General features: G+C 40.3%; 4 protein-coding genes across 17 annotated transcripts; 2 read left to right on the plus strand and 2 right to left on the minus strand.

Annotated features, from left to right (window-relative positions):
* Positions 1-999: 999 nt before the first annotated feature.
* Positions 1,000-42,953, minus strand: LOC129189515 (moesin-like). Of its 6 annotated transcripts, XM_054791254.1 has the most exons (17): positions 42,940-42,953; positions 25,018-25,098; positions 22,387-22,462; positions 19,122-19,169; positions 18,867-18,950; positions 18,710-18,805; positions 18,437-18,559; positions 17,078-17,229; positions 16,905-16,988; positions 16,671-16,817; positions 14,136-14,232; positions 13,161-13,324; positions 12,865-12,995; positions 12,554-12,714; positions 11,884-11,976; positions 9,315-9,548; positions 1,001-6,179 (listed from the first exon to the last, which is right to left on the minus strand). In XM_054791254.1, the coding sequence occupies exons 3-17, from the start codon at positions 22,393-22,395 to the stop codon at positions 6,015-6,017; spliced, it is 1,788 nt and encodes a 595-aa protein (XP_054647229.1). In that variant the 5' UTR covers positions 22,396-22,462; positions 25,018-25,098; positions 42,940-42,953; the 3' UTR covers positions 1,001-6,014. The 6 variants fall into 6 exon arrangements, with proteins under 6 accessions (XP_054647235.1, XP_054647229.1, XP_054647230.1 ...); XM_054791255.1 differs by lacking the exon at positions 42,940-42,953 and having other exon boundaries at positions 25,018-25,742; XM_054791256.1 differs by lacking the exons at positions 25,018-25,098; positions 42,940-42,953 and adding an exon at positions 22,545-23,559.
* zc4h2 (zinc finger, C4H2 domain containing) lies at positions 23,764-33,049 on the plus strand. The gene is made up of 5 exons (XM_054791261.1): positions 23,764-23,981; positions 26,923-27,094; positions 27,287-27,459; positions 28,794-28,956; positions 32,428-33,049. Exons 1-5 carry the CDS (start codon positions 23,929-23,931, stop codon positions 32,539-32,541), a joined length of 675 nt encoding a protein of 224 aa, XP_054647236.1. The 5' UTR covers positions 23,764-23,928; the 3' UTR covers positions 32,542-33,049.
* Positions 42,954-45,555: 2,602 nt separating the features above from the next.
* On the plus strand, positions 45,556-51,670 carry LOC129189715 (ankyrin repeat and SOCS box protein 12-like). The gene is made up of 4 exons (XM_054791693.1): positions 45,556-45,672; positions 46,690-47,006; positions 50,093-50,621; positions 50,704-51,670. The coding sequence occupies exons 2-4, from the start codon at positions 46,719-46,721 to the stop codon at positions 50,859-50,861; spliced, it is 975 nt and encodes a 324-aa protein (XP_054647668.1). The 5' UTR covers positions 45,556-45,672; positions 46,690-46,718; the 3' UTR covers positions 50,862-51,670.
* Positions 51,671-52,550: 880 nt separating this feature from the next.
* LOC129189714 (rho guanine nucleotide exchange factor 9) lies at positions 52,551-107,389 on the minus strand. 9 transcript variants are annotated; one of them, XM_054791685.1, is made up of 16 exons: positions 107,170-107,389; positions 104,853-106,514; positions 102,462-102,788; positions 100,427-100,553; positions 100,250-100,350; positions 76,335-76,514; positions 74,727-74,816; positions 70,808-71,008; positions 69,828-70,007; positions 69,321-69,553; positions 68,511-68,640; positions 67,131-67,262; positions 63,831-64,074; positions 61,137-61,205; positions 58,207-58,274; positions 57,277-57,349 (listed from the first exon to the last, which is right to left on the minus strand). In XM_054791685.1, the coding sequence occupies exons 2-16, from the start codon at positions 106,440-106,442 to the stop codon at positions 57,344-57,346; spliced, it is 3,678 nt and encodes a 1,225-aa protein (XP_054647660.1). In that variant the 5' UTR covers positions 106,443-106,514; positions 107,170-107,389; the 3' UTR covers positions 57,277-57,343. The 9 variants fall into 9 exon arrangements, with proteins under 9 accessions (XP_054647658.1, XP_054647662.1, XP_054647659.1 ...); XM_054791683.1 differs by lacking the exon at positions 58,207-58,274 and having other exon boundaries at positions 52,551-57,349; XM_054791686.1 differs by lacking the exon at positions 58,207-58,274 and having other exon boundaries at positions 57,202-57,349; positions 61,114-61,205.
* Positions 107,390-144,179: the final 36,790 nt, after the last annotated feature.

Genomic DNA, 144,179 nt, shown 5'->3' on the forward strand with positions numbered 1-144,179 from the left:
CAAAGGCCTCAGTGTGATTAATGTGCAACTTATGATTTGAAAAGTGTAACCATTTATGTATTTAGCAGGAAAGAGTCAAACTGAGAGATGGAAAAGGTTTAGTCATTCATAGAAGATGGAATTGTTATTATTTTTAAAATGCGTATATTGTCAGTATTCATATCATTTGTCATGATTCAAGCTTTCTCTGCTGGCCTAAATGTCATCATCATCATCATCAGAAGCACTGACCTACAACTTCAATTCAAGTCTTTGTTTCATGAAATCGTTCAGATGATGCTGTAGTGTAGAGCAGTGGTCCCCAACCCCCGGGGTCGTGGCTCATTTGGTACCGGGCCGCGGGTTATTTGGTAACGGGCCGTGCAGAAAGAATAAATAATTTCCATTATTTCATTTTTTTTAATATTTTATTTTGAAAAGTGTCCGGATTCTCTCTGTTACATCCGTCTCACTTGACGCATGTCCATTGTGCGTGTGCTAACTTTCTCTCTACTGCTGCTGTATTTTTAGCATTTTTCTTTCACCTCATATTTGGTGTCAAATGCTGATACTATGTGGGAATGCATAAAGGTAAGTTTTGATGACTTATTGAGTGCTAATGTGCACATTTGTCTGAAGCTAATTCATGCTAGCACAGTGCCTTTTACCACACACGTCAAACAGCCATGTAATAATCTCTCTGGAAAAACTTGGCTGGAACTTGAATTGGTGGATAGTGGGTCAGCATTCATTTTGTGCTTTTAATTTGATGTTATTCATGTTGTAGTTTGACACAATACATAATAAATAAGATAAATTAGATCGCTATAATGTACGAACCCCCCACCCCGGCCGCGGGAGATTTGTGGGAACACAAGCCGGTCCGTGGGTCAAAAAAGGTTGGGGACCACTGGTGTAGAGGTTTGGAGTTGTTTAGAGATGATGTATTGGAAGATAAAGAGTTAACTGGGTTTGTTGCTTTAGTAACAATGGTATTCATCTCCAAATCCGTCATGCCATGCATTGTTATGTTGCATTGTTGTATATTATTGATGGTCTGTATAATTGTGATGCGATAGTGGTGGTATTAAGAGGGAGATTGGGTCCCTTCAGTCCCCAGTGAAGGCGCAGGTATGAAATACACCACCCGCCACTGCAATAAAGCTTTGTAAACAAAATTGAGTGGGGGAAATAAAGGAACAATTTTAATGAACGAAACATGACAGATGAATACACAAAACTGAGTACACCACTCACATTTCAGCAACCAACAAAGTGAAGCTATACTTTCGAGTAGTCAGCGGACAGCTTGGAAAATAGTATAGCTTTATTTTTTTAGATTTTACTTCAGTTTCCTAAGCAAGGCAGTTGTCATCTTGCAGGTGTGTTAAGGGATTGTTGTCATGTTTGAAAACTGCCATGCGGCCCACTTTCCCAAGAGAGGGAACAATGCTCTGGTTCACAATGTCACAGTTCATGTTGTAGTTCATGTTTCCCCCAGTGAACCGCGGCACAGACGATGATGCTACTACCATCATGCTTGACTGGAGCCAAGACACAATTATCTTGGTACCTCCTTGTGTTGCCAGTACAGTCATCCCTCCCCACGTAGCAGTTCGAATTTGCGGCTCCACTCTATCAAGTTTTTTCAAAAATATATCAACTAATAAAAATATGTCAAAAATATGTATTTTAAAACATATTTTATGTATTTGTTTTGCCTGAATTAAGCATTTTCAAGCATAAAAATGGCTACATGAACTAAAATACAAATATAAGGCATTCAGAAGACGCATTCAAATGAATGAAATGTAGTATTCTATACTGGTCACTTGGTGTCAGTAATGTTACTGTAATGTTGTGAGACACACAAGCACCAGACTTGAACAACAGGCTTTTTTTTCAACAGGTTTCAATTATCTCACAACCCGCGCAATAATCCCAAATAATGCCTACTAAAAAAAAACGGGCTACAGTTGTTGCAGTAACCCACACCAAGCTAAAACTCAACTCTTAACCCCGGACGTCACTTTCTGTCACTCACTAGGGAACACAGTTATAGCGACACAAACCAGCACAAGTCTTATTTAAGTCTTAACTTAGCTTATTTTCTCTTATTATGTGTACTATATTGGGTAATATGAGTATAAAGGTGGCTGAAGGGGTGTTATTTCTTGTTTAGAGGGCTCTAATAATGTTAAAACTGTATTTAGAAGGTCTTAAACAGGTTTTCAATGCTCTAACTACGCAAATAGGGGTGTACTTGCTTTTGTGACGTACACTAGGTGTCATATTTATGGCCAAGAATGTGGCTGGACCAAATGGAAAGATGTCTCTATGAGGCTTTTTGGAAATCGTCAACCAGACCCTGTTTGGATATATACTGTAGATTGATTGGCTAAAAACTACAACAAAGTGGAGACATTGGGGGAATCACGTGACAATGCAAAGACGGGGCCAAACGGGATAAACCCCATGTCTTTTTGCTAAATTGAATAAATCACTGAACAAGAAGTTTCATTGACTTAATGATATCCAAATCCACTTAAGAAAATTCAGAATTATCAACAAATGTCATCAAATCAATTGTTTTTACTGTGTCTGTGTGGAAAGTATAGACTTAAAGATGTGCTTCTGCAGGTTTCCAAGCTACAGTACCTAATAGCTGAGTGCAAACTGCGAAGAGCAGTGATTCTGATGCGTCGCTGTTTAAAATGGAGCCTTGAGAAGCAATAAGCAAAGATGTTGTGGAGGCGCTTGCTAAACTACAGCACAACTCTAGTTTAGAAAACCTCCAGCAGCTCTGCCTATTGAGACTGTGAAGTTTACATGGCAGCAGCACTGAGTCTCCCAGATTACAAATGTAGAGGCTGTGAAGGAGGTCTCCTTGCAGGCAGATGCCTCTAAAGCAATGGCGGCAGAGCACAACAACATATAATAATATAATAATATAATAATAATATCAGTAACGTCTCATGTGTCTGTATTTTTTGAGTTATGTGGTACCTTATTGTCAACAGACATATATTTACCAGCTCACGGAACAATGAAAACAGCATGTTTGAAGCAAAAAAGGAGGTTTTGCTGCAACTGGAGTGGTGGCAATACAATAAGATGGGTTACATGAAAAGGAGGATGCACGACCAACATGATTAATGTTCACACATTCATGGTGTGGATCTAACAGAGTACCTCGTATTTGACGCGCTACGTCGGCAATCGGAATCAAGGGAGTCAAACAACAAATGACGTCTGTCTCAAGCCAATGTCATCGAGAGTAAGCCAGCTGATGTGGATGTTTGGTGGAAATAAAAGACGGGCGCTACGGCTAGTTTATTCATTTGCGTTGTCCATCTCTGTTAGCAACAGTCAAGGGACCTTCTCAACCCACACAACATACTTCCGGCCGACTTCAAATTAAGAGCGCCTTGGGCTACATGCTGTTTACTTATTTTAAGAGTACTCCGGTTAGGAAGAGGAAAGAGGAATCAGAATCTGAACCAGGAAACAAAAATTAAAATTCAAATGACGCCCAAACCTAGTCCTGATAGATACTGTAGTCAACGGATCCCGAATGTCCTCAAGATTTTGACACTGGATTGGTTTGAGAGGAGTTAGCAGACAAAAAATGAGGTTCGTACATCATAGCGATCTAATTTATCTTATCTCTGGAGATTCTTACATCGCTGGTTGACGTGTGTGGTAAAAGGCAGTGTGCTAGCATGAATTCACTTGAGACAAATGTGCACATTAGCACTCAATAAGACATCAAAACTTACCTTTATGCATTCCCACATAGTATCAGCATTTGAGACCAAATATGAGGTGAAAGAAAAATGCTAAAAATACTGTAGTAGTCTATCTGTGCGGCGAGAGAAAGTTAGCACACGCACAATGGACATGCGTCAAGTGAGACGGATATAACAGAGAGAATCCGTCCACTTTTCAAAATAAAACATCATGTAAATAATTTTTTCTTTCGGCCCGGGGGTTGGGGATCACTGGTCTAAATAACTGGCAACAGACGTGGGGAGAAAACTACTGGAATTGTGTCTTCCCTACAGTCAAGCATGGCAGTGGTAGCATCATGGTCCGGGGCTGCAAAGAGGGAGCTGCGGTTCACTGAGGGAAACATTTCAATTCCAATATGTACCCTGACATTCTGAAGCAGAGCATGATCCCCACTCTTGGGTAGACGACATTGATGAAAGTGGCGGTAGCCATGATACCGAAACAAGGGTGAGTTACAAGGGAGTGCTAATTGTAGTGGAGCAATTCAAACTACAAACAGAGCATTTAAGCAAAACAGGGGTCACCTCATGCTGGATACGCAACAAGAGAGCACAAGCAATAGTTTGGAAAATGATGATGAAGTCTAGAGTTTTCCTACAACAATGACAGAAAAAGTTATCCATTATGTTTTATATTAACATTAACAAGTATCTCTTCAAAGGTGATAATTTCACTTTTGAATTTGGTGACATGCATTAATTGACACATCAAAGGTGATGCAAACCCGTTCATATGGAAACTGTGATGCGCCGTCAATAAACAGATGGGGTCTCGGTGCATTTTAATGGTGATAAAGAAAATGGCAATTCGCATTTTGTGAGAATATATGTATGACATTAAATGCCGGGCTGCATCAAAGTTTACCTAAGGACATTTCAGGAGAAGAAGTGTATAAACTAGAAAGAACTACATTGATAACATACGCTTGCATGACCAAATGAGATCCAATACAATATCTGTGTCAGAAATTCCGCCTTTAATGGGATAATAATGCTTAGTTTTGACTAATACTATAAGAAAGAAAATCAAGGATATTAAATCTACATAAAATGGATATGCCTGGATATTATTTGTTGTTGGTAATGCTAATGGTTTAATTCGTTTGGAACATGCATACAAGTTACACCTGAGTGCATCACACGGTACAGTCCACAGTTTCACTTAGCAAAGCTTATTTAATCCTACCCCTCATCCGTTTCACATCAGTTGCAATTCATTTGTTCACCTCCTGTTTTCCAAATGCAGTCTTTGCCGATTGTGCATACATAGGAAAGTGGTAAGGCAATATAACAACATGGTGCAATGACAGTCATGGTATATACTTACTGCAAATAAATTATATAGCAGGCTCAATAATAATAACAAATCGATAATAACCAATAAAAGGGTTAATAGTCGACAGAAACAGTTGGATAATGAGTGAGTATAGACAATGTACTCACCAGAAATGAAGAGTCAGTGGTCAGTGTGAGAGTGATTAGACTTAGCATTGTATGTATCTTCCTTGTACTTTATGAACGTCAACTGCTTGTACTGTTTCTTAAAATCCCACATTCTAGTGCATTGTTTGAGTTCCTTGCTCAATCCGTTCCATAATTTCACTCCATATACTGAAATGCTGAAGATTTTTAGCGTTCTCCGTGCATGTAAGTGTCTCTTGTTGAGAAGAATTGTTTTATGTTTTTGGGTAACAGGTTATTGTTAGCTTTATGTATACTTTTAGCTGTTTGAAAGTCTACCACATCAGCAAATTGTAATAAATGTAACTTTAGCAATAAAGGGTTTGTATGTTCCTTATAAGCGGCATTATTGATTATGCTAACTGCCCTTTTTTGTAGCATTGACAGTGAGTGAAGTGTACTTTTATAGTGATTACCCCATATCTCCACACAATAAGTTAGGTATGGTCATATCAGTAAACAATACAGCGTTTTAGTGATTTTTGGTTCAGAACAAATTTTACTTTTAGTATTGAGGTATTTCTTGCCACTTTATGTTGTATATTTTTAATGTGAGATTTCCAGTTCATATCTATTATGACCCCGAGAAATGTATTTTCGTTCACCCTGTCAGTGTCCACGCTGTCAATTTGTACTTGCGCATGCTTATCCTTTTTGCTGTGTTGTTGTTGTGTTCAGGCTTTTCATCTATCTTTTACATTACTAATATTATATCTGTTTCTCTATTTGATCCAATTCAATTAGCGATCCTTTATTATTCATTCCATACACAGTGGACTTTTCTCACATGGACTCAAATTCATCAATGCGCTGCTTGGTGTTGCCCTGACGAATCTGACGTAGGGTCTTATATTTGTCACGGCCTGCCTTCACATTCTCAGCGTGGATCAGGTCATTGGGGGTCTTTTTACTCTCATCTACAGCTTGAGCCAGCTCGGCGCTCAGGAACTGAAAGAGAACACAAACAGACAGAATGAAATCCTCATAGCTGAGACTATTCACAAGCCTTACCCCACAACCCTGCTCTCTCCTCAATCCCAATCTGAAAACATTCCTTTGTCCATAGTTAATAAATCCATCTCTGTGTCTGGAATTCTATGCAACATCGTACAGTATCTTGTTTTGGTTGGGAAATAGGGTCCAATTGTATTACAAGAGTAATAGACTTAGTGGATGAGGCATGCAATATGAATGAAATCAACTGAATGACAATGTACCTGCATCGATGTCTAATTATGTAGAGTGCACTTAGTTCCTGGTAAAACATGCTTTTTGGAGGCAATTAGGCTGCCTTTTTAAGAGCACATTTCAAAACCGCTATACTGTACTGCACATATAAACAGAGAATACACACAAAATCAGAGAGTAAACACCAGAATGAGGCAGGCCAGGAGTAACAAAGCACGACCTAACATCACTACATGTATGTGACTGAGACTGTTTAGTCATCAACCATCATTAGTTAGAGGTGTGCACTCGAGGCCTGACTCGAGACACCATTTTGATGAGTTTGGACTCGACAGTATCATCAAAGAATTGCAACTCGTCTTTGGCTGCGACATCAATGACTTTCTCACACTTAAGATCATCAAACAACTGAACACAAAATGTATTTTTTAAATTAAGCTTTTTATTATTAAGGGAGCCGCACGGTGGTCTAGTGGTTAGCATGTTGACCAACACAGTAACAGTCTGGAGATCGGGAAAACCTGGGTTCGATTCTCCCTTGGGCATTTCTGTGTGGAGTTTGCATGTTCTCTCCATGCATGCGCGGGTTTTCTCTGGGTACTCTGGTTTCCTCCCACATTCCAAAAACATGCATGTTAGGTTAATTGGCGACTCTAAATTGTCCATAGGTATGAATGTGAGTGTGAATGGTTGTTTGTCTATATGTGCCCTGCGATTGGCTGGCGACCAGTCCAGGGTGTACCCCGCCTGTCGCCCGAAGTCAGCTGGGATAGGCTCCAGCATGCCCCCCGTGACCCTAAAGAGAAGAAGCGGTATAGAAAATGGATGGCTGGATGGACTATTAAGGGACAAAATAATCCAAACCTACTTGGCCCTGTGTGAAAAAGTGATTGCCCCACCGTTAAAATATAACTGTGGTTTGTCACAGTTCTCACAGTTCAATTTCTCTAGCCACACCCAGGCCTGATTACTGCCACACCTGTTCTCAATCAAGAAATCGCTTAAATAGGACCTGCCTGACAAAGTGGAGTAGACCAAAAGAACCTCGAAAGCTAGACGTCATGCTGAGATCTAAAGAAATTCAGGAACAAATGAGAAAGAAAGTAATTGCGATCTATCAGTCTGGAAAAAGTTATAAAACAATTCCTAAAGCTTTATCCAAAGACATTATCCAAAAATGGGGAAAACATGGAAAGGTGGTGTACCTTCTCAGGAGTGGCCGGCCAACCAAAATTACCCCAAGAGCGCAGCAATGACTCATCCAAAAAGGTCACAAAAGACCCCACAACAACAGCCAAAGAACTGCAAGCCTCACTTGCCTCAGTTCAAGTCAGTGTTCATGACTCCACCATAAGAAAGACACTGGGCAAAAACTGCCTGCATGGCAGAGTTCCAAGACAAAAGCCACTGCTGAACAAAAAGAACATTAAGGCTTGTCTCAATTTTGCCAGGAAACATCTTGATGATTCCGAAGACCTTTGAGAAAACACTGTGGTCTGGCGTAAAGGTAACAGCGCATTTTAGAAAAAGATCATATAAACAGTAAAATATTGTGGAGGTAGTGCGATGGTGTGGGGCTGTTTTGCTGCTTCAGAACCTGGACTTGCTGTGATAAATTGAACCATGAATTCTGCTGCCTACCAAAAAATCCTGAACGAGAATGTCCAGCCATCTGATTGTGACCTCAAGCTGAAACGAACTTGGGTTCTGCAGCAGGACAATGATCCAAAACACACCAGCAAGTCCACCTCTGAATGGCTGAAGAAAAACAAAATGAAGACCTTGGAGTGGCCTAGTCAAAGTCCTGACCTGAATCTGATGCTGTGACATGACCTTTAAAAGGATTCATGCTGGAAAACTCTCCAATGTGGCTGAATTTCAATTCTGCAAAGATGAGTGGGCCAAAATTCCTCCACAGGGCTGTAAGAGACTCATTTCAAGTTAACGATTGATTGCAGTGCTGCTGCTACTTATTATGTTTAGGGGCCAATCACTTTTTCACACAGGGCCATGTAGGTTTGTATGTTTTCTTCTCCCTTGATCATAAAAGGTTTCATTTAAAAAATAAATTTTGTGCTCAGTGGTGTTGACGGATATTTAAATTTGTTTGATGATCTGAAACATTTAAGTGTGACAAACTTGCAAAAAAATAAGAACCCAGGAAGGGGGCAAACACTTTTTCACACCACTGTACTTGAGATTTTCGGTGAATGTGCTGAGTAAAATGTCTCCCCATTCAAAGTATTCAACTAACGTGATTGTTATTATGTAACATCCAAGACAACATATTTTCCCTTTGAATCTGCCTCACTGAATGCATCTGTTAACGTCCAATCAGGTTTAAGAACAAACAACGAATGAGTGGATTACATTTCCGTGCACTGACTAAATCCTGAATGCTATGTCAGCACTCTTTTTCTGTGCCAAAGTCTTGTCATACTGGTCTTACTCTGTTTAAAAAATAAAACAATTCAACATGCATTCATTGTATTTGTCAAATGTAATAGATTGTTACATTGTTAAAATGGCATTTTATTTGGGAGACACTAAATAGTGCTTATGAGTTGTAAGGACTCAAAAATTTCAAGCCAATGACTTCGGACTTGACTCGAACTGTCTTGACTTGAGACTTTACTTATAATTTTCTGTCAATTTTCCAGAAACCCATCTGATTGATGGCAAAACATCCATTTAAAAGCTAACAGTAGTTTACCTTCAACAAATAGCATTGAACGGGGTAGAATTGTGATTGACAGGGGATTTGAGCCTCTGGGGTACATCTCCAGAAAAACATTTTAGTGGTAAAATTGTGATTAAAATACAAAAATATCTATAAAACTGTGCCAAAGTCAACCTCAAGCTACTTAGTAAATGTTCATATAAATGTATCCCTGCCTTCAAGTTCTTCTGCAGTCTCTGGTTCTTCTGGGCCTCTGTTACTCTTTCCTCTTCACTGCGATCGCGGACCGTGTCAGGAGACATCAGCTCGGCACTTGCTTCAGCGCTGCTCTCATCTGTCTCGTCATGATCATGCATGTGAAGGTGAAGCGAATCCTGGATGTGGATCCCCATTATTTTCATCTTGAGCTCCTCTTTGGTTCTCTCCAGATCAGCTTCTACCATCATCGCCTGTCAACAAACACAAACATGAGTGAGGCATGGCAGTGACGTATCCCAACACAAGTAGATTTGTCCAACCTTTTAACTTTAATGCTAAGTATGCTTTTAAAATCGGATGCAATACCTGGCTTAGGTTCAATATTAACACAATAGATGTTCCTTGCTGTTTTTTTTATTTAACATGCTAGCCTAATCTACAGGATTGTCCAATGTAAACTCATCCCCAATTAGGCAAACAGGTTTTCTGATGCTGCAAGTCATTTGACACGTGAGTGTACTTAACGTTGTCGTAGGTGACTGTATAATCAGTTTGAAGCATGGGTACGTGTTCTATGGCAACAGTCTACCCTCTGATACAGATAAAAGTGATACAATGCAAAAAAATAACACTTTTACTAAATTGTGGCGTGCCTTAGGCTGGCCCCAATAAAAGGCCACTTCAAAATATGCAGAGCATGCAGATGAGCTCCCCTGAGGTGGTTTCTGACAGATTGTGCAGAAATTCTTTGGTTATGCAAACTGATTGTTCCAGCAACTGTCAGGGTGGCTGGTCTCAGACCATCTTGGAGGTGAATATGGTGGATGTGGACGTCCTGGGACGGTGCACTTACATGTGGTTTGTGGTTGTGAGGTGGGTAGATGTACTGTCAGTGGAGACAGCTTATGGTAGAGAAATTAATATTCAATTCACAGGCAACAGCTCTGGTAGACATCCCTGCAGTCAGCAAGCCTATTGCACGCTCCCTCAACATTTGTGACATCTGTGGCATTGTGCTGTGTGATAAAGGTGCATATCTTGGAGTGGCCTTTTACTGTGGCCAGGCTCCGGGACATTGTTGCAATAATCATACGTTTTACTCAGCATCCTGATATGCCACGCCTTCGAGCTGGATGAAGAAGTTCAAGAGAGTTTTATTGTCATGTGCATGGTAAAACAGCAGTTATACCATGCAATGAAAATCTTATTCTGTTCATTCTCCCAAGAAAAGAAAGAAAACACAAGAAAGAATAAGAACATAAGAAACATAAACACATAAACATATATACCAATAAATTAAGCAACAAAAACAGAAGAGACATTAATACAAATAAATAATACAAATAAATAAATAAATAAATAAAGTGCTATGAGTGTGTGCGTGTGTTGCGTGCGGCGTGTGCGAGTGCTTCATTGAGAAGCCTGATGGCCTGTGGGTAAAAGCTGTTTGCCAGCCTTGTGGTCCTGGACTTCAAACTCCTGTAGCGTCTGCCTGACGGTAGGAGTGTGAATAATGAGTGTTGTGGATGTGTGCTGTCCTTGATGAGGTTGTGTGTTCTGCGTAGGACTCTAGATTTATAAATGTCTTGCAGTGAGGGGAGGGCTGCCCCAACAATGTTCTGTGAGGTCTTGATTACCCGCTGGAGTGCCTTCCTATCACGTGTTGTACAGTTACCGTACCAAACAGTGATGGAGGCGGTAAGGACACTTTCCAAAGTGCATCTGTAAAAGCAACTCAGGATTGTGGTGGACATGCCAAATTTCCTCAGTCTTCTCAGGAAGTACAGTCTCCTTTGGGACTTCTTCAGAATTTGTTGGGTGTTGTGAGACCAGGTGAGGTCCTCGCTGATGTGTGTGCCAAGGAACTTGAAGGTTTTCACCCTCTACACCTCAGTCTCATCAATAAACAGGGGTTTATGCGGCTCCTTTTTTGTTCTTGGGTTGATGATCATCTCTTTAGTCTTATCTGTATTGAGAAGAGATTGTTATCACGACACCAAGCTATGAGGTCCGCCACCTCTCTTCTGTATGATGTTTCAACACCACCAGTGATCAGTCCGATGACTGTCGTGTCATCCGCAAATTTAATGATGCTGGTGTTGTTCTGGGAGGCCACGCAATCGTAGGTGAAGAGCGTGTAGAGGAGCGGACTCAGCACACACCCCTGAGGGGTCCCAGTGCTCACAATTCTTGAGCTGGATGTGCGATTGTGGACTCTGACTGACTGGGGTCTGCCTGTGAGAAAGTTAAAACACTAACAAAGATTTGCAAAGATTTGTGAATAGTCAGAGGCCTATTGTGTACATCCTTGAGTTCAGCTTATGACAGATTGGTGCAAAAACAAAATTGCTGTGTGTTCTGTAATTTTGATGTGTAATGTTTGAATTAACAATAGATTTACTGGAGTGTGACATACTAATCAGAACTACCCATCAATTCAAAATTTAGGCTATTCTTGCCTGTGTTTGATTCCTTCCTTCTATCTTACAGCTCATACCTTGTTCACTTAGTAGTGCCAGACATTCCCTCTATGCTCATTTTTGATTCATCCTTTATCTGCCTCTTGGTTCTTTCATTAATTCTCACCCTTTTCTGCCATCGCATTGCCTCCTCGTCCTTTTTCTTTTTGGCATCTTCCAGCTGGGAGATTTTCGTTGTAAGCTCTGCCAGCTCAGTGGCCTATCCACGTGTGCACACAAATGGGCAAAGAGTTAAGAGTGCTCCTGTTCTAAGGTCACTGTGCTCTGTCTCTGTGCGTGTGTGTGTCTGTCGTGACAATAGGTGTGTGTGTGTGTGTTTGTGGATGCACACATGGATTCTAAAGCAGAATCAAGCGCTGATTTATTCAAATCATTCAAATAACCTCAAAAAGACGTTTCTCGCACAAATAATATTTAAGTGCAGTCATTTTGCAGATTATCAGAGTAGAAGTTGTCGGAAACAAAACACAATCTGTTCACTACTAGTAAGGACTAGGACATGTTAGAGTGTTAGGAGAGGCAAGGAGATGCTCTCAAAAGAGATGAGTTTTGAAGAGATTCTTCAATGTAGTGAGAGAAGCCTAGATCTGACAGCTATTAGTTTCTTACACCATTAGGAGTCATGTGGACAGCTGTGTATGGATGCGATAGAATGTGGATGAAGGACCATGAAGAACAGGTGTGATCATTATTATTATATCAGAAAATGTGTACAAATTTTCCCCAAAAAAAAAGACCCCATACATGTTATATTGTCATATTGATGAAGTATTTACCAGTTCTTCCTGACTTCTCATCTCAGACTGAGAATGTTGTAGCAGGGCTGCTTTGGCCTGCATGGCAGCTCTGTGGTCATTGTCCAGGCTCTCAGCTTCTTCTTGTGCGAGTGTCCTCTCCTTCTCTAACTCGAGAGCCCTGCGAGTCTGCTCCTCCAGCTCTGAAACGCAACATCCAGCACAGGCATACACCCATACAGTATAGTATACACTGCATTGGGGGGTATTCTCAAATCTTGAATATTACAATATGGTAAGTCACTTGTTCGCAAACAACAAAAAAAATGGCAATACTCAGAAAGTTGTCAGACCATCTTGAGCTCTCTTTGTCTGCTCTTCAATCTGTCTCAATCTCTCCATCAACTCCATGGTCTCACGAGCAATCTTCTCTGTTTCCTTCTCGGCATTTTCACGCTTTTTTTTCTCACTCTCGAGCAGAGCCCTGACAAGAGAATTGTGCATAAATACACGTCTGAAACAACTCCATCCCCTGACGGTTCTTTCTTAAGTACAGAGAGCACACTGTAAATTGTAAAAAAAAAAAAAAAAAAAGAAGAAGAGAGAGAGAGAGAGAGAGAGAGAGAGAAGTCCTCATCATTTTCTTTACCTCTCCATCTGTCTCTTGTTCTTCTCCTCTTTGGCTTTGGCCTTCATCTGCTGCACCTCGATGGTGTCAGGTTTACGTCTGCGCATGTACAAGTCGTGATTTCCCATGCACAGCGCCAGTATACGTTTGTTGATGCGCAGACGAGGTACATAGAAAACAAAGTCCTTTAACACAAAAAGCTTCAGTTAGTTCAGCGGTGCTCAATTGTTTTCTATCATGCCCCCACTGGAGGACAGAAATATTTTCAAAGAAACTGCTAAGCTCTATTTATTTATCTGTACTGTACATTCCGAACTCGAAACTGAAACCAGCAAAATGCAGCAAAACGGACAGCACTGAAGCATTCAAGCATATTCAAGAGTCAAATTCCATGCAAAGTACGACAAAATCAGACATGTTGGCAGATCTGCACTAACACTGGAAGTCCTCCCTGCCTCTCACGCCCCCCCTGACAGTTCCCCGCCTCCCCCGGGGGGTCCACCCCAATATTCAAGAAGCACCGAGTTACTTATAGTTGAATATACAACATCATAAGAACATATTCAAGATAGACAGGTGTGAATTCTCTGCCTGTGAAGCAGAATTATGATCATTATTTCATAATCAGCTGTGATTTATGCATTTACAGGTTATTTTCCTTAGTAACACACTAAACCTGTTTATAGCCACATTGAATAAATTAGAATTAGCATATGTGTGAAGTAGTCATTAGGCTCCTGTTTGTAGTTGTCAAAAGCTTTTCATGTAAAAAATAATATATTCATGATCTGATAATGACTACTAAACATTCAACCGTGTGCACTTAACGAAATGGCCTTTAATTACACGGCCATCCATAGATTTTGGTAAACTAATAAACATTTAATTTATATCTGCATGAGACAAAACCCAACCATTTCCCCTTGTACTACACAAGCCTAATGGAATGGCCTGTAAAGATGAAATGTTGTTACTGTATAATGCTACTGCACATACCGGAGACTTCTTGTCAATTGGTTTAATGACAAACTTCTTGTCATTGAAAGAAATATTTCTGATCTCACTCCAGGGGAAGCCAATCTTTGGGGTCAACCTGTAGAAGATTGGAATACTTTGTTATAGGACAGGCCAGACACAAATTCAATCAACTCAAACATTTGGCAAAAGTGTGGTGAAATACTGTATACCAGTGGTCCCCAACCTTTTTTGACCCACGGACCGGCTTGTGTTCCCACAAATCTCCCGCGGACCAGGGGGGTTCGTACATTATAGCGATCTAATTTATCTTATTTATGATGTATTGTGTCACACTAAGACATGAATAACATCAAATTAAAAGCACAAAATGAATGCTGACCCACCATCCACCAGTTCAAGTTCCAGCCAAGTTTTTCCAGAGAGATTATTACATCGCTGTTTGACGTGTGTGGTAAAAGGCAGTGTGCTAGTATGAACTATTAACTTGAGACAAATGTGCACATTAGCACTCAGTAAGTCATCAAAACTTACCTTTATGCATTCCCACATAGTATCAGCATTTGACACCAAATATGAGGTGAAAGAAAAACGGTAAAAATACAGTAGTAGTCTATCTGTGCGGCATGAGATAAAGTTAGCACACCCACAATACACATGCGTCAAGTGAGACGGATGTAACAGAGAGAATCCGGCCACTTTTCAAAGTAAAACATAAAAAAATTAAATAATGGAGATTATTTTTTCTTTCTGTGCGGCTCGGTACCAAATGACCCACGGCTGCGGCCCGGGGGATGGGGACCACTGCTGTATACTATATTCTAATTTCTAATGTCTATTTTTGACACACGGCTCACTACCCTCCTCCTGTAAGCCCTCCTGCTGGCTTGACGTTGACGTTCAACATCTGCAATAAAAGTCACTGTTTTACTTATTAGATTTGATTAAGCTCCAGAACACTCCTTTTCTAGCTTCAATTGCCATTGTTCACGAGCGACCCAATCCACGTTTAGGCCTTAAATATGCCTCACACACTTTAACGCTAACACACACCAAATGCATTTAAAGTATAAAATGTATAGGTACTCACCACTAATGAATGATAATGTAAACTGATCGATGAACCAGAATCAGAGTCACGTAATAGCCAGTCACAGCACACAACTATGGTGCATTCAAGGACCGCTGAACAAAATGCGAAGTCTCATCACTTGACAAAAAAAAACATTATCAGTGAAGCAGAAAAACAAAGATGTTAAAAAAATGTGTACTTTCTAACAGTGGTATATGTACATGTATTATCATATATTTATAAATTGCTGCCAACTTAGGGTAAATGAAATGTGTTTTTTTATGGAGCCTGTTTCCAGAGAAAAAACATTTTGACCAAAAAATCTGTGAATTTGCAGTGGCGTGAATGCTGGATTGCGGGTGTCATTCATTCATTCATTCTCTATCGCTTATTCTGGCCAGCGTCAGGATTAGTGAGAAGTGGATAGTACTACTGGCGCTCGCAGCGATCCATGCGTGCAGCGTAATGTCCCGCCCTAACTAACGTCTTGGGCAGCATCCTCCTCCCACTTTCCTTCACAGTGCGCCCACGTGCCAAACATAAACAATCATGTCTGCTGTGTAGAACTTAACTTAACCAACACATGCCACGAAAACTGATCTTGTGGGGCTAGCACGTTAAAAAGCTTGATTTTAATAAGCCATTTCAAGAACAAACACTTGACACAGTATGGTGAGTTTTTGAGGCTGACGGTGTGATCATCAGTCAAACGGCAGCTAATGGAGCCACGTGGTCACTTGCCCGTATGCGCATGACAGTCGGAAGGTTAAGGTAATAACTGAAATTAACTGAATTCTGACCAGTGGAAGTTATCATAAATAAATTTCAAAATGTAAAATGAATCCATGTGATCGGCTGATTTCAGTCCTGGATGATCAGTATTGGAATCGGCAGCATAAAACCTGGTCGGAGCATCCCTATTCCTGTTAATGCTTTAATTAACTCGGCCTCTGATCGGATGCTTCATCATTTTATGACGGTAAACATGTAATGTTCCTCAACTTGTTAACCATGTCCGAAACAAACAAAACCATTAACTTTACCATAACATCATTGCTTATCAATCCATAAAGTGACCTTTGATCTTCCAGAAAGTGTTGCATGGATTGGGTCACAAAATAAGCAGCACATTTTGTTCTTTGACTGAGTATAAAACTGGGCATGCTTATTGCTGCTGGGGTCATGTGCAGCTGAAGAATAAAAATAACGTTTTTCATGCACAATAGGATTACTGTGAATATTATCTCTAAGCTTTGACAAGGAAGATCTTCACCAACATGGAAAAACACATCCAGTGCCGACAAGCAACCCATTTCATTTGTGCCAAAGCTGTTAACCCAACACAGTTCAAATTAATCTTAATTACACAAAAACAAACCTGGGTAATTTCATCAAATGTGCTCATAATTCTAACACTGTTTCAGAACTAGTGTGTGAAAATGCACCTCCCGTTTATAATCATGCCTTCTGAATCGAAGACCTACTTGTCCTTTTTGTCATATATGTTGAGGCCCAGGGCATCCACTCCCAACCAGAGCTCCGTTCCTTTCTTGTTCTTGATGCTGAAGTAGTTGATCCCATACATCTCTAGATCCTGGGCTATCTTCAAGTACTCCACTATGGCGTCCTCCCTGTGATGAAGAGTCATGTCATGTGCTGTGAAACACCTGTTTGCAAGTCGGTATGTACTGACTTCCTGAATCACTGGGCTGGGTTACCTCAGCATTCCCTTGTGCTCTTGATGCCACACTTGGATTCTTTCCTCCCACTCATTCTTATTCAGTTTGTGCTGCTCTAAAACCCTGGTTTTATCAGTAAAGGCGACACACCGGTTAGAATTCAGATGACGGAATAAAGTTAAAGTTTGTTATCCAGAGGATGGACTAGCCACCTTTGGGGCAACAGCTTTTCTCTTGTTAGGTAGCCTGGTACATGGTAGTCTTTCCTGAAGTCTCCATGTTTGACCTGGACCGAATAAGAGGCCAACAGCACGGCGGTCTCAGGTGGACAATAGATGTCATCATTTAGGATGCTCTCTTTAACCTGAATGACAAAGAATTAGTTATCTCATGTAGAATTACAGTTGATCCACGCACATATGCGATTCAGCCTTCAGAGGTGCGCAAATTTCCTAATGTTTCGTCAAAAGATCATTTAAAAAAATAGGAAAATATATAATAATAATAATAATAATAATAATAGGAAAATGGGAAAATAGGCCGTTTTTTTCAGCAGAAAACATAAGATTCACCCTAAGTCGGTACTAATTAAAAAATATGTGATAATAAATGTAAAATTGCACTGCATACATGTACCACTGTTAATAAAGCCCACAATTTTACATGTTTATTGCGTCACTGATAATGTTTTTTTTTTTCAAGCGTCCTTGAACACTCCATAGTTGTGTGCGGTGACTGTCTACACCCTGACTCAGATTGCATCTGTTCACCATTCATCGTGAGTACTTATATATTTTATAATTTAAATGCATTTAATAAGTGTCTGAGGCCTGTTCAGGGCTTAATCCTGGATTGCGCATTTAGCTTTTATCTTGCCAACTTCTGTCATAAGTGAACAACGGCTATTGAAGAGAGAGGGTTCTGGAGGTGAATCTAATCTAATGCTTACAACCGTCACTTTTATTGTAAATGTTGATCCAAATCAGAGGAGAACCTCAACAGCACTAGGTTTTGGAGCAGGCCATGTGTCAAAAATTGATATTTTTATGAGCGTATCAATTACTTGTGGATTTTTGCCATTCTCTGGTCGGCTTGAAATGTAACTCCCATGAAAAGTGGGGATCTACTGTATTTATATTTATTTAAGTCAAAAAATTGGTCCTAACGTTTACTTAATGAACCTGAAACTGTTTTATGTGTACATGAACTCCCTCATGGAAATCCTGAGAGAATTAACAAGCGTGCAACTCATGGTGGAACCCCCAGAGGTTGTTATGGCATATGTTTTGATTGAGATGCCTGGTTTGTCTATGCATCCACAGGGTACTACTATTATGTAAGGCGGCATTTTTTTACATATAAAACTAGTTTAAAAGGTTTTTCAAGCTTAAAAAAGTGTTGAAATTATTCCTTTAATATTGTTATAAGTGTTTTGGAATACCTTAAAGGTGTCAACATTTTTTTTAAAAATGGTATAACTTTCTTCAACGTACAAATGTACAAGTACAGCTAACAACTGCCATCGTGATGTTAACTTCTCTTGGTTATACTGTATTGTATTCCTCACTAACCTGCAGAAAGAAAAGATGCTGTGTTGCCTCCTGGATGAGTTCTTCTGCAACATCCTCAGGGTAAAACTTGGCCCTGAACTTAATCAACAACGGGTTGTGTCTCTTCACATCTTGAGCTGTCACCTGGGATCAGCATCCCACAGCAGAGGGATTCATGAAGAAAGCAGCTAATTAACCTCGATGGATTGACAAAATCATTATCGCTGTTGGATCTTTATTTAGGAGCATTTGTCAAGGGTGGAGTTTGGGTGACAACGTAAACTTTTTCCTCACCCTCTTGTTGAGCTTAAGCCAGGTGGAAAATCCTTTACTGTCCTGATACTGCAGACCGAAGAACCAAGTTTCCCTCAGCCCGATTGTCTTCACTATCTAAACACAACAACGTCATCACATGACTGCTTAGCAAGGGTGTATGATGAGGTGAACATACCTGATCAAAAAGCTGTTTGCCAGTGGTGCTGGGCAGGATGGCAAATTCCAGCTCAGCGTCCATGCTCGTAACTCGAACATTTATCTGCCACAAAACACAGACATGACGTATTTGTCACTGAAGAGGCTTTGAGGAACACAAAGAGCAACAAATGGGTGGAAAAGAAGACTACTTATTTTCTACCTTTTTAGGCTCTTTGACACTAAATTTGTTGGTTCTCGGACAGAAAAAAAGACCAAAAAGAGGTTTCCTTACATTCTTCTGTTCAACCAGGAGCATCCAATCACAAGAGGTTGGTGGGGACTACAATCAAAAAAATGAAGCCCACAGTATATTTTAAATGTGAGTGAAATAATTCTATAATGCAACTAATAATAATAAAAATGTCAAAACTAGGGGTGGGATGAAAAGAGGATTATCATGATGTAGCGGCATATTTTACAATATTGTATGGATGCACCCTCATACACAGTGGTGTGGAAAAGTGTTTGCCCCTTCCTGATTTCTTATTTTTTTGTATGTTTGTCACATGTAAACGTTTTCAGATCATCAAACAAATTTAAAGATGAGTCAATGACAACACAACTCAACACAAAATGCAGTGTTTGAAACTTTTTATTATTCAGGGACAAACAAAATCCAAACCTACATGGCTTTGTGTGAAAAAGTGTTTGCCCCCTCATTAAAACATCATTTAACTGAGATTAATTGAGATCTACAAGTCTGCAAAAGGTTATAAAGCCATTTCTAAAGCTTTGGGACTCCAGCGAACCACAGTGAGAGCCATTATCCACAAATGCCGAAAACATGGAACAGTAGTGAACCTTCCCAAGGGTGGCCAGCCAACCAAAATTACCCCAAAAGCTCAGCGACGATGCATCCAAAAGGTCACAAAAGACCCAACAACAACATCCAAACAATTGCAGGCTTCACTTGCTTCAGTTAAGGTTCATGACTCCACCATAACAAAGACACTGGGCAAAAACGGCCTTCATGGCAGAGTTCCAAGACGAAAACCATTGCTGAACAAAAATAACATTAAGGCTCATCTATATTTTGCCAGAAAACATCTTGATGACCTTGACCCCAAGACCTTGGGGAAAATGCTCTGTGGTCTGACGAGGCAAAAGTTGATCTTTTTGGAAGGTGTGTGTACCATTACATCTGGCGTAAAAGTAACGCCGCATTTCAGAAAAAGAACATACCAACAGTAAAATATGGTGGCAGTAGTGTGATGGTCCGGGAGTGTTTTGCTGCTTCAGGACCTGGAAGATTTACTGTGATAAATGGAACCATAAATTCTTAAGTCTACCAAAAAGTTCTGAAAGAGCATGTCCAGCCATCTGCTCGTGACCTCAAGCTGAAACGAAGTTGGGTTATGCTGCAGGACAATGATCCAAAACACACCCGCAAGTCCACCTTCGAATGGATGAAGAAAATCAAAATGAAGACTTTGGCGTGGCCTAGTCAAAGTCCTGACCCTCCAATGTGGCTGAATTTAAATTCTGCAAAGATGAGTGGGCCAAAATTCCTCCACAGCGCTTTAAGAGACTCATTGCAAGTTATCGCAAATGCTTGGTTGCAGTTGTTGCTGCTAACGGTGGCCCAACCAGTTATTAGGTTTAGGGGACAATCGCTTTTTTCACACAGGGCCATATAGGTTTGGATTTTTTTTTTCTCCCTTAATGATAAAATGTTTCATTTAAAAACTGTTGTTATTGACTAATATTTAATTTTGTTGGATGATGTGAAACATTTAAGTGTGACAAACTAAGGATATCAGGAAGGGGGCAACGTCAGGAAGGGGGCAAACACTTTTTCACATCACTGAATTCGATTTTGAATGACGCAAAACAATGTATGTGCAGTTGTGCGCTTCATGACAATGTTGATTTTTCCTTATTCTCCTTCATGTACTGGTAATTGTGATTATCGATACAACCAATCAAAACAACATTATTACGGCGTGCCTAGGCTACCATCACCAGATTTGTTGTTTTAGCAATACAGTGGATACCAAAATTTGCTGATTTTTGGTAAAAAAAAAATATTTAGATATTTTTAGTTATTTTTAAAAACACATCTCATTCACCATAAATTGGTAAAAATTCATAAATATGTAATAATACAGGTCAAATGTACAGCAGACCACTGTATGAAAGCACACAATTTTTACATGTTTATGTCGTTATGCTCCACAGATAATGTTTTTTGTCAAGTGTTGAGATTTCGCACATTGTTTGGTGGTCTTTCAATGCACCATAGTGGTCTGCTGTGAGATGCAAAAGATTGTTTGGCTACAGAAGCACTAGCTTTGACAGTCAATCCGGCCTCTAAACCTGCAGCAAGATGAACACAAACTAGTAAATTATATGGAATTACAACTGGAAAGCAGTGTCGATAAACATGGCTTTGAGAAACGCCTTCTCTAACCTGCTAGCCTCCAGCACTGGTCTGACAACCAGGCTAAAGGCTACACCGTGACTCTGCCATCTGTTAATCGATCATCTTACATTATCATTCATTAATGGGAAGTACCTATACATTATATGCTTTAAATGTGTTTAATATGTGTGTAAGGCATATTTCGGGTTCAAACCTTGATGATGTCGCAAGTGAACAATGGCAACGGAAGAGCGGAGTGGAGGGTTCTGAATATAATGTAATAATTACTTTCATTGCAAATGCTGATCCAAAATTGGAGGAGGGGCTTTATGGGCTTCTCATTTGCTTACATTTTTTTTTGCCATTCACCGGTGGTCCCGGAAAGTAACCCCTGTGAAGCGGGATTCAATGTCCACATTGAATTACATTGTCACTCAATAGAGCACAGACCTCCACCCAGGCCAAACTGTTAAGTGTATTCGTGTGTGTTTGTCCATCTGTTCGTTAGCTACATCCTAGCTCATGGAGGATGACGAAACAGAAGGGCGGAGCCATTATGATTATGGGGGTGGACCATTCTTTGCATGCCACTCAAATGGTAATAATACATTTCTGTATCTGCACCTTTATCCAGATCCTCTCCAAAATGTACAGTAATTGATTTGTCCTTGGCCCGTGTTGCCCCCTTCTACAACATTTACTTGCCATTTGTTGTACTTTTTGGTGCAATCCTGCTAATTGTGTTTGTTCTACTCTTTACTTCTTACTGTGTCAAAATGGCTGCTGTGAGTACAATATATACATAAACGCTATTGCAGAAAAATATAAGCGCACAGTTATCATAATACTATAGGTGTCGTTTGCATAATATGCCATTGTGACTTCCTCTACGATTCCCACCCCTAGTTAAAACACTGTCACCTATTTAACTGTGTATGCAGAGATAAAATGCAACTTTTACTAGAACAAAACAGCAAAGAGGAACATTTTTTTTGCTCCATCCCTGCTGGTCCCTTCTGTCAACAACAATAACCATAACGATCATAAAAGTATTGCAAAATTCATCCACTACACTGTTACCCCATTTTATATTTCCTCCAATATACAAACTAAACAATAAAAAGTTGCTACTCACCGCTGACATTTCTCTTTGTTGTTTTCTGTAGTCTGTAGCGAAACGGTTCTTCTGTGTGCCGCTTGTCGCCTTTTCTCTGTGGAGTCATATGAAACCGCTTGTAATACCAACAAGGATTAGCGTGAGTTAGAAAGGACCATTGTATTGTTCCCAAGTACTTCTCTCTAATTTAATCCAAAGGCAGCCTCGGGCCCACGCGTTGCTGAAAGCAGCCTTCATCTGAGATCACTTCTCCTCATCATGTTTTGACTGTGTATCACTCATCTTGGATCACAGCTTTACCTGCCTAAACAGGCGAGTATGGCCGCACGTGACGTTGTGTATTCAACACCGATTTTGCTTTAAATATATACTATGTGTGGTGTATTTTATCCATAAAGATGTTTCCACATCACACTACAGCCCAGATCGGTGTGGTTTCCAGTTTCATCACAAAATGATCACAGTGATGATTCCAGTATCAGTATCGGGTCGATATGCGTGTGATGACATCCATGTTTTTCAGTTTTCTTTTATGTTTTTTTTATATTTATCTGTGGGTTTTTTTTTTTAGTTGTGTTAGCATTATATTTCTAGATTGTGATCAGTATTTCCTTCGGGATTGCAATCTATTTGTGGTGGTTGGTAGGGAGGGGTGGGGGGCAGTCGATCCATCCACCCGTTTTCTATACCACTTGTCCTCACAAAGGTCGCGAGGGTATGCTGGAGCCTATCCCAGCTGGCTTTGGGCGAGAGGCGGGGTACACCCTGGACACAATTCACACATGGTTCCGTTTAGAGTCGGCCATCTTTCAACAGACTACAGACTGGCTGAGCAGTGTGCCGCTGCGCTTTCTTACCTCGGTGGAAGACAGATTGAAAAAGTAGTTCCCACCAGCCCCATATCATTTAGACAAGATCTCAGCCATTTCATGACTTTTCCCGTGTTCCTGTCAATGATATACATTACCTCAAATGACTGAAGTATCAAAGTATCGATGTTTTCATTTGAGAATCGATTTTAGAGCATTAAAATATGCTATCGGAGGTGTCGATATTTCCATACCGATCCGCACATAACTAATTTTTACTCACTGAGAGATGTCAGCTGCTTAACTTGTAGCTAAATAGTGTAACTGCAAATGTAGTTCTACAATGACTCAATAAACATTATACATTGTTTCGTACAATGTCATTAAAAACCTAGCTGTATCATTTCTGTAATATTTTCATACAGTGTCAAATCTGATTAGATTGAGTAATAAAGTCTAACTAATAATAACATGACAAAATAATATATTAAAAACTACCTATTTACAGCATACAAATACTTAAAATACAATAGTTACACGTTCATTACTATTTTGTTTAGACTACTTCCTGGGCCGTCGCACACGTCACACGTAGCCACAACCAATCTAGCGTCTTTGGCCACAGCTTCACCTTGCGGGAGCGCGCTCGCGTGCACAGTCACGCCGACTATTGTTTTTTTTATATCAACAGGGAGACCACCGGCCGACACGACAGCACCAGCTGGGCGACCACTGCTGGGATTTCTTCACCATGACAGACGAACAAGAAATCATGTGCAAATTAGAAAACATCCTGGAAGTCCGGTAAGGCTGGGAAATGAGTAATAAAAACACACGCCGGTTGCTAGAAAAAGGTCAGCGAATGCAACACAAAGATGAGCCCCCACTGGCTGCTTTGTTACCCTGTTAGCTAACATTAGCTCACAGCGGCAGCGGAGCTACGGACCGGCTTATTTTTCATCAGCAACACTTGTATGCATGTAAATACACGAGTACGCATGGGTTGTTGCTGATATGTACTTTATAATCATACGCTCCCGAGCATCCTAGATGTGCATAAAAATTCCAGATGTGGACTGCCTAGCAATGCTGTGGTTGAGCTAGCTAATTAGCCAGCAGCAGTCTGTCAATTTCTGTTTTCTATACTGCAATCCAGCAACTGTGCACACAAATTTAAATGTACAAGCAATGCTTTTCATACACTATTTGAAGAAATGTGTTTCCCAAACCTCCACTTGCTTTGTTGCTTCATGCTAAATCTTACTGATATTGTGCAAAAACAGGTTTTGACTGATACTGTGTGTTTAATATCCTTATTAAGTGTATTGCAGTGATGTAGCACTGGACTGCTTTGCACTGCGAGGCGTTTATAAGAAGAATGCTGAGCCACAGTGTCCTAATCTCAGTCTCATTGCTTAATAAGGCATTATGTATCATCTGTTATATATTTACCAGTATATGTTTACCTGTAAATCTCTTTGTGATCGACGATTAAAAGACAATATATTTTATAAACAGAATGATTTGATACAGTGTACAAACAATTTGATTCAATTCTACTATTCATTTAGTGCTTTTAATTTGATGTTGTTGGAAGCTACTTAATGTAATGTAAAGTGCCTTTATTGTGAAGGCCGGAAGTGTGTTGTTGGCAGTCGTCTTTCCTTCACGTTAAAGCTTTCACAACTTCCGTGGTCATCGTAAAAAGACAACACAACACAAAATGAATAAATAACATTACATTACATACATTATAACTACAGTACTGCCCTCCTGTCACACATAAAGCAATCACGGTGGTCATTCGCGCCCCCCCCCGCTCTTGCACACATCGGCCCACCTTTTTTGGCGTTTGTCTCCTTTTGTTCTTTTTTTGGGAGTCAACTTCGGTTGGCAGTTGTGCTTTACTGTCAACTACGGGCTGTAGTGCGGAGCAGAAGTCTGTCAGCAACAAAAAATATTCAATAATAAAACAAAATTGGCAAATGAACTGATTGCACATGCACAAAGAGATGAAAAATGTACTCAAAATGTCTCAAATTTTAGTTGCAAAATGCGACCATTTAGTCACAGCCTTGATACAACGTAGTCTGTATGAGGTGGTGGTCGTACGACCACCGTTTGCTGGAATTGTTGCCCCACGCACTCTGCAGAGTGTAGGCCAAGTTTACATATATGCTGTTTGGAGCTACAGTAGATTACATCATTGACATGCATTATCGCGATATGGAGACAGAACGGAAATATCTATCGTAAGTCCAAATTGATATTGTTTCTATTGCATATTGTTTGTATCGCCCTTTTCTAATAGGAAGTGAACACATTTTTAGTTCTTGTTGTGACACAGCGAATGGGTAGCAGTGTTTACCACTAGACAGTAATCTACAGTACAGGCCAAAAGTTTGGACACACACAATACCACCACATGGTCCCAACCCCATTCATAAGGCAAGAAATTCCACTAAGTAGCCCTGACAAGTCACACCTGTGAAGTGAAAACCATTTCAGGTGACTACCTTATGAAGCTCGTTGCGAGAACACCAAGGGTTTGCAGTGCTATCAAAACAAAATTATTAGACATAAAATATATGTTTAAAATATAAGACCTATTTAGGGTTATTTCACACTTTTTGGTCAAGTACATAATTCCACACGTGTTCATTGTCATGAAAAGTCATGAAAGTCATGAAAATATGGAAAACGCATTGAATGAGAAGGTGTGTCATCGTCTAATTTGCATAACTGGCTGTGACGCTTGTGCATGGAATTTTTATGGATGTTGTGGGAGACAAAAAAAGTGAGCAAGAAGATGAAAAGCAAAAACAAGCCTGTTTAGGAATACAAAATGAACTTTATTATGTCAGTTTTTTGCTGCAATTGGCTGGCGACCAGTCCAGGGTGTACCCCGCCTGGCGCCCGAAGTCAGCTGGGATAGGCTCCAGCATACCCCCGTGACCCTAATGAGGCATAGAAAATGGATGGATGTCACTTTTTTGTGATTATTATTGTTATTATTATTTTTGTGATTATTATTAGTAGTAGTGGTAAGATGGAGCCGCCCGTGATTGCTTTCAGAGGGGGGGCACACAGCAGGACACACTGCTCGTTGAGAAGAGCGACATATACTTTCATGTTAGTCACCAAAAGTGGTAAGCAAAACCAGAAAAGGTCTAGACGTTTTTTTGAAAAAGGCAATCTAGAGGGGTCCGAATACTCGCAAAATATAGCGACAAAGCCATTAAGTTGACAACACTGATCCCTCCTACGACGTCTTCTTATTCTCTGGCGTGTTAAGAGTTTCAGTGCTATTCACTGTATGGAGTTGTACTGACAAACTACATTCACAGACAGTCCCGTTATAATGTGTTTATGAGTGAGGGCGAACAGGTAGTGTCAAGTCTATTTGTGGCGGGCCGCCTCAAATGATACTGTATATGGGAACCGCTGGGTAGGATTAAATAAGCTCTGCTTCTTCCGACTGTAAACACGTGATGCACCTCAATGTAACGCATGTTGGATATGAACTGAACCATCACCATTTGTGTCATGTCACTAAATAAAGATATAGGAAAAGAGATGCAGTGCAGATCCATACAACTGCGAAATGCAGCCACAATAATAAAAAATGCTGTTAAATGAATGGGCAGTGTCATAAAAGCTCAGCATTGTTGCCATTGTTAAAGACGACACAGCTCTCGTCTTATGTGCACCTAATGCGTACTTTAATGTTTCATATTTACAACAGGAACAAAACGATCCAGATGCAGAAGATCAAGTCTCGCCTGAAGATTGAGTTTGAGGCCCTGGAGTCTGAGGAGAAGCATTTAAAAGAGTACAAGCAAGAGATGGATCTTCTGCTGCAGGAGAAGATGGCCCATGTGGAAGAGCTGCGGCTAATCCATGCAGATATCAATGTGGTGAGTTTTAATGTCACAATTACAGAGAAGCACTCTCGTTATAGCAGAATCTTTAATTTACTTTCATATGAGTAAAAAACAAATAAATTAGATACAGGCAATGCATTTGCAGTGTCATCACACTGGCATTTCCATGTCATTCATTTTGTTGTTTATGCTGTCTATTTTATATGTGTTTTTGTGTTTCCACAGATGGAAAGCACCATCAAGCAGTCTGAAAACGACCTGAACAAGTTGCTAGAAACAACCCGGCGCCTGCACGATGAGTACAAACCTCTGAAGGAGCACGTTGATGCACTGAGGATGACTTTGGGTCTACACAGACTCCCGAACCTGAACGAAGAAGAGGAGAAGCTCTCTTTGGAGTTAGTATGCTGTATACACACACATACACACACACATGCAGGTGGTTCTTGGGTTACGAACAAGTTCCGTTCAGGTCTTATTTTATTAGTTTTAAAATGGTTTTGTTTTTAGTTGTGTACAGTTAAATTCTTGTTATTTTTAAGTCCGAATCTGGCACCTTTAGTAAGAATGGTTGTGCAGTCAGTGCTGTATATAATACTGTGGCCACTTAAGTTATACATCGTTAAGACGGACAGAATTTCTTAATTCTGCAAATCAGTGTAAGCACGCTGTTTGACCAGGTCCGCGACACGGCCCAACTTAATGCTATTTTCCAAACAGTTCCACATAAAATGACATGACGGGCATTGTAAGCCGCAAGCCTTGAGCTTGACACATGCGGCATTGACTTATTAATCACTTATCTGTGAGTGATCATTGTAGTTTACAGTAGGTGTTTCTAGATAAAGGTTATTGGTTAACAAAAGTGCTGGCGATCATTACCGGCGTCTACGTTGTACTTATTATTTTGAAAAGGTGTTCCTAATGTGGAATTTAGTGTAGTGTAGAATGTAGTGACCTTCAAATCTTGGTCTCCACTATTATTTCCTGTAGGTTGTCAGACTCATTAGCGGCACTTCTTATTGTGAGAGAAGTCATTCTGGAGTCATTTTTCAGGAAGTGCCTGCCGTAATTGTATTTGAAGGTGTTCAAATAAACGAAATCACACCTCATAGGCCCTTTGGGTGTTAGATACATGTTCAAAAACTCCCCGGGAGAGCACAAAATGAGCTTGCAGTTATGGAAAATCAGCGGGAAATATCAACGAGGACAAGAATACACAGTTTTATGAATTTGCATTGGACATGGACTATTAAGGTGTGTTGTGTTAATAGCATGCTTTCATATATGGTACGTTGATGGATATCATGGTTGCAGGAAAGCCCACCCATTAGATTTGTTCTTCAATGAATGCACACTCCCATCACAAACCTATTCTAGGCGATAGAGAACATAATGAAATCAGATCTCACTTTTTCTCTTGGTTTTTTTTTGTTGTTGTTGGTTTGTTTGGGGGGGGGGGGAAATGGGCCAGTGAGGCATAAAAACCAAGGCCGAATTTCTTTCCCAGCTCTCTCCGCCCACACACACACACACACACACACACAGACTAACACCATTACTATGACTATACCAAACTTTGGCTCAGTGTTGTACATTAATAAAAAAAAAAAAAAACACGCTTGAGCTTGTTTCTTTTGATGCTGCTGATGTTTGATGAGATGGGCTTTGTGCTACGCTGCAAATGAGACTCACAGGCAGCCCCGCTCTCGTCTTTCTTTGCCTTCCACAGTTACTTTGAGAAGCAAAAAGCAGAGTGGCAAAAGGAGCCACACGAGCCCGCTATCCCAGAATCCCTTGCTGCAGCTGCAGCGGCGGCCCAGCAGCTTCAGGTGTCCCGAAAGCAAGACGCCCGCCAGACAGCCACCTTCAGACAGCAACCACCACCAATGAAGGTATCATGGATGCGTGTCTTAAAGGCCCAGTTCAGAACAATAATAATACCTTGGATTTATATAGTGTCTTTCAAGGGACCCAAGGACACTTTCCTTGTGTGTGTTTCGTCTGCTTATGCGTTATTTGGGTTGTGTCGCTCTGATTCTCTGCACAAAAATGCTACTTTCTGGAGAAAAAGGTAACTGGTTTGATCCTCAGGTGTTGAATACGTTGCAACACATTTCTAGGATATTTCAACACATTTCATTCTACATTCCAGCTTCAGCATTCATACGCAGTTTCTACTGAAATTGCTTCATCTAATTACAGTTGAAGCTGGATTTCCACTGCAAGGTTCAAGTTCAAAATTTCAATCGCGTAAAGAAAAAAAACCCTCATGAAATCGGATGTCCTCAGATCGGACTTTAATGTCTTCCAAATGTGGATAAAAGTCAGATATGGATCTAAGGCTACGTCCACGTTCAATTCCGATTTTTTTTGCTCACATGTGAAGGCGTGTTTTGCCATGCTTACCGAGACTTGGATAAAGGTACTCACCGATCTAGGCAAAAGCTCTTCTTGTCATCCGAAAATTGTTTTTAAAAAGTGTCAGTAAAGTGGCTCACGGCAGTGCCCCAGCACCGACGTGTGTGTGCTCCGACGTCCACCCACATGCTCCTCGGAACACACGTTGCAGCACAAACTGCCATAGGCCAAATTATTTCCCTCTTTTTTCTTAATTTGCTACACAGGATCATTTGGTGCAGAAAATATTGACTCCCATTGCACAAAATCCTTCAAATTGACACAAACGCGCCAGGGAGAGCACACCCGCTGCAGCAATCTTTACTTACGTAAAAACACAGCAATGCATGTGACGTCGTGCTTTTGCGCATGCACGTCACTTCCCGGACACTTTGTCGCATTTTTTTTTGGTAATGTGAACAACCACATCAAGAAAATGTGATTTTAACATAAAATGTGAATTGGGCATCAGACTCTGCAGTGTGAACGTAGCCTAATATGTGCAGATGCAACTGTTGCATGAACAGACAGATGGGATATACACTCATGATCAACATTTTAAAACCATTTTTTTGCAAGAATTTACATGTTGCACTTAAGGAGGTTTGAAGTAAAGTTTCAAAATGCAAACAACAATTAAAGTGAAACAGGCTGTTCATCAGCTGATCAAACCACCCCTGAAGTAGAAATAAAATAGTCCAAAAAACGTGAACAGTTGACAGTCTTACTGCATCCAATCTCAGCAGCAATGATGTACTGTGAGAGGCCTTGCTTATGCAGCTCAACAGTTCGACCGCATTCAAAAAGAGAAAGCTTTTGTACCTTTGCCATGAAAAGATCATGAGAAAATGACATTGAATCCACATTTTTGCCAAGATTTTGTCTTTTAAAGGAAAACTGCACTTATTTGGAATTTTGCCCATCATCTTATGTGAAACATGAACTCACGTCTTTCCCTTTTCAGTGCGTTCCAAAGAGAGAAAAACAGTTAGCATGAGGAAGCTAACAATGAGACACACCTATTTTGACGAGAAAGGCTTAAAAAAAAAAACTCCAACGGTTTCATGGCATGCCATACTTTTACAACTGCAATACTTTTTTTAACGTATTTTGACAATTTTAAACGTTACTGGAACTTCTTTCCTGTGCACACTGATTTCACACTTAGCGCTACATCCGTCAACAACAGCAGCGTATCGTGTGAGTATATGTTTGCAACTACTAATCATGGCAGATTTTCTGAGAGCCGCCAAGGCCGACTATTTTGGACCTTACCTTTTTGAGCCGGAATATACAAAGGATGAGCTACAGTTTTTAGAAGTTGAGCCCACAAGAAGAGAGAGTGAAACTTCGTAGCAGATGGCGGGCAAGTTATTACGCCGGCATCACTTGGTGGTGTAAATGTGGAGTTTCCCAAGCCATGCTGACACATCGAACTAAGAATTGTTAGCGCTAACAAACCCTGCAGTGATAGAGAGAGAGACTTTCTCCACCCACCCAAAATAAACTGGAGAGGACGCCCCAGACCAGCTGGACAAGATGAACAACTGTCCATCGAGTAAGTCACCATGAGATTAATTCTGATACATGGAGCACATAGCGTATGATATCACAACACAGCCCATCAAGCCGTGTATAAAACAAAACATGAAATGCGGGCTAATATGCATCCATCCATTTTCTATGCCGTTTCTCCTCATTAGGGTCGCGGGAGTACGCTGGAGCCTATCCCAGCTGACTTCGGGCGACAGGCGGGGCACACCCTGGAATGACACCAGCCAATCGCAGGGCACATCGAGACAAACAGCCATTCACACTCACATTCACACCTATGGACAATTTAGAGTCGCCAATTAACCTAATATGCGTGTTCTTGGAATGTGGGAGGAAACCGGAGTAAAACCCACGCATGCATGGGGAGAACATGCAAACTCCAAAGGGAGATTCAAACCCAGGTCTTCTAGATCTCCTGACTCTGACAGTGTGGCCAACATGCTAACCACTAGACCACCGTGCGGCCCCTGTGGGCTAATACTTTACAGATAATTTGGTTGTCTATTCATAGTTGTTCATATGCTTGTTCGTGTTTCCTAACCAGTACAAATTGGTGTCCTATCGCATTTGAGGTGCTGCATCACTACGCCAGAAAAATAGTTCTTTGTGTTAGCTGCTACAATGACAATGGTTTATATACAGGTCAGTTATGTAAATAGAAAATTGTTTTTTGCAGTTTTTTTGTTTAGGGCTTTATAGTCGAAATAGGTGTGTCCCGTGCATTGTTAGCACCCACATGCTAGCTGATGTTTTTCTCGAGAATGCGTAAAAAAGAGAAAGACGTGTGGTCATGTTTCACATAAGGATTGTGGGCAACATTGTGCAGTTTTCCTTTAAAGGCTGTGGTCTTAAACTTTTGATCAGCTGAGGAACAACATATTTTACTTTAATGCTTGTTTGCAATGAATTGCTTACTCTTTAATTTTTTTTTTGTCTCACTCCCATTTCTTCTTTTAGCATTTTGAACCACGTAGAGCCTCCTTAAGACCCAACGGTGCAAAATGTACATATCAGTTGATCATGTAATTTTGATCAGGAGTGCATATAATTAATGTATGACATTTTTGAGCTCAGTCAATCTGGACCAACTAAGCAGTATGTAATGTTAAACAGTTTCATAACTTATAATTGTTGTTGCTGCCCTGCGGTAATGCTGCATTTTGGGTATCCTTGCTGTGGGTTGTTTAATGAATCTAAACACGGTGATATGTGATATGGGCACCACACTGAAATTGGGCACAGAGACAAGCCTTAGGGTATGTTTATAAAACAATGACAATTGTAATTACCTGTAACGATGACCTTTTTCTTGCATTAAAAAAAAAACACGCTTTTGTCATGTAAACAACGGTCTCGTGAAAATGACGCATCAACCTTACACCTAAGCACCGCCTCCTGTATTCCCACTCTAGGCTTGCCTGTCGTGCCACCAGCAGATTCATCGCAACGCTCCTATCTGCCCCCTGTGCAAGGCTAAGAGTCGCTCACGCAACCCAAAGAAGCCCAAGAGGAAGCCAGACGAGTAGACTCTACTCGCTGTTTACAGCCAACTGGCCCAGGTCGCTGATCCAGGATCAGTCATGCGCACAGACGCGACAGCTCAACGCATTAGGACAACTTTAATTAATTGTGTTATTATTACCTTATTCGCTTTCAGTCAACACTGAACCAGGATCAGATCATATTGACGTTGTGCGTTTAATATGTAACTGTATGACTTCATTAGGTTTATTAGCCCCCGTCCCCCAACTGTGTAACTGCAATAACTGTCATTTTTATCTTTCATGTTTACTGCCTTAGATACTGTACTGTATTATACTCTTTGCTTTTTATTTCTGTACTTGCATGCTTCCTCGGTATTGTGATTCGTGGCAAAAATAGGTTTCATTGCTACATTAAGTTAAATAATGTTTTAATGTTTACAGTGTTTAAGTGACCACACTCCTCCATGGGGTAAAAAGTCCAGACTCATTTGCTTTAAATTGTGTTTTAATACAGTGATATGAAAATAAATGTCTTTTTTTTTTGTACAGAGCAGGTTTGGACTGAGCATGTTTATTTCCTGTTTTATCCATCAGGCTGTGCCATAAGAGTTCTCAAGTTCTTTTTCTGGTAGCAATGCTCCAAGACACGTTGTGTGTGTGTGCACTGTTAAACACTGGTGCATGTATGCTTCTTTCACCAGAAGCAAGAAGACAACACACACACGTAAAACAGGGTGGTCACATATGGATGGTGAAAGAAAAATAACTCAGTTGGACTTCTGCCAAGGCTGAACAATTCTAATTTGCATCCACAGGGTAAAGTAAATATTACATGCATTCAGCCTCATGGAAGATCCTGTTGCTTTTGCCATGTGTCCAAAGTCTTGCAGCATGACACAATCGGATTAACCTCAGACATAACTACACAGACACTCCCAGATTGCAGAACTCCACCCAGGCTGGCTGTCCTGTCTGCAGTCCAACATGGTGCCGATGGCGTCATCGTCTGGGGCTGCATGAGTGCTGCCGGCACTGGTGAGCTTCGATTCATTGAGATCAAACATGATTTTCAACATGTTCAGTGACATTCCGAGGTAGACCAACATGGTAAAGAGTAGGGGGGTCACAAGATCTCGCGAGATTAAAAAGTGGCAAGCTTTCTCGTTTGCAGAAAAGAAGTCTGGTAAGAACGGGGCAGCCAGAAGCCAACAACGTTGAGTGCTTTATGCACACTTTAAACCCTGCAATCCAACCTAACTTGGTGTTCCAAGCATCAGCCTCAGTGAGTGATGTGTGGCTGTTCTTTCCATCGGAGTTGCACAGCTGCGGTGCTCGTTAATATCCGAGCAGAAGCTGTAGTAATTCTACATTTGATCAAACTTACTGATGAGCTATGATATCAAAACACGTAGATGTTCGGACGTGTCTGCACCATTAATCACCATCAACATTAATAATTGCAGCACCGGGTCTGCTCGGAGAAGGTGTCCAACTACAGTGCACCATGGCGGCCACAGCAGGTGGCTCCATCCGCGGAGCGTGTGTCCGACATGAGAGCATTCTGCGGCGACCATAACTCCACTTCAAAGCACACCTCATACGTAGAGGAGATCCATGTTGACAATTTAGCAGTGTGGTCGCTATATTTAGCGAGTAGGGGTGCACATTAAAAGTGGAATACAGGGAGTGTTTCGTAATTAAATGCAAGCGGTCAACAAAAGAGAAGTCTTCCCCGTTCGAGGATCTCCACCTCTGATCGTGCTGCAGCAGTGCAATGCTGGTCTGAGAACTTTAAAACCTCCACAATGCAACCCAACAGAGACAGACAGAGTTTGGAAGCACTACTCCTTCACCTGGAAGCACCTTGCCTTGCGGGCCTAACACACACTGGTGTCCAAAGTGTGGTGCTGGGGCCATTTGTGGAACGTGGCTCATTGCAGAAAATAAAAATAAGATAATAATAACAGACAGTGGGAATTGCCCGTGAGAAAATATGTGTCACAAACGCCGATTCCACAACTTTACAGAGTGAAAGACGACAAATTAAAGGAAATATTGCTGTATTATGATATTTATTGTTATGACATACAGTCAAACCTGTCTTAGCGGCCACCTTTATAGAAGGGCCACCTGCCTATAGCAGCCACTGAAAAATCCCCCCCAGCAAATTTACATGTTATAGACCCTGTGTATAGCAGTCACCTGTCCAACGCAGCCAGCAGCCACCCATTTTGTCTTCCTTGGTCAATATCTGACTGCATATAGCAGCCAAATTACCAACTCAAGTAGAAGCTTCATGCACGAAAAAGTTTTGTTTTTCAATCAATGAAGGCGTCGTGTGTAGACTTTAATTACTGAGTCCTAGCTCAGTGACAATCATTCACAAGATCCACACAAACTGTCAGTTGTTCCGCATAAAAAAGCCGTCTTCTTTTGAGCTTGCTATTTCCTGGTCAAACATGTAACTTTAAGAGCATTTGCACCAAAACATTACCGCAAAGTAGGCTGGGAACAGGACGTGCTCCCAGCGACGCTACAATAAAAAAAAAAACACATATGCTAGCATGCATGCGGCAGCGGGAGCAAAACTGAGTTCGGTTGTACTTAACTGAAGTATTTTATCAGTTATCAGTTATTATTAAGCCTCTAGCTTCCTTTTAGTAAGTAAAAACCTTGACTATGATTGCACTACATTGTCATGTAGACCTACAAAGTACACTTGGAAGAACAAGAGGTGAATAAATGTATTGCAACTGATGTGAAACTGATGAGGGGTAGGATTAAATAAGATTTGCTTCTTCCTACTCCTTTTTGGACATGCAAAATTGTGAATTGTACTATGTGATGTGCTACAGTTCGACTCATGCATGTTCAGGATTAAAACCATGAACCATGATAATAACAAGCCTAGTAGTGCTGTACAACTTTTATCAGCAGTCCACAGTGCCATCTACTGGTCAACATTATTATTATTATTTTTTTTCCCTTTTTTTCCTCTACTGGTCAACATTCAAACTGGACGCCAACCTGTCTATAGAGGCCACCTGTCTATAGCGGCCACTTTTGCAGACTCCCTCTAGTGGCCGCTATAGACAAGTTTGACTGTATTGTCATATCAGTGGTTTATGTGGTCTCAAAAAATGTAGACATCATCATCATCAACTTTATTTCAGACACATGCATGGTCCATAGAACAATGAAAAACAAAACAGAAACACACAAACAAAAAAGAAAAATTAAAAATGGCTATCTCTTGCTATATAAATTAAGGCGCCAGTGTTTCCACAAGCTAGAAAAGAACCTGACTGAGCTTTGTACAGGGTTGGTCAGTACACATATGATGCTGTTTGCAGAGGATGTTAACCTACACATACATCTGTACATGAGGTTTCGTAACACAGCAGCACAAGTTGGCACAGCAGCCTGGACAAACATTTGACTGGCACTAGTCCAGCGGGGCACCTTAAGCAGCATCCTCATGCCATCATTGTATGCCACCTGAAGCTTATGTATACTGCTTTTTTTATAATGCTGCCACAAGTGGGCAGTATACATAGGAGTACAATATGCTTTAAAAAGTGCAGTTTTAACAGATACTGAACACATAGAAAACTTACGAACAAGCATATTAGCTTGTGCATATTGCATACAACACTGTCTATAAATGTCTCTATCATCTGTCAGGTCAGCGGATATATAATGGCCCAAATATTTCACCTCATCATAGACTTTTAACATGTTATCTGCCAGTGAGAAGTCAGGGAAAATTAATTTCATATCCTCTTTACTCCTGACAATCATGATGTTACTCTTTTCTGAATTATATTTAATATCAAAGTCTAGGCCATACTGTGAACAAACCCTTAACAGCTGCTGTAGACCAGCACTGTATGGACAAAAGATCACTAAATCGTCAGCATACATCAGGTGGTTTATGGTAGTATCACCAACCCGGCAGCCAGTCCTACATTCATTCAGCAGCTTAGATAAATCATCCATATACAAATTAAAAAGACAGGGAGACAAAATGCTGCCTTGTCGCACGCCGTTACCAACATGAAAGGGGGATGATACAGAGTTTCCCCACTTAACAGATATAGATTGTTGAGCATACCAAAACACTAACATTCTTATTAAATATTTTGGGACACCCCTATTATACAATTTGTGAAATAACTTTTCATGATTTATATGGTCAAAAGCTTTTGAGGCGTCAATAAAGCAAACAAAAATGGTAGTATTGTGTCTGTTGTACAGATCCATAATCTCCTTTAAGGCAAAAATGCACATATCTGTGCCAAGCTTGGATTTGAAGCCAAACTGATTATCAGATGTCATGATAAACTTCTCCATTCTATTCAACATAGCCCTTTCCAAGACCTTTGATAAGGTACTTGTCAGAGCTATAGGACGATAATTATCTTTACTATTTATTTTTCCAGCTTTATTTTTCACAATGGGCACTAAAATAACAGACAGTATAGACTTTGGTAAGGTACCATGAATTAGAAACCCAGTAAAACATATTGCTAGCAGAGGATAGAGTTTTCTGCTGGCGAATTTTAAATGCTCAGTGGATATCTTGTCTACACCACAGGCCTTATTATTACTGAGCTTCATCACAATCTCATTGACTTCTTGTACAGAAATAGTCACATCTTCATCTTTGTCTACATTGTCCACCACAAAGGAATTACTTTTGACACAATTAAACAGCTCATAGTAATGTTTCTGCCATAACTGAGTGATTTCGTCTGGTCCGTTTGCCCCACCAATATTTGTTGGTAAAGATGTTTTAGAAGTGTTCAATCTTTTGATTTCTCTCCAAAAGTCAATAAGACTATTGTTTTGTAGTTTTTTTGCGAGTGAGTCTGATCTCAATGTATTTTCATTCCTCTTAATAAGTCGTAAGATATATTTAAAATTTGCATTTGCCTGTTTCTTATAGTCAAATAAGGTACCATGCTTAGGTTTTCGTGCTTCAACCCACAGTTTGAAAGCTCTTCTGGCCTCAGCATGAAGCTCTTCTGCATATTCATTCCAGCCTGGCCTGGCTTTATATTTTTTCGTTCCATTGAGAGACTTACTTGAGATAATAAGAGATTTTACAATTGTCTCATACAGGGAGCACAACTCAAGGCCATGTTGCGCATTCTTACAATTCATATCACGACATGTAACTGTACTTTTTGGCAATTCAATTTTACTCAATAAAATATCAGACTGGGTACGGTAAAGGTGAAAGTCTTGCTCGGTCAAATTGGCCCAATTTATTTTCCTTTCTTCTGGGTTGTCACTCACAGGCACGACAGCTGGTAAATTGCCCATATTTATGGATAGAGAAAATGGTACATGATCAGATGTTGCCAACTCATAATTGATCCTGATGGCCTCTATAGAGTCATGTGCATCTTCAGTGCAGATGCAGTGGTCTAACCATGATGTTGACAATATTGTTAAGCATCAATTTGTGCAACAATAAACATTTCCAAACACACCAGCATGGTTTTGTGATTCCATCAAATAAATAAAAGTTTGTTTGTCCACCCAGAGAAAAATTTGACTCCTCAAAGCTTGCTAAGATGCTAAAGTGCTTGCTAAAATGTTGGTCATATGTTTCTCCTGATTGAAGAGAAATACATGTAGGTGAGGCATGCTGTCATATGTTTCATTGTACTTTTCTTCAATTTAATTGTAAAATCTCGTCTTGTCTCGTTTTTGCGGACCCAATCTTGTGGATGGTCTCATCTTGTGAGTTGGGTGTCTTGTGGCACCCCTAATAAAGAGCTTTTTTTCTTTTTACTGATCTGGGACTCACGAGTACTCATCTCTGTTAACCATTTGCTAAATCAAAAAAGGAAACCAGATAATATGTCGCTAATTGTGCAACTGTTACTCTAACTGCATTTGTATGAACCTGTGGAAAAAGCAACAGATCTGGTGTTTGCCTCAACTCGACTCTCCTTTACCCTTCCTGCTCGAGCCGCATCACAGCTCGAAAAAACGAACAATTCACTCGCTCGGCCCTCGAGTTTCACTCACTTACGGGTGCAATTTGTTGAGCATGTGCGAATTTCTGCACGTGCGCTGTGTGAGAAGACAGTACAGAGTACAGTAATCCCTCGTTTATAGCGGTTAATTGGTTCCAGACCCGACCGTGATTAGTGAGTTTATGCTGAATAGAATTCCTTATTTATAAATTGAATATTTTCATAATTAGAGCGTACAAAACCTGTTTACAACCGTCTAAATACGTTTTTTAAGCATTATTAAAGCCCTGTTGATATTCCAGCAATCAAGTCTGGTGCTTGTGTGTCATACCAAACATTACAGTAACAATACTGACACATAGTGACCAGTGTAGAACACTACATAACATCACAGCATCTTTGACTGCATCTTCTGCATGGCTTATATTTGGATTTTAGTTCATTTAGCCATTTTATGATTGGAAATGCTTTATTTAGGCAAAAAGTACATAAAATTTGCTTAAATATGCATTTTTTTAATACTAATAATAGGCCATATTCAACCAGGAAACAGCATGACTTATTGATATATTTGTGAAAAACTGTGATAGAGTGAAGCCGTGAAATTTGAAGCGCAACATGGCGACGTATTGCTGTACCCGATTCACTTGAGTGCAGTGACTCCTAAGAATTCGAGTCATTAAGTTTCCCATCATTACTCCAGACCTGAACCCTACTGAGCACCTGTGGGCTCAATCAGAAGTCGGAAGAGAGCAACGTGTGTAACGTCCACCAGCTCAGAGAGAAAGAGTGAAAGCGGATTCCAGTGACAACATGCGCAGCTGTGGTGAGTTCCATGCCCAAGAGCATTAAGGCAGTGCTCACACTAAATATCAACACGTAGGGCCCATTTTGGATATTTTCGTTGTGAGGTACATTCACCTATCACCTGACGTCAGCTGGGATATGCTATAGGTGGATAGGATACCCTTCGAATGCGATACAGAAAACGGATTTGCACATTGGACAGTCAGGTGGGTGTGGCCTGCATATGAAATATGAATAAATATTAGACTGCACCACAGCATTGTTCTTTACATTGTACAAAGCCTGTCATGTGTGCTGTATCTGGGAAAAGGACAGCGAGGTCCTGCTAAATGAGTTCTTGTAGTGTTTTTGTCACGGTAACCCCTCATTTCATCTGTTGCCAGGGCAACTCCACGTTCCTTCGTAGTTGCTAAGGCGACCACAGGTTGCTGTGACCCGCATATTTCCACAAAGTAGTTCCTCCCAAACCCAGACAGGGGCATTGGAGGGTGATGAGGTGTTCTTGCATGCATGCTTCCGAGATAAAATAAAAAAAATGCTATCCAGTTTAATAAATTGGAGTAATATACTGATGTCTACAAAACAACAGTGGAGAGGATTGGACCGCGGCCATGGCTCATGGGTGTATTTAGTCTGTCTTTCAGTGTCTGGTACGGCAATTGTGTCTTTTTTTATGCCTGATAAAAGTTTTCAAGGCCACAGAAGGCTGTTTCTCCTCACACGGGCCACAGTGGGAAACAGACGGAGCTCTACAGCCCACAGCAGAAAGAACGTGAAGAAAAGGCCAGAATGGTTTACTTGGAATGGTCTTGTCAGTCATAAAATCACACAAATGAGCGAATCCTCAACCTTCGTCCTTTTCTTCTTGACAGTTTGGACCCTCAGCATTAAAACGACTTCACTCCCGGATCCTTGAGACACAAGGTCAACGGCGGGACGGGGGGGAGCTTGTGGAAGGTCACACAGACGGTGTGTCGTCTTCACTCGTCCACTGCGGTTTGTAAATGTGACTCACACTCTGTCTGGAAGGTCTTTGCCCTCACTGGGGCCTCACACGGCTGCTGGTGAGGTCAAGCCAAGGACACCAAAACTCTTCTGCTGCAGTGACTTCTATGGGTTAACTTATCTTCCATTCTATGCTGTCTGGAAACGAGGGGTGGGCGGATCGATACAAATATTGATAGCATTGATACCACGTAGTGGCCAACCTGTCAACGTTTGCATTTGGAAATAAGGGAAATCTTCGAGAAAATAAAAGAAATTCCCACTGCCAATGTGCTGCGTCACTCTGCTCGCAGACTGCTGTTGCTCAAGCGTGAATACCGTCACCATTATCACCTGAAATACCAGAGAGGATTTCTTTTTTTAATGAAAGTTACAATACGGGAAATTTACAGGAAACTACTTAAACGGGAGGGCGACAGAAAAGATGGGCAAATTATGGGAGTTTCTCAGGGAAAAGGATGACTACTGGATCGATACCAGCGTGATGAAATCAATATTGTTCGGTGCTCTTCTTTATTTTCACAAATAGCTGTATTTTTTGTGTGGTTCATATTGTGACATTGTCGATATTGTATATATTTGTTAGAGCTGTCAAATGATTAAAAAATTTAATCAAGTAATCACGGTTTTCAAATGAATTAATCATGATTAATCAGCATTTGCAACTATGTGTGAAAGATGCCCATTTTTACGGTATTTTATGAAGAAAAAGGGAAACGACAGGACACGATTATACTGTATATACAGTATATTTACTGTATATGTATTAACAGCTCCAAATAAACTGAAAATGTAACTCAAGCTAAAAGATTCCACCAGTCTCAAAATCCATTTGCCTAACACCAGGGGGCTTGTAAAGGGGAGGAAGTTAGGACAATTCCAAGGGCCCTGACTGACAAGGGCCCCAGTAAATAGGTAAATAATTTTGCTGTCTGGTTGTGATTTTCCAAAAATATATAGTCAGAAAATTATTAAAACAATCTCCTGTATATGGTAGCAACAGTTCAACATCCACATTGACCCAAAGTAAACTTATTATATTATATATTATATTATATTATATATTGACTGAGCACCCCACCCCTATAGCTACATAAAATGGTTTGGTCCACTACTACCTTCACCGTGCTTTGTAGCTGCAGCAGGTTGCCTGTCAGTCTGCAGTTGTGGCAGCGCAGAGTGAAACAATGCTGCTAGTGCCTACTAAAATAAGTGAGTGAAAAAGTGAGTGAAAAAAGGAAAGAGAGAAAGGTGAGAGAAGAAAGGCAAACGAAAATGGTGTCAATATGTGACCCTTTTTTTGTAGCCTAGCCAGTCTGAGTGTCGTGGAAATGAACCTGTTAGCGTAATGACATAAGCTAGCAAAGTGTTAGCATGTTGTGTTAGCCTACATTTCACTCCTTTTTAACCAACATTTAATCAGCGCAGGTAAATGTTTAGCATGTATTATTAAATCAGTTGTCCCGCCCCCATTTAACAACAGATGAGTCAGCAGCAGCCCAGTCTCCCCATAACTTTACCCCTCCCTGTCCCAGTGAAGAAGGTGAGCAACACTGTGTTCAATGACACGTCACTTAGTATCATTGCAGGGCGTCTGTGGGAATTACACACATAATGATTCCATTTGAACTTTAATTTCTTGTTGGCAGATTTTAAAGTTAATGTTCTGTATAAGTATGTTTGTTTTTTTAAGTCTTTCATAAAAGTTAAAACCATTTAGGAATTTTACAATTAAAATTACAGTAAGCCTGTAAAAGATGGCCTTTAGCACATTTGTTATGTTCTCTTGCATCAAACAGTGAACTGCATGCTTTATGCAGACTGTTGCATGGACAACTCACTGGCAGTAAATATTACACTGGTAGAATTGAACAATAGCAAGCAACACATTTACAAACCTTCAGAGTTGGAGTAATAACCATCTTTAATAGTAGCACAGCATGTGATACACACTTCAACCGCGTTATTACGAGCCATGAAGAGCTGCGTTCAAAGACACCAAGTAAGTAAGTTGAATTCATATGTTTTGAGTGTAGATGTATTTTCTGGGATTTCCGAGCATCCTTAAATAAACTTCTGTCGTAAGAGTTACATTAGTGACTTATAAGAATATCCGCTTATTGTTTTTCTTTGTCTTTCTGTTTATCTGGCCACGCATACACACGTAGTAAAGAGATTCTGGTGATTTTCGGAGCATTCGTGAACGCATCTCGCATCTGTTGTCTGGTGACAATGCGGAGTAGAGACAGTAGAGACACTGAACTCTATACTACTGGAAGGGGTGTCACAGCTGACCACATGAAGCCATTGGTCGGCTATCTTGCTTCACCCAAAAAAGCACACACACACACACACACACACACACACACACACACACACACACACATGTATCTTCATTCACTATTTACTACTACTACTACTTATTATGGTTCGGTATAAAAATTAACACGAGTTAACAAAAATTCCATTGAAACAGAGTAAATTTACTAGACCCAAACCTCAAAATTTCCCTCCAGTTTAAGGTTTTTCCTACCTCTACGGTGTGAAACTACAATGCATAGCAACTCAATTTCAGTGTTCACAAGGTATTTGTTATGATAAGGATCTACGTAGTATGAAAGTTAAATGCAACGCATACCTTTAGAAGATGATCAGGAAAGTCAAATATTGTTGGAACTGCATTTTGTCATAATCTAACAGTCTGGCCGGTCCTGTCGAAGTTCTCCTCGGTGAAATGACTTGAACAGAGTTGCGATCTGGCTGCAGGAATCCACCTGTCTCGCCGCATATTCACTGCCCATTGCTTTAGAAGTTGAGCATTGCAGTGTGGAAATCTAAAGAAGAATAAGGGGTAATTTACAACTACTTAGATGAAAAGATGCTTACAGATTTAAAGTATCTTTTTTTTTTTAAACTATTTTTATTATTTATAAGCATTTACCTACCTGTGAAATGTAAGTCCCTTCTCGCGATTTTCACGAGTATCACAGTTTGTGCAATTAATAGCAGCTCAAGACGGCTTCTCGAACTCCTCTTAGTTGTTAGTCTTTCTTGTTTTGGGTGAAACAACATGGCGACTTCTATACTTCCGGTGGCTTCAGGCCTCCAATGCGCAGCAAGCGATCGGGGCCATTCCAGTAGTAGGGTTCAGTGACTAGAGACGTGTCTGTGAGCCTGAGATAGCTATATGGTGTTGGAACTGCGCTGCTGTTGATGTGTTTAGGTCAGAATAAAGTTATAAAAGTGCGCCTGTGTGACTGTGTAGGGGCGCTACACTGTCCTTCAGTCTGCCGTCTTAACAGAGAGGCGTGGCTTGACAAAATGCGCATGCGTTAATTACGCTAAAAAATGGAAGGCAATTAATGAAATACATGAGTTACCGCCGTTTGAGAGCCCTAATATTTATATATTGTTGTATTGTTCCCAAACTCAGGGAACAGGTTATTGGTCACAGGGGGGCTTTGAAGGATTTCAACCTGAACCACAGTAGTTTTTGCTATAGTGGTTTGAAGCTATAGCCATACTGAACAAACAGTGTTGAATACTGCGTATAAAACAGGGCCTGATGTCAATTTCAGCCCGTTTGGGCATCGCCATTTTGTGACATGCTAAAGTTTGCCAAAGAAATAAATAATACAAAACGGTGGAACTTACGTTTCAGCTGCTGTGATTTCCAAAGTATAACATCCCATTGTGCACCAAACGCATTTTGCAGCATCAAAACCGTGTACCTTGAACGTTACGCCTCATTAACGACGTAACCAGCGTAGTCCGCATACAATGTAACTAAAATTTAATCGAGGAAAAAGTTATGCAAATAAGCTGACGTCTGCCTTGACACACAACGTGAACTTCGGAGTATTTCCGGGTTATTTCTCCTGTTTTTCATCAAAATTAAGACAATAACTAAAGTGACACTGATTCAAAGTTGGAAATATGGCGCAACGTCCATGATAAGCGTCACAATCGTATATTGCTATTGAATAATACAGATAAATAATTCCTTTACATTACTTTCAAATGTATTTTTTCTGATACCTGTGTTGTGATGTCCATGTTAGACTCTAAATAATGTTTGTTTGGTTCCATAAATTTATCCCAACAGCTGTGGAAATATTCACATGGATCTCACTAATGTTCCTACAACATCCCGTTCAAGTATTAAACAACAAAGTGCACATATCATTTTTCATTAGTGTTTATGTCTATGCTCGGGAAAACTAAAGCAATGGCGAGGCATTTGTTAATCACTGACAAATCACGCAATTCTAAAAAAATAAAAAAATAAATAAAGAACAAGCTATACAATTATTTTAATAAGCAAATTGGTTAGAAAATAACCGCTTTAATTCTCGCTTGCTTTGTCACGCTTTCCATTGTTCACCAATGAGGTGTCATACAGAAAAAATGTTTGCCTAAAATCTTTCTTCCTGTGTTTTAGTGTGGTTACAACCACGATCATCAAATGAAGGGCAAAATCACAAAACCATTCAATTATCTTCAAAACCATGACTTACGTTCAAATGCTCTCTTCTTTTGCTGTTCACCTCAGCGACACTTCCTGAAATCAGTGTGTCATTACTGCCATCTACCGGAGGTGCAAGAGAATGCAGATTTTGTCATTGTACCGTATACCATTTCATATCATACTGTATACATTATATATGAAATGATATTTTACGATGGGTATGTATGTATTTCTCATTAGCTGATAATATATTGTCTTATTATGTCACGAATTAACATCTTTTACAGGTACTTTATTTTATATTTATTCTGGAGTATTCAAAATGCACTCTAATCTCAATAATGTATTCAGTGAATGCCTGGAATGTGGACTGTTTTGTCATCTGCTGAAAGAATGTGTTACATTATATTAGGACTTGCTAAGAACAGCTGGCTGGCTTCACATCTCACCGTCGTGCAGCTGACGCTTACTATAAAAATGGCTTCTGTTGGGAGACGGCAGAAGAGATGGCAGACTTCAGCTTTTATTCACCTGTAACCTGGAAATGATGTTATTTTTTTTTGTTGCACTTTTAATTTGGGCGTAAAGACATAAACACATCTATTTGGGTTTTTGACCCGGACACCATCTCTGTCTCACACACCAATCACAGAGAGAGTGTCACTGCTCTATCACCTTTCTAATTTTAAGCCTGAGCTTCGACTCTCCAAGAATGGAAGTCCAGCCAGGCCCATATGTGGCCTAAATTTAGCCCCCAGAAGCTCCAGTCCCCCCTTACAGACACAAACACACTATAGAACACTTTTGACTACTCACAGGTCTATGCGAGCATCACCCCCATGACACACTTACTTCCTTTCTTCCATGTTACTTGAAGGTGATCGAGAAGATCCATGGAATAAGGTGAGTGCAAATGATGTGCTATCTTCTCATGAAGGCTTTCGCATGATGTCCGTCTTTATTTTATTAGTCAAAAGCAGTGTTTGTCCTGATTTTGAGTGTCTTTGTTTGCTAAATGCTGAGAAAACAACAAATGGAGTTGTGTTGAGATAATCATTCTTAAAGGAGAGCTGCACTTTTTCTTTTTTTTGTGTGGAGTTTTGCCCACCGTCCACGATCCTTATGTGAGACATGAACACATCTTTCTGTTTTCTATGCGTTTTAAAGATATAAAAACACATAAAAAGCGACAGCGCGGTAGTGCACGTAATGGGATCCACCTGTGCCGCCGACAGGGCCTGCTATTAAAACGCCTCCAAAAATGTGTTATGGTTTTATATCCATGCTGTAACCATGTAGTAGCAGGTACATTCATGACAACATGTAATACTTACAGTATTTTGCGTATTTCGGTCATTGTAAGCATTACCGGAGCTGCTTGCTCGGCACATTGATTTCACATAGCAACGTCGTAGAAACGAATGCCTGCACCTAACGTTAACTTTTCCAAACTCAGAAATAAGAACACAGCAGCAGCGGCGGCATCTCCAACTTACCTTTTGGTAGTGCCTGAGACGTTGTGAGCGCAACGCTGACGCGCTACGCTAGTCGCTAGCCGGCTAGTAGCTAGCCGTTGTGTTATGGCTAAGTGTCAATACGCCAGCAATGTAATTCGATCGACGTAACAATGTTAATAATAATAGCTTGGTTAATATGCGCGTCACATTATATGTAAATGGAGCGTTGTTGGCGCCTTTTGGAGACTTTTTCAGACGACTTCCTAGAAGGAATAAGTAAGTCCCATGCGTGCAGTATTGCGCTGGCTCTTTTTTTATCTGTTTTTATGCTCACAGAAAAGAGAACAACACATGTGTTCATGTCTCACATGAGGATTGTGGATGAAATCCACCAAAAAGTGCAGTTTTCCTTTAATGTCACATATGATATATGAGCAACCCCCCACCCACCCGGCCTTTGCAGATGGAAGAGCTTTGACTTGCCAGGGGAGAATGATGGTTGTGGGCCATGCTGTCAACATGAGTTTGATGGACATTTCCAAGATCTTCTCCCTGCTGCAGCCCAAGGAGGAGGACGAGGACAATGAGCTGAGCCAGGCTCTGAACAACGCAGTGAGCAGCGACGACGTCAGTCTTCTCTCTGAGCTTCTCTCTCAGGAGAGCTACAGGAGGTCTATCAATGCTCGAAGCGGGTGGGGGGTTCCCGTAACCCCCTTACGGACCGCTGCTGCTCTGGGACATCTGAGGTGCCTAGAGCTCTTACTGGAGCATGGAGCAGAGGTGAGACGTGCAACGTTTCATGATGCACAACATAGACGTGCGACTTTTATGGTGTACGACTGATGACATTTGCTGAACCCGAGGCTTTAAAGCTTGTTTTGCTACATTGATGTCAACAAATGGATGACTTTAGCTTGATTGACCTCTAAAACATCTTCAGTGATGCTATGACATTTTTCTCATCATCATTGGAAGCAGCAGGCAACTTTACACAAAAAGCCACACTACAAAATAAAATACCATAAAACATGATTTCTGCACAGAGGAGAACTTAGTGTACCAATTTTATAAATTGTCAAATGTTCCTTCCTGGAAGCTGCTGTTCAAAAAAAAATCATGTATTCATATTTAAACAAACGACTTTAAACAAATCATTTTTAAAACTACCCGTAGTCTGAATTAAAAACAAAGACAACCCCCCCCCCCGAATCCCCCCGCCCCCCAAAATTTATTTTTGATCAAAAATACATGTACATGTACCACTATTTCAAAAAAAGCCCCCAAATTTTACATGTTTATGTCTTTATGCTTCACTGATCACGTTTTTTCGGCAAGCAATAAGATTTTGTACTTTGGCAGTCCTTGAACGCACCGTAGTTGCTGTGAGACGCAGATGTGAAACCTTTATATAACTTCAACACTGTGACTCTAGTGGTGAGTGCCTATACATTTTATACTTTTACATGTGTTTAATAAGCGTGTAAGGGATACTCAAGAGTACGACGAAGGGCCGCATTGAGAGAATTTGAGAATAAAGTTGTAGATTTACGAGAATAGACTCGTAATATTACAAGAATAAAGTTGTAAATTTACGAGAATAAAGTCGTAAATTTAAGGGGAAAAGTCGTAATATTACGAGAATAAAGTCATAATTGTATGAGAATAAAGTTGTAAATTTACTAGAAAAAAGTCATAATATTACGAGAATAAAGCCATAAATTTACGAGAAAAAGTCGTAATATTATGAGAATAAAGTTGTAAATTCGAGAAAAAAGTCAGAATATGACAAGAATCAAGTCATAAATTGACGAGAAAAGTCATAATATTACGAGAATAGTCGTAAATTCACGAGAAAAAGTGGTAATATTACGAGCATAAGGTTGTAAATTTATGAGAAAAAGTCAGCATATGACAAGAATAAAGTCATAAATTTATGAGAATAAAGTCGTAAATTTATGAGAAAAAAAGTTGTAATATTACAAGAATAGTGGTAAATTGACGAGAATAAAGTTGTAAATTTTTGAGAAAAAAGTCGTAATATTACAAGAATAGTCGTAAATTTACAAGAAAGTCATAATATTACGAGAATGAAGTCGTAAATTTACAAGAAAAAAGTCGTGATTTTACAAGAATAAAATCATAAATTGATGAGAAAAGTCGTAATATTACAAGAATAGTTGTAAATTTACAAGAAAAAGTGGTAATATTACGAGAACAAAGTTGTAAATTTATGAGAAAAAAGCCAGAATATGACAAGAATAAAGTAATAAATTTACGAGAATAAAGTCGTAAATGTACGAGAAAAAAGTCGTAATATTACGAGAATAGTCGTAAATTTACGAGAATAAAGTCGTACATTTACGAGAAAAAAGTGGTAATATTGCGAGAATATTTGTAAATTTATGAGAAAAAGTCATAATATTACAAGAATAAAGTAATAAATTTACGAGAATAAAGTCGTAAATGTACGAGAATAAAGTCGTAAATGTATGAGAAAAAAGTCGTAATATTCCAAGAATAGTCGTAAATTTATAAGAAAAAGTCATATTACAAGAATCGAGTCATAAATTGATGAGAAAAGTCGTAATATTACGAGAATAGTCGTAAATTTACAAGAATAAAGTCGTACATTTACGAAAAAAAAGTGGTAATATTACGAGAATAGTTGTAAATTTATGAGAAAAAGTCATAATATTACAAGAATAAAGTAATAAATTTACGAGAATAAAGTCGTAAATGTACGAGAAAAAAGTCGTAATATTACAAGAATAGTCGTAAATTTATAAGAAAAAGTCATATTACAAGAATCAAGTCATAAATTGACGAGAAAAGTCGTAATATTACGAGAATAGTCGTAAATTTACGAGAATAAAGTCGTACATTTACGAGAAAAAAGTGGTAATATTGCGAGAATATTTGTAAATTTATGAGAAAAAGTCATAATATTACAAGAATAAAGTAATAAATTTACGAGAAAAAACTTGTTATATCATGAGAATAAAGTCGTGACCTTTAGCCCTGGGAATGTGGAGGAGTGTGAGCGCCACATGGGGCAGAAGGGCTAGACATGCTCATGTGTTTGTGTTCAACTGCTCTGTTTTGCTGCCACGTTATAAATAAAAGCTCGCCTCAAGCAAAAGGAAAGTTTCCTTCCTTCCTGAAGTTAGTCGCCGGACCAAGATTTCCCTCTGACACGTAATCTTACGACTTTTTTCTCATGAATTTATGACTTTATTCTTGTAATATTACAAGTTTTTTCTGGTAAATTTACGACTTTATTCTCGTAATTTCCCATTATTTTATTTTTCACAATGTGTCCCTAATACTCCGTCGTAGAGGGGAAACGGGGAGGATTCTGGAGCTGAATCTTACCTAACAATTACAACAGTCACTTTTATTGCAAATGGTGATCCAATCAGAGAAAGTCAACGTCAAGCGAGCGAGCTGCGAAAAGTGAGGATCTTTTGCATTAACAACATGCACACACTTCTCAATTATTCAACATCACACACTTGCAGAAAACAGGTGAGGAATTTTTCTGCATGTTTTGAATGGCGAAAATGGGGGAAAAAATGTCAATGGAACTTTTAACATTAGAGACTGTACTCATTTATGTTGATTATGTTTTTCAACAGGAAACTTTGAGCATTAAATGTTTCGGATTTTTTAAAAGGCATTTAAAACCAAAACAAAACATAATTCCAGGTGGACGGTTACAATTTAATAAACAGTTAAATGCTGGCTCACTATTTGGCAACTAGTCCACTAGTTACTATTATCATGACATACCATTATAGATGTTTATTTTCCTACATGGGCTGAATGAGCAGGTCTTCATGAAGCTGTGCTGGTGTGTCCATGCCCAGATAGACATCTTGGACGTGAAGGCCCAGACGCCACTGTTCACAGCTGTTAGCGGCAAACATCTGGACTGTGTAGCGGCCCTGCTGAAGGCCGGAGCCGACCCAAACGGCAGCCAGTACAACAACTGCTCACCGGTGCTGACCGCCGCCCGAGAGGGGGACGTGGACATTCTCCAAGAGCTGCTCCGCTTCAGAGCAGAGGTGGACGTTCGACCTAAAGTACCAGAGTGGGCGTCCAATGCTACAGCCTGCAGAGGTCCTCTTTATATCTCAGCAGTGTATGGACACCTGGATTGCTTTAAACTCCTCCTCCTTCATGGGGCCAACCCCAACTTCAACTGCACAGATGAGAAGATGCTGGCTCGGATCAAGCAGCCAAAGACAGTGCTGGAGGTGTGTTTACGTTACGGCTGCGGGGTGGAGTACATCCAACTTCTCATAGACTTTGGAGCAGATGTGTATCTCCCAACACTTATTATTGACAAGACAACCAAGCAGAATGAAGCCTTGGTCCTGCTGCTCAAGGAAAGGGGTAAGACTCAAATGATGATTGTTGTCACACCGAACTCAACTAACTTGTAACTAGTTCAGTTAACTTCATCCTTCTGCTGCAGCTTGCCCCAAAACCCTGATGTCACAGACACGCCTCGCAATACGAACACACCTTTTCTACGCCGACAAGGAGCCTGCCATTGACAGTTTGGACATTCCTCTCCTCCTGAGAAACTACCTGAAGCACATCCCAACTGAAATCACGTGCCTCTCCAGTTAGCGCCAGCGTGGAAGGCGCTCCAGCAAAGATTTTTTTTTATATAAAGTGGATTTCTTCTTTGGGGGATTTTTTTTGTTCCAAAATTGATTTATTTCTCCAAAAACAGGACATATTTCCTAAACCCCCCCCACATCATTCAACCTAAAGTTGATAAAAATATATGAGGACAATACAGGTAAAATGTACACCGTACATGTACCACTGTTAAAAACCCCCCACCATTTTTACGCTTATGTCGTTATTCTTCACCGATAATGTTTTTTTGTCCATTGTTGAGCTTGAGCACTTTGTTTGGTAGTTGTTGAATGTACCATAGTTGCTGTGAGACGCAAAAGTGCAACTTAGATATAACTTCTTAGATATAACTTCTACAATGTGACTCGGATTCCATCTGTTCATGGATCATCTTACATTAACATTCATTGGGTGGCAAGAACCTACAGTGTGTACATTTTATACTTTAAATGTCTTGAATAAGTGTGTGAGGCGAGGGAGGGTTCGGGAGCTGAATATAATCTAATAATTACGTCTAAATGTTCAGCCGAAATCTCGAAACGTAACCCCCACATTGAGCTGTGGGTGTATGAACCTCTCACATGAACTTGAAAGCACTGAACTCAAGCCCATTAAACATCTTTGGTATTTTTTTGTGATCTCCTGCACTTTTTCAAAAGGCAGGTTTGGTGCCCAGCAATTTTTACCCATCCAAAAACAATATGATTCTATATTACATTGAGACTTGTCGAGCACTAGGACCAAGCGGAGAAAGGCTGCTCAAACTGAAGACAATTTCCCTTTAGACCACCCATAATCCCATTGATTGGCTGTGCCGTTTTTTTTTTTTGCTAACGTGTGATTGGCCGTCCCCGCTGTCACTCCTTCAGCACCTGGGCTTGCACACCCGGTGTTTTGTTAGCTGGCCAGGAGTCCGTGCTCATCTGCCATTGTAAATTGTTAACATGATGGGTGTTTGTTCTGTCAGAGGTTTCATTTACAATAACATTTGATCATCATCTGTGCCTGCCTCTGTGAGTGCGTGCGTGTTTGGCGTCCCCCCTCCCATCACCGCTGAAATCAAAATTTCGTCCATGAAAAGAGACGGTGAGTCAGCAGCAGAGTCAAGCAGGTCTGCGTACAAAAGTGTACCGCCACCGCTGACCACTAGGGGCCAGAGTAGTGCTGCATATTCGTCTTCCTCACACATGGGCCTTTGCCAGTGGCAGTTTAACTTATCTATTTTTGTCTTCCTCCATCACCCATAGCCATGCCCTTTGATTTTTTTCTTTTCCCCGAGTATCTCCTCACGGAGTAGTAATATTCCTTCATACAAAGAGTCACAAGTGGAGAAAAAGCTCTCCAAAACAGCCACCCACACTGCATCACGCCAGGGAGTCTTACATCCTCGCCCGCATCTGTGGGCTTGAAAGATGAGGAAGAGGAGCAATCTTTCTTCACTTGAGCCGTCAGCTGAGAGACGTATTTGCATAAGACTCATTAGTTATTGATGGCAGCACAGTTACAATCTGCACACTATCATTTTCGACTTTCTTTCAGCATCCCGTTATCAACTCATGTCTACTTTTCAAGCGCTTCTCCCTGAGTGCATCCTTAAATAAGATCCAAAGTTGCAGGAAGTGATGTCACATGACAGGAAACCTAACACAATGCACTCACACACCAACGCCTGGCACCGTTCTGTAGAGGTTTTATTTTCAACAAAAGTACAGCTATATCAGATATGGATTTTTTTTTTTACAGCGAAGTACAACATATTCCCAGTGCTTCTGATTACATCAAAACATATAATGTACATACAGTTGACATCTCCACTCTCCCATTCACAGTTTCTGGATTGAATAGGCATTATTTTTCATTTCTACAACAAATAAACTCAAAATGCCAGCAAAAAGAAAAATGTGAAATGTTTGCATATGGCGACAAAAGGATTTGGGTAGTGTAGGTTCATTTCCTGCGCTAAGCAAAACCCCAGACCTGGGACTAGATGGTATTATACAACGAATAGTGTTTGTAAAAGTGGGACGCCAGTCTCTGTTCACCTTGTCATTGAAAACCACATTACATATGGCTGATTGGACTCCATGTGGTACCCTGGATTTGTATTGGTAATGTCGTCATGTTCCGTGTGAGTGCATGCACACAAAGGGTGCAAGCAGCCTCTTCTGCATTCAGTTTGCTAACTTGGCTGTCTTGGTTCATGACTGGAAAACAAAAGGCAGTCCTCTGGGCCTCGTGTAAAAGGTCAGGGTTAACGCTATCAGATAAACAGAACCAATATATACATGGTTTGAACAAATTGGCCCAAAATGATAACGTTGAATACTGGCTACTAATTCAATAAATACAAGCGAGGAAAATAATCTCTACTGTCAAATCATTGTACTTCAGAGCATCTCATTTTGAAACAAGAGCATGATATGAATTGTAATGAAGTATTCTGTGTGTGTGTGTCTTCAGGATTAGAGTTATTTTTAGCACATCCCCACAGAGTTTGCATGTATTCCGCTCCTCTGTTTGACTAAAAATCTATACACATACACCTATGATCAGTGCTAACTCCTATTTGGTTGTCATAGAAAAACGATACCCGTTTTGCCTCAGTGACTGGCGTTCCATAAATAACCAGCAGTTAAGAGCTAAGCCAGTGAATAAAAAAAAAAAAACAAGACGAGAAAAACCTCTAATATTTGGGAAAAGAGAATGCCAGTGCCTTTGACCTATCAAGAGCTCACTCTTTGACTCTACGCCAGGATAAGGCCCTCTTCTCTTCCCGACGTGGACGAAGAACAGAAGCGTAAAACGAGCGTAAACGTGACACAAGCAGGAGACAGGTGGACTCCTTGCAGTGAGATGGCAGTGGCTTCACCACGGAAATGAAATGAAACTAAACAAACCGTAAAGAGTTGTTTTAAGTCTCATGCAAAGTATCGGATGCCACAAGCATGCATTTACCGGGTACTGAGCTCTACCGTACGCTAGAACTGGAACAACATTCGTCTCCAACGCAAAATATCCAAATATATGATCTGTTCTTTTTACAGTATTTACATTTGTGTCGCTCATAAAGTTAAAATAGATGACTTTTTCTTATTGAATTCATAACTCACTGCTAGTAATAGTCTTTAACACTATACTCTAACTCCACGAAGGAAAACTAATGATTTCTACTATATATTCCAAAGTAATCATCTTTCAACAATAAAGCAACTCTATGTCTAAACGTCTGAAGTAAGAATAACTTATATTTGTGCAAGAGAATCACGGCTATGCTAGTGTGATAAAGGAACATAACAAGTGTTTGTGCACAGTATGTGGAAAAAGATCTTTGTCCGGGTGGATCTCGTGCACCGGCAAACCAAGAATTCCCCGTATGAGAGTTGAGAGAGCCAGAGAGAAAGGAAGAGACTGTTGAAAGTCCCACACTGAAGGGAAAATACGTGACGAATTCAAATCTGCCTGTGAAACTGAATAGATAATCACTAGTGGAATGCTGGAAGGCACTGTTAGATAGCATCTCTCTTCTCCGCAGCACAACGGGCCAGTAAGTGCGCATGATTGTGTATCTGTGTGTGTGCGTTTGCATCTGTGTGTGGAACAGGAAGGAGGCGAGGGAGGTGGGGGGTGGGCGCAGCACTGGACCTGAGGTTATCGTGATCTGGGAACCGTATGTTGTTGGCAAAGGGAATTATCTTCCAGAACAATCTGACTGGGAGCCATCTCCACAGACACCACTCATCCATGTCTTAACTTCCTTTATGAAATAAAACAGATTGCACAGAATACAAATCAATTCTAACGTCCCAGGAAGCCAAACAAAATAACGTAGAATCATATATAATGCGTTCTTATTGAGTAGTAAAGTACAGTCAAACCTTGGTTTCGGTCAAAAATTTTGCTTCGGTCAAGCTGGCAACCATATTTTAAGGCCTCCTTCTTGAGTAAACCAAAGTTTAATGAAAGGGAGGCCCACAGACCCTGGGGAGATGGTAAGAGGCACTTTAGCTTGCTTAAAGGAAGAGGCTCCTTAATTGGGCAAGCAATAGCCAGCACTGAACTGGCAGTTTAGTTGCTGTGTGATGGTTATAGTGTTATTTCTTTTATGTTGAGTAATGACCTCCTGCCATTTCTTCTATACTGAAAAGGTCATTGCAAGTCCCATTTTGGCTCCTGCTTGCCTAAATAAACTTCCTTTAAGCAAGCTAAAGTACCTATAAATGACCATCTCTAATATTATATTTTTATAATTATGTTTTACATTTACATGTTTTACCTTTACATTACATTACCATTCATTTTTTAGCACTTATGGCCCACCAAAGTTCAGGCTTGTGACAGCTTCTAGTGGTGTTTGTTGACAATTGAGTCACTTGAAAGGTGATTCTGAATGATCTGAATAGTCACCCAGACGCTACCTCCAACGGCCAACCATTGAGTTGAGTTTGGAGGTCCGCATCAACATTTTAGTTGCATCTATTTGTCCTTTACCATAATTTTGCATCATATTCTGCATGTAAAACTACAATTATTGTCTGTAAAATGTATTTTTTGTTCATATTTTTGGGTGTCTGGTTTTACATAATTTCCTATGGGAAAAACTGCCTTGTTTTTTTTTTTTTGCCTGTTTTAGTTTTTGTCGTCCATTTCAGAACCAATCAATGACGAAAACCAAGGTTCCACTGTGATGTAACGTCACCCCACAGGTCTATCGTATCCCACATAAAATATGTCTGGTCAAAAATGCGCTCACAAACCATCTACAGATGTTTGTCTTACATTCCAGCTGTAGCAAAGAATACGACAGAAGTGTTCACAAAAAAATTCTCTCCCTTGCTTATTGTCGGTTAGACAAATCCATCTGATCAGGCCACAGTCTTCAGTAATTCACTTAACAGTGTGGCGCTAAGTGCCAGAACATGGATCAGATCTGAATACACAACACGAGGGGGGTAGTGCCAAGGTTTGAGGCTGCAGTCTGTTGAGATGCACAAACCACAATCATAAGATGTCTGCATGCTACACATTATAATTCATCCTTGTGCCTTCCTACGCTGTCATATTGCACATCCATACTCTGCAGTCCGGAAATACTTCACAACCACAGGAACCTATCCACCTCTTTTATCACGTCTGCCTGTTTTGACCACCTTGAGTTTAAGGGTCTACCTTATTTACTTATTTACTTATGCTATTATCTCCTGCATTTATCAGTCCTTGCCTTTTGTGTGTGTGAGCGATACAAAATAAGTAGTTTTGTAAAGAGCTGACAAGAAAAAAACACTCACTACTAGCTCTAGGTGTATTTCTGGAGGTGGGCCGTGCTCTTTCCAAACAGTCTCTGAGCTGCCAGCACAGTGCTACAGGGGTGGTCTCTGGGGAGAGAGAGGAGGGGCTCTGGCACCAGGCGGCTGGAGCGTAGCCTGCCTATCTCCTGCTCCCAGCAGGTTCATCTGAGCGGCAAGCTCTCCACAACCCACAGCCTGCGACCCTCAATGTGATGGGATATGAATACCCTGTCAAAACTGCTTGGTGGAAGAATGTAAATATTCTATTGACGTTCCCGCTATTGATTTGTTCCTGGAGTCATATCGTGGCTGGTGGCAGCTTTCTAAAGGAACAAGGTGCTTCCTCTGACTCATAGAGGCTGAGCAGGTGGGCAGAGAGATAAAGAAGATGCCAGGATGAAGAGGAGAGGGACGAGAGGGCTACTACAGAGCCGGCTGAGAGGAGATCCGGATGCAAGCGTGCGTCGAGGATGGATGGTCTGTGATAAGCGGTGGGAGAGGTGACGCCCAGCAGTCGAGCTTTGCACGTCCTTCAGCCGCCTCGGTCGGTGGCCAAGGCCTGTCGTTATTTAGGCTCACATTCACAAGAATGCAACAAGCAATCTCACGTAGCAGCACAGCAAAGATCCCAGACACAATCATACAACGACCTGGCGCTGCCCGGTGTGTGTCTTCGGAGGATGGATTTGAAAAGGATAAATACAACAATCTCAATGAACTCCAGGACATTCAGTTGGTGTGATGATGAGTGTTGCAGAATCTGAGGGAGAAAATGTGTGGCGGTTCAGAACTAAACATGTTTTTAACATACATATGAATTTTCAGGTTTTATTTTTCCCCTCAGTTCCGTTAAAATAGTCAGTCCTCCTGCCGCTTTCAACCACACCCTATGTTAACGTTGGTCCTTAGCTTTGAAAGTCTCTTGAGTAAGTATATTTTCTTCATGGTGGAACATGATCATCCAGTGTTTAGTGCTTCTAAGAAAAAAATAGCTGGTCCTTCAGAAGAGTCTCTATTTCTTAAATGGAGCTAATCTACTAAAATTTTGCCAGAAAGGAGCCTGGCCTCTTTTGGATTGACTGAATTCAAAAACTTCTCCTTGTGCCATGTCCTCCGTTACCTCATACTGCCCCGCACTGAGGGGGTCCTGGGGGGGCGGGTATGAGGGGGGCGTGCACCTGTTTACACCTGGGAAAGCAGCGGGTGCAGAAAAGCAAGAAAGGGGAACCGGGGGGGAGTTGGGGCAAAGCAAAAAGAAAAAGGCAAAGCAAAGACAAAACAATTTTCAGTATTGCCACTGATTAGCTCGACCACAAAACATCTATTCATGCTGCACACATAAAAATAAGACTCCACTGTTAACATTCCTGCATATTCAACCTGAAATATGATCATCTGATGACTGCTGAAGAGGATGGGAAGTGGAATTCAGCACGAGTGATGACACAAGGGAGACCAAAGATGCTATTCAATCAGAGTCTGTCTCAGGCAAACAAGCGAACCCACACATCACATCTGATACACTGTTACAACCAGGCTTTTGGACATGAGACATTGTTACACCATGTTTGTTGACACACATTTGTTTGAATAGCACCCCCAAGGCTTGAGAAACACAAAAGTGGTGAAAATAGAGCCAACAGAAAGCTGTTAATATGCATTGACTACAGTCTATGTCATTAAGCTACAGTCTACAAGCATCACAAGTATGCCGTGGAAGTTACAAACTAGTCGATTTGGAGATGAAAGATTCCAAAGTTGCCATGGCATCTCAAAAAGAAAAAATAAACACACAAAAAGATGGGAAAATGTGTGTTTTGTTGCAGGTATTTTGCCAAACACTGTTTTAGCAGTGAGAAGGGTTTGATCTATTTGTGCTAGTGGAAGCTGTTTATCTGAGATAGTGACGATAATGCTTATCAGCACATTGAACACTGACTGCATGCTCCAGTGCCAACGTTAATGACAACACCTCCCAATGCTGTTTTAGCAGTTGCCATGGCATCTTATTGTGCTAGCTCTAAGGAGAACTCTTATGCATATACCTTTATCATTTTCAAACCATGTCCATACAACATGGCCCTCTTTCTCAAGATGAAATCTATAAATGAATCTGAAATTCAAGAGAGTACTTCACCTTGTGCCAGCCATGTACACATACAGCACATACGTACACATTTACTTGTGACAGACATCTACACAGGTCCTGACGTCAGAGAGAACATTCAGAAGTGGTCATTGGTTAATACATACTATAATGGATGTTCATGCTTATTGTGCAACTGGAAATTCCGAGAACATCAGTCATGGTAAATCTAACATGGCATGTAGCCTAACACTGAAATGGCTAAAACGGAAAGGATGACACCAGCATTTGTGACACGTGGGCTCTGTGTTTGTGTTGACTGCTCGGCCACTGACTGCTTGTTTTTTTTCTGTTAGTCAGTTGTATGACGCTGTTGAGTTTGACTGGACAGTCAGAAAATTGCACTTGTAGATCTGTCACACTAAATGACACAATATAAACTAGGAATTCGTCACAGATAAGTGCAATGGTAGGGAGCTGACAAATGTTAAGCATCAATATGGCTTTTGACCCTATCCATGGGGCACTTGCTTTGACAGAGAAAAATAACCTTGAGAATTTAAGTAGTGTAGTGTAGTAGTGAGATGAAGAGGAATTCATTAGGTGCCGGCTTTAATAAAGTCTTTAGAAGTTTTAAGATTGAAAAGGAACATGGCCAAACAATCATATCTGCCATGTGGAACTTAAAATGCCAACCTATGCCACAAAAACTATCTTGCGGGGGTAGCATGTTAAAGGGCTTTAATTTAATACAACATTTGAAGAATACATTCCAAAAACATGCATGTTAGGTTAATTGGCGACTCTAAATTGTCCATAGGTATGAATGTGAGTGTGAATGGTTGTTTGTCTATATGTGCCCTGCCATTTGCTGGCGACCAGTCCAGGGTGTACCCCGCCTCTCGCCCGAAGTCAGCTGGGATAGGCTCCAGCGTACCCGCGACCCTAGTGAGGATAAGCAGCATAGAATATCGATGGATGGATGATAATATCGGCAACAGATATTATCGGCCGATATCAGCATTAAAATGAGATATCGGTTCATATCTGTGTCGTTTTATCTGCCAATAATGATATCGGCATGCAAGTGATGATGTCCTCAACACAGCAACAAGCTTGCTAGCTCAGCATGTCAGCGGTGTGGAATTATTTCTAAGTTCGGCCTTTGGATTGTAAATATGTTTAAGCGAGGATGTTAATAAAATGTCAGCTGATGTTATGCAAGCTCAACACGATGAAAAAACAGCAGCCATGGAGCTCAGGAGGCACTTTTTATTATCACCTTGCTTTGTGTCACCACATAGGCGTCACCATCCCAAAGACAAAACAGCACATTTCCGGCCTTTCCAATAAAAACACTCTGCGTTACATCCTGTCAGATGGCGGCTAACCAAATAAGGGTGTCAGAATAATAGCTTCAATTCGGAATGGAAACGCTGGTTATGCCAGCAGGAATGGAGCCGTTGGTCATAACTTTTTTTATCACTTTTGTTAAGATAATAAATCATATGGCACGTTTTCTATAACTTACAGTACATATTGTAACATTCGTCTTTACTGTGCATAAACAGTGTCCGTTTGTGAAATGCATCCAGTGGCATCACAGTAAAAGAAGCATAATGTGTTCTCAAGATGTGACCTGACATTAATTTGAGGGAAGAGCTGCTGCCTATATCGGTATTGGTTGATATCTGTATCAGTAATGAAATGCTGGACAATATCAATTAATCAGATATCGGTAAAAAGCCAATGTCGAGCATCCCTCATACCATTTTTGCTTTGTCAAATAGACAAAAATCCCAGAGAACAAAGTCTGAAAACGTTTCGCCTTTCATCCGAACAAGCTTCATTAGTTCAAGCTAAAAGACTAGATAGGACCACCCTTGGTGCTCAAAGACTAGGTAGGACAGTCTTTGAGCATGAACTGATGAAGCCTGCTCGGACTAGAGGTGAAACGTCTTCGAAGACAACCTTAACAGTCCGGCTGCGATCAATTCAATGTCCTCAGAATACAGTGACCTGGATGAATGAGAATATTCATAGCCACGCCATTTCTAATAATATATCAAACTAACAATGAATTTGTTTTATTTTTACAATATGCTGAGAGCCAATGAAAACAGACCGTCACACTTATGGGGACACGCCTAGTCTAGTTGTTGACTGACTTTCATGTTCGAGTTTAGTCCCTAATCAGTGATGGTGTGAATGTAAATGGTTGTTTGTCTATATGTGCCCTGTGATTGACCGGTGACCAGTGCAGAATGTAGCCCGCCTTTTCTAAGATGGGATAGGCTTCAGCTTCCCATGACCCTGAACAGGGTCAGTGTTAGAATATGGATGGAGCTACTGACTTGACATGTTATGTTGGGCCTTATTAGCTTACTCTCTATTCTACAGATACTCCTGATTAAGAAAAATATGGCTGATGTACATGTATGTTGAACGGTATGTTGGATATAAAAACCATGCGAAAACCAGCCAAAGTTCATCAAAACTGATGTAAAGAGGAGATGGTGGAAGACAACTACATTATGACAGAATCCAGATGCCATGAAGACTGGTGTCATCGCTTTCAACTCAATATTCCATGCAAACAGCCCTCTGTCTTTTCATTGTTGCTTAACAGCTGAATGACTACAGTGTGGCAAGTCAGCTTAATGCGAGCCCACAAACATTTAACACAAATGAAAGGCTGAAGAAACCATTAATATGCTTAACTTTTGCTCAGTGCAACCGATCATACAAGATGTGTTTAAGTGTTTAAGAAAAGGTGACAAACGTAAACAAGCAGGGAGGTTGAAACAAGAGTAAACAGCGATGAGAAGACAGGGCACACCAGTGAGGAAAAGAAAACTGAAATCACCTGATATCGTCTTGTTGCCTCACCTTTCTGTTTGGTCACCTTTCTCACTGTCATGGCTGCCTGCCGCTTCTGGTACTCTGAGATCTCAAAACCTAAACAGTGAACAACACAGTATGTTATGTCCAATAAGAAGTGCATGTGAAACATGAGATTGCAATTCCTTTCTGCAAATGCTGAGAGATGCTGTCACAGACTCAAAATGCAAAATGAAGAAATGAATTGAGGACGGGCTGATACATTGCAGTATATCATAGCAAAACTCGGTTGGCATGCAAATGCACTATTCTCCTCTGGGACTGCAAGTAAAGAGATGACATAACAAAATCTGATTGGCACTCTGTTTCTGGGCTGGGAAAAGTAACAGCACAACCAATGATCACTGACTGAGTGTGAATCTGTGACGGCACTCTTATGAAGCATAATAAAAAATAATAAAAGAATAGTTTGATCAATAGTGTAGAGTGTAAATGCTTGTCTCAATATTCACACAACAAATACTTGGAACTTATGTTTACATTTACAATTTCACATTGAAGTTGTAGAAATACACTACGCATCCCACACTGATGCAAAGTTTAACATTTAAATTATAAATGTTAATTTATATTTATGGCTACTTTGTCTACACAAGTTCTTGTTCACGAGTGAAGGAAGGTCGGAGCGTGAGGTCAACAGGCAGGTCGGCACAGTGTCTACAACAATGCGATCACTGTACCAGACCGTCGTGGTGACAAGAGAGCTGAGCCGGAAAGCAAAGCTCTCAATTTACCGAGCGATCTGTGTTCCCACCCTCACCTATGGTCATGAGCTTTAGGTCATGACCGAAAAAATGAGCTCGCCGAAATGAGTTTCCTCTGTAGGGTGGCTGGATTCTCCCTAAGAGATAGGGTGAGGAGCTTGGTCATCCCGAAGGAGCTCTGAGTACATCCGCTGCTCCTTCACATCGAGAAGAGCCAGCTGAGGTGGCTTGGCCATCTCGTCCGGATGCTCCCTGGACGCCTCCCTGGTGAGGTGTTCTGGGTTTGGACCTAGGACACGCTGGAGAGACTATGTCTCACAGCTGGCCTGGGAATGCCTTGGTGTCCTCCCAATGGAACTGGAGGAGGTGGCCAGGGACCGGGAAGTCTGAACTTCCCTACAGAGACTGCTGCCGCCGCAACCCGGGCCAGAATAAGCGGAAGAAAATGGATGGATGGATGTCAATACATCTTTTACAGTTACACCTCGGTTATTAAACGCCTCAGTTTGGTTATTATTTTGCACATAAACTTTTATTTTACCCTTTGGCACGTTGAATCCTGTGGTATTAATAAAGATGTAGACCGACTACTCTCAGCATTGCTTATATATTCAACCATCTTGGATCACACAACCAACACCAAATCTTACGATACTTGTATACACAATAGAGTCGTCCCTGGTTTATCGCTGTAAATTAGTAGTTAGAGCATAGAACACCAGTTTATGATTTTCTAAATGCGATGTTAACATTATTAGAGCCCTCTAGACATGAAATAACACCCCTACAGTCACCTTTACACACCTATTATTCATTGTTTACATTACATTGCGCAACTTTTATGCTGCAGGGTTTCAAGACGGCCGCGAGCTAGCAAGCTACCAAACTAACAAGCTAGCAAGCTCACGAGCTAACCAGTTAGCCTCAAAGTTATTTCTCCTACACTTAAACCAAAAACTTACCACTTCCACACGGAATGGGAGGAGAACATTTTTTTCACTATATCATGTCGGACATGCCATGGCTGACTTCATGACTTAATGCAGTTTTAAGTATGTCTCGTGAATGTTTTGTGTCATTACTAGCGCCTAGTGACCAGAATACTAGATACAACTGGTATGTCAATATGTTTTCACGAATTATAGACCACAGTCTACCATAAAACAGTCATCATTTGCGCTATAGTGAGGAAGCGATAATCGAACCACACTATTGCGAGGGACCACTGTACTACGGTATCCTGTAAGGCACATTCATTTGTCAAACTCAAATAAGAATGTTACGCAAACTACGGTAGTCTGTTTGCCTTCGTATACTTTCCGCAGACTCGAGTGCCCAAACAAAGAATCCAACAAATTGGTGACTCTGTCTTGTTGTGTTATTAATACACTACCCGAGACCAAATGTGTTCGTAACTTGTCTTTACTACAAATCGTGCCTGTTAGCTATTCTCAACTTATAGTACATCATTCCACCCAGCTCCATCGCCCCTCTGTGACGTCATCAAGGTTGTTTCTGTAGTTCTTTGGTAACTAAGATAATTACACCACAAGTCTCTGTTTTTTTTTATTGATCATGGCTGCAAAACAGGCAATCATGGAGCCAAACAAAGTTGCAAGTGCCAACACTTTGGTAAAGAACGTGAGAAACACTATTGAGTGATGTTAAATGTTCATTTATCTATTTAATTCATCATTCATGTGAATTTCAAATTGTTCTCTGCATGTAAAACTGTCTGTAATGGATTCATTGGATTTACACTGTTTCATGAAAACATGGGAAATGTTATTTCATTTTTCATACGATTCAGTTTTAGACAGACCCTTTGGAATTAATTTATTACGAACACCGAGGTTTCACTGTATAGTCTTGTTTTGCAGCAAGGTCCCTTGTAGCACATAGGAGTATGTATGAACCATGACTGGAGCTATACTTCCCACTGTGAATGAAACAAATGCTTTCCAAAGGCATGACTAACCGATTTTTTCGTCCTCCTGCACCATCTTCCGCTCCTCGTGGAAGGCCCTGAGCCAGCGGATCTTCTCCTCCGGCTTCTTGGCCAGGAAGATGTGGATCTCGTCGCTGTCTTTGTTGCACAGTTTGAAGGCGTTCTTCACACTTACGTTGAAATCATCGTCTCTCCCATCAATAGCGTCCCGCACCTCGTAACGATCCATGTCAATGCGACCCTTATAGTATAGTATGTCCCGTCGAATCAGATCCTGGAGGGAAGCACAGAAAGATGTGTTACTGTGTACTGTAGGTATGTGGCGTGTGTAATTTGAATCTCTGTGTCATGATGCCACCTTCTCTTGATATCCAACAGTCTGTCTTATGTAACCCTTTCCAGTGACACAACTATACTAACACCCTGCTCATCGCCACTATTTTAATAGGCATACTAACAAATACTAACTAACAAGCAGTTAGTATCCCATGCTACCTTTGTGAGTGAATAATAGTACAGGAGATCCCTGTTTTTCTATATTAAACACATTTTAAAGTATAAAATGTATAGGTACTCACCTCTAATGAGTCATAATGTAAGATGATTGATGAAAAGTTGGAACCACGATGGAGTCACGGTTTAAACGTTATACAGTATATAAGTTTTCACTGCCTCTCAGAGCAACTATGGTGCTTTAAAGGATTGCTGAACAAAGTGAAAAATCTCAACGCTTTTTTTAACAGAGGTACAGTATATGTATGCTATACATTTTACCTCTATTATCATAAATGTATAAATTATTACCAACTTAGGGTGAATGAGATGTGTTTTCTGCAAAAAAAAATTGCCGACGTACTATTTTTTAGGGCTGTCAATAATAGTGTGTTAACGGCGGTAACTACAGTAACTTCCGGTGTATAAGCCCCTACTTTTTTCCTGAAACTTTGAACCCTGCGGCTTATACAGCTGTGCGGCTAATTTATGGCCATGTTCTAATATTGCGACATCTCCATTACTTCAGAACTGCTACTAATGTTTGAATTACTGTGCCACTCACGAGTCAGTGAGGAAACGGTAACTCTTCCTTTAGCAGGAGCCAATCACGAGCTATAAGGGAACTCACAACGAGCATGTTAACCCTAGTCAATTGTCAATCGGAAATCGCAGGAGGTCATTACTCAATATAACAGTCTGACTCACGGTGTCATCTTAGAATGCACTCTAAAATCATCACACAACAACTTAACACTCAAAAGGTAACTAAGAAATATCCAATACGAGTACCAATATGAGTTTAGCTGCCTGTGTCCACCAGAAGGTGAGGGAGCCTCCCTCACGCCCTTTCACACAACACACAACTCACCGTCCATTGTGCAAACTGTAATTTGATTTGCTTGGTTTCTGATTAGCTAGATCCACTGGGAAAACATCTCTGGCACAACAGCTGAAGTTGGAGTTCATTGTGAATGGCCATTTAGAGTCCCATTCATGGTATCCTAAACAATCAAAGACCACAAACTAGGTCCTGCACCAGCAAAAACTGCATCAACATTTTTGTAATGGCACAAAAACAACAAAACTTGAATGACTTCATAATAGTTTCAAAAGCTTTTAGATGGCGTTTCCAACAAGACTATTACACAATAGTATATTTACAGTATAGTATAGTATATTTATTATTTTTTTTTTAGAAATCATCAAAATATCTGCAAGCATTGAGTTACATAGTACACACACCCATTCATATTCACTATTTGCCCAAGGCAAAATCTGACCTGGCCAACAGTCCAATGCATCCAGCACAAATAACCTTAGCTAACTTTATTTACTTCCATGTACTGTCCACATAAACTAATCTCCTTACGCTATTGCCTTGGGACTAAACAATATACACAGTGAGGTCACTAAGGACAAACAAAAACACAGAACTATGAGTGTACAAAGAGAAACTTGCATCTATGTACAGATAAGAACAATACAAGAAGAAAAGATGAAGGGCTAACATGCCCTCAAGGCTGTCCTTACATGTTAGATTAAGAAGGAGAGGAAGTATACAAAAAGGAAAACTAAATGGAAGAAAAGAACAAAATGTATACTGGTAATTTATCGTAAACAATGTTTCCCAGAGAAATGCAATCTATTTGTGGCCAAGGTGGGTGGTAGCTACAGAAAAATAAATGCTGAATGTAAAAATACAAATGAATTATCTTCTGTCGCGTCTTTTAGTGGGTTTTTTTTAATGTCACAAGCAAGACAGAGCTGCCTGTGAGGCCTTTTAGATGGGGGGATTACCGGCTGCTTGTTCAGAACAGCGACATGTGCTTTCATGTTAGAGTCTCCAAATGTGTCCAATAAGACCAGAAAAAGTTACTAGATTTGTTGCATCACTTTTTTGAAAAACATAATCTAGAGGGGTCTGAATACTTGCAAAATATAGTAACTAAATAGGCAAAACACTGATCTCTCCTGCCACGTCTTCTTATTCTCTGGCACTTTAGGCGCGTATGAGGTGTGTTAAGCAGCAGAGTTATGACGACATCTACTGTACAGACAAGCTACATTCACAGACAGTCCTACTATAATGTGTTTATGAGCAAGGGCAAACAGGTAGCACCGAATCGATATGTGGTGCTCCAAAGATATTCATGGAAGGCCGCCACGACTAAATGAATGTACAGGAAACGCTCATATCTTTACTCTTTATCCTTATAAACTGTGATCTGCACACATACTGGAATTGATTAGTGATGCCAGAGATGACGGTGGTGATAGAATGAGGGCAGATGAGGTCAAGGAAGGACCATGGAGGACAGCACATATCGTATGTAAGCCATGCATGTACACAATTTTAAATGCATGTATAAGTACATGCTTTGTGTAAATGGTGAGATAATTGTTTTAGGTTCACATTTGGCTGCGTGGGAGGATGTATTTCCTCTGCCTCTGTGAGACTGTGTGTGCAAGTGTCTCTCTGCATTTGTGCCTGCGCTTCTGTGTGCACGTATATTTGAGTGTATCCAACCGTGAACATCAGTCTGACAGGGGCGCACAGCCTCGGTGCATCGAAGCCCAAACTACCGCAGCTCCATTTTGGGAAATGTGCTGAGTATTTGAACAGATCTTCGCCGACGGCTCTTGCGTCTCGCATTTTGCAATCTATTTCTAGTCTGAGCAAGAAGTCTCGTTGCCTTCAAGAATCTCCGTCATCATCACGGGATACACAACTTTCGACGAGCTGGCTAGATTTGTGTTCTCCCTTATCAGCTTGTTCTCAAGCAAACAGGAATCAAAATGAAAGGAAGAAAGTGAACAAAGCAAGAGATATTCTACCTTCTTACACAGAACCAGCTGGTGATCAAAGAGGAAGAAGACTCGCTGCTGGCTGCGCCCATATGGCTGATAGATCCATGACAGCTCCCCAGTGTAGATGAGCTCCGAGCTTCTGTCCAAGATATCATCCCCCTAGAAAAATGAAAACACATACAAAATCAATAAATCAAAGGTTTACTCATTGAAAGAATCACTAAATTATATATTTATTTTTCCCTTCATCTTTCCATTCCCGGAGAAGCTGCTTTCCAAAGACTGCATAAATAATGAAATTACAGTGCTGAGGAAGAACATTCTTGCAGAGATGTACAGATACTGTAGACTGTAATCACCCAGAAAGTAAAACACGTGAAATTATTGAAATGAATGTAAAATTCAAACCAGAACTCTTACCCTTATTTAGCTATGCAAAGAGGCCTTTTGTGGCATTACGGGGGTTAAAAAAATGCGACATCATACTACTCAAATATTTACATAAGACTTCTGACCTGGAGTATATATAGTTGTGATTATCGTGTCAGTCGAAAAAAATTGCCTTGCCATCATCCGGTTCTGCACATCCCAGAAATGAATGCTAGAGCTATTTTTTTTATTTGACTGAGCATGTTTCGCTCAGTACCTATAGACAGTTTAGTTGACAGTCCTCCACAGAATAATTAAACTCTGAAAACAAGCTATTAATATTAGAAAAAAAAAAAAACATAAAGATCCAATTTGTCTTTGTAATTTTTCCAAAAGCTTATTCTACTTATGAGTGATATCTACTCTTTTGGGTCTTCTTTTGTTGTTGGATTTGTTTCTGAAAGGTGCCCAGAATCTGCAGCTATTAATAAACCTGATTCATCTGCCAACTGTTAGAATGCAGATTGTCAAAAAAAGGTTGCCAAAAAGTGACTATTCTTATTTGGTAATAACTGAAAGAATGCCCCCAAATTAACAACACTGACTTATTAAACCTTATTAAAACGTAATAAATATTGACTTATTTATTTAAAAGTTTCAGATATTTTCATAAAATAAAGTGGATGTTGTGGTTGTCAACATTTGTTCAATCCCTAGCTATATCGAGTACAGCTCTGGAAGTTAAAGTGAATATTGAGTCTCTGGTGAGACATTCTAGTTTTTATAATTACATTAAAAAGTTGGACAGAACATAATTACAAAAACAACATTTCAGGTCAAATCTGTCCAAAATATGAATACTGTAGTGTTAAATTTTTGGTACGAGCTACACTGATATACAGTTGTTATTCAACTTTTTGATACCTTTGACAGGACCACCAGCTAAAGGCAGAAATGGTGTAGTTTTACGGCTCCCGACCCAATGACAAGACTTTCTGGACTACGCAATGTGAACAATGAACACACATGTACACGCACCTCCCAATCTAGAACTGACGCTTGCCACTGGGCAATCTTGTCGATGTTTTCCAGCCTCCTCTTCCTCTCATTGATCTGCTGGGTGACGTTACGCATTACTGCCAGGGCTGCTGCCACGTATCGATAGTCACTACAGACACAGTGTACACATAATTACTCTTGGGGTCAAGTTAAGCTCTATGAAACTGGACACTCTTTAAAAAACACGAGTGATAGTGCACTTTGTTAAAGACTGGAGATGTATACTGAAGTAACATTAGTAAGCCTGCTGAAATTAAGTCTGAATAACAAGAAAGCATTGAATAATAATTAGCCAGTTTTTCTACCAAACTGTAAAATCGGACTGCGTCAGTGCTATCCTAGCTTGATTTTTCTTTGTCTCAGATGGGAAATGGATCCAAATATAGTGTGTGTGTGTGTGTGTGTGTGTTTGACAGAGGGATGGCCTATAGCTGGCATATTCTCTGCAGTCAAACACTGTGATTTGGCAGGCCTTGCTGGCAGCACTGGCACCTGTCACTCTCTGGCTGAGAACACCTGGTTTGTGAATGACCTGGAGCTGGTTGAATTACGCTGAATCACTTACACTATGTTTCTGTGTGCTTGCATGCAGTAGTCTGCTGTTCTGAATATTCATGTATGCATCTGCTCATCTGTAATATTTTCTTATGATGCTGCACTCATGTGCCGAAATTAAAAATACAGTATGTTGATGAAATACAGATTTTTTGCAGTACAACTTCATTATGTAATGATGCTTTTTAAATACGAGATGAGATAAAATGCTATCCTATTTAAAATGTGCTGTACCTGTGCTCTTGTGCCGTGTATTTGAGTAGCTCAGCCAACTGGAGGGGATATTTGCAGATCTTCTGGACAGGGGTGAGCAAGAAGCCATCTATGGCAATGTCAATCATTTGCTGGAGGAGTCGACAGGCCTCAAAGAAGTGCTGGTACCTGCCATCCCTCATCAGCTTGCTCAGCTCCATGCAGGCATCCAAATGGTTATTACAATATTCTGAATAGATCCAGAAACCATCTTGCTGCAAAACAAAAGAGCAGCAATATTAACAACCACAGAATTTGAGTTAAAAGACAAAGAAACGCCTTAAAATTACTCATTAAGGTGGCAGGAGAGGTAAAACCAGTTGGGACGTGGGTGTAGTTTATGTCATGGTAAAGTGTTAATACTATAGTTGAAAGAAGAGGAAAAAAAGAGAAAGACACTGTTTTTCATTCTGACGGTACATGTTTAACTCTACTGATCTGAGTTTGAAGTTAAAAAGCTTAACCTTGAATAGTACACACTGAACTCACATGTTCTAAGAAGCATGGTCCAATTTCAGAAAGGTGGGGTTCCTCTGTGTTGTACTGTTTCTCTAAGTCTCTAACAAATCCCATTTGGAAGCGGTAGATGTCCTCAATGTTCCCAAAGATAACCTTCAGCTGGTCATCGTTGAACATGTCCACGCGCTTTCTGCACTGGCGCAGGTAGCCCTACAAAAGTAAGGGGTCAACATCAATCATGCTAAATAATCAAAGATGATGTCACTGGGAGCCAGTAGCTGTATTATGACCAATGGTGTGTAGTCAGGGACAGCAAAGCCTTCTCTGCTGGCCTAACCATGATCACAAGCACGGACCTACATTTACAACTTGTATTCTAGTGCTTGTTCCATTAAATAGTATTCATTTATTCATCAATGTGTTAAACAAGCCCATGTGATGGCTACATGTCAAAAAGTTGGCAAACTATTTATGTCTGGAAGCGGTGAGCAGTAATTATGCAAATCTTGATATGGGGTGGTAATTACATTAAACCACACCCTCCTCATTAACCAGCAATACACAGTATGTACTACTGTTTCTGTTGTGAGTGTGCTACTTTGAACTACCTACTTGACTGTTCAACCATTCACCTTTTAGTTTTCTGCTAAAAACTGATTCATAAATACAGTACATATATAATTGTATAATATATATAATTATCCATCCATCCATTTTCTATACCGCTTCTCCTCTTTAGGGTCGCGTGGGCATGCTGGAGCCTATCCCAGCTGACTTCGGGCGACAGGCGGGGTACACCCTGGACTGGTCGCCAGCCAATCGCAGGGTACTATGTATAATTATATAATTATATATAGTATAATTATATATATAATATATATATAATTTTCAAAATATAATACAAATATTGAATAACCAGTGTAGCCCTTTGGGCCTTCTTTTAATGTTTTGCATGTGTTTTGCATGTGTTTGTCAGGGGAAAAATACTGCAAGTACACGTGCTCATGTACCTCACAAATGTCCTTGAGGTGTTTGATGTAGTGTCTCTCTGTGCTCATGATCTCATTGATGACGTTAGCTCTCATCTGGTCACGGTTCTGAAGAGGTGAGCCCAGACACAAGCAGTCGTTGGATGGGTCCAGATGCCCATTTTGAACCTCACTGGTCCCTTCGGCTGGTTCCGCTCCTCCATCCTCCTGATTCACCCACAACTGAGGACAGATACATTCACACACACCCACACACACCCACACACACACACACGCACACACACACAAACATCATGTTAAAGTTGTGTGTTAAGTGGATCTGATGAAAAAGTATTAGGAAAATATATTACACACTCTTACCACAAAACCTCATACATCTCACTCCACTACATACAGTACATACGGTAGATGCTCACCTCACGAAAACACTGCCACACAATCCATAGTATTGTGGCCATAGGAGGAAAACCGTCTTGTATGTGACTCCCGCACTTATGCATGCTTATACAGTGTACAGTACAATATATAGAACACACCCCTGTTAAATACAATACCCAGTATTTCTGATGTAAAAAAAATAGACAACAATAAATAATTTTAAAAACTTTTTACACCTGTAATGTCATCTATAATTTGTGCAATTAAATTGAAAATAATAAGATTTCAAAATGTTCAATAATATGATGATAATAAAGTCGTCCCTCACCACTTTGCACTTTGAATTTTGTGGTTTCACGCTGTCATGGTTTTCAAATATATTAATGAATAAATCATGCTGTTCTGTGGTTGAATACGGCCTCATTATTAGTCTGCATTATGCAGATTTATGCATTTATATGCATATTTAAGGAAAAGTTACATATTTTTAGCTTAAATAACATTTAACAACATTTAAATAACATTTTCAAGCATAATAAGGGCTACATTAAATAAAATACAAATATAAGGCAGTCATAAGACACTTTCAGACGTTGATGATATGGTGTGTTCTACACTGGTCACTGGTGTCAGTGGTGTTACTGTAATGTTCGGTGAGACACACGATCGCCTGAACAGCAGGCTTTTGCAGGTATGAATTATCTCACAACAGGCACAATAATCCCTAATAAAAATAAGGGCTACTTTTGTGGCCGTTACCCATGCAAATCATATCAGCGCCCTTTGGCATGATTGAAGGCAACAATAAACATGGCAGACCCAAGAGAGAATTGTTAGATGACATCAAAGAATGGTGCCACAAGAGCGTATGGCAAACCAAGACCATTACCATAGACAGAGACAAGTGGAGGGAATTTGTGGACACCTCTATCGACACCCATGGGACAGAGACCCATGGATATTAAGTCAAGTAAGTCACCCACGCAAAGCTGAAACTCAACTCTAAACCGCCAACGTCACTTCCTGTCAGCCTCTCTTTCCGGTCCCCAATCACCAGGCCGTGGGAAAATTTTAGGCGCAATGCTAAAAAAAAAAAATACTTTAAACAAAAATAAAATAGTAAAGAACAACATAGAATGTAAATGTACATTTTGGAAATATGGGCCATTCATTATTTTATTCAAAAAAGAATATACAGTTAGAAATCCCACAGTTTTCATGTTTATGTTGTTTTGTTTCATTGTGTTTCAGGTAACAGCGACAAATCCCACTTTGTTCAGCGGTCCTTAAACACACTGTATATTGCGCGTGGGCTAACTTTCTCCCACGCTGCACAGATAGACTACTATACTGGATTTGCCCCGTTTTTCTTCAACCTCATATTTGATCCCAAATGTTAAAACTATGTGGGTACGCATGAAGGCAAGGTTTGATGACATTATTGAGTGCTAATGCGCATATTTGTTATGCACAACATCAAGTTAGTTCATGCTAGAACAGTGCCTGTTACCACACACATCAAACTGCTATGTTATAATCGTCTCGCTGAAAAACTCGTACTGGTGGATGGTTGGTCTGTATTCATTTTGTGCTTTTAATTTGATGTTGTTCCTGTCATAGTTTTACACAATACATATTGGATCGCGCTATACTGTACGAACACATGAGGGGACACAAGCCGGTCTGTGGGTCCAAAAAGGTTGGGGATCACTGCGCTGAGGGACACATATATAGTACAGTAAAGTGTCTATAGGGGCTATAGTGTGACTATAGGAGTGTTATTTCATGTCTAGATGGCTTCAATGTTGAAAATGTATATTTATTTGTATTTAGAAGGTCGTAAACAGGTTTTCGATGCTCCAACTACAAACATATTCCATTTAGTGTGAATTTCTCTTGGAGATGAATTAAGTATCTATCTGTCATTTATAAATAAGGAATCCTACTTCGCGGAAACTGACTTGTCACGGTCGGGTCTGGACCCTGCAATAAATGAGGGATTACTGTACTTAGTCGATTTGCCTTTTGCTTTAATTCCAGCATTCAGTCTTTTTGGGTAGGTCTTGACTTGGCAATTTTCACCCACTCTTTCTTGCACCATTTGTGCACATTATATTCAGGTCTCTCCACAGATGTTTTGATTGGATTCAGGTCTGGGTTCTGGCAGGGCCATTCCATCCATCCATCCATTTTCTATGCCGCTTATCCTCAATAGGGTCGCAGGGATAAGCTGGAGCCTATCCCAGCTGACTTTGGGCGAGAGGCGGGGTACACCCTGGACTGGTCGCCAGCCAATCGCAGGGCAGACAGGGCCATTCAAAACTCTAATTTTCCTGAAGCCTTCTTTGGATGTACTGTATGCTTGGGGTCTGCTGTATGCAAACATCTGACTGGTTTAGACCAAATTTGCCTGAGAAAACTGAAGATGACACCACCATTCTTTACTGGACTGCACAACCAACACTGGCCACTTTCCTGACCAGTTTTTGTCTTGTCTTTTAATCCATTTCAGAAAAATCTAGTTTTTGGTATTTTGGTCATTGTGGTTCCATATTTTTTCCACTTCGTAATGGCAGTCTTGAGTGTGTTAAGTGTAATACTCTGAAACTGCTTGTACTTTTCCAGTGCATGATATGTTTGGACAATAAGCTGTTTTTGATGTTCTGTAAGCTCACTGTCAACCATGGACTTTGCTGTAGGATGCAAATGAGTAATTGCCAGGAAAATCCAACTGCAGCAGCTGAACTCTATTTGAGATGATCAAACTCACTTTAATTCATGGCAGGTGTGCACCCCAAAAGACTGCATGTTTAAAGAAAACCAAAAGTTACTTCAGCGAAATATTTGTTTTCAGGGAGTTGCACACTGATAAAACCAGCTCACTGTATAATTTGCACACTTCATAAGTCAAGCCAAAGGAGGATAAATTATTGCTGTCTCAATTTTTTTTATGCCAGTAAAACTTTAGCATATCTTAACAGGGGTGTTTTCAATTTCTATATCCAATGCACACTTGCACACAGCTCCCCCCAGCTTCACATTTGCTCCCAAACATGCAGAGACGACATATTACAACTTTGCTCATAGAAAGGGTCAAGTGAGCGTGACTTAAAATGCCCAGCAGCCAACACCTGATGACACACACTTTGCCAACAGAACATCAAAAAATCGACTGGTAGAATGCCAAACACGAGATGAGAAATGCAGCGCCACAGACAAGCAGAGTGACGGGTGGGAGAACACTGACTGCAGAGACAAGAACCAGTAGTGCAGCCTTAAAACTGAAAAATGTTCAGAGTCAACAGTAAATACTGAAACAGTAAGCACTGAAAAAATATTTTGCAACAAAGTGAAAGTTAATAAGAGTAATCACTCATACAGCTTCATATAGTCTCAAATATTTTAAAGATCTTTACTTTTGACTCGTCAGAACTACCTATTGTATCTATCGACACCTGCATTGAGGATGATTCAGTAATGCTAATGTTTGGTAATGTTGAGGGTACTTTGCGTGGCGGGTGGGGCAGGCTGGATGGGTGGATGAAGCTGGAAAAAAACGCACCTTTGACGTGGTGTTTTGGAACCGTGGAGTTGCTATGGGGTTGATATAGAAAACCTGTTTTGTTTGGGGCTGAGGAGGGTGGGGTTCCACCTTGGAGAAAAAGAATGACACAACAGAAAGATACTTTTTGGTAGACAGTCCTGCCTTCTGACGGAGTGACAGTGGAAGGATGGACAGGTGGGAGTGGCAATGAGGGGTGTCTGGCGGGGTGTGTTTGTTGTGTGGAGCATGTACCTACAAGGATGCTAAATCTTGCTTCAGCAAACCCTCCAGTTAAGAACAGTACAATAAGACAACCTCATCAGGTTTCAGTGCAGAGTAGAGTTTGTTCTGTTCAGATGTGGTGGCTATATAATCGCAATGTAAAGTGAAGAATGAGTGAATTTAAGTGCTTAAGAGAAGAAGATGGTGGTGACGCTACACTAAAGGGACATCATCAGCAGTTATTTGAATGCAATATGTATTATTAGTAGAGATGCTCCGATCGCTAGGCCACCAATCAATATCAGCCGATTTTCATGAAAAACCATGTGATTGGCATGCCGATAAACGCCTTTCAACGGCGATCACAAAAGTCGATCACCTATGGCTCGTACTAGTGCAGCACGCAGCCCGTAACGAGCGTCCCCCGCCCAGTTTTCTTCACAAAATGCATGCCAAACCAAAAAGAAACATGTCTGACATGTGGAATTTACCTGCTGTTTGTGAAAGTGATATAGATTTTGCACCCTGCAAAATATGCCACGAAAAATGTCTCACTGGGGTCGCACGTTAAAAAGCTTTAATTTAATACGCCAATTGAAGAATAAACTGGAGTATGGTGAGTTTTTTCGAGGCTCACGGTGTGATCATCAAACGGCAGCTAATGTAGCCAACGCTGGGTAACACTCGCCTGTATGTGCATGACAGTCAGCAGTCTAAAGCAAATAACCCAAAAAATAATTGAATTCATTGTACTAGATGACCAGCCTCTCTCAGCAGTGGAAGACACCGGGTTTGCCGACTGCTCTCTTACTTGGATCCCCGTTGCGTGATACCTGGAAGTCCTGCTAGAACGCCATCAAACATACTATCAAACTACAAGTATGTGCTCTCACATCCAAACTTTCCTTAAAGAAGACGTCTCATCCGCTGTAAGTTTCATGAGTGATATATGTTCTCTTGAAAAAGTCAAATCTGTTTTTGTATAAATGAAGGCGATTTTATGGTTACCTTTTTCATATCATACAGCCAATAGCAGTGTGCAACCAGGAATTCTGGGCACCATGAAAAAAAAGAATTATGTTGGGCGCCCCCCTTTTTATTTTTTAATGATGACCAATAGTCAGGGGACCTTGGAATTGTCCACCGCGGGCCAATAGCACTCATCATAAATAAATGTAAAAATTGACACTTGTGATCAGTATTGACCAATTTCACTCATGGGTGATCGGTATCGTAATGGGCAGCATAAAACCCTGATTGGAGCATCCCTAATTATTAGCAAAGGCTTATTCACCATTGTGTTTGTGTGTTTGTTTGCATAATGACCATGTGCCTTAATTTCTGGGTGTGTGGGTGCATGTTGTGTCTGTGGTTGTGGGTCAGTTGTGGTCCCATCAAACTCACCCGCACAAAGTTGGCAGGGAACCATCCTTCCTCTTCATCAATCTGTCCCCACCACCAGTCCTTGTTGGAAGCATCCAGCACTTTTATGACGTCACCGGCCTTAAATGCCAACTCCCGGTCAGCCATGGTCACATGGTCCCATACCGCCTCAGCGTTGACGATTGACCCTCCACTTATCAACTGGAGAATGTGTAAAGAAAGACAGAATATAACTTAAGCAATACTAAAATTGTGTTACATATGTGGTGACACCATTTATACAATGGGGAACATAATTATTTGATCATCTGAGCGTGTAAGTTTACCACCCTTGCAAAGACATAAACCATAATTATGGTAGGTTTCTTTTAACGGAAAGAGACAAAATGTCAGCAAAACATACGCACATTAAATGCATGCATGGTAATTTTTGGTCTATTAATTTCCAAAATACAACGTAGCAGTCAATAGCCCTCGCTCTGATGCTCCATGCAGGTTCTCACCCCGTGAGAAGGTGAGGGATCACCCCAGAATTGCACAGGAGGAGCTTGTTAACAATACTAACACTTTGCCGGAAAGGATTAAGATCCTGCAGAGTCCCTGTTCAAGAAGGCACATGTACGGGCCTGTCTGAAGTTTAGCAATGAACACTGGAGTGATTCATATAAGGCTTGGGAGGATGTGACGTGATCAGATGAGACCAAAATTGCGCTCTTTGGCATCAACTTAAAGAACCAGACCTGAAGAACACCTCAGAACATTGAAGATGGGTGGTCGATGGGTCTTCCAGCATGGCAATGACCCAAAAAAGACGGCCAACACAACAAGATCCTGGAGTAGCAGTAGTGACTCTCCATACCTTAATGCATGGAAAAAATGAGGAGGGATCTGAAACTTTGACTTGCAAATCTTGACTATTTGATTATGATTAGATTTGAGAGTATTTGTTAAAATGAGTGAACCAAAATCCCTCCTAAGATGTGACCAACTACAAGAAACGCCTGACCTCTATGCTTGCCAACTAACTTTCTCTACATTGTACTAAGTAAAGTTTTGCTTGAGGATCAAATACTTCATTCCTTCAATCAAATATAACCTGCATATAACCTTTATTCACAGTTTGTTCCAGATTTTTTGGTTGATTTTCTCTCTCCGTTACAATAAACAAACCACAAAATGGACTGTTAGTATCTTTGTAAGGGGCTAGAAGCTTACAAAAACAGCAGGGGGTGAATAATTATTTCCCCCAATGTACAACAAATTATGAATTTTAACTGTAAAATGTTGACTTTCATCAGAGAGATTATATTAAACAAATGTGACAGCAATTGTAATACTTCTTATCATTCTTGTCGAACCCACTCAGATTACTAATGGATGCAAATGCACACCCTCAAAGCCCACTGACAGCGTTAAGGACTGCAAACAAAATTACACAGTTGCTAACACAAACCACAGCACAATACAACAAAGTGCAGCAACACAAACAGGAAAACTATGACAGGAGAAGCAACACAGTGTTCAGACATGCATCAGAACCCAATCCACAGACAAAGTAATTGACCTATTATAACGCTGGAATATTTACACGTGTAATTGTACTGACTAGCAACAGCATCTCCTTTCCTTTCCTCTTTTCACAAATTTCATCTCCAACACACTGAAACACTGAAGCATGACTCATCAAATGTTTTCTATGGAATTTAGCTCTCTGAAAAAAACGACGTGGTGACAAGAAAAAAAAATATACGCTTAAATTGCTCAACTGTGAGAAATGTAAGTCAAAATATGATATTGGTGACAAGAGGATCGTGGCCTGTGAGCTGATTGACATTCTTTAAGGGCTTTAGGCAGCTAAAGGTCATTCTCATTAATGGACAGGAGACAACATTGCAACATTGTTTCTAAGAGGGACCCAGGTCCGACATCATCCATCTAGTGAACAGCAACGCGATCCATCACACTGACAACTCTTCTTTGCTGCCTTGAGACCAAAATCATGTCCACACACAAGCACATTAAAGCTGTGCATGCTTGCCTCTTTGGCAAAGCTCCATCTTTTGTTTGTTCCAAATTTTCCTTCCAGTTCCAGCTCTCTTCATCAGTATTCCTCAGGACAGACATAGCCATGCATGCAGTCCAGTGCGGCCAGTTCTAACCAAGCCGGTCAGGAGCTGCTCCTCCAATAGTAAACGCTTCTAAAGCTGTACAATTTTGACTTCTACCAAAGTTTTCTGGAAAAGTATGCCTAAAAGAATTTGGAGGTTAAACCGTCATCATATATTGCATCACACATTTAAAGGATTAACACTACAAGTGTGTTTCGCTTTTTCAATGTTTTTTTGACGCCAGCACAGAAAGGTCCCAGTGATTGCAAAGAGCAGAAATACGATATACATATAGACCATAGAAATGGATGGGGAAAGGGGCACACACGTTCCTGCCCTGGCTGCACAGTACAATACTGTATGGCCAGAGTGATAATAAGTCAACACCAATAATAAATGAAGACTGGAATGTATATCAGAAGTTAGTGCTCTTTACGGTAGTTAATGTGAAGAGGCTTGCCTCCTAAGCACCAAAACACACACAGTAATCGTCCTGTGTCTTGTGTTCATGCCCACTATGCATAGGTAGTGATCACTACATAATTGGTTGTTTAAGTTTTACTGTACAACAATTAACACTAGAGATGGCTGATTTGTTTACATTTTTTTTAATCACACCTGCTGTATAAAATGCTTTGTTGTTGCAGCAGGCTGGAAAGTCAACAAATCCATGTCACCTGTGTGGAAGTACTTCTGCATTGTAAACTACAGCCACTTGCAATGCCTTCAAAATGCCATTTTTTTCGAGGGGTGGTACTAGCATTGCTGCATTCAATACTACAAATATAATGCATTCGGGTTTCCTCTAGGATTTTCTGAAGCTGTGGTGATGTGCTGCATGGGACTGCCGCCGCTGTGTTGTGCCACGGCTGCGTCTGCGATTTTTTAAATTATGACAAATAACAATTTTTTATGAACAGCCAGCAGAACATGAACCGAGAACATTGCAAAACTGTTAATTTAATGGCAAAGTTCAACCTTGCAGCACTATTAAAACTACTTTGACAAAAAGAAAGGAGAGTTGAGCTATATTATGTGACTGCCAACATGTTATTGCACTTTGTTTACAAAGAACATTTCCACTCAGTGTGCTCATTTGTCATAAAATACAGGCGTCATGTTTGAATAGAACACTTATATAGAACACAAATATTCTTTGGTGAACTACTCAACATCAGCTGCCAGCTGGTGAGCTACTGCTAGCATATGAGCTACCTGTTGGAGTGTAATAGCATCACTGTCTAAAGCTGGACACACTACGTTAGTCGCACATCTAGAGTTTTGATGACAAGCCCTAAGTATTATAATGATACCAACAGAGCAAGATTGTTGAGTGACACTTTAAAAAGTAAGTTAGTATGAATGTGATAGCCACTTCTAGCTCGCCCCTAATCTAGCTGCCAGAGAGGCAGTGCAAAAAGGGTTATAAGAGTTATGTATATACATTCATACAATATATTACTTTACATTGTTTTAAAGTTTTAAAAAAATATTTTTGAAGGTGTGGCAGCTTTTATTTTCTAGTGGTGGACTGCTATGATTACATTATCTGAGGACCAAACATATAACAGAGTATGAAGTGTTTACCAAGGCTGTTTACTTAAGTCACTTCATACAATACATACATTTTTAAGTTCCATAATCTACAATAATGTTGTCAAAGTATCGGATCAGGACTCAAAATCAGATTGGATCTGAGGCCAAAAAATCAGATCGAGATCAGAGGCCAAAAATGCTGATCGGGACATCCATAATTAACACATTTATACAGTTGTATGAGGTTGAGGCATGTTAAAAGGCATGCACAAAGTTGACTCGTCTTCAGTTATCCCTTCAAACTTGTGTTGTTCCAGGGTGCTCCACCTACATCCCGCATCAAAGGGAGATGCATTTGATTTCTGATGTAATTTATTCTAGTCTAGTCTTATTATACAGCACTTAACTTATTCTTATGCTTGTATGACAGTTATAATGTTAAAATGTTTCTTAAAAAATGCTGTAAAGTCAATGAAAAGTTTTTATCATGGTGACTTTGTCCGTAACATTCGTTCATTCGTTCATACTCTGTTCAAGTTCTAAACCAGCTGACTTTGGGCAAGAGGTGGTGTGCACACCCGAATGGTCGCCGCTAAATCACAAACACTCATTCACACCTATGGGCTCTTTATAGTTTCCAATTACTACATCTTCCGCAGTTGAACACACATCTTACCCGCTCGAGCAAACAAGTGATGCGGGAAAAACCCAAGGCCAGCTTGGATTGCAAGGTTTATAGTGTGCACAAAGCACTTAATGTGCGGTTCCAATCCTGCCCCGCACACTGTCATTTCCACATTATGTGTATTATCATTCATAGTAGCGGTGCCATAGCTCACAGTCTGACTGCTTCTGACTGCCCTGTGGCCACGAGAAAGCTTTTCTCTTAAACAAGAAATGTAGTAACGTTTTAATCTGTACACCCCTACTAGTGACAATACTAAGAAGCCAGAGCTTGAAGACACTCCTTTGACTTCTGGAAACACTTCGCCTTCCTGGTGAAATACGTAAACTCGGGGTATGGATAAAGGTTTTTTTAGCTTAAAAACAAAAAATACACGCATATGCATTATGGCCACTAGTATAGTATACAGTATGTGTATGAATTAAGCAGTGACTTTAATATTTCATTTTATCAACATAATATGATACAAAAAAAATATGTTGTTCGGTGAAATCAAATATAGTGAGCTGACTTAACATTAACTTTATGTGTTATGTTGTGTGAACACAATTCATTTGTGCGAAAGGTTGACATGAAAATTTTAAAATCACTAATTCTTACCATTTTTTTAAAACCTTTAACATGTTTATAAATAATAGCAAATATGCTCTTCTTGATGTACATGAGTGACGCTGTGCACATCTATACTGTTGCATACAATGGAAGTTGTTTTTAATGAAGTGCCTTGTCCCTCCTTTGTTAAATATTGCCAAATGACATGCCATCTGATCACATTTTACAAAGTACTACAGGCTTCCTTCCATGTCATGCAAAAGTACACTTTCGTGAAGGTTTTTCATTCAAAGATGTCACTAAGCAGTTTGATTAGATCGGAAATCACACTGGGCTGTGAGCAGTTAAACAATAGCCCCAGCCTTTATCTCAAAGCTCTTCACTTCAGGAAGAGAGGAGGATTACTGCAAAAACATGTGTCACGCTGCCATGGAAACAGCACGGATGGTGGCTGCTCAAAAAGATTAAAAATCTTTGTTCATCCAGGAACAGTAATTAGATGTATATCATTTACTGCGCAGACTGAAATGATTAAAATGCAGGACTACATCGTGAAATGATCGGGAAGACTGTTACCTGACTGGACTGGCACCTACAGAGTAGTGACGTGCGGTTAGAAGAGGCAGGTGCAGCAGAGTGTTATAAACGTATTTTCTGTATGATTCCAATCGTTTTGAACATTTTTTTCAGTAAAATCGCTGAATTTACACATTTCCCAATCAAATACAGGCCAGAAACCTGAAATGAGGCTGCGTGAGCCCAGTCTACGATCAGAATGCACAGTCATCAGTCATAAACTGGATTGCTGGATTGTCGAAATGTCATCAACATAATGTTTGCAGAAACATTTAGTATACAAAATGACTTTCTACAGCGTTTGTAATTGTCTTGAATGTAAGTGTGACGTAATTATTCTTGCTAATCGGACAGTCAACTTTAGAGAAATGTCATAAGGTGAGGAGCACAGAGCTCTGGCTCACCATGAAACGGGCATTCGTGGGCTGGCAGGTGCTTGTCGCTGCCGTGCAAAGCACAACTAAAAGAAAATAAGGAGAACTTTTATAACTAAGTAGCAGAGGTTTTCCTGGAGAGGGATAGGCACATGTACTTCACAAACAAATACAGGTAAGACCACAAATGTCTTTCAGTTTTAGATTTCAAAAATTGTGGAAAAAAAATTATCTTCTTTGCCTCCCGTTATTCTTTTAATGAGCAACCTGTATTAACATTGATTAGAGCACAAAAATTTAAAGTAAAAAAAAACCTCCAAAGAAGTCAGTTCCACAACAGCCATGAACCTCACCGCAGATCACTGCTACAGAGGTCAACCTTGATTGCCCTCGTATAACCTTCTGATTGCTTGTCTGTCTCACCCCATCCACGCTAATACCATTCTATTTTCACCCCAATTCACTACTATAGCACAATCTGTTCAGTTCCTATCAATCTTGAATAATATAGGCACCGGACAGCGAGAACAAGGGAGAGATAGAGATCCACTCCCTAGCCAATGTTCCTCTATGTTCTATCCTTCCCCTCATCCCTCCATCTTTTTAATGAGATCACCACTCTCCAATATATTGCATTTTCCCCCTCTACATGTGTGAATAAATTAAAAGCATTACATAATCAATCTTCCCAATTGCCCCTGCCATGGTACAATGTCAGACCTAGCTTGATCAAATAACATACAGCAAGCCCTTACACACACACAAACACACACACACACAAACACTCAGCACCTGTGTAACTGTCTAACAGCTCTAATAGCCTATGTCAAGTTACGCCAATGTCAAGTTATCAAAGATCAGAAGCCACACTTGTTTGCAAGATCTGTATTTAGGTCAAAGCAAATGAATGCAAAACAATGTCTTTCTTAGCATAGACATATCTGACACAGACTTCTGTTTTTGGTACAAAACAGAGGCCATGAAGAAATGAACCAAAATTATAGAAAAGCTTGAATGCTTCTTTCTTTGCACCACAAAGCATCAGCATTCACTGCACTGGCAACTCCACTGCATTCCCCCTCTACTTGTAGTTGTAGCATAGCTGCACCAACGCAGTGACAGCATTCCTAAGCAAATACATATGCTTTTAACAAGCCTTACCATGTTTGCAGCATGCAACTGTACAGAGAGCGTATGCATGGAGAAGTCCGGCTCATATGATCATTATAGTTAAATCCCTTCAGGAAGAGCTCAGAATTACGATCCTTCACGAGCGCCAAGACCGAGATGTCGATTAACAGGGTGGTATATTCCAGAAAGAGGTTTCTCTTTCTGACGCACCGAGTAAGTCTCACGGTCCGTCCTCCCTGTGTCTGCCAACCGTGTTATGTAATACACATATACCCTGAGTCTGGGAGCCAATCAGACATGCTCTTCCTAAAACCAGTGAGAAATAGCAGCACAACCCTCACACGCACCATCTGCACATTGACGCTTTTGTCACAGCATTAAACAGACCTCTATTTGAAGACACCTGCCCTGGAGCGATTCCAAATTTGTGAAATACATGTGCAGCACTTCCAATTCAATGAGACTAGGCTATCCTATACATGAAGGATAATGCATGCACAGAAACATAACAATACACACAGAACCTGCTCACATGAAAACACGTGCTATGCTGCTTTACAGTGATAGCCAGCTGAGCCATAACCACTGCAGTGTACAACATCATGATGCTCTGCTTCCTACATGGAAGTAAACTCAAGTTTTGTTCAACAGTGAAGAGAATCAGCCCACATGCCATGACATGTGAAAAAAGTACCTGCCGTGATGCATGGCTGCCAAGTATTTCTGTCTACACATGAAACCTGTGAAGCCTTTCCTCCACTTCACTCAAAAACAGACTACATTGGCTACAGTGTGAGAGAGCACTTACATCTATAAAAAAAAGAATAAATAAAAAAAAAACTAGCAGGCCCACCATCACTAATAATAGGAACATTGTGGACAGCTCTGAGATGGGCTTTTAGCATATCTATTTCTGAAATTCATTCAACATTCATGGCACCTGCCCCCCATATTTTACTGGCTCATGTTGCTGCATGTGAAAGAACTGACATAACACCTGACAAGCCTTTTCACTTGGTGGATGAAAAAAAATAGATTTTGCAATGTCCACTCAGCCACTAGCCTCTGAAACATGTGCCTTGTTGAAGTGTGAATATGGCAGGCTGTGAAATGGGAGCTGAGTTTAGCTGCATCTAAAATGGGGGAAACCTGGAGTGGAGGCCCAGCTTTATTAGGCCTTGCCTTCTCTACTAGTGGTTGTTCCGTTGTGATTCCGCAGAATGTACAGCGCACATCTCTTGCTTGCGTATTTGCTAGGAGCATCACGTTGTCTTCAACGGGAAGATATAACCCCGCTATTAGCTGCCATGTTGTGAATAAGAAAAACAATCATGCAGCAGCAGCAGGATGGGGTTAGATATGAGTGCAGGTTTTGTCCTAATAATCGCATCAGGACACAGTTAAATGAATCCATGCTCATAAGCCAGGATGTACAACATGGAGGAAGGAGAGGAGAGGAGATCGACGAAGGAGACATGTTTATATGCGGGGATAATTCCAGTGCACTGGAATGGTTAGAGCATCACAGATCTGTGTCCGCACCACTACGACCACCACCAGACAACATCAAACCACAAGCGAGAGGAGACAATACATAACGAAGGATCAGGGAGGGGGTAACACAAATATATTATGTTGTACCAACGTCATTCATTTCAACGCGTAGCCGTGATGGAGCGCCGGGTGTCCCCGCTCTCGACCACCGCGCACAGCCTGTCTCTCCTCTCCTGTGTGACAGTGAGGTGCGCTGTGAACCGGGCCCCGATCGCAGATCCATTAACGAGTACCGAGGATGAACATCAACAGCACGTTCACAAGCACCAGCAACGCGATCACCGTGAACACCGCGCAAGTCTGGACATCCAAGGCCATGGCGCAGCGCTGCGGGCCGTGAGATGCGCTCTCAGTCGGGCGGTATTCAGCTCTGTAGACCCCAAGCGAGCATGTAATCCACCTTTACGGTTGGGCGAAACGTGGAAAAAAGATGCCGATACGCCTCTTCACATTGCGTCTTGAAATTCATAATGGCACAGGAAGGGATGCATCATCCTCACCATCATCATCGTCATCAGTCTGCACCGCGATTTCACCCTGCTGGTCAACACCTGACGGTGTTTCGCCTCTTCCCCTACAACAGGGCGACTATCCGGGCTGCAAATTCTCAGAGCACGCGGGGGGCAGGCTGTGTGCCTTCCGGTGAACAGAGACCAGGCAGAGGAGGGATGCGTGTTTGAGAGGCGGTCCTGAATTAATACTCATCAGCCTCCACTGCGAGACAACCGGCATCAGACATCACACCAGGCGGGGAGGGGCACAGCCAGCCCCTCGCTGACTTCATTGACCACCGAGAATGAAATCATAACCTCTTTTTCCCCCCACCCTCTCTAAATATATCACATTCACCTGCCGATTTATCATTTATCACGAACACCCATGTGATCATTCACTACAATGGAATCGCATTCAAAGTGATCAACATCTATAATGTTATTCACATGATGTCAGCATTTTCTGCCATTTAGTCTGAGGCCAGCTGGCCAATGGATCCCATGTAATAACTCACATTTACCATTTTAATTTCAACATGGGGGAGACAAAAACAACCATTCGATGTATTTCTCCGTTAAATCAGTGTTATGAAATATGATATCCATACCCACACTGAGCAATGAGGTAATATGATTTGTAGCCTACACATGTCCAAATAATAAGGGTCTCATGCAACAATTCACAAAAGAGACACACATGAATTGCAATTTCCATAACACATGGAAAATGTTCGTTTCTGGCAATACTGCAATATTACACATTGCACACAATTAGGATTACTTATGATTTTGGTAGTATTTATTTTTGAAAGAAAGCAACACATTGTACCAACAACCAGCAGGTAACACAACATTGAAAAAAAAAAGATAAAAATGAACAAATACAGTGCAACCCCGGTTTTCATCATCAATCCGGTACATAGGGTCTGTCGAAAACCGAACTGCGAGTATGGTAACTTTTACGCATTGTAACTTGATTACTTTGAATTGTTGCCTCTGCAGTGTTGAAAACACTATGCTCAGTCTGAAATGTTGTACGATTACCATTGTTATGACATTTTCAGTATGGGATTGTTTACTTTTCCAAGCTAAAACAGCATTTTCATTGCACCCATGTGACAAATAATTGTATTTACTTATCTGTGCTTGGAAGAGTTGTGTCATTATTTAAGGGTCTTTGCACCATTTATTTATTGTGTATTATTACTTGGACTGAAAGTTAAGACTTGTGTTTTTTCATTGTTATATTTCATATAAATAGATAGACTTTTTATTGTCATTGCACACAGTGTACAACGAACCTTAGTTTGGTGGCTCCACTTCTAGGTTCTAGCAACATTAAGACATGTAAATTTTTTTAAGTATAAAAATATATATATAAAACATAGAATGTGAAATATTGATCCAATCAGAGAAAAAGATCATTCATTCAGGGAGGATCATTCATTCAACAAGTCTTTTTTTGTTCTGTGTCTAAACAATATAAACATTTCACATGTTATATTTTTGCCAGTGCCTTACAGCATACTTGGGGATATGATGTGCTCTTTTACACATTTAGAAATACGGTAAGAATGCCACTTTCATATAATTGGCATCTTTAGTTTTTAATGTAAAATTAATATCTACATCAACAAACATTAACCGTAGAATTGAATGGAATCAAATCATATCGTCTGTACACTGCATCAAATCGTATCGAATTTTGAATCTTATCGCTATGTGTGTGTCGAGATCGAATCGTCTATAGCAAAGAGATTTACATCCCTTTTTTGTATTGGTCTGAGGTATTTTGAGCGAGATACTGACACGCTGCGGCCAAGTTAGTTAGTCACTAGCTTAGCTAGTCGCTAGCCGGTGTGTTATGGTGTGCCAGTAATGTAGTTCGATAGTCGTAACTAGGATGAGTGAGTACACCGCTATCTGTTTCTGAATCTGTTCACCCATCTAAATTATCTGTATATGTATCTGTATTCGAAGTGGGCGGGGCATAAAATGTAAGTGGCAGCGGTTTAACCAGAAATGGGTGGGGCTTAAATCTGCACATTATTTTAAGTGTGAAGTTGACATGGACTGATCAGAAGTTGCTATATTTATTGTTTATTATACAGCTATGTGTACTGTGTATGTGTTTAAGTGATCTATAAGACTTTATTATTTAATTATGTTTTAATGATCTGTGTGAAGTTGGTGATTCATGCAAACATCCAGTGATGGCAAACAGGGAAATAATTTGTCCGCCTTGTTCACTGCCGTTTTCTTAAAAATACCGTGTTCAGTACCACGAGCAAAGTTTTCCAACTGATTTTCTATCACCAGTCAAATTAGAAGCACGCAGATGAAAAATTTAAAAAAAATGCACCGCGTACGTAACAAAAGTTTACCAAGTAACTTTAGATACGAGCCTGAGCACCCCTTTGGCCCTTCAAAATAGTCAAAGTCCACCAAATATGGTGGGAAAATATAAGAAAACGTTAGCATAAACATAGTACAGTAACATTCCAATATAAAATAAGGTAATAAATAAGATTACTGTAAATGAATAAAACTGAAAAACAAAAACAATCCTACCATTCACGAGATGTCTTGATCAGGAGCGCAAGTGGAGGCAGGAAGGAGGAGGAGGACTAGCCTGAGTCGAAACGCGACTCAAAGAGTCTCAGAGTCAGCTGGTCTCACAGACAAACGCACACGCACTACACGATAATGCTGTGTGCAAAATTTTAATTTGTAACTTAACTTAATTGTTTAAGTTAGTTTCAGGGGGACTACGAAAAGGAAGAAGTTTGAAGGGACAAGCCTGTCTCTCACACAAACTCATGTACGTGCTGTATAACTCAGCCAATGAGATGAGAGCGTAGGCGGTGCCCCGATAATCAGCCAATGAGATGAGAGTGGAGGCGGTGCCCCAAAAATCAGCCGATGAGAGCGTGATGCGCCAGAAGGCGTCACCAAGTGTTAGTCTGAACTTGCACCGACTTGAGGCATTAATAAAGTTGATTGAAAAAAAAAAAGACTTGCACTGACTTGACGCTTTATGTTATATGGAATTTCTTCTGTAATACGAAGCAAAAACTTTACATAAATTATTTATGTTCAGCGGAATTTATGTAAAAGGAGGTTTAAGTTATGCGAGGTACTACTGTATGTTCATGTCTCACACAAGGATTGTGGATTGTCGAACACCCTATTGTACGCAAAGTAATGCAGGCAAACTTTCAATGTTAACTGAAAGACACGCTAACCAGGGCAGACGCTAACCGAGGTTCTACTGTATATAATATTACCTAAATGGAGCATTTTCAAGCATAAAAAATTCTAAAAAGTTCCTTCTCTGACAGCCAAATCCATTGCCTTCAACTTGAAAGCGGTGTTTTTTATGATGGACCATTGCAACGACCAGGTTGTCACTGTGCATGTGCACAACGCGTCTACAATCCAGTAGTAGGTGGCGGTATGCACCTAAACGTTGGTTGCGACCATAAACGCCGCCATAAACAAAAAGAAAAGGAAGAAGAAGACTGCGTCTACATCTGGGCACCCTGTCTACATCCCTCTACAGTAGGTGTACAGTAGGTATGCACCTAAACATTGCAACCCGCTATAAACAGAAAAAAAGACCGCGTCTATATACGGAAACCTATTTTTCAGCACTCACTCGGCATTACTTTCTCTCTGTTTGTATCAATGCGTGTTTTCGCCTGTCCATTGTTGTGTGTGTGAGACGAACATGGCTGCGACGCTCGCATCTTAGAAAGTAACACCGAGTGATTTGTGAGGTCTGATTTTTTCAAGGAGGCATTTTTGTGATGCAAATGTATTACTTTTTTGAACATATATTGTTTGGAGAAGCTTAACTCTTTACTTAAGTGGCCCCAGCAACTAACCGGAATTACAGTCCTCTTCACCGAAACTGGGCTCACGGGATCAAGTGTGGGGTAAGTCACTGTTGACGAACACTGTTCACTGTTGATGGGGATCTCTTCCAACTTCATATCAAAAAATCCGAACTATCCCTTTAAATGCAGCAAATTGTACTTTCACAGTAAGAGTGACATTAGTGAGTGACAAGAACATCCACTTTTCTTTGTCTTTCTGTTTATTTAGACCACACATACACGCATAATTAAGACGTTGTTGTGATGTTCAGCGTGTCCACGAATGAGCATGCAGCCAATGTTGATTTCTCCCGTGAGCGCCTAACGATGTCTAATTTCCCTTTCCCTTTCTTTTATACGTTGCCAGCAGACGAGTCTGCGTCACTGACTTGGGAGGAATAATGGAGGTTAAATTTAGTAACTAGTTAACTAAAAAGAACAAAAGTGGTGTCTTTCCTCTCAGTGTAGTGATGTGACTATGTGTTACTCGGCCAGTCCCCCCACATACGTATTACTCAACCACACACACATAACCAGTTCTTTGTGTTTTTGCACAACATTAATAAATTATGCCAGTGTGTCCGTAACCATGAAACGTCATAACTCGGAACGCCGCACACCAAGGACCACCTGTACGCACAAAATATTAACTTACAAAACTTGTGATCTGTGGCGGACCACTGTAAACTGAATGTAACCCCTGAGTAGGACTGATAATTTTATACACTGTTATTGTCCACATGCAAACAGTAGCTGATATTTACCAGAAAGGTGCACAAAAAACACCAAGCCACAACTGGGTATTCAAATTGACAGGAGCAGATACGGGCCTCGTCCTGGTATTTATGCCTTTCATTGTTGCGAATATCATGACGCAAGTTCATTGTGATCATGAATTATTTCACATACTGGATTTGGTTCAGTTCACTTCCCACACTCCCAGACCAGTTACCCAATCAACCACTTAATACAACTTCACATAGAGCTTTGGGTTTAGGTCAAAAGATATGAGTATGTTTAAAAGAATAACACCGAAAGAGGTGCATCAGTATTTTTAAAACCATAAATAATTTCTACCGCACTTTCTACATATACGTTCAGATGAAAGCGAGGGCTCATAAAAGTGAGGCTTTCAGTGAATTGCAAAGAGCTGTATGAGGCATCACAGCTGAGATATGACAACCGTTCTCAAACAAGCTTTTTTCTGCTCTGTGCTTATGTGTGTGCATGTGTGTGAAAGGCAGAGGGAGAATATTACATAAGCGTACCCTTCCACTGTGGGCTCGCTCTCCAATCTCTCTGACATTTAGACAACAAAGGTCACATCTGAAATTCTAAATCTGCAAAGACACCAATGCTAATTTACTCATACATATACAAAAGAGAGCTGGTTTGTAAAAACAGCACAATTCCTCACAGTACTACATGTGACAAAAACTACGAGATGAACTACACCCACAATGTTTAGATGGGTCTAGTCCTGATCTCGTTCAGACACCCTTGCATCCTGGACCAGTTATGACCATGCATTGTATATGGGTTGTTTTTTGTATGAGAACTTGCAAAGGACCACCAATGATGTTACATGTTCAATTGCTACTAGTTAGTAAACTAACCATTGACATTTGTGTCTTTGCACCAAGGAAAGTTCAAATGTACAGAGAGTCAGAACATGTCTTGAGATGAACCAGACTTGTCAATGCACAACAGGTATAAGTATGTTACACTCATTGGTCTTGCGTATTTCACCAGCAAACATTGAGTGTCCCACTCGTTTAACCATGAGGTCCATCACTTAACATGGTTATTAAGAAAACATTGCCTTCATGTGAATAAATCATCTTGGTTTAAAATCACAAGCACCGGTAATTTTGCAGTAAGCACAGGGACAAATGAGATAATACCCAAATAATTGACAGTTCTTCTGTTTAGGGAACTCCTCTGCAAACTTCTCCCATTTAATCTTTCTTCTTATGAAATGACTCTGAACCCCTTCACAATTAGCATGAATTGTAATTGTGATCAAGCAATTACAGCACAACTCCAGTGCGCATAGGCTGACACTGTCCAAAAAAGCCATCATGGTGGCCTTGGCACACCATCTCCAAAAAACAAAGGCATTAAAGTGGTCTGTCAACATCTTGACTGCGCACAACATCTTTCCAATAAATGACACAGACACAAGCGTGGAGCACACATCAGTGTTTACCACCAAGGATTCATTGTTGTAATTATCTTGCCACTGGGAATCACTAGTTCACATTATATATCTCAGAGAAATATACACCCATAAATGATATTGGTATTATCCATCACTACCAACATTACCTACGCTGAAAGCAATATAATGACAGATGCACTTAACAGTTTCATTTAATAATGTGCGATCTGTAGCTGTCTATTAGGAAAGGAACCATATTTGGGAATTTAAGTGGATGTAAAAACTGGACCCAGCACACACACTGCTCTGGGGTGGTACAAATGTCTAATTGGCTAAAAGGCTGTTACACCAAAGCAACACACTCTGGACTTTCAGAGGAAAGACAAATGTCCAAAAGAGGGCAAAAAGGCAAAGCGGGTCACTGAAAAGGTAGTCAAATGTATTGCTTCAGACAACCTGCCCATCTCCATTGTGGATTGTAGAGTTTTGTCATCTTTTAGAACATATGGATCCACGCTATATTCTGCCATAATGACACCACATTGACAACACTGCCTTACCATATATGTACAAAACTCATTAAAAAAATCATAATGAAGAAGAACTTTTGTAATGTGTAAATCTCTGCAGAGGATACAATGGCAGGAAGTGGCAGATTCACTGCTCCATTTTTCATTTGAATGGCCATACAGTGCAGTGCATAATGTCTGGTTGACAGCAATTCTAACCTTAGAATTTTTCTTGAGTCAGTCCATACTGACACAACAAATATTTTTAGAATGTTTCACTCTGAGTACGAAATCCAGCACAATCAAAACTGTTTGTGGTCCGAGGGCATTTGGCCTTTGGTGGCAATGTGCACCACACCCATTTTCACTCCAGTCTGCTCCAGTTCCTTTGTTCCCTTCCCATCCCCACAGCAACCACACTGATTTCCTGCTTCCTCCCAGGCCTTCATGCCACAGAATGCCTAAAAATATATCTAGTTTTTTAAATCTAGGTTTTCCCCAATTGTTCAGGAATCAGCTGTCTGGTTCATGTGACTTATGATAGTTTAAAGACAAGTTAGTGGGTCAGTAAAGATAAATAACAAGTGACAGGCGAAAGTAAACAAGAAGAGAAAATCAAGCTTTTAATTTCTTTGCTTAAAAAAAGTTTCAAAGGGTGAATAGATAATGCAAAATACACTATACACACTACACTACTATACACACTACACATGGAAACATTTAGAATATGTAACGTTTAAGTATGTTATGTATCAATATTTTCACATAGAATGTCTGTTTCTGTGTACAAAAACCACAGGAAATAGGCATTTGTTAGCCCAGTTGAGGCAAAAACGCATGACCTGTTTCAGGCACTGATTTGTTGCGGGCGAGTGCTGCACTGTTGCACTAGCATTGTGCCAGTTATGAGTATGTTTACTAGTGTCACAACTCATCAGAGCACTGTCAGCCACCTGGGGCCCTGAACATTGGAACCCTGGCTGTGTTTTCTGGTTGCTGGCTCCTTTTTGCATGCAACGTGTGTTAGGATTTTGCAAAATATCTACTTCAGAGCAGTATGGAACACCCTTTTTATTGTCTATATACATCTATGTATATCTACAGTATATATATATACAGTATATATTATCTGACATTATGTTGTGGGGGATAATAAACAATTTTCTCACAATAGGTCTGTTCTCAGTAAGAAATTGATTCCACAGCTTTACTGTTGTGAAAAATACTGGCATGCAATATTATAGGCGCAAGACTGCTTAATTGTCTATAAAGAAGACCTTGATTCGTTCACTATCATTATTTTCATTATTAACATGAGAAATCATGCTTTTCTATGTGGCATGTGCAACAGTGCCTGGCAAACCTGACAAAAGATTCATTTATTAAGATTAAGACATATGAAAAATTTTGCAGATTGTAATAATAATCAAAAAGGTAAATAAATACAGGTGGCATATCATTCCTACACTTTCACATGGAATGGATCCCAAGAAGCAGGTGCTCTCAAAGGCCTGGAGCGAGGACCACATGAGGAGAATGAATAGAATGCAAGTGAGGTGAGAGGATGAAAAATAAACATCATGGAGCTTAAAATAAGGCGATATAAGGACAGGGGAATAGAAGTGATGCAAGTGATTGAGGACAGGATGTGGAGTTCTGAACTTGGGACAAAAATGGGGAGACGGAGTGAAGAAGAGATACAAGGAGTGAAGTGATTGCATAATATGTGTTTGTAGGGCCCTACGATTTCCGCGAATCATGGACGAAATCGCTGAGTTTACTGTTAAACGCAGAATCTCGCAGAAAGTGACATGTGAAATGATGTCATCGTAAGAAGAGGGAAAGTTTGTTTGGGGAAGTATTTCCCCGGGGGACCGCTCAATCGTGGCGGAATCTCATCACAAACACGAAACGGCGTCAAAAAAACATGGACATGCCTCTCTTAAGGAGCGTGAATGGAAGCTAGCAGGGTTAGCTTGGTTTAGCAGAGCGTGTTAGTGCAGCTGTGTCTGTTTTGTTTTACCGCTTTAACATACAGTAAGGACGATTTTACGATGTCTGCCGACGACGTGCATGTTCTGACTGAAAAAGTCGAGAGGCACGTTTATTCTTGCACCCAGCTCATCTTAACTGTCTACAGACATTCTCAACACACACAACACACTTCGGGCCTTCAAAATAAGAGCGCTGTTTGCCACATCTTGTCTAATTGTGTAAACAAAATAACGGTGTCTTAAAAATATCTTATAATGCAACTAATAATGCAGTTGGAATTACATTTGAGACATCTTCCTTAATCACAAGCACAGGCATTACAGTTTGTTGAAGATTTTGTAACAATGTGTGCAGAGGCTGACATCCCATTAGAAAAGTTAGCCAAGCTACATCCATTTCTCATTTACTGGAAAAAATTGTCACTAAATGTAAGGATTTTTTGCATTTAATTAATTGACATTTTATTCACTAACACAAATGGCACACACTCTGTGCTTGTAAAATAAGTGGAAAAGGTAAAAACCGGAATTCTAAACAATTATAGTGGAAAAAACGGAATTTGGTAAAAAATAAAACGGACTTCATAGGGCCCTATGTATGTGGCTTTATCTGACCTTGCATGTAGTGCAGCAGGGAGCCTGGGAGGTCAGAGACAGAAAGTACAACAAAATAATGCACACAGGAAGTGTCAGCTGCCAAGAAAATCCACCCCATATTTCACAGATTCCTGCATGACACACTCTAACAAACAAAACACCTTGCAGGCGATTATATTTTATCATTAATTTTAGGATAGGGACAGCACTCAACATGATGTGCATAATTCACTGAAAAGTAAGTGAAGCCAACATCTTAACAACTCTGAGTATAGTCATATTATATGGGTTCACATGCACTTTATGTTTTTCAAGAAAAGTAATGTTAGCTTTAGGTCCACAAGAATGTTTGCATTTTGTATTTATCTAACAAAATCCGCATAAGACTGTTTGAACAGTTGTCAGGAAACCAATGACAAACCTTCTATAGCAAATGTCCCTTGAGCAGCTGACTACTGACAAACTTACCCAACCACTTATGATGGGCGGCAGCAATTTGTCTGTTACATGAGATGTTATCACAATTATAACCCCTATTTAAGCAATCATTTGTGTGGGAGGTTTAAATAATATATTAGGTAATCCTGTCATGACTAAAAACTGTTTTCCTTAATAGGGTTGCTGCAGGAATTAAATAAATTTGCATTGTATATTTGTTTATGCTGTTATCACACAGCTACACAGTACACAGCACCAGACAGCAGCGATGCTAGCAGTCATCGGACCATCAAAGCAAGCAGTGGGAACAAGCCAAAACTGTTTGGTGACGACGAAAACTTTCAGTACCATTTTGTTGTGTGATGTAACAGCGTTTTTCAAAGTGTGGCACACTTTTGTGGCGACTACTGCTCACCCCAGACTATGTTTACGCTCTCACTGAAGGACTAGAAATCAATGAATTCTGCCTTCCGCATATAGATACATTAACAGCGTATATAAAGTGCACTCTTAAAACTAATTCTAAATATTTATTCCAGTAGCGTGCATGTTGACAAACCAATGAGCTGACAACCTCTAATTAGGCCTTAACAATCTAATGTCTCATTTCTTCCATTTCTGCACATTTTGTCACTGTTGCTTAGTATTCACTTACCACTTGAACTAACCCTGAACATTTCCCGCAGTAAAGACAAAATCATTTTAATTCTGGAAGACTGAGTCATGTTATGAGTTAAAAATGAATCAATCACGTCTGTATTTTATGAACTGCTAATTATGTTCTGCAATTAGCTTCCTTCATGGTTTAAGCTCACATGGCAGTGTGCCAGTATGGCTATTGAAGTTCCAGTGTGTTGGGGTTTGGCCTGAGGGTGACCAGAGAGAACGCTGAGGCAGCACCCAAAATGTCAAGTATCAAGTACTTCGTGCGCAGTTTTCAGCTGAAGACAACATTATTGAGGTCCTGTGCATATCCACTTAACATGACCTGTGTCACACACTCCTCTCTATCTGAAGAATTTCTGTGTTTTGAGTAATGACATTGTAATGACGCCAGGGAATATATTACATGGACAACACCTGGCACCCATACACCACTCTTCTGGGAAGGCTTTCTACCATATTTAAAAATAAGTCTAGTTGAATTGTCGCCCATTCATGCAGGATAATGTTTGTGATATTTGTGAGGTCAATGGTTACTGATGTTGCACGAGTGGGCCTGGCTCACAATGCTTGCTCCAGTTCATTCCAAAGGTGCTGCACGGAGTTGAGGTCAATGCATGCCTTTGTGGACCTTGCTTTATGCACTGGAGCAGAGTCTGAAAAGAAAAGGGCCTTCCTCAATCTTTTCACACAATGTTGAAATGAAAAAAACTGTCCTTAATGGACTTGGTAGGGGGAGATAAAGACTATGGCCTCCAGATTAAAAAAGATGAGTACAGGTGGTCCACGGTTTACGACATTCCGTGGTGAACGGGCGGCTGACACGCAGCTACACTGAGGAAGGGTGGATAACATTCCTTATTAGGTTAGTTTATGCACTTCATTATGTCTCCCAAGTGAAAATGAACATCATCAGCTCGGAGAGGACAAACGGCCACCAATATTGGCCGTACCTTTTGATCTCAACACTCGACACAACTGTGGCTACCATCATTAATGATAAAGATTGTATTGTATCCTCTACCCAGACGTTGACGAGGAGTTGGTCAAAAATCTTGTTATTGGAAAAACAAAACAGGCTACTGTTGGCTGCAACGACACCAAAACAATATCAGCAAACTCAATCGTCCTCTCTGCACGCAGCCGTGCCCTTAAGCCTGCACCCACACACCAAGACACACGCTCACATTCACAAAATCAAAGACAGTCAAAAATCACAAAACTCTTTACACATTACTGCCAAGTCATAACAGTATCCTTGAACATGTTTAAGGGTACTCTGAAAGTGACAGTAATAGCAGCAGCACAGTGGTCTTATTATTGAGGACTCTGATTGAGAAGGAAAGGTTGCCAGTGCTTTGGCGAGAAGACCAGAATTTATCTTCCACAGGGATAAAGATTAGGAATTGTTCATTCTTTTTTTTTTTTTTTTACAGTTTAATATAGTTCTTGGATTTAGTGTTTTTATTACTGTAGTTTATGTTCTTCATGTGTTCTGTGTACAGAGTGAATGATTAGAGTGTTACTTTAGGTATGAGTTCCAACTTTCATTCAAATTCAACTTACCGTAAGTGCCGTAGGAACAAAACTCATTTGTGGCCTGAGGACCACCAGTATATACAGTATGTCAGTGACGTGCGGTCACCTGTCATGATGAAAAATACATAAACGAATAATAACATAAAATAAACATTAATATTTGTCCTTTGAACTGTATTAGAAATGTATTATCTGTATGATTCCAATTGTTTTTAACATTTTCAATGGCTGAATTTGCATATTTCCTGATCAAATACAAGAAAGAAACCTAAGGTGAGGCCACCGTGAGCGTGACTTCACAGCTTAGTGCGCAAGCACCGCCTACAGTCGCGCGCTGAGTTGGCTCATGTCTTTGATGCAAGTGTGTCATCATTATTCTTGCTGATCGAACAATAAAATACTTTGAAATGTCATATGGGGGGCACTTGCTGAAGGGAGCTAGAAAGTGCTTGTCACTGACGTCCTTCCACTGAGGAAAAGCCAGTGTTTTTGTTTTTTTTCTTTTTGCTATCACCATCGAGCAGAAAATCAAATGCAGTCAATGTATTTTTACGCTCTGCTGAATGAATGAATGAATTTGACTGTCAAGATGGAGAATTCTGTATATACCCAAACTCACCAGGAGGTGATGAGACTTTTACGACAAAGTATCAGAACTTTTCCTGGAAAAGGAAAGGCTGCATGTACAAGTACTTCATATAGAAAATATTTGTTAATGAGCAACATGTATTCACAGAAAAAAAAAACTCCAAAGAAGTCAGTGCCTCACCAGACATGAACCTCATCGCACGTCACTGCAGTATGTAGAGTATTTTTCAGCATGCACAGGCGATGGTGTTTAATATAAAAAAGTGTGGCACGAAGGAGGTTATCTGTCGGCTTGTTATGACTAAGATAAAGCTGATGTTGGACACAAAGTATTGGCTAAAGGTGTCCCAAAAGACAAGAAAACATAACACATTCATTGCAGCATCTCGGCTAAAATGTCCTCATTGTCCTAATATGACATAAACATAATATCATATTTCAGTGATGCGGAAGTATAAAATACAACGTGCTACAAGTCTGGAAGAATATAAATAATAATTAGAATGAGAGCTACAGTAAAGCAGGCTACTCCAGTGAGTCAGATCATAGAGTTACCACACAGTCCCTGGGAACATGCAGCCACATTAAATAAAAGTGGGAATCGCTTTTACAGGGAGCAAAAGAAACCCTTTCAACAGTTATATAAGAAAAAGGCCCAGAGCTTCTCTGTGTTTCAAGCACACACACACACATACACACACACCATTACCACTTATGCACGCACCGACAATAACTCACATGAACACACCTGACAAGCACAAACCCATTTGGTAGGAGAAACAGCCTCGAGAGGCTGTGACACAACCACCTGCTTAGATTCCATCAGCAGCGCTTTATCAGACCTGTTACAGCTGGTGGCTGCAGGAAGTCACAGTGCATATAAGTTTGCACCTTGCCAGCGCAGTGGTCCTGAATGAACAACAATGACGGATTCTAGGTCACCTGTGGCTCACAGTGTAGATGCTTGCAATTAAACGGAGGAAATCCTGTTCAATAATAGACCTCATTGAGTGTTTGCCAAAGACATCATAAATTCGTACTATTTAATCATCCGGATGTTTTCAATACAATGACTCATTTACTCAATGCATGTAATACATTGGTCCTATATAGAGGAGGGTGTATTACTACAGCTGGAACACCATAATTTAAGTACATTAATTAGTTAATTACCATATGATGACTAGTGCACCCACATGCATCTAAAATTGTGTGCACTAGTCACACTTTCCATCGCTGGTGTACTCTTTGCGCAACTAGCCCATGCCTGCTGACTCATGCATTCATAATTAATAGAAAGTGTTGCATAATATGATTATGACCGCACATTCCCAGGTTGTTCTTACCCTTAATCGTGTGAGATTTCTGATTTAAGTTTTAATCTGCATGAAGCCCTTAATAAGTCTCCCTTTCTGACAAGTTGGCAGTACAGATGCTATCACAGCATCAGTGCCAAACCACAGCAAACTGTCCCCTCATCTGAAGAAGAATTAGAAGAGGAGGAAAGGAAAGGAGAGGGGGCAGTGACTGGAGGAGAAATCCATTTAAATGAAATGAAGAAGAGAGGCGTCAGCATTAGCAGTTAATCCACTGCAGTGAGAATGCTTTCTTTTTGCCTGTGGCCTCCAGGCTGAAGTAGTCATCCTAATAGGAAGTGTAACACACACTGCAGTGTACCTTAAAGATCCCTGTTGAAGCCACTGTCCACATATTCTGTATTAAATCTAGCAAAATGAGTACAATTTGAGACCGCATCACCTTTTAAAGACAGTCCCAGTATTGCATGTCCCTATCCCAGGGGAGGCTACAACACAAACATTAAAAAGGAAGCATCTCTCGTTGCCTCTCTTTTTCTCTTCCACCCCCTATTCTCTCTCTCACCCACACACTGTCTCCTTTTAGCTCTCGCTTAAAAAGGCTGCCTAAAGATAGAAGCAAGAAGATGAACCGGAGACAGCCAGTGTCATGGCAACATTGCGCAATGGTTTGCAAACACTATTTAGACCAAGTTAATGCAGGAGTATCACAGTTTTAGAGAAACTCATGTCCAAATGTCAGGGCGAAGACCCAAGAGAGAACCTCATTTCAGTGTACACAACATCTGAGTTAAGAGCTTCAAGTGATCAATGTAATCCTTTGAGAGTTCTTTAATCGAAAAAAAATCTACATCAGTGCAAAAAAAATGTATCTTGCAATATTCAGAAGGCTTGAAACACAAACAATGACAGACAATCTGTAGTGATAATGAACAAATAAACCATCTGTGTACTGTAAATCATGTCAAGAGTGGAAATATTCTATATGTTCTCTAAATTCAGTAGAATTTATATTTTAATTAAACAGCCCACTAAACATATCCATGACGCCCTTGAAACAAGTCAGGACAAATATAAACAGTGCATTAACCTGCATTCATCAGTCAACAGATTCAATAAATGTTAATATTATTATTATCAAAAATTGATTTTTCACTCATGACACATATTTTGTAGTGCTACAACTCTTCAAACCTTAAGCGACAGCCAAGCAGTGTGGCTATTAAAAGTGTGTTTCACTTACAATGTTGACCTGTAGTGGTTCTGACCCAGGTCGTAGCAGCCTCCTCCTCCTACAGCTCCCACCTCCAGACCGCAGGCGCACTGATGATGACTGACCCACATCTGTTGGACAGGCACAAGCAGGTAAGTGGAAAACAAATAATCCAGTTTAATCAAACACATTTCGGTGATGTGGTACCTGAGTGAGGCAGGAGTAGAGCCAAGGCTGTGAGGGTGCTGGGGGGCAGAGGCAGGGAGCGGCACCGCTGCAAAGAAGCCCTGAGTGGGGGCTCTAATGGTGACACCCCCGGAGGGCGAGACAAGGCCTAGAATGTACTCAGTTAGTTAGGCCATATACTATAATCCATACAGTGCTTCTTTGACACATGTACAGCACATGAATGTACCTAGCTTCTCTACCTGAAAGCCTGCCTTGCTTCTTTTTCTGTGAATTCATCTGCTAAATGTGGTGTATTAGTTAGCGGTGCATTCCCTGCCGCAAACTGTGAGACTATACATCAAGGCAAGCAGGCAGCCTCTAAGGTTCAAACGGGCTGACTCTGAGTTAGACCAATGAGAAGTAGAGCTTATGGGAGCGATGAGGCAGAAAATTGGACATACAGAAAAACAGAGAGGGAAAGAGTTGGGGGGGGGATGTGAGCCGTTGAAAAAGTACAATCCAGAAATATAGGCCTGCGTTTATAAATGGGGCACAGCATGCTTGCATTGTTGCAGCTAACAGTTAGAGGCGTGTAACTACTGGGTTAGTCATGGACTGCCTTTCAGCGTCAGTAGTATGTTTGATTCATTACGGCCTTGTGCTAGATTTATCAATGAGGTGGTAGAAACTACAAGTGGGACTCAAAGCAACTTTTGAACGTTTCAGAAGCACATAAAGGAAGGTGGACATACAGTCGTCCCTCGACACATCGTGCTTCAAATTTCACTTGGTTTTCAAAATATATTACTTAATAAATCGTTGCTGTTTTGTGGTTAAATATGGCCTATTATAAGTCATAAATATGCAGATTTAAGCTCATTTGACATATCTTTGGCCTAAATTAGGCAATTTCAAACACAAAAATGGTTACAGGAATTAAAAAACACATTGAAAGACGCGTTTTGATATGTAGTATTCTACACTGGGTACTCGGTGTCAGTAAAGTTACATTATGTTACATTGATGAGACAATAGCCACCGCAGGAAGCACTACATAGAAACTGGAAGTAAAAGAACAAGAAACTCTCCCAATGCTAACGTGTGTCTACATTCTGTCTTATTTTCTGTTATTATGTTTACTGTATTGGGTAATACGGGTGTAAAAGTGACTATTGGGGGCACCTTATTTATAGTGGTTAATTGGTTCCAGACCTGACCGCGATAAATGAATTTCCGTGATATAGGATTCAATGTTAATAAATAGAATATTTTCGTCGTTAATGCCTAGAAAACCTGTTTATGACATTCTAAATATGGTTTTTAACATTATTACCATCCTGTATACAAGAAATAACACCCCAGAGTCACCATAACACTCCTGTTATTCATTGTTTACACCGGATTGCACAACTATCATGCTCCTGGGACTTTAGACGGCCGTTAGCTAGCAAACTAGTGAGCTGACAAGCTAGCGAACTAACCAGATAGACTCAAATTTATTTTCTCCAAACTTAAGAAAGGGTTTCAAACGGAGTGGTGAAGAAGCTACAAATTTACCACTTCCACACAGAACCGGAGGATAACCTTTTTTCACTCTGCATCCATGGCTGGCTACATCAAGTGCGAGGTAGGGTAATGTAATAAGGATGTATGTCTCATCCATGTAACATTTCTGCTGTCTAGTGGCCAGAATATCACATATCACTTGCATTTCAAAATGCTTTGACTAATAATATACCATAGTCCACCACAAAACAGCGATCATAAAGTAATTAATTTCTGAAAAAACACAATATAGCGAGGGAGCGACAATCGATATTGCAAAGGACGACTGTAAACCGTATTTAGAAGGCTGTAAACATGTTTTCTATTACCTAACTAGGAAAATATAAAATTTATAAATAACTAATTACCTATTTGGTGGAAATTCACTTATGGAACCAATTAACCGCGATAAACAAGGTATTACTGTATTTACATTTTATTTACAGGCCCACTAATGGCACCTTTTCAAAGGTTTGTCCAATGTAGTGAATGTATGCACAAATGACGGTGTGTTAATTTGACATCTTACTCTGTTGTGCAGCTCCGTGGACTGCATCTCTCTACTAACACTGGTTTCAATGACAGAGCAAGGCCTGGGACGAGCAGTCATCCATGAGTGTTGCACGGTGGGATTAGGTCTGTGCTTCCGTCGACATAGTGAGCCAAACTCACTATAATGGTTGTAGAGGTCTCGCTCTGGGTTTGGCTTCTGCAGATCCAATACAGCTGATGCCGGGCGGGGACGAGGGCGCAGTAGCTTCTGAGGTACAGAGGTCTTCTCTGTGCTAGAGTGGGGCAATGCTGGGCCTGGCAGTCTTACACTGCAGGCTGTCTGGCTTGCAATCTGCTCACACAGCTGGGATTGGCAAAGATTCTCAGTGGCTTGGCCCAGACACAAGGCACAATAATAAACACTTATTGGACACATCATTAGGTACACCTGCACCTGAAATTTAAGGAGACCTATTTTAAGAGCTACATCAAAAGTTCTGTCTTTGAAAAGGTAATATGTGGTTTTGATTGACACGGAGAGGTATTATTTTACCAATACCCCAATAACACCACCAATAAAAATTACAATAATAATAATAATAACATTACATTTGATTTCTATTGATAATTTTTGTGTGGTTTTGTTGTCAATACATTAAACTATGTAAAGAACAAAGTATTTAATAAGAATATTTCCTTCATTCAGATCTAGGCTGTCTTATTTTAGTGTTTCCTTTTTTTGAGCAGTGTATATAGATTATTATGTAATGTCAATAATTAGATTACTTGTTATTAAAATGTACATGGCAGAAAATACTGAGGAATGTGTGTTTTTCCCATATGGATATATTTTCAGTAGTTAAATAAAAAAAAAAAAACAACAACAACAAACCGACAAAATGGCAGACAAAAAGACATTCAAGCCTGAGGCCTAACTCTTTATTTTAAATTAATTATTTAATTTATTATTAATAAAATTAATTAATTGATTATGTCATGCCACATAAAATGTGAACACGGTATTGTGTGTGTCTTCTGTGCAATTACCAATGAGAATAATACCTGTTCATAATACCGCTGTGACAGTGTCAATCAAAAAAGCATCGTTCTTTATCCTTGGCAGGATCATTAACCTGTCTGCTGTCTTCAGCCACTAGCTGTATTTTCCCAGCAGTCACTGACATTGCAACCAACTAACTAGGACACATACTGATACTGAATTTCTGATTTTACACAAGACGTCACTGTAGTCAAGTGTTAGATGTGAAGGAAAGCATTACATTTTGTGAGGATCTGGATAAAGTTGATGGTACAGGTACTGTATTTATTTTCACTATTGCACATTACTGTGTCATCAATAGAACCCTACAGCCCTCATGACCATATGGTACTTCCTTTCTGTTTGTCATCATCAATGAGCCAGACAGAGTTATGGATTTGATAAGATTATGATTGGATCTCAGGTGTACCTAAGATTGTGGCCAATGGATGTATAACCTGTTTGAGGATGTGGAAGAATCCCATTTGATTTGAACGTTTCAATTTGACACAAGCTCATATTGACCAATGCAATGTGGGAACAGGAGCAAAAACAACAGGAGGAAATGTCCTTTAAAATATATCACACAAGAGATAAATGCACTGAAGAAACAATTGTGGCTTTGAATGGCTCCATATTTTAACTGAGCTATTATTGGGATGCACATGACTATATTTTCCAAAACAGATTTTAACCACACATGCTTTTGCATAAACAACCCTTATGAAAGTGTGCTGACTATTGAGATGTCATATCTGATTTTGTCAACAAGGGTTGGGCTAACGTGTCCTGACTCAGTGTGACTGGCAGGGACATGACTAATATCTTCACTGGAGTAAAAAAAAAAAAAGAAGAAGAAGGGTTGCTGCTATGAAGCACAGACATCACCATGCTCTAGGCGCAGTCACAAGCTTCATGGGAAAAACTCTGTCCTTGCATGCTACATGAGGCTGGAAAACATCTCCGGTTTAAAGTTGTATGCCATTGTAATTACTACCGCCTCTCTCCAACAGATGGGGCTAAATGCCAACTAAATAACTAAAGTCGTGGTGTCTTGAATGCTTTTCTTCCCCAACAGTTAATGAACCACACCTACTTGTATTGAATTCAAGGGGAAATGACTAACAGCATTGATGGTATTTTTCTACTATGTTGACGCTGATGGAAGAAGAATGTTTCTGGTTAAAAATGTTACACGAACCACATTTTAAACACAGACATAGTAATTGCATGATGCATGCCTCTGGCAGTGTTAATGACGAGGAAAAGCCTGCGATGGAATGAGGTTATGGCATCACAATGAAACGTTATTTAACTGACCTCCTTAAAAATGGCATTTAGTGAAATGATGTGGTAATAAACATACAGTACTACACTGATATTACATACCTTAAATATCTCTTCTGTTGAATCAGAGGCTGGAACGCTATCAGCTGTGCTCTCTTTACCATCTTTTTGTGCTTGGATAATCCCTTCCTGTATTCGGTGCGAGTCAAGAGCAGCATCCTCGGAATCTTCTTCATTTCCCCTGTCTTCCGCTACCTTTCGTCCTGGATGAAAGCAGTTTAATGGATTCCTTTCGTGCTCAGCACCTTTTTCCAATTCAGTGTTTGTAAGTGCGTGAGGGATATGCTTCTCTATTATAGTTGAGGACATGTGGTTTGTTGTTACCGCTATATGTTTGCCTGTACGTTCTGAGGTTTGAAGGCCATTGACACTTCCAGACACAGAACATGCCCGAAAAGCTTTTAAGACAATCTTCGGAGATCTGCTACCTGTCACAGGTGCTGGGACCTGTGCTGGGTCAACGATACTCGAGTGTGAGGATTTACTGGTCAATGGTGAGGATGGGGTGTTCTGACATTTTGGATGCCCTTCACTGTGAAGTGTGAGGGTCACACTGTGAACTTTGTGCACTGTGCGCTGTGAAGCCTGAGGGGAGCTAATCGGGGTCCTCTCTTCCTCTGGAGGTGAGAACGAGCGGGATGTCGCCCGCCATTTTCTGGCAGTTTCTGCTACATTATTGAAAAATTTAAACAATCCACCAAAATGGCCCTTAATGTCAGAGTGTTTTGGGGGCTGTGTTTGGTAGTCTTTGACATTCTCAAGGTCTACAGAACCATAGTCTGAGTCGATCGTCTTATCTAGAGAGTGGAGTTCTGAATCAAAGCTCCTCTCTGAATAGACAGGATTGGCCTTCCCCAGAAGAGAGATCCTCCTCAGGTAACTCCACACATCTTTTTGTCGCCTTCCTGCACCCTGGTGGGTACTTTTGCTGTTCTTAATACTTGGCTCCTCACACGAGCCTGCAGTTTTATTACAGCTTGTTGAATTGCTGTGGCTTCTTTTCGAGTAGGAAACTCTTTCTGATGGTTTACACCCGTTCTGAACTGTAGCCTCTGGCACCACACAGGGTTGATGGTCGGCCATCGGAGCGGTGAGGTCAATGTCTTCAAAAGAACAGTCGAACTCTGCTGTGTAGCCAGCATATGAGTGCCTCTTGCCACGGTGTCTAAGTGTGCCCCTGCTGGATTGCTGTGGCGTGCCAATGTCTCTGCAGAAAGACTCCTCATCCACCAAAGAGCTGCTGAGCTTGGCGCTAGACAATTTCCCAGCCTTCCCTCTGAACACAGAAGGGGATTTAAGTTTTTTAAAGGAGCGAACTTTATCAGCAAAAGACTGTTTAGGGATGGAAGCCTCCCCAAGGAGGATCATGGAGTGGGGTCTTCGCTCCAGCTCTGACACAGCTCTTTTCCGGTTCAAGATCTTCCAGATGCCCCCAGTGGTACGAGATCTTCGGTTGACCTCCTGTCTGTCCTTGACAGGGGTCTGAAAAGATGCAGGCTGAGTCTCACCCTGCATCTCCTGAATATAAACAGTGCTCGTCTCATTCTCCACATCCAGAGAAACATTGAACACTCGGTTGACAAACCCGTTAGGGTTGTTACTCTTTGGCGCAGGATTGTCTATATTCTCCATCCTCTCTCATTCCACGGTGTCAGCTATCAGCTCCAATGACCATCATGTCTTGGTCCACCCTCTCATCAACCCCTACAAGATTAAAATAAATAGTTTTTCTATCATGAGTCAACAAACATTGTCACCCGCCACTTGCCTCCCGTCCCATTTGGCCCAGATTAGCCAGTAATTATTTGCAACACAGTCCCCTTTAAACCGCCATTTAAACCAGGAGGCAGTGTTGTCATGGAAACACTCTACAGCGATGTCTTGTTATTTCAAGCAGGCTGTGACATCATCATATAAGCGCCTTCAGAAAACAGATGCCAGGCAAGTGCTGTGGCATTGATAATCATCCCTATAACATAATCCCTTCAATAATATATGTTATGTACAAGACAGGCATGGGATGTGATTCAATTAAGATGGTCTTTTTAACGAATGTCTCAATGAATTAGTTTGATTTAATCATCTAGACAATAGATGCAAAACATGTAGCATGAGTCAAAAGGTGTTTTAAATATTTAGCCCCCTGTACTCCTACAAAATGATGACGCTCACAAATATAACGCCAGTTACGCTACATGAGCTTCATGTCACTTTGTAACGCTCCACAGATTAGTGCAGACACTGGGCGTCTACTTATAAACGCAAATTCTTAATGTTTGGCTAAACTTAATACTTCCGCCACAAACGACAAAAACAATAAGGAGCTTTAAAAGTAGAACACAAAGTGTCGTTCACTTACTGCGCTGGTAAAGATGGCATCGTCGCTGGTGTTCTTAAGTCAACAAAAACTCGTCTTAAACTTCATCCGGCAGACTTTTAGCGGCTTAGTTTACATCCTTGGGCGAAGCAGCACTTTAGTGGCGGGCGGCGACTCCCCACAAGATCCTGTCCGGCTCGGTTTACACCTCCAAACCTCCGCTGGAGTGACCGAAGGAACTCCGTCAGTTAGCCACACACCGGTGAACTCTTGGCCCTGCAAGCACGCGCACACGCCCACGCACTGATTGGGGATCTGTGCACGCGCACACAAGAGCGCGAGCGCACACGCCTTGTAAACCACACTCACTGACCAAAACATTAGGTACACTTGCAAAGTCTAACATATCTTACATATTAATTAAGAAAATATTCTTATCTAAAAGGTATATTCCAGGTGTGTCCTAAGTGCGGCTCGGGGTCCAGTTCCTGCCAGAGAATTGTTTTTTGGCAAAATTACAGACATAAAATATACACAAAACAAACAGCAAAAGTGGGAAAAAATAGGACAAAAAGGTACGATGTAAAGAGAAAAAGTTAAAGTAAAGATAATGCTACTACTAGTAATAATAACAACAATAATAATACAAAGCTTTGCATTTGAACATATACAGTGGTACTTCGATTTTCATTAATTATTTAATAAAGCAATCCGTTCAAAAAGGTAAGACGAAAACTGAATTTAAAAAAATGAAGCAATTTTAAGTAATCATATAAACCAAATTAATTCATTCCAGACAGCCAAAACTATTTTAATTTTGTAGAGAATAATTATAGTATTACACCCAGAAAACAATAAAAAAAACTACTTATAAATGAAGTCAATTCATAAATTAATTTTCAAATTAAAAAAATTTACATCACTTTTACTTTCATTAAAGACTGCTGTTGGCAAAGACAGAGAGGAGCAAAGAGGGGAAAGGTACCTTCATATTTTGAAAGGATTTCTTTCTTGAATTTAATAGTCTTTCTCACATTTTTAGTCAATGTGCTGGCACTCACAACTGTCTTTGGCCCCATGGTGGGGTATTTTACAGTCATACTCATATGAGTAGTCATATATATATATATATATATATATATATATATATATACATATATTATTAAAAATATATGAAAATATAAAAATGGCTCGCACACCCTTTGATTTTTCAGTATACAACCCTGGTATAACATCCCTGGTATATTGTTTTTCTCAATACAAATGCTTGCAAACGTTTTTTTTTTTTTTTTTTTTATCGTGGGCTGTCCAAAGTGTGGCCTGGGGGGCAATTTCAGCCTGCAGCTCTTTTTTTTAAATTATTATTTGATATTACACTAGTTACGGATGCCAGGCAGTGATCCCAAGGCAAAGCGCGGGGCTGGCTGAACCAGGTGGGTTACATTGGTGCCGTGACCTGGATGAAAGTGGGGTTTAGGCATGTGAGTGTAACGGATGCCCGCCAGTGTGGCTGTGTGAGTGTACGTTAGTAAACCTCACTCACTGAACCTTAAGAGCTGTGCAGGGCGTCGAGTTGACGGTCCGGGCTAGCATTCTCGACTCTTATTCTGAAAGTCCTGGGTTTCAGCCCATGTTGGTGCACAAGGCTGGCTGAACCAGGCGGTTCACACTGTCACTGCTTTGTCACTTGTAACGCAAAGCTAAGACATGACTGTTTTGTTCAGATAACTTTGCATATTTAGACCTCCTGTACATTTGATAGGTTTTTAGCATCGTTAATAGTTAAATTTTTCTGTATGCAGCCCTCACTGCACATTGCAATTTGCTGTGGTATTAGGTTTTGTAAACTGGGTCAAGTCAAGTTGTTCAGTTCCAGTACTCAGATGTTTGAAACAAACAAATCCTAAGAAGTGGAAAACGTAGTCAAATAAGTTTGAAGTAAATGCCACTTATTTTTTGTGAGATTTTACTCAAGCACAGGTCTAAAAATGTACTCAGGTGAAAAGTAACTCAAGTTAAATGTACTCATGGTATGGTATTAATGGTACAAAAGTGTACTCAATGGTATAAAGTGTTCTTCACCCTTATGAATGAAAGTATAAAATCATCTTTCTGCAGAATTTACCACCAAGTGGTTGTCATTCAACTCTTTCCAGGTGCCTTTTTTGATTTTTCATTATATTTTTCTACTCAGTCCTGCATAAAATTTAAACTGTAGGCCATATTTTAAAGAAAACATATTTTAGTAAAGGTACAGATTTTAGTATTAAAAAAAAAAACCCTCCTCAATTACAATAATGTGTGTCAATTGAATCCATTACTTTCCACCTCTGCAAATCACTTTCTGTTTAATATGCAGGCACACACACTCACCAGCCACAACATTATGACCACTTGGCCAATCTACTGTAATAATATCCAATACATGAGCTGAATCAAAGCAAATCTGACTCTACAAGGATAATTGCTGCTGTACTGCTGTTGTTCTTACGAAGGCATCCATTGAAACTTGATGTTTATTATTGTTGGCGTATTTTACAGTGGCGTCGAACTGAACTAAACATACTGAGAGGTGTTTGTTATATTTTGCCCCCTTTGAGTAGTTTAATAAGGTAATCAAAATATTAGAAACACCTCTCATCGTGATTCTCTATTGTTCTACAGTACTGCAAAGTGTAATTACATTATGTCATTAACTTCATATGGCAGGTTTATATAACCAGAAGACAGAGAAAATGAACTACTCTTGTTATAAAACTAAGTGCTACATGGAACTGAAATACAGTACTGTACATATACAGTAACACTGATGTACAGTATCACTAAACTACTCTGTTCTTAAAGTCACATACAGTAAAATACTATACACTATACACTAATACTATACACTAATACACTAAAAATATTCACTGTATACTGTGAAAAAACAAACAAAATGTAATTACACTAAACTAGTAGACAGGAGACCCCTGCTTTTCATAGGGATTACATTTTGGGACCACAAGCGAATGGCGAAAACGAGTAATTGGTATAGCCATAAAAATGTCTACTGTTGACTCCAAACCCTGCTACTGGCTTGACATGCTCCTCAAACTTTGGATCAACATTTGCAGTAAAAGTGACTGTAGTGACATGTAGTCATTTGCCAGTGTTCACTCGCAACACAATCCATGTTTAATCCCGAAATATGCCTCATACACTTATTAAACACATTTAAAGTATAAAATGTATAGGTACTCTCTACTAATGAACGATAACGTAAGATGATCCATGAACAGATGGAATCAGCACTAGCTAGTGCTTCCATAGCCAAACAAACTGTCGCATCGCAGCACACAACTGTGGTGCATTCAAGGACCGCCAGACAAAGTGCAGAATCTCAAAGCTTCACCAAAAAACATTATCAGTGAAGCATAAAGATATAAACATGTAACAGTTGTGGGCTTTCTAATATATGTGCTATACATTTTGCCTCTATTATCACGTACTTCTAAATTATTAACAATTTGTCAATGAAACACGTTTTCTGTGGGAAAAAATGGCCTATTTTCGGGGGAAAATAATTAAATACAAAAACTTTGTCCATCCATCCACTCATTTTCTATACCGCTTCTCCTCATTAAGGTCGCGGGGGTATTCTGGAGCCTATCACAGCTGGCTTCGAGCGACAGGCGGGGTACACCCTGGACTGGTCGCCAGCCAATCACATATAGACAAACAACCATTCACACTCACATTCATACCTATGGACAATTTAGAATCGCCAATTAACCTAACATGCGTGTTTTTGGAATGTGGGAGGAAACCGGAGTACCCGGAGAAAACCCACACACACACGGGGAGAACATGCAAACTCCACACAGAAATGCCCTATGGAGATTCTAACCCAGGTCTTCCCGATCTCCTGACTGTGACCGTGTGGCCAACATGACAAAAACTTTTTTTTAACCAAAAATCCATGAATTTGGCTGTGAATGTTGAATCGCACATGCGCGGGGTTCCACTGTACTCCATATAGGCCTACCTACAGTATGTGAAGTAACATTAGTCATACATAAGGTCAATGTTACAATAATACCATGTTGTTAAATTAATACCTCACTGACTGTTTCAAAACAGAGCATTATTATCTTTATAAAGGTTTCTGTATACATACAGTGTTGGTTTATGTTACGTCATATCAATATGTACGGCAACGATTTATAACATATCAAGGTTTACAGTGCTGCTTGTATATATTTCTCTTCTAAAAACCCAAAGTCAACAATTGTGCTGGGATTGCCTGCATCCTTATTTGTTAGACTGATTTACACTAAAGCACATTTGTCAGTGAAAACAAGTAATTGACTGAACTCTGGTCTCACTAGCTGATCCTCCTTTGGGATTTGCCTTGAATGTGAAAATCCTTCCATTGAAAGCACACAATGGGGAGAGGGCGCTCAGGGGGTCGGGGAACTGAAGGAATTCACAAAACCTAAACAGCTCCATAGCTCCATGGCCGATAGAAAGAGGAGATGGTGGAAGAAGGGACCTAAATTTAAACATTTCCTCTCTGTCCTGTTTTGGGCCCATTGTCATTGCATGGTGTTCTCCCTTCTGCACAGGAAGAAGTGGATCTGACATCAATGCTCTCAGGCTGACAATGCCAGGAAGTCTGTCTGACTGTATGTAAATATCTCTGTGTGTCCATGCTTCCCTTGCTGCCCATGGAGCCACTCTTTGCTCCCCGGCCCTGGAGCTGCTTCGAGCATTTAGCGACATGGTGACTTACGTGCCCCCTATAACTCATCCAACAAGGAATTACGGCAACCTTACCTCCAATTGCCTTCTCTTCTGAAATCCATCATGTTATCATGCATTAATTAGATTACTTTATTCACTCATGTTTTGTCTTTTTCTTCTTTGTGCTGTCAATCTTACCACAGGACTCTTTTCCATTCCCTCCCATCTCTCTCTCCACATACTTGGTCACTTCCTCAGCACCCCAAGCAGTCTTCCTGTTGTCCCCTCCCATCACAAGACATCCTGGTCTGGATCGTGGAGCTGTGCTCTCGCTCATGCATGCCTGGAACAGCTTTCTGGAGTACTTTACAAAGTAAAGCAGATGTTTTAATGTGTGGCACAATGTGTGAGACGGCAAGGGAAAGTTGGTGATGGATGGCAGGGCAAGATTAAAAACGCATGGACCCTCAGCCAGCTGGGCCTGTTGCTCAAATGATAAATTTGGTTTTGTTGTTGTCTGGTGAGCTGTGTACTTTGCCGCCGGTTGACTCGGTCACCTATGTATCGCAAGTGTTGAACAGATTAACAGAACTCTTTGAAATGATGTCATTGGCTTCTCATTTTCAGAACAATCGACCCCTTCCTCCTCTTCCTATGACACAGCCCTCACTCGTGGCGATTACGAGAGATAAACACTTGCTGAGTTTCAGCCCAGCTGTAATTATTTCACCAGTCTTTGTCAAAGCTGCTGAGTGAAAACAGGCTGCCATGAAAAAGCTGGCCAGACTAGACTGGTGGGGGCGGGTGGATGCTGGTAGATATGCTGTGATATCAAATGGGAGGCTTACTGAAGCATGGGAACTGGATCCAGGAGGTGTGTATGTTGTGTGAGAACAGCTGGGAGTTCCGTTTTGTTTTCAGCACAGGTGTTTGGGAACACTCAGGCGAACGCTGTGTGGATGTGAAGAATTGCTGAGTTAAGAAGGTGTTTAGTGCTTTTCTTTTTGCAGTGGCATATAAAAGCTCTAGTCTATGCGACATGATCAGACATGGATGACCATTTTCTTCAGACTTTGTTTAAAACAGGCGCAGGAATTATCCTGACATTCCAGACATTCCCTGGGTGCTGACCTGCATACTTCCCTGGCCTGGTTGCACATGGCACTATCACTGATGCACACACACACACACACACACTGGATATCACTCACATTTTGAAACATTTGAAGTTCACTGCATCTCCATATGGGATAAGCAATCAGTTTGTCGCTTTTGTTTGTTTATTTACAGACACAGACTCTGTACTCATATACCTACCAAGTAATACGCCTTACACAGTGAGAGAACTTGAAAGAGAACAAGTCTGAATGTGATTAATTATGGGAATGTCTACCAAAAAAGACAAGCGGTAATGAAAGAATGTGTGTGCACATGGGGGGCTTTCAGCTGGGGACTTTTAGCCTTTATCAGGAAGAATCTGAAAACAGGAAGACGGGTTCCAATAAACAACACTAACGGAAGACAACCACAGCTCTACTTCCTGTTTCAGAGCAAGACAGGAAACGGCAGATTTTTTAGGAATTCAAATCCCATCTCTTTGGTCCTCAGTTTAAATGTCCTCTTGTCAGTAATTATCATCCATGGCTCACTTTTGGCTTCTTTTTTTGTCATTTTGTCAAATTCGTGACTTCGGGTGATTTTGGACTTACATATGAGAAGCCAAAAGCAGCCGATTTTTTCATGCTAACCTGTTTTTTGTTTAATCTGGCACAGCTATCCTCCTGCACAAGCTTTGGGCTGAGCCGCACTTTGTTTGTGGGTCAGCGGCAAAAAGCAAAAGGCAGTCTGGCACACAAAACAGCCTTTCCGGTCTTTTGAGTGCCTGCACTCCTTTGGAGAGCAAAGCTCCTGACTGAATCCCAGAGGAGAGAGAGTGGAATCGTGCAGCAGAGGAGGGATATCTTACTAAATGCTGCAGATCTTCTTATGTCTCCCCAGCATGATGTAGACACCTTAATGGTGAGACGGGTGATCTGAGTCGGCTTAGTACGTAATTAATGTGTGATGGATAGAACGCTGGCATTCCTCTCAGTGATTGGGTCATTAGGAATGTTCCTTTTGAGTTGTCTCTTTTATCTTGGTGATAAATGTTGACCTCTGACCTCATGATTGTTTCTGGGCTGTGTCCTTTGAGTTGGTTCAGCTGGCGATGCTATTTAGTGTATCATTTATAAGGCCATAAGGCGCCAGTTCCTAATCATTTTCGGTCATGCCCCCGCTAGAGGACAGAAAGCCCCCCCCCCCCTTTTTTTTAAATTTCAGTTAAAAAATAAAAAAAAATACTACAGTATTGTGAATCTGATCAACCAGTGTATGAGTTACTGGTACCAGCATTCCGCATAGAATCAACTGATTATCAAAATATGTGAATAAAATGAGCTGAGATAACACCTGCAACAACTTCAAAACTTATTAACTCAATTTGTAACATTTAATCATGACTGCTCTGTGTGTGTGATTCTCCAAACATGGTGAAAAAAGCGCAAACGGTTCACACGCCAGTCTTTCCACATTTCCTATCATATTTACTGTAAACCCAAGGACTTTGTTGTGTTTCCTGGTCTTTTTATGGAATTAGCCTCACTTGTTTTCCTTGCCTCTGAACCAACACACACACACCCCAACAAACATAACTTTCCCCCGTCATGTGCCCCACAATTTGACAAGCACTGCCGTAAGGTAATTTGTCTATAATTACATGCAAGTGTATACTTTTACCATGTCCCAGTTTGAGGACTATGATTCTGCTGCTAATAAGGATATACAGTAGCAAGTGTGCAATCCCACTTGTTTCTTGTACACTGTCAGTTTTATTCCAAAGGGGGAAAAGAAAAAAAGGGAAGGACTGAGGGATGTTCGTGCTCTTTCATCAGAAAGTTTACATTAATTACATGAATTAATTCAAGAAACTGTGTAAAAGAAGAAAATAAAAGTCTGACAGTGATTATGTAAAATTTTGGGGGAAATTATGCGATTATAAGCATCTGCAGTTTACATTTGCACATATGCAGCCTCTGGACACTGGTAGGCCTGAATGTTTATCCCTCCCCCTTTCCCTTGGAGCATTGGCAATTAGCATGGCTAGTTTCTTTCTGCTTTGTGACGTAACTTCATGGAAAGGCTTGCAAAGAAAGGCCTCGGTTTTACACATGGGTGAAGAGAGACACCTAGAGGAAGCAACGCAAACTGTCACCTTGTAATTTATTTGTGATTATTACACTTACAGTGGATGCTTTTCTGTCAGAAATGATACATATCATAGGCATTGGTAGTGAAGTGGTTTACATAGCTGACTTTTGGCCAGATGGCATGGGACTGATCCCCACTCTGCTCCATTCTCATAACTGGCAAACAGTCCAGTGTGTAGTAGTCGCCTTTTGGTCTAAATTTGGGTTAGGCTCCAAGTCCATGCTGTCAACCAAGCAGCTTAAGTGTTTATTGTAAATAGGACGTTGCAAATACGAGATGTCAGTAAATAGAATATACTGTGGACTCCATGCACCCCCCTTTAAAGAACTGAAAACGTTATGTTGCAGGATGCTGCGCAATCTTGTCTTCAGATTTTCCCTTCATGTCCATCCTTTTTGATAAAGAGTTAATTTATGTTTTTCAGTGTCTTTGCTTTTGTTTTTCAATTTCTTCTTCCCGGTTTTCACTTCCTGAAAGAGGAGCACATCTATCCAAATATTGATATTATTAGATACTGAGATTAATATTTTTCATTTATGTTTATTTTCACAAATATTTGTGTGTTTTTGTTGTGTCGTTACAATATAATGTTATAGTTCAGTAGTGTGCAGTCAAGGCCAGCAGAGAAGGCCTTGCTGGCTTGATTGCTGGCCGAACTATTACCAGAAGAACTGACCTACATTTCAAACTCAAATTGTAATATTTGTTTAATGAAGTTATATTAATTTAATCACAACAGTCTATAATCTTCATTTTGTCGGGTGTTTCCTGGCTGCAGTGTTTCCAGTAGTATCTGTGTATGTTGGAATCGTTCAGATTTCAGCTTCTTTGTTTTGCTATATCAATGTAATCTGCCCAGGGCCTTCACAATCAGGAGTGTTGGCCCCTATCACGTACACCCAGTTAGCAATGGGGCTGTTTTTTTTGTAGCTTTTGACTCTCAGCGCCAGCTTGCAGGCCCTCAGTCCTGATTGGTTGATCAGCGCAAAAGCGTTCAACAAGATACAGTGAGTTATGCCTAAAATGGCTGACATCTCTGGTGAGTAGTTGTATTTTACTTTAAAGGTTTTACATTTTTGTCGTGTTATTAGATAAATATTGATTGTGAACTGCTTCAGATGATGTTGTAGTGTAGATGGTTGGCGTTGTCTGAAACTTTTATCACCGAGCTGTTCTAGTTATACTCGTCACCTTTGGCTGAGCGGCAACTTTACAAGCACTCGTGTACCGCCGATCACCGATGGAAATTAATCACTCACTCAAAGTTACTAGGAGTAATGTAAGTCAGGTGCATTGGTGACTGTGTATCCAAACATAAGGGGACTTACAGTATATTATTATCAGTAGACTGTTCTGGTATCTCTGCATTCTTGGTGGTTTCAGCTATCTTACTACAGTGTTGGTGTTCCCTCACTCTCAACACCTGTATAGTTGCTTTAGACTGTCACTCTACTGATTCAAAACCTTGCTATGGCACACTTTTATTATCATTATTGTTTTGTTTTTTTCATCCTGGCTATCACGGCGTCTGGCAAAAAAAATATATGTTCGGCCAACAGAAGGCCCAGATACAAAATGCACCGCCCACCGTTGTTATATTTATATTAGGGTTGTATGTATTTGTATTGGGATCGAATCAGATTGCAGCATAGAACCGAAAGCTCTGTACCTACTGTACCTACTTCATTTCCTACTCAATGCACATTTTAAGTGAGGGACAAGAAGTGTTCATTCGGCGTCGTGATGCACCTCCACAAGCCCAAGTATGACGAAAAGTGGACCACATTTTGGACTATTATTTCATTTTTGATTTGGGAATTGTATTTTTGAGAGAATTACCTACCTGCAGATTGCAATTGCATTTTCTTGCTTCATTCTAAAAACCATTAAACACAAGAGCTAAGCAGTTTCATGCTTTGCATTGTGTCCCCTTGCTGTACAGAAAATGAACCGACTGTGACCTTAGTACTGAAGTTTGTACCAAACCTTGAAGGTATCGTACCGTTACACCCATAATTAACACTGGCAATATAATTGTTATATTGTTTTAAAAATCGGGGAAAATATCTTTGGACACAGGAGAGGTTTGGGGCAAAAAGCATTTAAATGAGAACCAAAAGTAATTAGTGTCTGTTTACTTGTTTTGCACTATTGACTTTATTTTGCTCAAACAATTGTAATAAAAACGAACAAGGGAATAATTGTATTCGTTTGTTCATAATCCATCCATCCATCCATCTTCTACCGCTTATGCAAGGGCAGCAGCCCAAGCACGGAAGCCCAGGCTTCCCTCTCCCCACGCCAGTTGAGAGACATAGTCTCACCAACGTGTCCGGGGTCTTCCCCAAGGCCTCCTACCAGTCCGACGTGCCACCTCCCCAGGGAGACGTCCTGGAGGCATCCTGACCAGATGCCCGAGCCACCTCATCTAGCTTCTCTCAATGTGGAGGAGCAGTGGTCCTACTCCAAGTTTCTCCAGGATGACAGCGTTTCTCACCCTCTCTCTAACAGAGAGCCCAGCCACCCCATGGAGAAAACTAATTTCGGCCGCTTGTACCCATGATCTTGTCCTTTCGGTCGCTACCCAAAGCTCATGACCATAGATGAGGGTAGGAACGTACTGGTAAATTGAAAGCTTTGCCTTTCAGCTCAGCGCCCCCTTCACCACAAGGGACCAATGAAGAGTCCGCATCACTGCAGACGCCGCACCAATTCGCTTGTCGATCTCGCATTATTTGTTGATAATGACATTGTTTAGTATAGTGTTATATTATTTTTATTTCATTATTATTTTATAGTATTATTTATATGTATGTATATTGTGTCATGATACAAATATGTTTTTTGTCTAAAATCTTTGTCCTGTGTTTTTTTCTAAAGATAATCACGATCAACAAATCCAAGACAAAATCATAATATTTGATGTTATCAACTTGAAAACTTGAAACTTGAAAAAACGATCATTAGTATCTTTGTCAGCAATACTGTATGCACTTGGTGCCAGGTCGATACTATAATTTGAGGTACTGAAAAACATAAAATAACTGTCACGAAAGGCACAACTGACCTTGAAAAACACATAATAATAATAAAATATATTGTATTTTTTTTTGCAATGGCAACAATTATTTTCATTAGGAGTGTTCTGGATCCATGGTGATTGGATGCTGGTCTGTTGTAATTAAAAATAAAATAAAATACAAATAAAAAACTATAAACAGAAGTTCTGACACTATTTAAGCGTAACCCCCCCCCCCCACTGTATCTTCTATTTTATCACACAGCCCTGAATACAGTCATGGCATGTAATATGCACAAATGTGTCAGGAAAGCTCTTCACCACATGATGGCGCTCTGGGTCTTTCAAAGGAATGCGCTGCTGAATAATGGTTTACAAGACAATGCTTTATTATTACAAATCAGATAGAGTGCACATTTGAGAATATTATCTGTTTCAGAAGCCATACCACACAGGCACATTCAGGTTTCTGTGGGATTTACACTGATACACTGAAACAGAAGGAAGCCATCTAAAATGATGAAATGATAGAGGCCAAATTTGCTTTGAGGATTTTAATTAACTACTCGACTTCTGAGGTTCAGTTCACTCTCGTATTGAATTATTGGTTAGTATTAGACGGTTCCAATAAGACACAGCTCCCAAAGTTGATAAAAGGCTGTGATAGAGCCCTCCTCATATCTGCTTCTGAATTCTGCCACATATTAATGACACCCTGAGGCTTAAGGCTCCCCGTAATGAAGGTGCAGTTGTATAGTTACATGTGCAATGCTTCCAAGCAGCCATCTATATGTGTTACCAGGAACGCTGCCCACTGAGACCCATCCTGTGTCAGTCAGTAGATCATAGTTGTTACACTTATTCGGAGACCACAGACTTTTTTTTTTTTTTTTTTGGAAAACACGCCTTGGGCTGAGAGGTAATTTTGTGTGAAAAAAAAAAATTCGGCCTGGGAGATGTGGCTTGCATTAAAGTTAGATGTGATTAGAGCTACAGGCATCGATTGGATCTGTTGTAAGGTTCCAAGCCTTGCCATGTTCTGTAGAGAAATGGAATCACTGTACTCAGTGTCATGATTTTCCATTTTTCTTGCAGACCAATTCCATAAAATCATGATTATACCTAATTGACGCAAGTTAGGCAGTGGCTTGGTCTAAATTAAAAGCTACAAGTCAAGTGGAACGTTGTCATTTATTATTCAGTGAAGCATATCATCGCTGCTAAAGGCTTTAAGAGGCGAGATTAGAGCCTCTTTAATCTGTATATATGGGAGACATACATCTGTTGCATCTCTCCATTCCTATCTATCACGATAAGCTCTAATCATTGGCTTTGTCCTTCATGTTTCCGCCATTTAGTCCATTTTTCCAGAGTGCACAGTCACAAATGTGTGGTGGCTATATATTTGGGCAAAAAAAAAAGAAACTGTGGTTATTAGGGTAAAGATTGTTGAATATGCTTCAGCACTCCAAGCCAAAGCCTGTCGCCTTCATGTTAGCAGCTGCCTGAGCCCAAAATGCCCAATTACCATCATTTTCCTGCTGGTGTTGGTAATGTTAGCGAGACCATCAGACAGAGAGAAGGCACTGACAGTAGATGAAGTAAAAGCGGCGGAGATAAGCCACAAAATGAGACCGTGGAAATCAGACAACATCCACCGTAACAGGAGGTGAATCCATCATCTGCAAAGGAAATGGATTCAATTAGATGGGTCCCTCTGGTGTGTGAATATACACAGGAATTGTTTTTATGATAATAATCATTAAAGATGCAGTATCGCTTGGTCTGCTCACATTGGTTATGCAGTGTGAATAAGGAAGGCCCAAAGAATGACAGAAAAAGTAAACATCTAGGATCAGCATCTGGTTATTATTGAGAGTGAATTGAATTCCGGCATTCTTGAACTGATCTGACCAGGCATGCTTTTTGAATGCGAGTATAAAATATACGCTCTTTTTCATATGCTAAAAAGCTCAATCTGAGCCAGTCAGAGTCATCTATACAGTGTGCTCAAAGCTGAGAAAGTAAATGTCACCATCTTATTTTCCACATTTAGAATTTTGATGATCCCCCAGGCAACATATTTCTTTCAGGCCTGTGCAACTCAGAGAGAACAGAAGCTTTAACAGTATGTGGGTGTAGGTCAGTGGTTCTAAATTATTTTCTGTCATGCCCCCACCGGGGGTCAGAAATGTTTTCGTGCCCCTCCCAATTTGAAATACTTCTGACAAACTGATAATACTGTATCCATGTATTTGTCTGTACTGTACAAACTGAAGTCAAAGCTGAAACCAGCGAAATGCAACAAAATGGAGAGCAGTGAAGCATACAAGTGTATTCAAGAGTCAAACTGCATGCCGAGTACGACAAATTCATGCATGTTGGCAGGTCTGCACTAATATTAAAAGTCCTCGACTGCCTGACAGATCACCGCGCCCCGCTATTTGAGAAGCAGTGGTCTAGGTGAAAGGGAGGATATTTTCTCCAATGAAATATTGCTGCCTGGCTTTTCATCAGGATTAATATTGCAACACAGAGTGTGAAATGCGGGTGGCTTTGGTTGCTTTTGAAAAGGGATACAGAAAATGTTTTCTTTTATTCACTGTGCAAGACTGACATCAATGTGAGTCTGAGAGAAATGCATGTACACGGGGTGTGAGTGTGTGTTGGCGGCAGATTTTAATCAGAGAGTGAAAGTGACTAGTGGGCAGAGGGTTAAAAAACACCTGCATGGTAGAGTAATGATGCCCAGACGAGATGGAACATGGACCTGAATGATTTTGCAATTGGTTTGTTTTCAGAAACACTGCTGATTGTTTTCAAAGCATTACACTCAATATACCTTTCTACGGTAGACCGCAGCATATTCGCTATTCAGTATTCCTGACCCCGCAAATCAAATATATATATATATTTTTTAATTTGTGGGAAAACCTGCCCATTTGTGCGTTTTATCTCCAAAACTAGTTTTTGGCAGAAAATGGAATTTACTTTAAATCAATGATAATTTACTAATATGCGACAATGAAGCAAGCATGAAGCAGGTAATCCCTCGTTTATCGTGATAAATTGCTTCCACACCTGCCCGCCATAAGTGAATTTCTGCGAAGTGGGATTGGATTAAAATACCAAATATTTTCGTAGTTAGAGCATAGAAAAACGGTTTACGACCTAAATACGATTTTTAACATTATTAGACATGAAATAATAATCACCTTTACACTCGTATTACCCAATATAATAGACATAATAAGAAAAAGTAAGTCATTTAAGACATAAATAAGCCATAATATAGACTCCTACATGTTGGCATTTGAAAGAGTTTTTTTTACTTACTTTTTGCTACGCTACTTCCTGCGGTGCCGATTGTTTCATGAATGTAACGTAATAACCCTTAAGGGCATTATTTTTGTGTTCATGTTATTGTGCTCATGTGTGTTGCTTCCAGTGCAAGGGGAGCTGAGTGGGGGGTGGGGGGTGGACACAAAGTGACGTCGGGGGTTCAGAGTTGAGTCTTAGCTTGGTGTGGGTCACAACAGGCCACAACAGGAGCCCATGTTAGCCCATGTCATTGTGCCTCTTCTGATATCATTCAAACCTGCAATAAAAGCCTGTTGTTCTGGCGATCAAGTCTTCATTATTGACACTGAGTTACCAGTGTGGAATACTAAATATGATCACATCTTTGAATGCATCTTGTGACTGCCTTATATTTGTGTTTTAGTTCAATTAACCATTTTTATGCTTGAAAAGGTTTAATTTTGTGAAAAACACATAAAAAACGCTCAATTATGCATATTTTTTGACTAATAATAGGACATATATAACCAAGAAACAACGTTTGCAACCTTAGTATCTTTTAAATGTTGGCTGTACATGCACGATCATCTAGCTCGGGGCAGTCAGAGGTGGTATAATGTCCATAAAGACAAGGTTTTTTCTTCATGATGCCATGAAAACCTGAAACTTCAAAGCCGACCGTTTCAGCCAAGCAAACATGTGAGGGAGATGATAGATTTTTCTCATGTTTGGTGCTCATAAACAGGTTCCAGGGAGACACATACCGCATCTATTATAACGTCATTAAAAGGTGTATTTTGCATAATAAAGGACTGCAGCCATTTATACAGCTCTCAGGTTTTGTCCTCTCTTATGTGTCAAATCCAAAGAACCTTCATCACTTTGCTTACTGGCTTATTCCATGGCTTGGGTGACAAACGGCCAGAGATCAGCGTCATTCCACTATTCCAATCCTTCGCAAAATCCTCTCGTCGCTGGGGCTAAGGAAGGCAACATATTTTAGGAGGTAATGAGGGGGAAAACTGTTCATGAAACTGCTGAAAACATTTCTGCAGAGCTGGTCAATGTAAAAATGTGTAGTCTGCATCTACAGTATTTGCTCTTCTACTGTGATGATAATGTGTATACTGTTTTAAAAGGAAGCATGTGTTCAGAATCTACGTTCTTGCAGGGTTGCATCAGCATCCATTTGCCAAACTCTGTGAGGTACAAAAGGCCACCTTTAAATTTACATGTAAAAAGGTTTTGTCTGCAGTCCATTACTTACCAGCCATGACTTCATGCTTCCCTTTGTACAATAGACTCTCCTTCGGGTTCTGTGAGAGACCCGATGGAACAATGCTGAAAAACTATGTAGGAATTATCAAGGATGTTTGTTTACATTTCTTTTTTAGTAGAGTTGGCCTTTAAAGTGGTTATTCGCCTCCATTGTCAAATAAACTAACTGTAATAATAATGTTTACATAACTCTTGAAAAGGCTGCCAAACATACAATAACAATTTTAATACCACGATGAGAAATTTCATGTGTGAAGCTGAAATATTACCTTCTGTGGTTCAATGTCATGTTTCCCAGGTTAGTTTTCTGAGTATTTGTGGCTATACAGATGTGTGAAAAGGTGTTTGCCTCCTTCCTGATTTGTTATTTTTTTTGTTTCAGATCGTCAAACAAATTTTAATATTAGTCAGTGACAACACAACTGAACACAAAATGCAGTTTTTAAATGAAACTTTTTATTATTACGGGAGAAAAAAAAAATCCAAACACACATGGCCCTGTGTGAAAAAGTGATTGCTTCCCCCTGTTAAAACATAACTTAACTGAGATTAATTGAGATCTATCAGATTGGAAAGCCATTTCTAAAGCTTTGGGACTCTAGCGAACCACAGCAAGCGCCATTATCCACAAATGGCAAAAACATGTAACAGTGAACCTTCCCAGGAGTGTCCGGCCAACCAAAATTACCCCAAGACCGCAGTGACGACTTATCCAAGAGGTCATAAAAGACTCCACAACAACATCCAAAGAACTCTCATGTCAGTGATGTCCTTTGGCTCAAGACCATGAAAAGACTTGTTCACAAGCAGCGCTGTTTTAAAGTCTATTATCTGAGCAACAGGAAGCCAGTGCAGAGACCTGAGTACTGGACTAATATGGTCATATTCCATGATTCTAGTCAGGACTCGAGCAGCAGCATTCTGGATGTACTGCAGCCGTTTGACTGCTCGTTGAGAGAGCCCGGTGAGAAGGCCGTTACAGTAGTGGTAGCAGCCGTTACCTGCTGGAGACAAAGGCATGGATTAGTCTCTCTAAATCTGGCTTAGACACTATTCCCTTGATTTTGGAAATGTTTTTAGGTGGTAAAAAGCTGATGTTATTGATTTAATGTGGCTGTTAAAGTTCAGGTCTGAGTCCATTATTATTTCTAAAGTGATGATTAGGTTTTAGAGAAAGCATCTCAAGTTGGCTAAAAACACTTTCTCTTTGTTTCTGTGGGCCAAAGACAATGATTTCAGTTTTGTCTGAGTTTAGCTGGAGAAAGTTGTTTTCATCCACACACTGATCTGTTTGATGCTGTGACAAAGTAAATCTGCAGGACCATGTTCACCTTCCATCAGTGACACGTAGATCTGAGTGTCGTCTGCATAGCTGTGGTAGGACACATTGCAGCTGCGTATTAGTTGGCCTAAAGGAAGCATGTACATATTGAACGATAGAGGTCCCAGGATTGACCCCTGGGGAACCCCACAGCTCATCGCCGTTTGCTCTGAGACACAGTTACCAATTCGAACAAAGTACTTCCTGTCTTCCAAATAGGACTTGAACCAGTTTAAAGCAGTACCAGAGATTCCCACCCAGTTTTCTAACCTTTGTAATAAGATCACACGGTCAACCATGTCAAAGGCGGTGCTCAGGTCCAGCAGAACTAAAAGTGAGATTTTGCCTGCATCTGCGTTCAGACGGATATCATTTGTCACCTTCATCAGAGGTGTCTCAGTGCTGTCGTGGAGATTAAAGCCTGATTGGAAAGTATCAAACGCATTGTTAGAGAGGAGAAAGTCAGTAACCTTTTCTAAGACTTTTCCCAAGAATGTCAGGTTTGATATGGGCCGACAGTACTGTGGCATGAAGACTGCTCTTCTTCAGAAGAGTCTTAATGACAGCAGTTTTTAGGGCCTTTGGAAATGTTCCAGTCTCAAGTGAGATGTTAACTAGATGTGTAAGTTGTGGTACCAAACTGCTCAGCACAGACCTTAGAAATCTAGTGAGTAACTCATCAAGGCAGCACGTTGATGGACCCAGACTGCAGATGATCTCTTTGACTGTTTTGTCAATGACAGGTTTGTAGGTTTTGATTTTTTTTCCATTTTTCATTTTGTTCAAACTGCATTTTGTGTTCAGTTGTGTTGTCATTGACTAATATTTAAGTTTATTTGATGATCTGAAACATTTAAGTGTGACAATCATGCAGAAAAAAAAAGAAATCAGGAAAGGGGCAAACACTTTTTCACACCAATGTATCTGTAATGTATCTGAAATCTGTGTTAGTGGGCATTCATAATTCATAATTCATCCATGATTGGACAGCATTATTATTGCACAGTTGTGCCTTAGGTTGGCCACAATAAAAGACCATATGCACTATCATGCTGCAACATGAGGTGATGGTTAGGGATGAATGACACAACAATAGGGCTGAGGATCTTGTCACAGCATCTCTGTGCATACAAAATGCCATCAATAAAATGCACATAGATCGTAACCCCACCGCCACTAAGGGCCAGCACAGCATAGTCACCAGACATATTTCCCATTATGCATGTTTGGCTTGCCACACTAATTTTATGTATCCCGCAGAATCCTGGAATAAAATATGTGGTAACAACTCACTTCATCTTTCTTGCTAAATGTATTTGTTCTTTGACAGAAAAACTGTACTGCATGCAATTGCATATCTTCTATATATTATCTGATCGTGCAAGAAGGCATTCCGAGATTTTTGTTTGCTATCAAAAATAAATACTTGAATACACTAGGTCCCCAACTTACGAACATCCGACTTGCGAACAACAACAGCTGACCGGTCTATATTTTCAGGTATTTTGCCTTGTAGTAACTCTATATTTATACAGTACTGCTACATGCTTGACCAGTAGAGGGCACTGTGACACTGCTAATGGGAGCAACAGGAAGAGGAAGAAGGTGGGGAGAGAGTGTAAAGGAGAAATGCAAAGCTAAATTGTAGCTGTTCATACAACCCCGACAAAGTTTATGAAGAGTTAATAGGCCTGCTTAATTCTACACCACCCACAGAACACTACCTCTTTTAGAAGAGTCTAACCACGACGACGATTTGTCCTTTTTTCAATAACTCCTCCTCCACCAATGCCCGACCACTCCTCTTCAAAGGTAAATAACATTTATCATTATGTATTATTATATAATTTGTATTATTATTGGTTTTTTAAAATTTATTATCCTCCTTTAATATTACGACCGCATCCAAACTCATATTTACATCCATACGCATATACTGTATAAATGTATACACGTACCGGGACATGCAGTACCTATATAATTGGTAAATTACCTTTTGTTGGACTTACGAACAAATCGACTTGCGAACGGTCGTCTGGAACCAATTGTGTTCGTTAGTTGGGGACCTAGTGTATTTGCTTGTCACCTTGATATATGAAATACAAAGTTTGCCAATTTGTTTAAAAAAATATATAAAAATAATAAAATAAAACACAAAAATAATTAAACGCTTGGGTAATTGTATAATACTGTGCCATGAGGCAATATATTCATGTAAAGTATATTGACTCTTGCAAGCAACCATCTCAGAGCAGACATAACTATGATGGGGCCCTTAATGAATATTAGTTTGACACCCCTGTTCCACAGCAAGCAAAAATGAGTGTGTCCCAAGACTTTTGTTCATGTGGTGCATTGCTCTTCACTCTTATTTTGTGTGATTAATTCTAATGCGGCTATGCCCACTCTGTGATAACAATGAGCTTTACATGTCTCATTGCCTCCATCTGTCCCAAAAGAACATGTCTGGGAACAGAACATCACCAGAACAGTTAATCTGCCTTATTTGCTTCCCCCAATATGGCAGCTTTGCCGCACACATCGTTTGTTCTCCGGGATAAATATTTCCACAGTGTTGGTTCACACTAAACGTTGATTTATCCTCTGCCTGTTTAGCGGCCAGTCTGCATATGGCATGTTTGCGTTTTGTCAGGTTGCCTCCGCTGTGACAATATATAATTATAAGCTGACACCGGCGATGTAATCCAACCTTTGGTTTGCAGAGACCAAAGATTTTATGAGCAGAATTGTCATATTTCTCCGTTTATTAACAACGTCGTAACAGACAGATTTGATTAAAGCAATATTTACCATAAGTCTCATTGTGCTATACTGAAAAAGATCATGTCTTGATAGGAATGCAAGGGTCAAAGTGCAAGCCAGGTAGATAATAATAGTAGATTAGTTAATAATGGGCTCGCTATGCTAAGAGATATTGAATTTGCAGGTCATTTAACTTAATGCACCCTTCTTTATGAAGCGTCTCATGATAATTAGTATTACCAATCAAAACACTTGTGTGTCATCTCCCTGAGTATGTCATCAGTCCCGGTCTTTGTCTTGAACAATTTGCGTCCACACTGTGCCAAATTAGTAAATAGTTGCATCGGGACGAGAACAGATCACTGTGAAAATGATGTAATACACAAGGCACACCTGCGTGTGGCGCTGTAAACGGACAAACAGAGGGAACCACGTGACCCACCAAACTATAGAAGAAGAAAGAATGTATGTGCAATGCAAGCCTGTTGTCCTTCGTTTTCCAAGGCTTGACTTATGACGAAGAGGAATTCCTTCTACGAGTCATTTTGGAGACGACTGGGGTGGGTCATACCTGTCACAATATTCAGATATGTTGGCTTGTCGTCGTGTTGGCGGGTCGTGACGTCATCGCTTCCATAAGCAGCGCTGTACCTTCATTTTGTAAGTGTTAATTTATGGTTTAATCTTAAATGTTACTTCATTGCTTTTGTCATTGCATCATCTACCAGACATACATTACCAATCAAACGTTTTAGAACACCCCAATTTTTCCAGTTATTTATTAAACTTCTAAATTAAAGCTGGTGCAACTAATTCCTACAGGTGTTCCAAGTTCTGAAGTACTTACTACCTCCACTGTCTGCATAAAAACAGTGTTCGGAACTCACAGTGGTGCTATACCCTCATGAACATCAGTTGAACAGTACCGTACTGGAGAAAGTAATTTGTTGCTACAAAAATGGCAAGGAAAAAGGGAATTAACGATGGAAGAGAGACAGACCATCTTAACACTTAAAAATGTAGGTTTTTCCTCCAGAGAAATTGGAGCGATCTAAAACTTTTGACTAGTAGTGTACAGTATATCTAAAAAATATGATGACGTATGAATATCATAATTTTTAAAAATCAGATTAATCACAGTGTATACATGAATTAATCAGGATTAATGACCATTTGCAACTATGTCTTAAATATGTTTCACTCCATTTTCATGTTATTAAAGGAAAGATAAATGACAGGACATGATTAAATACACTCCTGATCAAAATCTTAAGACCAGTTGCAAGAATTTGCATTTTGCACATTTGGGTCCTAATGAGGTTTTAAGTAGAGCTACAATATGCAAAGGCAAGAAGGGGGAGTGAGACAAAAAGCATTTTGAAAAAGTAATTTATTGAAAACAACAATTAAACTTATCAGCCGATCAAAGGTTTAAGACCACAGGCTATAAAAGCCAAAATCTGCTCAAAATTTTCATTTTCTGTCAGGCATTCATGCCGCCATTCCCTCCTGATGGCTAAAGCTAAGACGCTTTCTCTTTTTGAACGTGGTCGGATTGTCGAGCTGCTGAGGTTGGGCGCAGTAAGACAGTCATTCTACATTTACTGAAAGATCCTGAGCATTATGGAACAAAAAAGTCAAGCGGTAGACCCAAAAAAATCACACCAGCGCTGAGCCGGCGGATCCGATTGGCTGTCCATCACGGCGCTAGCTAGTGGCCGTCTCGAGCAAGGACACTAGACTTGAACAGGACTGCCGATAAACTTTATTTGTTAAACTGTCAGTATTTACACAATGCAACATTTATTTCAGCAATGACATTGTTGATACATTTGATAGACTATAGCCTAAATCATCATCATCATCACCACTGATTTGTCATGAATTCAACTAATCACCCAGAGAAACAAATTAGCTTTAAGCGATACTGTGTGGGACTCCCACATAATATATACTTTAAGTCTTGGCCACTGTCCCCGTTTATTAGGGATGTTACAGATAATGCATTTTTTTCGAACACGAGCATGAAACGAGTACATCTCGTCATTATCCGTAATCGTGATGAAAGAAAATCCTCATTATGTATCCATACACATGAACGCACAGGCGACAGTGCACAGGGATACGGTGGGAGACAAATATAACGCCGAGCGTTTTGTGAGGTTTGATTGTTTTGAGAAGGCATTTTTGCGATGTAAATATATTAAACTTTTGTATTAAAATACATAAGAAAGATCACTTAGACACATACACAGTCCACGTATAGCTGAATAATAAACAATAAATATAGCAACGTCTGATCAATCCATGTCAATAATGTACAGATTTAAGCCCCACCCAATTCCGGTTAAACCACACCCACTTCCAGTTTGTGCCCCGCCCACTCCGAGTACAGCTACAGGTAATTTAGATGGGTGAACAGATACAGATACAGATAGTGGTGTACTCACTCATCCCTACTGTTTATTTACAACAACCAGTGTTATTTTTAGTGTTAATTTAACCAATGTTAAATTTTTATGACATGTCTCTTTTTGGAGAACTTGAAAATGACAAATCTGGTCTTATGGACCGTCTATTAGAGCAATTAATGGCTGAGCAGTATGTCGAGGACACGTTTACAATGCAATGTTTCTGGATTTGGACAGTATGGAGTCAGCCAAGGCCTGTCCGACGTGACAGAGTGGAAAAAAAAGGTCTCCTCCCATTCCGTGTGGAAGTGGCACATTCTTACTTTGTCCTTCTTCCCCAATCGGTTTCTTTCACTTTCTTAAATTTAGGCTAACTAGTTGGCTCGATAGCCTGCTGTATGCTTTGACCGGCGGCCGTCTCTTATGTCCCTGCAGTGATCCCATAGCCTGTGCATCAGTGTTGCGCAATGTGGTGTAATCAAAGACTAATAGGAGTGTAAAAGTGACTATAGGGTTGTTATTTCATGTCTACGGGGCTCTAATAGTGGTAAAAAGCGTATTTAGAAAGTGGTTTTCTGTGCTCTAACTGAAAATATGATTAATATTGAAAGAAATTCACTTATCGCGATCGGGTCTGGAACCAAGTAACCACACTAAACGAGGGACGACTGTATCAGAGCGCAGCTTGGATCAGACCAGAACAAGATGGTTAGTGTGGCTGAAATTCCGTCCCTGTGACGCAAAAGCAACCTCGAAGGGTTTCCGACTTTGTTAGTGTCTGACAGGATTGTTTGGTCTCTCTCTATTCATGAACCCACAGCTCAAACTAGCTTTACGCGCTTAATGATAGAAAATTATATCTAAATGCAATATGAAAAGCTCGGAAAGTCTTTGTGAGGTGTCCATTGTCAGCTTCATGAGCACACATAATTGCAGAGGCAGCAGCGGGAGCCTATTTGCATTGCAGAAATGAGGGCGTACTCGTACTTTTTGGTAAGACGGCCTGACTGTTAAAGTTACGGTGCTTCTCTGTGTTGACGAAACTCACCTGTCACACTCGCAGGAAGAAAATGGGAGGCTCCCTTTTAACATGGAGCCCGCTCTGATGCATGACACATTTGGGAACTAGTGCATAATAACAAAATGGCCCAATCCATGAAAATGATCATTATTCCATATTTAACTAGTCCTCAAAACCCATCAAAAATTCTGCCACGGGGGATAGGATACTTCCTGCAGCTGCTGTCATTATGTGCAATTGTCGCTCTTTGGTTGCTTATGCATAATTCAGCTGCGCACGTTTTTTTGCGTGCATACATTTGTATACATGTGTGGGGGTGTGCCCCTCTGAGACAAGATTAACTGCAGAGTTTTTAGAGTGGCAGCGATCTGTTGGAGACACTGAGGTCTCTAGGCTCTCTGTGTTTTTCTTCCCCATCTTTTTTCTTGTGCTCCTGACAGCATCACGCTGAAATGCAGTCGGACCTTGAGATAAAACCTGGATATGCAGGCGAAGTCTCCGCGTTGTGTCCCAACTGAGAATCAGCTGAAATCCTCTTCTCATAAAAGTTACAAAAGAATCTTTTGCTTAGATGAGTAGATGGGTAGACCTATAGATACAAACTGTCCTTGCGCTTCCTTCTTTTCCTCGTCACAAGTTCCACTGTTGTGTAAAGAGTAAATAAAGACGGTACATGAAGAACACGTAGCACGTCTACAGAGAGTACTTCTACAGAAAGCCAGGAGATATCACAGACGTTCAAGCTTTTCATAAAAAAAAAAACAGAAAACCATTTTATGGACAAATACTTCAGTCTTAACTTCAATCTCTTGTGCCCACAATACGTGTTGATATTTAAATAAAAGAGGAAGCTGTAGTTCCTCTTTGAAAACTTAGCTCTGACACATTGTTTGTTTCTGTTTTACATTCTGAGCGGGGTTCGCTTAGTTCAGCTTGTGCAGCTGTGTGTGTGCCTGACTTCACCGTGTTGTGTTTTACTGCTTTAATGTAAGGACCATCTCACAATGCCCACTGACGATGCGTATAAACTGTCAATTGCCATTCTTAACACACACAACACATTCCGGCCTTCAAAGTAAGAGCACTCTTTTTAACATCTGTCTAACTGTGTCAAAAAAAAAAATAAGGGTGTCATTAAAATATCTTACATGAATAACGCGATTGGAATGACATGTGTGACTCCATCTTCCTTAATCACAAGCACGGGCATTACAGTTTGTTGAAGATTTTGTAGCAATATGTGCTGAGGCTGACATCCCATTAGAAAAGTTAGCTAAGCTACATCCGTTTCTCAATTACTGGACAAAATGAACAAATGATGTGTTGTATCAATAAATGGAAGACACTCTGTGCTGGTAAAATAAGTAGAAATGGTAAAAAACTGAACCCTAAAAAATTAAAACGGAAAAAAAGGAATTTGGGAAAAAATTAAACTGATTTCATAAGGCCCTAAGAGAGTTTGTTAAAAAAAATGTCATATGTTCTAAATCACACCACAAATTGATCTATAACCATGTCAAATGATTAGTCATACCCTAAAAGTATTTTGCGCACCCATTTTTTTCTAATTTTATCTTTTTTATTGCATTAGGGACTGTTAGGGTTAGGATTTGTTAGAAAAGCCAAACAATATTGTTGGTCATGCTGTATAATCAAAGTAATTCAGCAATACTTTGGTTGCATTATTTTTAATGCGTTGAAGAGCTATTTTCATAACCATATTCAATCCCACAAATTCATGTTTATAACAAAAGCTTATTATTTGTCACATTTCGGCAGTGGCCTCCTTGTTTTGTAGTTTTGTTTGGGTCCCTGCCCTCTCCTGGCCTGTGTTTTTTCTTTGATTCTTTAGCAGAATCCCTTGAGCTTGCTGGAGGCGGGAAGATTGGACACACCTGAGGCTGATTACTCGTTTCCCACTTAAGCTGACTGCTTGCAGCCGGACAGTTTTATTCCTCTGCATCTCCGGCTAGGTTAGCCCAGCACTTCCTAGCCAGCCATCCAGCTCTCCTGTTATTTTTCTTTTTACCCGTTCATGTTACCGTGGTGATGTTCTCAGTTCTCGTTGTCCTACACCACTGCCTTGTGTTTTGAAACTTTTGCATTTTTGTTATTAAAAGACGCATTTGCAATATTAAAAGGCTTCCTGTCCTCCTCCATACAACATCACATTATTATTGAAAAAAGAAAACGATCGGATCGGCAAGACTAGGAAAAAAAATCGGATCGGAAGCAAAAAAATGTGGATCGGGACATCCCTAGTACTCTCTGCTAAAGATGATCAATGACTAGATGCAATCAGAGTCACAGTGTAGCCAGTCATAGCAACACAACTATGCCGCATTCAAGGACCGCTGAACAAAGTTCAAAATCTCAACGCTTGAAAATAATTATTAGTGAAGCATAAAGATATAAACATGCAAAAATCGCGGGCTTTATAACACTATGTTATGTGCATGGCTCAGATCAAGGGTACCCAAGTGTTACATTTAAAATTTTAAACTCGTGGATAGACCTTGGTAACGTTATCAACACAAACTTCAAATATTGCAAAACACACACACACCCAACATGCCAGAGCTCGAGACATCTTCCATTTCCCATAGCAACCCTCCGAAGTTCACTCTTTCTTAAATGTAATGTACATAACTCGGTGTCCACTCGGCGTTAGACTTTTGTTCAAATCTTATTTTACTCTTTTATACACAAAAAAAATCACTTTAGTTGCAGAGTTGAGTAATTATTCCATGAATATATACCATTGTAATCATCATGGGGTTTGTTTTTCCATGGAATTATCTTCGTCAAAATTGTCATCGGCAGGCGGACACGAAGGTTATGTACTTTTTGTCCAAATATAGACACTTTTTTACAACATAGCCGCGCTAGCGCAAAATAAAAACATGAACAGGCTTAATTTATGGTTTGGTAAGCTTCCTCACTCTATAAACGTCAGAGTGATAGGGATAGTACTTGTACACATTGTTAGACCGACAATTTCAAATACTAGTCAAGTGAAGTTGAAGACAGCAAAGGGTACCCTTGATCTGAGCCACGCACTTATACATTTGACCTGTATTATCACGTATTTAGAAATTATTACTGACTTCAGGTGAATGGGATGTTTTTTCTATGGAAAAAAAAAAACTAAAAAAACACTAGGGGTGTCACAATAGACTCAGCTCATCAGACAAGACGATACACAATATTGGGTTCACGAGAATGAGACGAGGTAATATTTTAACATTACTTTTAAGAAAACTACAATGACTGGACCGACTTTTTTTTTATTTTAATTTAAATGAGTCAAAAAACAATGCAGGTACATTTTCAAATGTTATTACTTTGCATGCATAACCTAAGCATTTAACTGTCGAAATTATTTCCAAACTGAAACAGAAAGTAAAAATGATAAAAGTTAAAATAATGACAGTTGTAGCTGCTACTGCTAATCATTTATGTTGCATTTGTTACCAGGAAGACACTGTGAGGGCCGATATTGTTTAAAAAATAATAATATATATTGTCATATGTACCCATTTACTCTGACTTGGATTCAAACCGCAGTCCCCTGTGCCAAGTGCCGAAGTCGTTACCCACTCCACCATTCAGTAATTAGTAATCAGTAATGCCCAGGCTGTTTGTCCTCGTGTTTTCCCGCCACTTTAAAAAGTATCTGTATCAGTAAAATTGTGACAAAAAGTATTCATAGCTTTGATATATTTAGTATCACCCCTCTCTACTGTAGATGTAATTACTTAGTAACATTTTTAGCATAGATAACCATCATGGAAGTGTAAAAAGATGTCACACAACTGTAATGAAAATAGTAAAATACACTAAACTAAACTAATCACTCATCATTGGGTTGGGGATGATGATGCAAATAACCTTTTTTAGTACTGTCACCACTGTTTGATTCATTTCCATCTTTGGCTTATCATCACTGGGATCCTTGCAAAAGGTTATATACATTACACACACACAAAAACAGCACACAAAAACCACTTTGAAAAGTATGGATTGGTTGGTAACTCTAATGCTGTGTTATTAACTGGGATTTGGGGAATTTTAGGTTGGATTCTGAGGTATTTGACTGTCAAAATGTTAGGGGTAAGCAATATGGTCTTGGAATTATATTGCTCTATTTTTTTTATTGCAATAAATATGATGTTATAGAAAACTAATGGACATTTAACAGTAATTGCAGTTCACAGGCTGCGGTGTATTTAGTGCAAAATGCACATTAAATGCTCTCCGGCCGTACGTCTTGATTTGAATTGAATCTAGCCTTTCATGTCTTATCACAAGATAATTATCACAGCTGTTCTCCTGCCTTACCTGTCAGAACATTAGCTGATGCAAAGGGATCATGCACGGTCCCATACGCCTGTGTTCACCTCACAGATGTATCAGCTCTGGAATATGACGTGAGGTGGCCGTCTTCCTCAAGGCAGGCCAAGACTGCAAGATGACTGTTGTCATATTGTGTATGTGTTCTGTTGTCTTGTAGCAGGTTTGTGTTTTGCATTACTTAATGTAGTGGATGCACTTAAATATGTTTGTATTGTGCTGGTGAGAGGAACATCAGGAGAAATTACAGTATATGGCGAGCAAAATGAGCACCGCCAAATTGGGGCCCTAAGCAGAGTATTATTATTATTATTATTATCATTATTTATTTTCATTTTTACAGTATCTCTCCACCTGGGGCTGATTTGGTGCCTCATGGCAGCGATGCTGCGAATTTGCCAAGAATGCGTCCCCACTGCACAAAACGGTGCACCCCCATGTGTGTTCGTTTCGGGGGGGGGGGCTCTGAAAATGAATGCCGCAAGTGAGTGACGTTTAACAGCTGTGACATGTCACAGAAGTCCTTAAGGTGACAGTGTCTCAGTGGTTCAACTTTTTTTCTTAAATTCATTTTATTTTCCCCTCCAGAGCACTGTGGATAGAGAGGCTGCACTCAGGTTCAGTACCCCAGCATTAAGGCTCCATTATGCCACAGCATCTACTGACTCACTTCTCCCCCTCCACACCCTTCCCTTGACTTGTACGTCCCAAAAAAATGTAACCTCCGATAAATGGCGATGTGGAATGCAAACGTGTCATCGGTAGGCTTTTTTAGGACATCATTTCCAGTATGAAGCCGTTCCTGTTTTTCCCTCCTGCAAAAGTGCCAGTTTTAAAAGCCTTCTCCTCCGGTTTCGGAACATCACATACAAGGAAAGCCATTGACATTTCAGACTGATTAGTTTCAGCTCCAAACAATCTGGATGTTGCTTCAGTTGCCATTGTTCACTGCTGCTACACAGGAAGCTAAATAGCTAGTCAACAGGAGGTTGTTGGTTCCTCACTTTCAGGAAAACAATGCCCCGAGCGTTGTGGAAGAGAATTACAAGTCATGTGCTTAGCCCCCACCGAAGAGGCATAACATGATCAAGATTGTCCAGCACTCGGATCCAGACCTTCATTTGTTTCCCTTTCACTCGTGACAGTTGGATAGAAATTGGAAGCAAGTCCCCCCAGCAATCATTGTACTTTGTAATTAAAGACAATAAAATAAAATGCTTTCAGATTGTTGACTTGTTACTCAGAGTGACCATGGACAATAACTATTGATTGCCAGTGCCACAAACACAATTAAACACATTCTTTTTATTGTCTTCCTACCAAAGAATAGCTATGTGGCTTTGATGCCACCGTTGCCTCGGTAACCCCATAACAGGGTAGCCAAGGAGAGATAACAGACACCTGGTGTTCAATTGTTCTACTTTATAACCGCCGACTTACACAATATAAATGAACAGGATGACTCCAAATAAGCCACAAATCAGATGAGCTCTACTAAAGCAGTGTAGATTAGTGCAGAGGGGTGCCTGCGGGACAGCAAGGAGAAAGTGGGGCAATGGCGCTGCTGCCCAATGTGAGAATGCACCTTACAGATCAAACTCAACACCAATAAAGCTCGTGTTGCGGTGTCAATTCTAGTGTTTCGTGTGGAGCCTCTCTATGTTTCTGGTTTGTGTGTTCACAAAGTTTTTCTTGCGCTTGTTGCTGGAGGTGGTTGGTGAACGACCGCCCTGCATAACAAAAAGTCTTTTGCATGTCTGGTGGCAAAACAGCTTGTTAATAGCCACTCCTCCTGTGGAATGAGACAATCTTTGGGGGATCGACCGTAGGGAGACATAAACAGACGATAGGTGATGGCGTAAACCTCCTCCGTTCGGAGAGGGTCTCTGTAGTGGTCGCAACATTCCAACATACTCAAACAGGAGGACAACTCACAACTCACGATAAAACCAGGCCAGCATCTTGGCGTAAATACTGCTTCTTCGTCACCCTGAGATGTTTAGTTTTCAGTTTTTGCAGCGGTCAAATGGTATCACCATGCCCATAAGAGTTTTATGGATAATGAGGTGCTTTAATACTAGGATGCTCCGATCAGGGTGTTATGCTGCCGATTCTAATACCGGTCATCCAGGACTGAAATTGGCTGATACGATACTGATCACCTGGATTAATTACACATTTTTCAAGGTATTTGTGACGAGGGCTATTGGCCAGGGGTGCCATATAAAGGGGAAAAGTCAAGACAATTTCAAGGTCCCTTGACTGTCGGGGGAGGCAAAAAATAGGTAATTACTAATCAAATGAGTAATTAATTAATAAAGGGGGATGGAGAATGGGAGGGCAACATTTTTTTCTTGGGACCCAGAATTCCCGGCTGCACCCCTGCTACTGGCCATACGATATGAAAACCCCCCTGAAAAAAAACACCTCAATTTAGACACCAATAGGTTTGACTTACTTTTTGAAGAGAACATTTGTCATTGGTGAGACTTTGGATGTGAGAGGACATTGGTGGAGCTCTAGCAGGACTTCCAGGTAAATGAGGGAGCACTCGGCGAGCCCAGTTTCTTCTAGCTCTGAGAAAGGCTGGTTATCTCGTCCGATGAATTCAGTTATTTTTCGGGTTATTTGCTTAGCCTTCTGGCCGTCACGCACATACGGGCGAGTGTTGCCGTTTGACTGATGATCACATCATGAGCCTAGAAAACTCACCGTACTCCGTCAAGTGTTTATTCTTCAAATGCCGTATTAAATTAAAGCCTTTTAACATGCTACCCCCGCAAGGTAGCTTTCTTGGCATGCGTTGACAGTGAAGAGTAAGTTCCACACGACAGACATGATCGTATTTATTTTGGTGTACCTGTGCACTGTGTAAGAAAGTGGGAGGACGACGCTGCCCAGGACGTTAGTTGGTTGCAATAGTGCTTGCCACGGGTGATCAGTGTTTGTGATCGGTGTTGAAAGGCATTTATTGGCATATGCGGATGTTACCCTGGGTCGTAAGTTTTTTGTATTTTTCTTTTGAGTAGTTGTGGCAGATTGCCCAAATGTGTTGCAGGTGTGTTTTTTTTTCTTGTGTTGGGGGACCCTGGCTCCCCGGGTTGGCTGCAGCAGCAGAACCACCTCCTATAAGAGGCCAAGCAAGTGCAACCCGCTCTGTTTCGCACCGCCCGCACCGGTGCTCGAACACAGGACCTTTGCAATGGGAGGCGAGAGTGCTGACCACATGGCCAAAAGCCCAGACTGCCGACCGCGTGTTCAGCGCAGCTCTTAAGGCAGAGGGAGAGAGGTTTACCAACGTACACTCGCACAGCCTCACAAGCTGGCATCCGTTACACAAGACCTGGAAGAGGAAGAGCACCTCCCATCTCTCTCCCTACCAAACTGCCACACCTGGAGGTGTTGGACTCTGAACTAGGGGACACTTTATGTTAGAGACCTGCTGTTTTCGTTTTTCCTTTTCCCGTAAATAAATTCATTGTACAGAAAAACGGTTGGCTCCAGCGGGAATTTGGGACTAGCGGGCGTTGGGAACTCTTCCATTTCATGTTAAACCCTGGTGTTCCCCAGCCGGGGCGTAACAGGCACTTATTGGGATCGCATGATTTTTACACAGGATACTCATCGGTGGCCGATCGATCGGAGCATCCCTATTTAATACACATCAGCTCAAATGATGGTCTTTGCACAGAAGAAGCAGGTTTAAGTCTGTTTAGTATAGCTCCATTGGGGACTGTTGACATTGCAGTCGACATGCGTTGCATCGGTGTATTGGAAATGTTTGTTGTGCATCACATACTGTAAAGCGTGTACGCCTCCTCTCGACAAATGTGCGATTTGTGACACTAGACTACATACATAAAATCGACTTGAGTTGAGAGCAAAATTGCAGAGACGGGCAAACATCACCTTGCAAAGTCAAGACCCAACATTTGCGATGTGAATTGACATATTGATTTTCCTTGACAGCTATTGGCAGAAGGAGTAAGAAGGACGGGGCCCAGTGTGCGGGACCACGGGAGCTCGGTGAGATCCAGGCAGCATTATGCGTACCAAGAGAATGAGGCTTAGCATATATTGAGTGTTTATGCTGCAGAATAGAAAGTGTGGAGCACCTTGCTTAAACTCAGAGTGTTAAATTGGGCTTAACTAAAAATCTCATACACACACAATCCATTTCTTTTTAGCATAAAGTCTATTTAATGTGATCATTTTTGCTCAATGTTTTTTTTTTATATTGGAAGTTCTCTTTGTTTTACATCAGAATTCACAGATAAATACTTTATAAAGGAGACTGACAAGGAGATTGACTGTGGGACAACTGATGAAGGGTAATGTGTTGAAAGAGGTGATCTGAAGGAGACTGAAGAATATCCATTGTTTGCCTTCTTAAGGGCAGGGCACACAAGGGGGACCGAGCTGGAGTGTATGTGGATTAGAGCGAGGCTCTGTCCTGAATATATAAGCAAACCAAGGTCCTCATCGCCTATCTTCTCTGTACTAAAGGCATAGCAGGGCTGAAATACAGTCAACCCTCGTTTATCGTGGTTAATTGGCTCCAGACCCGACCGCAATAAGTGAATTTCGGGGAAGTGGGATTCAATATTAATAAATGGAATATGATGTGAATCAATACACTTGCTTACTTCCTGTATTCAACATGTACTATTTACCTAATCTGAAGTAACATAAGAAAATGATCAGAATGTATAATATGTTACAGTAGAATTAAGGTTTTAGAGCAATAAATCATTTTAAGTTGCCTTCATTTTAAGCTTCTGAGATTGCGATTGCGAACGCTTCAATGAATTGCCTCAGCTGTTGCTTGATGTTGCTGTAGTTTTCATACATACTTCTGCCGTTGATGTATATACACTAAGCCCCAACTTACGAACACCCGACTAGCGAACATTTGCGGACACGAACACAAGCCGACTGGTCTATATTTTATTTTATTTTGCCTTGTCGTCGCTCAATCAGTATTTATACTGCTACTGTACATGCTTGACCAGTAGAGGGCACTGTGACACTGCTAATGGGACCAACAGAGGAAGAGTTAGACGCTGGGGAGATAAAGCTAAATGGAAAGCTAAATTATACAACCCGGACAGAGCGTGTGATTAAAGTTTATAAAGAGTTAATAGGCCTGCTTAATTCTACACCACCCACAGAACACTACCTCTTTTAGAAGAGGCTAACGACAACGACGACGACGATTTGTTATTTTTTTCAACAACTCCTCCTCCAACTCCACCACAACAACGTATGCTCGGCCACTCCTCTTCAAGGGTAAATAACATTTATCATTACGTATTATTATATCATTTTTATTATTGTTATTTTCATTAATTATCCTCTTTTAATATTACTACTACATCCAAACTCATATTTACATACATACGCATATATGTATATATGTATACACGTACATGTAGTACCTATATCATTGGTAATATTACCTTTTCCCCTACTTAAGAACAATTCGACATAAGAACGGTCGTCTGGAACCAATTGTGTTCGTAAGTTGGGGACCTAGTGTTGTTGTTAATTTGTTGTCGGGTTTAATGTTATTGTTTGATTATTGTACCAATAATAAAAGCAGTTGTTTGTTAACAAAAAAAATTTACAGTATTTCCATTGTTGCTGTCCGGATCTAGACCACTCTCCAATTCAATCGTTTGTTTGTAGTCTGGATAGCTTAAGGTTTTTACTTCCAGGTCTTCCTGTCCTGTTTGTCTTTCGTGTTGTACTGTGAATGTCATTGAATGTAGATACAGTACATGGGTTCCTAATTTCAGTACTTCTTGTTGACCAGGCCCTTGCAAAGTGGTAGTGATTTTATTGACTTTAGTCCTTCCAACTGCATCGCTCCTTGTTTGTGGGTTGTATCCTCCATTTTTCCTTGTTGTCATGGTGATGCGATTTTTAATGATAATCCAGAGCTTTGACAACAAGCAAGTTAGCCTCCAATTTATTTATTCTAAACTCAAGGGTTTGGAAACAGACTGGATCACTTCCACACAGAATGGGAGGATAACTTTTTTTCACTTTATCATGCCTGCGATTGGCTGGCGATCAGTCCAGGGTGTACCCCGCCTCTTGCCCGAAGTCAGCTGGGACAGGCTCCAGCATACCCGCGACCATAAATAGTACACCCTAAATAAGCGGCATAGAAGATTGATGGATGGATGCCGGACATGCCAAGGCTGACTACATGCAGTGTTAAGGTAATGTAATGTCTCATCAATGTTTTGTGTCACTACCGATGCCTCGTGGCCAGAATACTACATATGACTTGTCTTTTCAATATTTTTTGACTAATTATGAGCCAAACTCAACCTCAAAACAGCGACCACTTATGAATTAATACATTATTGAGAGTGATGTTCAAACTCGACCTATCGAGGGATGACTGTAATACATTTCAATAATACAAATATGTAATACAATATGTATGTAATAATACATAATGTACAGCTCTATAACATTAAGTCATCATAAGAAAACAACATTCTGTGTCTGATATTGAAGTGTATAAGTACATTTTTTTTTTTTTAGTGCTGAGTGGTTATGTTTTCATAATGTCTCCAATCTGTTCTAGAGAATGCTTTCAAAACTCAATCCTCAATTATGGTATTTTAGGAGATGCCACACAAATAGAACTTCCTAATAAATATCATAAACCTCTCCTCATCCCTCTAACCATCGCTAAGAAAAAAATTTTGTCTGTCCTTGGCTGTGGGGTGGAGGTGTGTGTGCTTGCGTGCTTACGGCGGGCTGGGCTCACCAGGGGGTGAATGCCAAATAATCTCTGCCACTGAAATCAATCAGTCAGTAAACATACATAACAATTTTAATTCTATTTATTTTTTGCAGTACTTTTGTTTAATACATTTTATTTTTATTCTCCCTATTTTAAGTTACTTTTCTTCTTTTAATTATACACATGCAAGTGTGCATAGTGTGTGTGTGTGTGTGTGTGTGTGTGTCTATAATATATATATATATATATATATATATATATATATATATATATATATATATATATATATATATATATATATATAAACAGAAAGAGAAAGAAAGACAAATACACACATACACATACACACACACATATATATATATATATACATATACAATTTTGTGACAAACCTACCGACATCCCACAACCCTCCCTTCCTCTTGTACAACATTGTTACCTGTCATGTTTTACGTGTTGTGTTCTATAACCCCCGCGCGTACGTAAATAAGCACTTCATATGTTCATCACTGCTGTAACTGCACACTCAAAGTTTGCAAATAAAAAAATGGCATTAAAATATGATGAAATTGCTGAAATAAATTGCACCCTGGACAGTCAATTTTGGTTTCTGTCATTCAGTAGTAACACAGTGTCCGTCATCATTCGAAGCCTTTTTCTGTACCATGCATTTTAATGAGATAGATCCTCTTGTTTGTTGGTAATTAGAAGTATAACAGAGAGAATCATTGCTTCGCCTTGGTAGAGAACCCAGATGGCATGAGTGACAAATCTGTAAAATTCTTAATTCTTTTGTCCACAGTGCAAAAGATTAACAATGTACAGTAGAACCTCTGAAGTTGTAAAAACAGTGTTGTCTTTTAACATGAGGCTGCTAAAATTGTTACTTAAAATATTGACTTAACAATTACATAAAAAAATAAAGGTTTGATGATGGCCACAGTTTTTTAATTTAAGAGAAAAAACATAACAACAAAAAAATTATAAATTTAATATTTTCATGTAGCATAGAAAACCTGTTTTATGCCTTTCTAAATCCAATCTTTACATTATCACAGCCCTGTAGAAATGAAATAACACACCTATAGTCACCTTTGCACTCCTATTATTCTTTGTTTACACCACATTGCTCAGCTGTAATGCGCAGGCTACGGGATCACTGCAGGGACAGAAGAGACAGCCGTGGCTTTAATTATTAGCAGGCTCGCTAGTGAGCCCCCAATTTATTACTGTATTCTAAAATTAAAGAATTTAAAGTGGAGTGGGAAGAAGGAAAAAGAAGCCAAAAACTTACCACTTCCACACTAAACGGGAGGAGAACTTTTTTTCACTCTATCATGTCGGACATGGCATGGCTGACTCCATGCAGTGTGATGGTAATCTAATGTCATGTCTCAATAATGGAACATTACCGACGCCAGTGTCCAAAGTACTACACATACCTTTTTGTCTTTCAGTATTTTTGGAGTAATCATAAGCCATAGTCAACCATGAAACAGCAACCATTTGTTAATTAATTTGTGAAAAACCTCGATAGAACGAGGGACGACTTTACCATTTATTTTGCTTTAAAAAAAAAAACATAATAAAATAAAATTAGTAGGGGTGAAAAAAATCTTAACACGGTTGGTAAGGTCTGTAAATGATGCTCATTGGATACACTAGGCACAAAGCACCCTATGTTGCTGCAGACTTTTCTAAATTTTAAGACATATGACTCTTTAATTGGCCCTTTTCTTACAGACGTCACAAAGTTACATTTTTATTAGTTTATAGGAAATCATGTTTGTTTTCTTTTGGCTCTCTGCCAGTTGCACAATTAAAGTGTCAAACAGATCTACTTACTGAACATGAGTTCTCTGGAAAATAGCTTGCTGGATTAACAAATGAGCCCAATCAGGTCTTACATAGATTTTGTACTTTAGGGGTGGCAGGTTCAAATTCAATCATGTCAAATCCAAGTGGGCTGTTAACAGAACTAATGGGGGTATCAGTATTAAAGGGATAGTTCGGAATTTTTGACATGAAGTTGTATGACATCCTCATCAGCAGTGTAGTCCATCAACAGTGACTTACCCCCACTTGGTCCCATGAGCCCAGGTCTGGTTGGATTTCGGTGATGGCAAACGTAGTTCCCCGGTTAGTTGCTGGGGCCACTTACTGTAAGTAAAGAGTTTGGCTTCTTCAAACATTATGCGTTTGAAGGAGTAATACATTTGCGTGACAAAAATGCCTCCTCAAAAAAATCAGACCTCACAAGTCGCTCGGCTTTACTTTCACTGACGTCGTATGAATGTGCGCTATCGGCTGTCCATTGTTGTGTATGTGACGAAGATGGCTGCGACCCTCGCATCTTCATCAGTAAGTAACCACAGCAACTAACCGGAAGTACATTTCTCATCACCGAAATCCAGCCAGAACTGGGCTCATGGGACCAACTGGGGGGGGGTTAAGTCATAGTTGGTGGACTACACTGCTGACGGGCATGTCATACAACTTCATGTAAAAAAATCCAAACCAACTACTTCTTGGAGTGCCCCCTTTCGATAAACATTGGTAAGTCCACTAGCTATATTTCATATTTAATTCATGTTTTTAAAAAAAGAAGCTTTTCAGAGCAATTGAATGAAGCATTCATCACATGGTCCACTGACTTTGCACAAGCAAATGAGGGAGTGATCATTGGTGGGTGTGCTTAAAGGCAGTACGACCTGCCATTAATCAATGCACCTCAGGAAGTCTAATCAAATAAGGGTAAGCAAGGTCTATATGAGGCACCTTCCTTTGTGTCATATGAGGACAACCCAAACGACAACACCCATGACAGTGAGAACATCTCCATCACACAGCGC

The sequence above is a fragment of the Dunckerocampus dactyliophorus genome, chromosome 11 (genome assembly GCF_027744805.1).
Source record: "Dunckerocampus dactyliophorus isolate RoL2022-P2 chromosome 11, RoL_Ddac_1.1, whole genome shotgun sequence".
NCBI classification, from domain to species: Eukaryota; Metazoa; Chordata; class Actinopteri; order Syngnathiformes; family Syngnathidae; genus Dunckerocampus; species Dunckerocampus dactyliophorus.

What these genes read in the sequence shown, in the direction of transcription:
- LOC129189714 (XM_054791683.1), bottom strand. Translation starts at nt 106,442, where the DNA reads ATGGAGAATATAGACAATCCTGCGCCAAAGAGTAACAACCCTAACGGG. An exon ending in TACACGGCACAAGAGCACAG is followed by an intron (nt 68,641 to 69,320) that starts GTACAGCACATT and finishes CTGTGTCTGTAG; the next exon opens with TGACTATCGATACGTGGCAG. An exon ending in CGTCAGTTCTAGATTGGGAG is followed by an intron (nt 67,263 to 68,510) that starts GTGCGTGTACAT and finishes TCATTTTTCTAG; the next exon opens with GGGGATGATATCTTGGACAG.
- LOC129189715 (XM_054791693.1), top strand. Translation starts at nt 46,719, where the DNA reads ATGATGGTTGTGGGCCATGCTGTCAACATGAGTTTGATGGACATTTCC. An exon ending in TACTGGAGCATGGAGCAGAG is followed by an intron (nt 47,007 to 50,092) that starts GTGAGACGTGCA and finishes GTCCATGCCCAG; the next exon opens with ATAGACATCTTGGACGTGAA. An exon ending in CCTGCTGCTCAAGGAAAGGG is followed by an intron (nt 50,622 to 50,703) that starts GTAAGACTCAAA and finishes CTTCTGCTGCAG; the next exon opens with CTTGCCCCAAAACCCTGATG.
- zc4h2 (XM_054791261.1), top strand. Translation starts at nt 23,929, where the DNA reads ATGACAGACGAACAAGAAATCATGTGCAAATTAGAAAACATCCTGGAA. An exon ending in GAAAACATCCTGGAAGTCCG is followed by an intron (nt 23,982 to 26,922) that starts GTAAGGCTGGGA and finishes TATTTACAACAG; the next exon opens with GAACAAAACGATCCAGATGC. An exon ending in AGCAACCACCACCAATGAAG is followed by an intron (nt 28,957 to 32,427) that starts GTATCATGGATG and finishes TTCCCACTCTAG; the next exon opens with GCTTGCCTGTCGTGCCACCA.
- LOC129189515 (XM_054791254.1), bottom strand. An exon ending in GAAAAGCTGTTGCCCCAAAG is followed by an intron (nt 16,989 to 17,077) that starts GTGGCTAGTCCA and finishes TGATAAAACCAG; the next exon opens with GGTTTTAGAGCAGCACAAAC. An exon ending in AACAAGAGACAGATGGAGAG is followed by an intron (nt 12,996 to 13,160) that starts GTAAAGAAAATG and finishes TTCTCTTGTCAG; the next exon opens with GGCTCTGCTCGAGAGTGAGA.